General features: G+C 42.7%; 2 protein-coding genes and 1 long non-coding RNA gene across 9 annotated transcripts in view; 1 reads left to right on the top strand and 2 right to left on the bottom strand.

The window, feature by feature from the left end:
• The window catches only part of myo9ab (myosin IXAb), a 229,007-nt gene extending 213,894 nt beyond the window's left edge, over positions 1 to 15,113 (bottom strand). Inside the window, exon 1 of one of the 2 annotated variants that reach the window (XM_052465410.1) lies at positions 14,749 to 15,113. The gene's annotated coding sequence lies outside the window, so the exon portion shown is untranslated. Of the gene's footprint in view, positions 1 to 7,700; positions 7,846 to 14,748 lie in introns of those variants that run through there. The other variant, XM_052465411.1, reaches the window with a different exon arrangement.
• A 17,068-nt stretch (positions 15,114 to 32,181) lies between these two features.
• On the bottom strand, positions 32,182 to 126,475 carry LOC118396382 (GRAM domain-containing protein 2A). Of its 5 annotated transcripts, none has more exons than XM_052465399.1 (12): positions 117,333 to 118,383; positions 110,509 to 110,622; positions 90,322 to 90,379; positions 88,389 to 88,461; positions 87,003 to 87,106; positions 81,432 to 81,530; positions 78,067 to 78,138; positions 77,319 to 77,381; positions 75,280 to 75,460; positions 71,131 to 71,224; positions 70,377 to 70,484; positions 32,182 to 32,534 (listed from the first exon to the last, which is right to left on the bottom strand). In XM_052465399.1, exons 1-12 carry the CDS (start codon positions 117,479 to 117,481, stop codon positions 32,525 to 32,527), a joined length of 1,125 nt encoding a protein of 374 aa, XP_052321359.1. In that variant the 5' UTR covers positions 117,482 to 118,383; the 3' UTR covers positions 32,182 to 32,524. The 5 variants fall into 5 exon arrangements, with proteins under 5 accessions (XP_052321359.1, XP_052321361.1, XP_052321362.1 ...); XM_052465401.1 differs by lacking the exon at positions 117,333 to 118,383 and adding an exon at positions 124,421 to 124,518 and having other exon boundaries at positions 32,186 to 32,534; XM_052465402.1 differs by lacking the exon at positions 117,333 to 118,383 and adding an exon at positions 124,286 to 124,415 and having other exon boundaries at positions 32,186 to 32,534.
• Positions 100,275 to 104,259, top strand: LOC118396383 (uncharacterized). 2 transcript variants are annotated; one of them, XR_008066240.1, is made up of 3 exons: positions 100,275 to 100,665; positions 101,587 to 101,647; positions 102,541 to 104,259. It is a non-coding gene; the product is annotated as an uncharacterized LOC118396383 (long non-coding RNA). The 2 variants fall into 2 exon arrangements; XR_004828183.2 differs by having other exon boundaries at positions 101,587 to 101,680.
• Positions 126,476 to 144,179: the final 17,704 nt, after the last annotated feature.

The following is a 144,179-nucleotide window of genomic DNA, read 5'->3' as shown; positions in this document are numbered from 1 at the left end:
GTAAGCACAACCCCCACCTGTGGACGTCGGGCCCTCATTACCACCCTCATGGAGTCTGTTTCTGACCGTTTGAGCAGACACATGCACATTTGTGGCCTGCTGGAGGTCATTTTGCAGGGCTCTGGCAGTGCTCCTCCTGCTGCTGGGTTGTCGCCCTCCTACGACCTCCTCCACGTCTCCTGATGTACTGGCCTCTCTCCTGGTAGCGCCTCCATGCTCTGGACACTACGCTGACAGACACAGCAAACCTTCTTGCCACAGCTCGCATTGATATACCATCCTAGATGAACTGCACTACCTGCGCCACTTGTGTGGGTTGTAGACTCAGTCTCATGCTACCACTAGAGTGAAAGCACCGCCAGTATTCAGAAGTGACCAAAACATCAGCCAGGAAGCATAGGAACTGAGAAGTGGTCTGTGGTCACCACCTGCAGAACCACTCCTTTATTGGGGGTGTCTTGCTTCCTAAGTGGACAATTTGATTTCACAGAAGTGTAATTGACTTGGAGTTACATTGTTTTGTTTAAGTGTTCCCTTTTTTGAGCAGTGTATATACAGTGGGGCAAAAAAAGTATTTAGTCAGCCACCAATTGTGCAAGTTCTCCCACTTAAAAAGATGAGGCCTGTAATTTTCATCATAGGTACACTTCAACTATTACAGACAAAAATCCAGAAAATCCCATTGTAGGATTTTTAATGAATTAATTTGAATTAATTTTAAGAACCCTTGAATGAGTAGGTGTGTCCAAACCTTTGATTAAATCAGTAGACCTACAGTATCAGTCAAAGTGTTGACAATAGAGTAGTCAACTGCTGCTTTCTGTGTAACAAAGTCCATGTCTAATACTTGCTTCATTCTTCAATCAATCCTGTATTGCAGATAGCTGAGAAAATACATCTTCAAAAGAAGCATGAAGCCCATGGAAGTCAGCATACGTTTACAGGATTCATTAAAGACCCAATGTCATCAAAATGACATTTTCCCTTGTTGTACAACAGATGATGAAACTAACACTGTAAAAACAGTAGTTGCTGGTTGAAATAGAATCTAGCATCAAAAATGTCTTGGGGGGAGCAAGCTGGCAAACAGCTCAGCTAAATACTTTTTCTATTTGGCTGGCTACTCCAGGAAAACACTGAACAACCAGCCATCACAGCCACGAGCCAATCATCCGTCCCGCCACTGTGCACACCGGCCAATAGGACAGCTCTGTCTGGAGCTGGTGTAAACAATGCAGCTTTCATCAGCTCTATAGATTACACTCCCTTACTGCACTATCTCCCCACATTATTCAAAATAGACCCTGAAACACAGTCGCTTTGAGTGGAGAGAGACGTATTCATTAAAATGTAAGCAGTCATATAGTTATATTCCATGGCCCATTTCGTAACACTCTTTGTGAAAGGAAGTAGAATGTACGGGCTGAGCGTATGAACATTATACACCTCTTCATGCGGCACATTGGCATGAATTTACATATTACTATACATCTCTATGGTAACACTACAGACTAATTAGTGACCCGTTTTACCATTCAGACCCAGGCTAAACATTGCAATAAAAGTATTTTGTAGAGCTCCTAGCGACAGCTGCTTCCTTCCCAGTAGCGGACAAGGTTGATGTACCATGTAACTTCTGAAATGGACAAGAATCTGTGGGTGAATGAATGGGAGTGAATTGTGTATTAAACAAACATGACACCGTGAAGGGCCTAAATAAATTTACGAAGCGGTATTAAAAAGGGTACCCAAGACAGCCCGTGACTGTGTGTGTGTGTGTGTGTGTGTGTGTGTGTGTGTGTGTGTGATGCCTGGAGCTCTGATCAGTGACGGATCACAGTGAGTGGGTATTCTGCCTTTGAACATCCCTCACATCAAATGATCTAGAACCACAGACAGAGAGCTTCATGGGAGACACATGGACACAGATGAGCTAGAGGGGTGTATGTGTGGAGGGGGTAAGTGTGTGTGTGTTTGTGTGTGTACGTACACTCTATAGTAAAAGAGAAACTACTGTACCACAAATCTTTAACTTGCACTTATACATTCCTCTTTGCATTGTGGAAGTAGGCCAAGTATGGTAGAATCATTAAAGATAAACTTGACTGTTGACTGACAGCTTACCATGTAAGTGAATGGCTTTTCCATCACGTTTTCCATATGAAATGGGAAATGCTGTTTCTAAGATGGAAACTTTCAAATGAAGGAATAGTGGCCCTTTCAACAATGATACACATGACAATTCCTCTCTTAACTACTGTGTGAGGAGGAATTATTATGTTCTACCCATAACCTAGTATATTTATAGTCCAGTGTCCCAGAACCTCGACACTGCTCACACAAGTAGGACACCTGTAATAGAGAACAAAACAACTTTCACAGAACCTTGACTATACTTTCAGAGTCTCCTCAGATGAGTGTAGAAGTAATGAGAGCAAGAGAGAGATTAAGAAAGATGGGGGGGGGGGTAGAGAGAAAGAGAGAGGAGGGGGGGATAGAGGGAGAGAGGAGAGAGTGAGAAGGGGACGAGAGGGAGAGAAGTACAGAGAAAGAGCGAAGTGGAACAAGAGAGGGGACGAGCGAGTAACAGTGTTACAGTTTGAGTCAGGGACAGAGAAATTGAGAAAAAGGTCACTTGAGCTGTATGTTTGTATGTGTTTTACTATCATTATGGGGACCAGAAGTCCTCACAAGGATAGTATAACAATATATTCTGACAATAGGGGCCATTTCAAGGAAAAGGGTTATTTTAGGCTTACCGTTAGGAGATAGGTAAAGGAAAAACAGATTTTAAAAATAGGAATCACCATTCCTAGTGCGCTAGGACAGCAGGGCTCCACATCAAGCTGTGGTGCCACACCCAGGCACTGGTCTGCATTGTGCCAGCTCAGTGACGCAGGCCTGGTGACTGACTGGCCACCGCCCTCCCACTGTCTGTCACACTGTTCCTCCAATACACTGCTAGAGAGACTGGGTTAGAGGAGGGGGGTGTCTGTCTGTCGACAGCCACCACCCTTCTCTCGTTTGTCATTCGGCTACGGGGACAAACTGCCACCCCCTATGACTGTACTGTACCAGACCAGACTACCCACACTAGGTAGCCCAGCAGTTAGAGCATTAGGCCAGAAACTGTTAGGTTACTAGCTCGAATCCCCAAACCTAAATTTAGTTTTTTTGTTGTTGTTAAATTAATGTTGATGTGCCCTTTAGCAAGGCACTTAACCTTAATTGCTCCAGGGTCGCCATTGATAATGGCAGACCCCGGCTGTGACGACAATCTCAGAAGGTGTCTCGGGAAGGGTTGGGATAAAAAAAATCAAATCAAATAAAAAAGGAAATATGACAAATAAGCACCCACTGATGAATTATTTAATATAAAACAACGGACTACCACAGACTGACCAACACTGGCCAGACAAGTAATGCAGAAAAATGACAGTACTTATTACAGACAGTGATTCAGCACTAACGGAAAATAAACAAGCATTAAATAATGTTACCACCCTGTCAGCGTATGAACAGGCTTCACCACAAACCACTGAGAAATGTAAAATGATTGGTTGCCTTCAAAACACAAATGAAATGGTGCTACCTTTAAAAAAAAAAAAATGGAAGATTGTGTTTGCCTTACATAAGTGCTGCGCTGGACGAGAACTGTCAATCCCACCAACAACTCTACCCATCAGCTAGCTACAGTGAGAGCAAAAATGCTTACATCAGCGCTAGCTGCCAAACTGACAGACTAAAGACCAAATAGACCACCTACAAATCAACTCCTCAGTGAATAAGCTGACCCTAAGAGTCACCCAATGAAAAAAGGAAGCTATATTAGTTTACCATTAGCATCTCTAAGCAGTCTTTCCAATCACATTGAATGGCTAGGCTAACTTCTTGTTGTTAGCATTACTTTAGCTTAGATAGCTCCCACTGCAGTCAATGGTAGACTGTGATTGTGTGTCACAATGGCCATTAAGCCCTATTGACTTTCTCCACATCCTAGTAGTCTCCTCCTGCCATTGTTCTTGTGTGTTATGGGGAGACTGCCGTCCAAACAAACGAGCTGGGATTTGGCTTCAAGCGACGCTAAGCCACCGACTCGAGGCCTAAACAGAATCAAAAGGAAGCTTCCTGAGTGGGTAAACATCAACAGGAGTTTATATGGCTGGATATACACGGGGTGCACAGCACATTAGGAACGCGTGCACATTAGGAACGCCTGAATCCAGGTGAAAGCTGTGATCCTGTTATTGATGTCACTTGTCAAATCCACTTCAAATCAGTGTAGATGAAGGGGGGTTAAAGAATCTTTTTTAAGCCTTGAGACATGGATTGTATATGTGTGCCAGTCAGAGGGTGAATGTGCAAGACAAAAGATTGACGTGCCTGTGAACGGGGTCTAGTAGTAGGTGCCAGGCACTCTGGTTTGTGTCAAAAACTGCAACGCTGCGTTTTTTTTTAATGCTCAGCAGTTCTGTGTGTTTTAAAAATGGTCCACCACCTAAAGGATAACCAGCGAACTTGACAACTGTGGGAAGCATTGGAGTCAACATGGGCCAGCATCCCTGTGGAACGCTTGACACCTTGTAGTCCATGCCCTGACGATCCGAGGCTGTTCTGAGGGCAAAAGGGGGGACTCAATATCAGGAAGATGTTCTTATTGTTTGTACACACAGTGTAGAACGCTGCATCTACAGACCTCCATGGCATAGCCATCTATACTAGTAGGCCTATACAAGGGCTTACCAGCCTGCCCCTTTTTCAAATTGTTGATTTAAATTGTTTATTGAGATAGCCTATAATGAAAAACACAACCAGCTTGATTTTGTTTAAAGTGTTGATTTGAAGGTAATTTCCTGCAATTCAACGTAGTTAAGGCCCTTGGCATCTTTCAGGTAGGCTAAGTAATCATAATACACTGCTCAACAAAAAAAAGGGAACACTTAAACAACACAATGTAACTCCAAGTCAATCACACGTCTGTGAAATCAAACTGTCCACTTAGGAAGCAACACTGACTATAAATGTCACATGCTGTTGTGCAAATGGAATAGACAACAGGTGGAAATTAAAGGCAATTAGCAAGACACCCCCAATAAAGGAGTGGTTCTGCAGGTGGTGACCACAGACCACATCTCAGTTCCTATGCTTCATGGCTGATGTTTTGGTCACTTTTGAATGCTGGCGGTGCTTTCACTCTAGTGGTAGCGTGAGACAGAGTCTACAACCCACACAAGTGGCTCAGGTAGTGCAGCTCATCCAGGATGGTAAATCAATGCGAGCTGCGGCAAGAGCTGCAGCAGAGCTGTGTCTGTCAGCGTAGTGTCCAGAGCATGGAGGCGCTACCAGGAGACAGGACCATACATCAGGAGATGTGGAGGAGACAGTAGGAGGGCAACAACCCAGCAGCAGGACCGCTACCTCCGCCTTTGTGCAGGAGGAGCACTACCAGAGCCCTGCAAAATGACCTCCAGCCGGCCACAAATGTGCATGTGTCTGCTCAAACGGTCAGAAACAGACTCCATGAGGGTGGTATATGAGGGCCCGACGTCCACAGGTGGGGGTTGTGCTTACAGCCCAACACCGTGCAGGGCGTTTTTCATTTGCCAGAGAACACCAAGATTGGCAAATTCGCCACTGGCGCCCTGTGCTCTTCACAGATGAAAGCAGGTTCACACTGAGCACATGTGACAGACGTGACAGAGTCTGGAGACGCCGTGGAGAACGTTCTGCTGCCTGCAACATCCTCCAGCGTGACCGGTTTGGCGGTGGGTCAGTCATGGCATTTCTTTGGGGGGCCGCACAGCCCTCCATGTGCTCGCCAGAGGTAGCCGGACTGCCATTAGGTACCGAGATGAGATCCTCAGACCCCTTATGAGACCATATGCTGGTGCGATTGGACCTGGGTTCCTCCTAATGCAAGACAATGCTCGACCTCATGTTGCTGGAGTGTGTCAGCAGTTCCTGCAAGAGGAAGGCATTGATGCTATGGACTGGCCCGCCCACTCCCCAGACCTGAATCCAATTGAGCACATCTGGGACATCATGTCTCGCTCCATCCACCAACGCCACGTTGCACCACAGACTGTCCAGGAGTTGGCGGATGCTTTAGTCCAGGTCTGGGAGGAGATCCCTCAGCAGATCACCCACTACCTCATCAGGAGCATGCCCTGGCGTTGTAGGGAGGTCACACACTCCTGAGCCTCATTTTGACTTGTTTTAAGGACATTCCATCAAAGTTGGATCAGCCTGTAGTGTGGTTTTCCACTTTAATATTGAGTGTGACTCCAAATCCAGACCTCCATGGGTTGATAAATTTGATTTCCATTGATCATTTCTGTGTGATTTTGTTGTCAGCACATTCAACTATGTAAAGAAAAAACTATTTAACAAGAATATTTCATTCATTCAGATCTAAGATGTGTTATTTTAGTGTTCCCTTTATTTTTTTGAGCAGTGTATATGAGACAGTCCCCCTCTCTCCCCTCCTCCCCAGCTGCTGCCTGATGCCAGACAGGCGCATACATAGCAAGACGGGCCTGGCACATGATAGCATAGGCAGAGGGGACATTGTTGTTTAACAGTATGCCTACCCGCTGTAAAAATAACAAATGGTTGATCTTCTTGCAACCATAATACTCAGGTTAAATTATGAATACAAGTAGATTGTCTTCAGTGAATCTCTGCATCTGACAAGAAACAAGGGCCCCAATAAGAATCAGGCGAAGAATATGTCGAAATCAAACGGAATGCTGATATTACACTAACAATCTGTGCCAGTGACACTGTCCTTTGAAGAGCGCTCTCGCAAATGGAAAATCCTCTAATATCCTTGGAAAGCAACGATGGGAAACATATTTGTTTTCTTCTTCTTGAAATAGTCCTTTAAAAATGTTGCTTTGACTGCAACATGGGCTAACTCTGACAAAATTAATTACAGAAAAATAAGGTTTTGTACATTCAATAAATCGCTTGGGCGGACGCATGTTTGATTCAATTCCTTTATGTTTTCCTACCTGTAAGCGAAATGTCATACAGTTATTGGACCAAATATGTTGGGCCAATTCAGAAAAATGTCTACATGGTCAAAAGCACAGGCTATACGTGCATCGTGATGCGACAAATCGCCACTCTCATCAACTATTGTGACTTGTCACATGAATTGTGGCTCGTGGGCCAGAAGGTTACTAGGATACAACTGCCGCCACCTCCGAGTTATATTGCCCTGTCGCTGGCTGAACGCGTAAATGACCCTTACCATAGTATATTCTCACATCCCTTGGCAATGTTAAGACAACGACAGTTCTATTTGAGATATCCCTCCATTGGGGTAGGCCTATAAATACACATTCGTTTAAGATACATTTAGCTCTGGTGACAGAGTAGGCCTATAGTATGAGAGGAACTTGTCCTGGTAATGTTTTATGCAACAAGCCTTGAATGTTGCAGCTGGAAAGACTGCATGAGCCAAATGCAAAAGCAATGGGCATCAAGATATAGTGCCAACTGGAACGTAGTAAAGCAACCATAAATATGTTCACATTCCCTGCTCAATGTTATAAATATGGTGTAAACTGGGAATGCATGGGTGTGACCAGGGAGAAGTGAACAAATACATGTCCTAAGTCTGTGTTTCCCAATTCCAGTCATCAAGTAACCCCCAACAGCACACATTTCTGTTTCAGCCCTGCACAAAAACTCACTTGCTTATTCAGCTGATTCAAATAATCAGAGTTTGGGAAACCCGATCCTCGGTGATGCTTTCAAATCAAAAACAAACGCCAAAAAAAAAAACATTTGTGAAGGACAAGCCTTTTTGCATCGATTGTCTGTGTGTTTCGTTTGGCGGAAATGCTGGAACAGTGGCTCACTGTCACAGGTGATAGTCATTGAGCTAATTAACACATGGCATTTAAAACCAGGGGTGTTGAGGGAAAATGTCTGCCACCGAGGTAAGCCACTGCTGTTGCGACAATGTGGTACTAGGCATTTGTTCCAAGATTTAAGTACACTGTCAAATCAACGTTTCAATTATTTTCTCCAGGGCTTTTCATTTGCTTGCTTATGCAATCACCTGCATATAATGTTAAAGAAATACAGCAAACTCCAACATTTTGAATCATTCCCTGCCATTGTGCTTGCGAAACAATTGAAATTTGCGGTAAATATACTGAAAATATAAAAATGCAACATGTGACGTGTTGGTCCCATGTTTCATAAGCTAAAATTAAAGATCCTAGAAATGTTCCATACACAAAGCACATTTTGCAAAAATTTTGTGTACAAATATGTCCATATCAATGTTAATGAGCATTTGTCTTTTGCCGAGATAATCCAACCACTTGACAGGTGTGGCATACCAAGAAGCTGATTAAACAACACGATCATGAGACAGGTCACAAAAATGTGCACTTTTGACACACAACACAATGCAACAGAGGTCTCAAATTGAGGGAGCAATGACCACATTTAGTCGACTGGTTTGTCGATAGACTGTTGGTCGACCACATTTTTGGGGGCCGAGTAGTAGCAAATATATACAGTACCAGTCAACACCGCTACTCATTCAAGTTTTTTAAAATTATTTTCTATATTGTAGAATAATAGTGAAGACATCAAAACTATGAAATCAGCAACTATGAAATAACACATGGAATCATGTAACCAAAAAAAAAAAGTGTTAAACAAATCACAATATACTTTATATTGAAGAATCTTCAAAATAGCCACCCTTTGCCTTGACAGCTTTAAACACTCTTGGCATTCTGTCAACCAGCTTCATGTGGTAGTCACCTGGAATGCATTTCAATTAACAGGTGTGCCTTGTTAAGTTATTTTTGTGGAATTTCTTTCCTGAATGCATTTGAGCCAATCAGTTGTGTTCTGACAAGGTATAATTGGCATACAGATTGGACCTATTTGGTAAAAGACCAAGTCCATATTATGTCAAGAACAGCTCAAATAAGCAAAGAGTAATAACAGTCAATTACTTTAAGCCATGAAGGAAAGTCAATCCGGAAAATTAAGAACTTTTAAAGTTTCTTAAAGTGCAGTCGCAAAAACCATCAACCGCTATGATGAGACTGGCTCTCACGAGGACCACCACAGGAAAGGAAGACCCAGGGTTATCTGTGCTGCAGAGGATAAGTTCAAGAGAGTTACCAGCCTCAGAAATTGCAGCCAAAAAAAATGCATCAGTGTTAAAGTAACAGACACATCTCACTGTTCAGAGGAGACTGCATGGATAAGGACTAAATGGTCAAATTGCTGCAAAGAAACCACTAAAGGAAACCAATAAGAAGAGACTTGCTTGAGCCAAGAAACACGAGCAATGGACATTAGACCGGTGGAAATCTGTCCTTTGCAATTTCTGGTTCAAACCGCAGTGTCTTTGTGAGACGCAGAGTAGGTGAACAGATTATCTCTGCATGTGTGGTTCCCACTGGGAAGCATGGAGGAGGAGGTTGTGTGATGGTGCTTTGCTGGTGACATCGTTTGTGATTTATTTAGAATTCAAGGCACACTTAACCAGCATGGCTACCACTGCATTCTGCAGCGATACGCCATCCCATCTGGTTTGCGCTTAGTGGGATTATCATTTGTTTTTCAACAGGACAATGATCCCAACACACCTCCAGGCTGTGTAAGGGTTATTTGACCAAGAAGGAGAGTGGTGGAATGCTGCATCAGATGACCTGGCCTCCACAATCTTCCGACCTCAAACCAATTGAGATGGTTTGGGATGAGTTGGACCGCAGAGTGAAGGAAAAGCAGCCAACAAGTGCTCAGCATGTGGGAACTCCTTCAAGACTATTGGAAAAGCATTCCTCATGAAACTGGTTGAGAGAATGCCAAGAGTGTGCAAAGCTGTCATCAAGGCAAAGTGGCTACTTAGACAATTTCCAATATAAAGTACATTTTGATATATTTAAAAAAAAATTGGGTTACTACATGATTCCATAGTTTGTCTTCACTATTATTCTACAATGAAGGAAATAACACAAATAAAGAAAAACCCTTCGGTTTGTCCAAACTTTGACTGGTACTGTGTTGAACACAGTTGAAGTTGGAAGTTTACATACACCTTAGGCAAATAGATTTAAACTCAGTTTCACAATTACTGACATTTAATCTCAGTAAAAATTCCCTGTTTTAGGTCAGGTAGGATCACCACTTTATTTTAAGAAGGTGAAATGTCAGAATAATAGTAGACAGAATTATTTATTTCAGCTTTTATTTCTTTCATCACATTCCCGGTAGGTTAGAAGTTTATATACACTCAACTAGTATTTGTTAGCATTTCCTTTAAATTGTAAAATGTTTTGGGTAGCCTTCCACAAGCTTCCCACAATAAGTTGGGTCAATTTTGGCCTTTCCTCCTAACAGACATGGTGTAACTGAGTCAGGTTTGTAGGCCTCCTTCCTTGCATAAGTTCTGCCCAAAAATGTTCAATAGGTTTGAGGTCAGGGCTTTGTGATGGCCACTCCAATACCTTGATTGTTGTCCTTAAGCCATTTTGCCACAACTTTGGAAGTATGCTTGGGGTCATTGTCCACTTGGAAGACCCATTTGCGACCAAGCTTTAGCTTCCTGACTGATGTCTTGAGATGTTGCTTCAATATATCCACATAATTGTCCTCCCTCATGATGCCATCTATTTTGTGAAGTGCACCAGTCCCTCCTGCAGCAAAGCACTACCACAACATGATGATGCCACCATGAGCTTTACGTTTGGGATGGTGTTCTTCGGCTTGAAAGCCTCCCCCTTTATCATCCTAACATAACGATTGGCCATTATGGCCAAACAGTTATTTTTTTGTTTCATCAGACCAGAGGACATTTCTCCAAAAAGTACCATCTTTGTCCCCAAGTGCATTTGCAAAGCATAGTCTGGCTTTTTTATGGCTGTTTTTGAGCAGTTGCTTCTTCCTTGCTGAGCTGCCTTTCAGGTTATGTTGACATAGGACTTGTTTTACTGAGGATATATATACTTTTTTTACCCGTTTCCTCCAGCATCTTCACATGGTCCTTTCCTGTTGTTCTGGGATTGATTTGCACTTTTTGCACAAAACTACATTCATCTGTAGGAGACAACGTGTCCCTCCTGAGCGGTATGGTGTTTATACTTGCGTACTATTGTTTGTACAGAAGAATGTGGTACCTTCAGGCGTTTAGAAATTGCTCCCAAGGATGAACCAGACTTGTGGTCTCCGATTTTTTTTCTGAGGTCTTGGATGATTTCTTTTGAATTTCCCATGATGTCAAGCAAAGAAGCACTGAGTTTGAAGGTAGGCCTTGAAATACATTCACAGGTACACCTCCAATTGACTCAAATGATGTCAATTAGTCTATCAGAAGCTTCTAAAGCCATGACATAATTTTCTGGAATTTTCAAGCTGTTTAAAGGCACAGTCAACTTAGTGTATGTAAACTTCTGACCCACTGGAATTGTGATACAGTGAATTATAAGTTAAATAATCTGTCTGTAAACAATTGTTCAAAAAATTGCTTGTGTGTGTCATGCACAAAGTAGATGTCCTAACCGACTTGCCAAAACTAGTGACTGCAACCTAAGTGTATGTAAACCTCCGACTTCAACTGTATATATACACACACACACAGCAAAAAAATAAATGTCCTCTCACTGTCAACTGCGTTTATTTTCAGCAAACTTAATTAACATGTGTAAATATTTGTATTAACATAACCAGATTCAACATATGAGACAAACTGAACAAGTTCCACAGACATGTTACTAACAGAAATGGAATAATGTGTCCATGAACAAAGGGGGGGATCAAAATCAAAAGTAAAAGTCAGTATCTGGTGTGGCCACAAGCTGCATTAAGTACTGCAGTGCATCTCCTCCTCATGGACTGCACCAGATTTGCCCGTTCTTGCTGTGAGATGTTACCCCACTCTTCCACCAAGGCACCTGCAAGTTCCCGTACATTTCTGGGGGGAATGGCCCTAGCCCTCACCCTCTGATCCAACAGGTCCCAGACGTGCTCAATGGGATTGAGATCAGGGCTCTTCGCTGGCCATGGCAGAACACTAACATTCCTGTCTTGCAGGAAATCACGCACAGAACGAGCAGTATGGCTGGTGGCATTGTCATGAGGGTCATGTCAGGATAAGTCTGCAGGACAGGTACCACAAGATGGAGGAGGATGTCTTCCCTGTAGCGCACAGTGTTGAGATTGCCTGCAATGACAACAAGCTCGGTCCGATTATGCTGTGACACACCGCCCCAGACCATGACGGACCCTCCACCTCAATCCCGCTCCAGAGTACAGGCCTCGGTGTAAAGCTCATTCCTTTGACGATAAATGCGAATCTGACCATCACCCCTGGTGAGACAAAACCGCGACTCGTCAGTGAAGAGCATTTTTTGCCAGTCCTGTCTGGTCCAGCAACGGTGGGTTTGTGCCCATAGGCGACGTTGTTGCCGGTGATGTCTGGTGAAAACAGGCCTTCTATGCATACCTGATTATGCATAGAAGTAGGCCTCGGCTACCTGGCCTGCATCCAAATGTAGGGCTGTAAATGTGCCCATTTTTGGATCTGATAGTATTTCTGATTGTCTTAACACACCACCACTGTGGAGCTTCTCAAATTATTTTTTTCTTCACCTCAAACAGAAAGTAAACAAAGTCTGTTTTTACATCCATTGAGAATGACAATAGTTCCTCAACGTAGCCTATTTGAAAAATCTTTCCAGCTCTTTCAATAACCACTTGGTGTGAAAGGGGGGAAAAAAATGTCATACTCTGATCCAGTGGAAACGTCATAAAATAGGCCTACCTGACTACTTATTTTCCCTTGCTCAAATAGCCTACAGCGGTGTCTGTCCGGAGATCAATGGCGCTGGAAACTGAGGGCGCAGAATATTTTATACAATTTTGCAAGTGTAAGCTTCAGGCAGGACCAAGTTTATAGTTGATACAATGTTTCAAGTTCCTTGCAGACAGGCCATGCGTAGCCAATGTGATTTATCGGATATTTATTATCAGGATATTTTCTACCTGCAGGCTTCAATGTTTTTTTATTTGTTGGCTTTATGTAGGCTATTTTTACATAGTTGCTAATGGCAATAGGAGTCACTTTTGGAATTTTGAGAAGATTATTATAAAAGAAACTGTTCCACAAAAATGTGCATATGACAATCATAACTGGCATGCAGATCAGTATAAATGTTAAGATAAATTGGCACTTCAAATGGAAAAGGTTGCCGACCCCTGGTGTAGCCTATTACCGACAACTTCAGGAGCTTAAATGGCATAATCTGCCAAGGCCAGCAGCTGCTGGAGGAGGGGGAAGTGGGGGAATGGGAACAGGTTTTTTAATTCTGGTGAGGTGATCTTGATCTCTGGCTCCCTCGAGTCATTGGTGTGCCTTAATTATTTAATCACAGTGTGCTAAAAGCATCAGACAAGCTCAGTAGCCTACATCTGGTTGATTTTATTAACACATAGGGTGTGTCTATTTCAGGAACCAGATGTGTTAAAAAAAGTTGACTAATAGGTCGAAAGAACAGACTACTCTCGACCAACCAAGATCATTTTTCCTAGTGTAGATACAGTTGCATGCAACCTTTGTTGAGATGTCACCTCTCCACCCAATAACAACTTTAGCCTGTCTTCCCTGCTGAGAATAACATCACTGTGGTATTTCATGAGGATTGACCAAGGCCTATAGCGACTCGTGACATGGGCTTTGAGAGGACTGTTACTCAATGTCGGCAAATTAAGAGTTGTTGAGGAATGTGGGTCTCTATGCCCATGTCTTCCCTCACTATGAGACATTGACACAGTATAGAGCGGAATACGAACTAGGACTAAGGTACCATATTCCCTTTAGAGGTAGGCCAAGTTTGGAGATCTCCTTCTGCAGTCACCTATTGCGCTCTTTGCTGAATAGCTTGATGGTTTTCCCCTTTAAGGCTCCTTGGGGGTTCAGGTTAATATTTTTTTAAATGTTAAACTAACCCATGTGCTTTGTAGAGTATGGACATGGTTCCTTACAATAAAATGGCATGATGCTATATTATAGTTACTATAGATAATGAATACATTGTTGCTCTGAAAAGTGCCGTTTCCACCTCACCAAACGCAACCTCACTGAATAAGCCCTGTTGACCAGTGGCAAATAACGCAATGACTACATGTGTAACAATACAAGTCAGAGAGTAATTACACCCCCGCGACATGGAACGCTACTAGTCCGATACAAAGTAACTCAACCAAATGCGTCACGTTCACTGTTGCTTGTCCATTGAGAATGTGACAATGTCTTATTATAACGTTACACGTTTGATAGGTGGGGTCAACAAATCTAACCGACCTAGTACCGAACAGTTCGGGGAAAATGTGTTACGTGTCTGTTTGAAAACCGCATCCATGACATTATCAAAGGCAAAGGGGTGAAAATGATGCTTCTTCGAGCCTGAGCTAGTAGTCTTCGACCACACAAAGCAAACCTAAAGATAACCTGAATGTTGTCACGTTATTTTCTCGACGTAATAACGTTACTACCCGTTCAAGCGTCTGTGTGTTGGAATTGATCGCCCACGATAGATGTGCCATTCAACGCTATGCAGCGAGACAGCAGCTTGCAAGAGCGATTTGACATTCGACTTGCTGTCAATAGCCTTGCACAGGGACAGTTAAGTAGATTTGGCGCTTGCCATTGACTATATAAAATTATGCCCTCGTATGTAAAGTGTGAGTAACGTTATCAAACGGGTTTACCTTCACTGTTGCTTGAATCCACTCCTGTAGTCCAGCTCCCGATACAACCGTTTCTAATGAGGAAGGCGTGCGTTCCGTCTGCTTATAAATACAGTACTGCACTCAAACCCATACTAATTCCCTTTCCACGAATGCCAATGTGACTGCTTTCCAAACGGCACCCCTGTTCCTTCAATGTAAATCTTACTCCGTTCAGGTGTCAACTAGTAGATCATCCAAATTTCCTTTCTTTTTTTTCTCCAGAATATTGCGTATTAGAGAGCTCTGTGTCACGTCACCAGCCAACAGCTTGGTCTTTTTCGTGTTAATAGGTGTAAACTTCTGAGCGAGCGACCTCTATTTTATCATTTCATTGTATCGTATTATGGGAGGTAGCCTACAGTTTGGTGGGAGGGAGTTGTGCTGGGAATGGGCGTCAACGAGGGAGGAGTAATACAACATGAAGATAGGCTGCTGTATCATATACATTCTGAAAATTAAGAGTAAGCTTTCTGCTTTTGCTGTAGCCTATAGTATCCCAGGCATGCGATATGACTAGATAGTTTATTAGGTACACTCATCTAGTACCAGGTCAGACTCCCCTTCGCCTCCAGAACAGCCTGAAATCTTAGGGGCATGGAAATGTTGCTCAATTGGTATAAAGGGACCTAACGTGTGCCAGGGAAACATTTCCCACGCCATTACACTACCAGCCTGCAACGTTGACACTAGGCAGGATGGGGCATTGGACTCATGCTGCTTAAGCCAAATCTTGACTCTGCCATCAGCTAATGCAACATGATGATGGCGCTGGAGGGTCGCGCTGCAGTCTTATCGGCTCTCAAACAATCATATGATTTTGTTTGGTTTTTCGCGTTGTTCGTAACTTGTGTTGTACATTTTGTTGCTGCTACCGTCGCTTATGAACGAAAAGATCTTCTGGACATCAGAACTTGGATTATTCACCTCAATTTGGACGAGGGGTTCTTCAATGAGTCGGACGCGAGGGATATACTGCAGACACCTGACCAGGCCCCGATTCCAGTGATTTGCTGGAGAAGGAAACAGATTTCGAGGCAAAAGATCAGGGTGCCTTGCGAGGATCAGGCGATAAGTGGCTAATCTGCCTTTACCTTCCGTTCTGCTAGCTAACGTTCAATCACTGGAAAATAAATGGGGTGAACTGAAAGCATGTATATCCTACCAACGGGACATTAAAAACTGTAATATCTTATGATTCACTGAGTCGTGGCTGACATTAGGAACATACAGCTGGTAGATTATACACTGTATCGGCAAGACAGAACAGCATCCTCTGGTAAGACACGGGGCGGGGGCCTATGCATTTATGTAAACAACAGCTGGTGCACAATATCTAAGGAAGTCTCCAAGTTTTGCTCACCTGAGGTAGAGTAGCTCATGATAAGCTGTAGACCACACTATCTACCAAGAGAGTTTCCGTCTGTATTTTTCGTAGCTGTCTACATATCAGTGAGGTTGGCACTAAAATCGCACTCAATGAGCTGTATTCCGCCATAAGCAAACAGGAAAACGTTCATCCAGAGGCAGTGCTCCTAGTGGTCGGTAACTTTAATGCAGGGAAACTTAAATCAGTTTTACCGAATTTCTATCAGCATGTTACATGTGCAACCAGAGGGTGAAAGAAGACCACCTTCACTCCACACACAGAGACACGTACAAAGCTCTCCCTCGCTCTCCATTTGGCAAATCTGACCATAACTCTATTCTCCTGATTCCTGCTTACAAGCCAAAATTTAAGCAGGAAGTACCAGTGACTCGGTCTATAAAAAAGTGGTCAGATGAAGCAGATGCTAAACTACAGGACTGTTTTGCTAGCACAGACTGGAATATGTTCCAGGATTCTTCCGATGGCATTGAGGAATACACCACATCAGTCACTGGCTTTATCAATAAGTGCATCGATGACGTTGTCCCCACAGTGACTGTACATACATACCCCAACCAGATGCCATGGATTACAGGCAACAGCCGGACTGAGCTAAAGGATAGAGCTGCATATTTTAGGGAGCGGGACTCTAACCCAGAACCTTATAAGAAATCCCCCTATGCCCTCCGACGAACCATCAAACAGGCAAAGTGTCAATACAAGACTAAGATTAAATCGTACTACACCAGCTCCGACGCTCATCGGATATGGCAGAGCTTGCAAACTAGTAAGAACGTTAAACCTTTAAAGAAGGTCAACATTCACAAGGCCACTGGGCCAGACGGATTACCAGGACGTGTACTCCGAGCATGCGCTGACCAACTGGCAAGTGTCTTTACTGACATTTTCAACCTCCATACCACCATAGTCCCTGCGCCCAAGAACACTAAGGTAACCTGCCTAAATGACTACGGACTCATAGCACTCACGTCTGTATCCATGAAATGATTTGAAAGGCTGGTCATGTTTCATATCAGCACCATTATCCCAGAATCCCTAGACCCACTCCAATTTGCATAGCTCACCAACAGCTCCACAGATGATGTAATCTCTACACTGCCCTTTCACACCGGGACAAAAGGAACACCTATGTGAGAATGCAATTCATTGACTACAGCTCAGCGTTCAACACCATAGTGCCCCCCCTGGGACTAAACACCTCCCTCTGCAACTGGATCCCCCCCGGTGGTAAAGCTAGGTAACAACACATCCGCCACACTGATCCTCAACACGGTGGCCCCTCAGGGGTGCTGATGACACAACAGTGGTAGGGCTGATCAACCAACAACGATGAGACAGCCTATAGGGAGGACGTCAGAGACCTGACCTGGTGGTGCAAGGACAACAACCTTCCCCTCAACTTGATCAAGACTAAGGAGATGATTGTGGACTACAGGAAAAGGAGGACCGAGCACGCCCCCATTCTCATCGACGGGGCTGTAGTGGAGCAGGTTGGGAGCTTCAAGTTCCTTGGCATCCACATCATCAACAAACTATCATAGTCCAAGCACACCATGACAGTCGTGAAGAGGGCATGACAAATCCTATTCCCCCTCAGGAGACTGAAAAGATTTGGCATGGGTCCTCAGATCCTCAAAAGGTTTTACAGCTGCACCATCGAGAGCATCCTGATGGGTTGCATCACTGCCTGGTATGGCAATGCTCAGCCTCCGTCTGCAAGGCACTACAGAGGGTAGTGCTACCAGCCAGTACATCACCGGGGCCAAGCTTCCTGCCATCCAGGACCTCTATACCAGGCGGTGTCAGAGGAAGGCCCTAACAATTGTCAATGACTCCAGGCACCCTAGTCATAGACTGATCTCTCTGCTACCACATGGCAAGAGATACCGGAGCGCCAAGTCTAGGTCCAAGAGGCTTCTAAACAGCTTCTACCCACAAGCCATAAGATTCCTGAACAGCTAATCAAATGGTTACCCAGACTATTTGCACCCCTCACCACCCCAATGCCGCTGCTACTCTCTGTCATCTTCAATGCATAGCTACTCTAATAACCCTCCCTGCATGTACATAATTACCTCAACTACCTCGACACTAGTGCCCCTGCGCATTGACACTGAACCGGAACCCCCTGTTTTTAGCCTCGCTATTGTTTTTTTTACTGCTGCTCTTTAATTATTTGTTTTTCTTGTCTCTTACTTTTTCATTTTTTTCATCTCTTTTCGGTATTTTCTTAAAACTGCGTTGTTGGTTAAGGGCTTGTAAGTAAGCGTTTCACTGTTATGCGGGCATGTGACAAATAACATTTGATTTGAACTGGCAATTTATCAGACCTGGTGAATGTTTTTCCACTCCTCAGCTATCCAGTGTTGGTGATTGCTTGCCCACTGGAGACGCTTCTCCTTGTTTTTTGCTGATAGGAGTGGAACCCGGTGTGGACGTCTGCTGCAGTAACCTATCCGTCAAATAGATTGATGAGGTGTGCGGACTCAATTGGGAAGGTGGAGTCAATCAGTGACCAGGAGTGGTATGGTGTTGATTTATTGTACGTCAGGAGAACAAAAGGAAAGTGCATTGTGTCTCAGGGAATTTTCAGAAAAAGATGTCATCTCTGGCGTCGCAGTGTATATTCTTATTATGCACCACGTACCAGGAGTGGAAGCATGTCAATTGAACCATATGGTGAATTGAAGGAAAGAGGAAGTGCTAATTACACCATGAGATTTGGGGGTCTCTATTGAGTGCACGCACAATCTTTTTTTCATGGGCCTATTAATAAAGATGTAATTTAAACGGTAGAAATGTATTACATTTACATTTGGCATGAACATAATCAGTCATGCTATTTTCAAACAAATCACTTCAAAAAGTGCATGTTTGTCCACTCCCAAATAATTCCAGCATCCAAACTGCATGTACTGTATACTCCCGCTATTTAATGAGTGGAAATAGACATCTGTCACAAAATGCCAAAAAATGTGCTTTATGACATCTTAGGGATAGCCCCCTTTTTTCTAACTGTCTGTATCTCAGGCCCTGAAGCAAGGATACGCATATTCTTGGTACCATTTGAAAGGAAACACTGAAGTTTGTGGAAATGTGAATTGAATGTAGGAGAATATAACACAATAGATCTGGTAGAAGAAAATACAAATAATAAACCAACCGTTTTAATTTTGTTCTACCATCATCTTTGAAAGGCAACAGAAAGGCCCCAAATCTAGCCATCTCTCTGGTTGTAGTTATGATGGTGTCCACAAGATGGCAGCAGTGTATGTGCAGAGTTTCAGACGGATAACTTGAAGTATGAGCAAACTACATGACATTTAGTGTGAAGTCACCTGGGTACATTTGGGCAAATCTTGAAGGAGACATTTACATTCAAATTAATTTTTTTCTGCAAGAATATTGTCAAATTTGAATACTTTGACTTTAATTGAGCTTTTCCAGTATTAGTAGCCATATTACAAGTTCAACATTTGCAAAACACCCAGTTTTCATAACTTCATAACCCTCCATATTCTTATAATTTTTGTCCAAAAGGAAAAGGCTTGCTGTCGCACAAGGTTAGCAGCAACATTCTGCAACAGATACTGGATTTGTTTACATCCCTGTTAGTGAGCATTTCTCCTTTGCTTTGATAATCCATCCACTTGACAGGTGTGGCATATGAAGAAGTTGATTAAACAGCATGATCATTACAGAGGTGCAACTTGTGCATGGGACAATAAAAGGCCACTCTTAAATGTGCAGTTTTGTCACAGAAGACAATGCCACAGATGTCTCAAGTTTCGTCGGAATGTGCTATTGGCATGCTGACTGCAGGAGTGTCCACCAGAGCTGTTGCCAGATAATTTAATGTTAATTTCTCCACTATAAGATGCCTCCAACGTCATTTTAGAGAACTTGGCAGTACATCCAACCGACCTCACAACTGCAGACCACGTGTAACCACGCCAGACCTGACCTCCACATCCGGCTACTTCATCTGCGTGATTGTCTGTGGGGAGAGGGGAGTATTTTCTGTCTGTAATAACAATAACACATAAAAATGTATTCTGATTGGCTGGGCCTGGCTCCGCAGTGGGTGGGTGCACTGAGGCTGCCTTCTGATCCAGTGATCCAAAGCTGATGTGTGTGTGTATATCGGAGTGGTTGGGTTAAAAGCAGAGGAAAAATGTCCATCATGTATGGACTAATAAGTTATATCTCACTCTTATTTGTTGTGGACAATTTAAATGTATTGTCAATTTTTGGCCACAGGTCCAACTCCCTAGCCGCTGGGGTACCTACCGCCCCTAATAGTAGTTCAATTATCAATCATTATTATTATTGGCAATCCAAACAAACTGTCTCAGCCAGAAAAAAAATGGCAAATACTCATCAGCAGCAAGTGTCTAAAAAACTGGTTGTACTCTTGGATGTGTATTGACATAAGCGGAGGCTCCTCAGAGGAGGAAGTGAAGACCATCCTCAGTGAATTTCATAAAAATTCAAATAGTGAAACATTAAAAAAAGTATCCTTTTTAGATAAAAACTATTTAAATATATTCACGTCACCAAATAATTGATTAAAACACTGTTTTGCAATGAAATTCTACAGTAGCCTCAACAGCACTCTGTAGGGTAACACCATGGTGTAGCTGTTGGACAGCTAGTTTCTGTCCTCTGGTTAAATTGACTTCAATACAAAACCTAAGAGGCTCATGGTTCTCACTTCTCCTTCCATAGACTTACACAGTAATCATGACAACTTCCGGAGGACGTCCTACAACCTATCAAAGCTCTTGCAGCATGAACTGACATGTTGTCCACCAAATCAAAGGATTATCGAATTAATCTAGTACTGAAAGCATAAGCTACAGCTAGCTACCACTGCAGTGCAGAAAACGTGTTGAGTAGTTGACTCAGAGAGAAAGACAAAAGTTTAACAGTTTTGAAAAAATATATTTCTTCAAAAATGAAGGAGAAGCGAGAGAGTACTAGCTATATTTTGTAGCATTTTTTTCACTTAGACATACTTAGCTGGCGAATGCAGCTAGCTAGTTTAGCCTACTCAAACACCCAGCTCAAACAGAGAGATGCTATGTTAGCTAGCTCACTGTGGCTATCCAACACTTAATTTATTGCCACCAGGGCCCGACAGTGTAACTGCTAAACTGCATGAATGTAGCAGGTTTACTAACACGTTAGATATAGTAGCTATGTTGACTATGACATTTTTGTGAACATTTAACCTTAATTTAACTAGGCATGTCAGTTAAGAACAAATTCTTATTTACAATGACGGCCTACCGGGGAACAGTGGGTTAACTTGTTCAGGTGTAGAACGACAGAACCTTGCCAGCTCGGGGATTCAATCCAGCAACCTTTTGGTTACTAGCCCAAAGCTCCAACCACTAGGTTACCTACCTCCCTGACGTGAACTAATATGTTGACAACGTGTAACGGTTAGCAGTTATGGTATGAAGGTTTGGCTTGGAGAGGTTTTTTGGTCTGGTCACAGACAGCTGATGTGTTGTGCACTGAAGTACACAAGTGAAGGGAAATGGTGAGAGGAGGAGAGCATGTAGATGTGAGAGGGAATTATACAATGATCAAAGGGATCATACTTTTTGTATGTGGCTGCTATGAACGTGAACTGTGATTGCGTGTGATAATTTGGCGTATTCATTCTGCCAATTCTGTTAAGCGTTTCTTAAACGGAAGCAAACGGAAAACAAAACAGGGATAAACTTAACTGAATTTGTCCAAGAGAAACTCTCGTTTACAACTTTTGGACAAATGATTACACCCTAGGTTTGCTAGATGCAGGCAAGAGCATGCAAGGCGGAATTGAATGTGTCAATGTCTGTCACCTTGATTACAAAAATGTATCTTGACCTGTGCACCTACATTGTAAACTTTCATTCATATGCTAGGTACTCAGAGCCCAATTTCTTTCCAATGAACTTAAAAAATTAAATTAACAATTTATTTTATGAGCTTGGTGACTTCAGTGTTACCTACGGGATCGGCGTGTCCCCTACGGGACGGGTGAGCTAACGTGCGCTAATGTGATTAGCATTACGTTTTAAGTAACAAGAACACTTCCCAGGACATACACATGTCTTATATGGACAGAAAGCTTAAATTCTTGTTAATCGAACTGCACTGTCCATTTTACAGTAGCTGTTACAGTGAAATAATGCCATGCTATTGTTTGAGGAAAGTACACAGTTATGTACTTGAAAATGTATCAATAAACCAATTAGGCACATTTTGGCAGACTTGATACAACAGTTTGAACAGTAATGCAATGGTTCATTGGCTCAGTCTAAAACTTTGCAAATACACTGCTGCCATCTAGTGGCCGATATCTAAATTGTGATGATGAGGTAGGTGGATGGTTGGATGGGCTATTTACAGATGGGCTGTGTACAGGTGCAGCGATCGGTAAGCTGCTCTGACAGCTGATGCTTAAAGTTAGTGATGGAGATATACAGTGCCTTGCGAAAGTATTCGGCCCCCTTGAACTTTGCGACCTTTTGCCACATTTCAGGCTTCAAACATAAAGATATAAACTGTATTTTTTGTGAAGAATCAACAACAAGTGGGACACAATCATGAAGTGGAACGACATTTATTGGATATTTCAAACTTTTTTAACAAATCAAAAACTGAAAAATTGGGCGTGCAAAATTATTCAGCCCCTTTACTTTCAGTGCAGCAAACTCTCTCCAGAAGTTCAGTAAGGATCTCTGAATGATCCAATGTTGACCTAAATGACTAATGATGATAAATACAATCCACCTGTGTGTAATCAAGTCTCCGTATAAATGCACCTACACTGTGATAGTCTCAGAGGTCCGTTAAAAGCGCAGAGAGCATCATGAAGAACAAGGAACACACCAGGCAAGTCCGAGACACTGTTGTGAAGAAGTTTACAGTCGGATTTGGATACAAAAAGATTTCCCAAGCTTTAAACATCCCAAGGAGCACTGTGCAAGCGATAATATTGAAATGGAAGGAGTATCAGACCACTGCAAATCTACCAAGACCTGGCCGTCCCTCTAAACTTTCAGCTCATACAAGGAGAAGACTGATCAGAGATGCAGCCAAGAGGCCCATGATCACTCTGGATGAACTGCAGAGATCTACAGCTGAGGTGGGAGACTCTGTCCATAGGACAACAATCAGTCGTATATTGCACAAATCTGGCCTTTATGGAAGAGTGGCAAGAAGAAAGCCATTTCTTAAAGATATCCATAAAAAGTGTTGTATGAAGTTTGCCACAAGCCACCTGGGAGACACACCAAACATGTGGAAGAAGGTGCTCTGGTCAGATGAAGCCAAAATTGAACTTTTTGACAACAATGCAAAACGTTATGTTTGGCGTAAAAGCAACACAGCCCATCACCCTGAACACACCATCCACACTGTCAAACATGGTGGTGGCAGCATCATGGTTTGGGCCTGCTTTTCTTCAGCAGGGACAGGGAAGATGGTTCAAATTGATGGGAAGATGGATGGAGCCAAATACAGGACCATTCTGGAAGAAAACCTGATAGAGTCTGCAAAAGACCCGAGACTGGGACGGAGATTTGTCTTCCAACAAGACAATGATCCAAAACATAATGCAAAATCTACAATGGAATGGTTAAAAAATAAACATATCCAGGTGTTAGAATGGCCAAGTCAAAGTCCAGACCTGAATCCAATCGAGAATCTGTGGAAAGAACTGAAAACTGCTGTTCACAAATGCTCTCCATCCAACCTCACTGAGCTCGAGCTGTTTTGCAAGGAGGAATGGGAAAACATTTCAGTCTCTCAATGTGCAAAACTGATAGAGACATACCCCAAGCGACTTACAGCTGTAATCGCAGCAAAAGGTGGTGCTACAAAGTATTAACTTAAGGGTTGCTGAATAATTTTGCACACCCAATTTTTCAGTTTTTGATTTGTTAAAAAAGTTTTAAATATCCAATAAATGTCATTCCACTTCATGATTGTGTCCCACTTGTTGTTGATTCTTCACACAAAAAATACAGTTTATATCTTTATGTTTGAAGCCTGAAATGTGGAAAAAGTTCGCAAAGTTCAAGGGGGCCGAATACTTTCGCAAGACACTGTAAGTCTCCAATTTCAATGATTTTTGCAATTCGTTCCAGTCATTGGCAGCAGAGAACTAGAAGGAAAGGCGGCCAAAGGAGGTGTTGGCTTTGGGGATGACCAGTGACATATACCTGCTGGAGCCTGTGCTATGGGTGGGTGTTGCTATGGTGACCAGTGAGCTGAGATAAGGCGGAGCTTTACCTAGCAGAGACTTATAGATGACCTGGAGCCAGTTGTTTGGCGACGAATATTTAGCGAGGGCCAGCCAACGAGAGCATACAGGTCGCAGTGGTGGGTAGTATATGGGGCTTTTGTGACAAAACGGATGGCGCTGTGATAGACTGCATGCAATTTGCTGAGTTGACTGTTGGAGGCTCTTTTGTAAATGACATCGCTGAAGTCAAGGATCGGTAGGATAGTCAGTTTTACGAGGGTATGTTTGGCAACGTGAGTGAAGGAGGCTTTGTTGCTAAATAGGAAGCAGATTCTAGATTTAATTTGGGATTGGAGATGCTTAATATGAGTCTGGAAGGAGAGTTTACAGTCTAGCCAGACACCTAGGTATTTATAGTTGTCCACATATTCTAAGTCAGAACTGTCCAGAGTAGTGATGCTAGTCCGGCAGGCGGGTGCGGACAGCGATCGTAAAAACGCATTTAGTTTTACTAGTATTTAAGAGCAGTTGGAGGCCACGGAAGGAGTGTTGTTTGGCATTGAAGCCCGTTTAGAAGTTTGTTAAGACCGTGTCCAAAGAAGGGCCAGATGTATACAGAATGGTGTCGTCTGCGTAGAGGTGGATCAAATAATCACCCGCAGCAAGAGCGACATCATTGATGTATACAGTGAAAAGAGTCGGCCTGAGAGTTGAAACCTGTAGCACCCCCATAGAGACTGCCAGAAGTCCTGACAACAGGCCCTCCGATTTGACACACTGAACTCTATCTGAGAAGTAGTTAGTGAACCAGGGAAGGCAGTCATTAGAGAGACCAAGGCTGTTGAGTCTGCCGATAAGAATACAGTGATTGACAGAGTCGAAAGCATTGGCCTTGTTGATGAAGACGACTGCACAGTACTGTCTTTTATCAATGGCGGTTATGATATTATTTAGGACCTTGAGCGTGGCTGACCAGCTCGGAAACCGGATTTCATAGTGAAGAAGGTACAGTGGGATTCAAAATGGTAGATGATCTGTTTGTTCACTTGGCTTTCGAAGACTTTAGAAAGGCAGGGCAGGATGGATATACGTCTGTAAAAGTTTGGGCCTAGAGTGTCTCCCCCTTTGAATAGGGGGATGACCGCAGCCGATTTCCAATCTTTAGGAATCTCAGATGATACGAAAGAGAGGTTGAACAGACTAGTAATAGGGGTTGCATCATTTTAGGAAGAGAGGGTCCAGACTGCCTAGCCCAGCTGATTTGTAGGGATCCAGATTTTGCAGAACATAAGATGTCTGGATTTGGGTGAAGGTGAAGCGGGGGGGGGGCTAAGGCCAGTTCCTGCGGGGGTGTTGGCCGGGGTTGGGGTAGCCAGGTGGAAAGCATGGCCAGCCGTAGAGAAATGCTTATTGAAATTCTCAATTATCGTGGATCTATCGGTGGTGACAGTGTTTCCTAGCCTCAGTTCAGTGGGCAGCTGGGAGGAGGTACTCTTATTCTCCATGGACTTTACAGTGTCCCAAAACTTGTTGGATTTAGTGCTGCAGGATGCACATTTCTGTTTGAAAAAGCTAGCCTTAGCTTTCCTAACTGACTGTGTATATTGATTCCTGGCTTCCCGGAAAAGTTGCATATCATGGGGATATTCGACGCTAGTGCAGTACGCCTCAGGATGTTTTTGTGCTGGTCAAGGGCAGCCAAGTCTGGAGTGAACCAAGGGCTAACACTACTACAAGCAGTGCCCACATGCCGTGCTGTACACATACCTCTTCTTGCGAGCATTGTTGAGGAGATTTAGAGGAACTGCTCCAGGGCTGCTCAAGGCGTTGATTACCTATTTATATCTATTTGATTTATGACAGAAAAGTTTGCCTCCACCAACATCAGATTGACACTTGTATACAGTGCCGTATGTGGAATGTATGGATAAATGAATGCCTCTTCGAATATTCAGAAGACATACCACCTGTTTTTCAAGGGATTGATTGCCAAGCCCTGTGACATACAATGCCTTCAGAAAGTATTCAACCCCCTCAATTTATTCCACATTTTGTTGTTACAGCCAGAATTCAAAACGGATTAATTTTATTTTTTTTCTCACCCATCTATCCACAATACCCCATAATGACAAAAAATGTGCTCATTTATTGAAAATAAATCTAATATACTGTAACGCTTCTCGTTGGTGGAAGGAGAGGAGGACCAAAATGCAGCATGGTAACAAACTGAACACTACACAAAATAATAACGAAGAGAAAACAACAGTTCTGCCAGGTGAACAAACACTAAACAGAAATTAAACACCCACAACCAAAATGGGGAAAACAGGCTACCTAAGTATGATTCTCAATCAGAGACAACGAACGACACCTGCCTCTGATTGAGAACCATCCTAGGCCAAACACATAGAAATATAACAACATAGACTACCCACCCCAACTCAACCCCTGACCAACCTAACACAAAGACATAAAAAAGGAACTAAGGTCAGAACGTGACATATACCTCAGTATTGACACCCTTTGGCAGCGATTACAGCTGTGAGTCTTTCAAGGTAAGTCTCTAAGAGCTTTCCACACCTGGATAGGAAGGACACTTGTATCTCTATAGTGACTGGGTCTATCCAAAGTGTAATTAATAAATTCACCATGCCCAAATGGATATTCGATGTCTGCTTTTTTATTTTGACCCATTCCATTGCCTTCTTTGTGGCATTGGAAAACCTCCCTGGTCTTTTTGGTTGAATCTGTTTGATATTCACTGCTCGACTGAGGGACATTCCAGATAATTGTATGTGTGGGGTACTGAGATAAGTTAGTCATTAAAAAAACATGTTAAACTATATTATTATGTTAAACTCACCAATAAAAATGGAGCAAATGCATCCCCAGCAGACAAAAAGATGAACTTCTACCAAATACAGGTGGAAAGACAATACATTCCCTGTAATCTCCCACCTCATTTTATACGGTTAACAAGTAAACAACATGTGTCTTAATATCACAGCCCGTTAGGGAGTGGAGACACACAAAGGGGAGTGAATGCATGGCAGAGCAGAGCAGTATGAGCGGGCTGGCGGTCTACTTCTCATATTTACTGTCTCTGGAGCCATGCCACGCTCTGGGTGATGATGGGTGGCCATCCACACCAGGCTTTGACATTTCACCAGGAGCACGCGGCACCTACTGCCGACACGTTAAGGTTTATAGGCCCAATAAAAGCCTTTGGAGCGGGAATGAGTGAGCCTCTGCACCGGCAGCCAACTGACTGTTACAACATTAGCCTGCTTTTTGAGATGCCAAACAATTTAAGAGGCCAAAGGAAGAAAATTGGACACGTAACATTAGTAGGTCATCTGTGCAGAGTATGTCACAACAATAGGGCTGTTTGTTAAAGAAGAAAGAGTTTTAGTAAAGCAACCTAATGGCCCATACGAATAAATTCTCTCTCTCTCAATTCAATTGAAGGGGCTTTATTGGCAGGGGAAACATATGTTGACATTGCCAAAGCAATGAAGTAGATAAAAGGATCTACGGGATCGGTGTCCCTATACCGGGACGGTTGTTACTAAGGTGCGCTAATGACATTATAAGTAACAGCAACTGTCCAATTTACAGTAGCTATTACAGTGAAAAACTGCCATGCTATTGGTTGAGGAGAGTGCACAACAACAAAACACTTTTATCACAGCAACTGGTTTGATACATTCACCTTTGAAGGTAAATAATGTACTTACATTCAGTAATCTTGCTCTGATGTGTCATCCTGAGTGTCCCAGAGATAAAATATAGCATAGTTTTGTTTGATAAAAGCCATTTTTATTTTCAAATATAGGACCTGGGATCTACAGTTTGAAACCCTGCTGTCTCTGAATCAGACAGTGGGGTGCCACCTGACCCACTAGTTGGTCAGAAGGTTTAAATCAACTATTCAAATCGTAATTTCTGAGTGCAATATTTACAGTAAGCAAATTGGCTGCTATTACACCCCGTACAAGTTGGTGGCAGTAATGACAGTTTTGATTGCATTTTTTTGTTCTGTAACAAAAACTAGAAGATCTTCTGACTTTCCCTTTAAAAGTCAAAAAGGTTCCCAATAGCATTGTTTTTAAACTGTGATTTACAAATGCTAATGTAATATATTTTTCAAAAGTGTTTTTACCCTGGGATAGCCCGCTAATATGACCCATAGTAGGGGAGAACACTTCTAGTGCAATTCGATTTGTATATATTATCAATTTCACATGATTTGCAATTTTGCATTAGCAGTCTTTGGCTTTTACATTTCCTGGGAACCATGGATGGTGTCATTTCCTGTTTTTGTTGCTAGGCTGTGTCTAATTTCTCTGGATAGGCCTTAAAGACATGCTCTGGTACTTTTACGAGTAGTAAGCATTTTTTTAAACCTTCAGGTTTATGCTGGTTGTGTCAATGTGTAGTTTATACATGAATAATATATGAGCATAATTACTATCTTACCTCAATTAGCCAATAGTTTGAAAGCCACTGTTTTCTGGAAGCTGTTCTATGCCATTTCCCCAACATTTCCCCCCACATGGTCCAGCCCCCTAGCAATTCGAGTTCCAGCCAAAGACATTCAGCCCCTCGCCATTTGAGTGACAGCTAGCAAGCATCACACACAGCAGAGCGAGAGAAAGCGCAATGACGTGGCGCACATATCTGTACATATGTGACATAGTACCCAATTGTCCCTGACCACTTTTGGCTCATGCTTCAGAACTACAGGCTAAAAAGTATACAAAAGTCCTGGGAAATCCCTTTAAGCATCATTCATAACATACACAACTTCCTACCTACATAACATACATTGTTACCAACCTCCAGAATTAGACATAGGTCCAGCCCAACCTCAAGGCTCAGCCCAACTTCAACCCCAGGTCCAACCCCTTCCTCCTCTAAACCTAGTTCCACCCATAACCCAATCTCCTACTCCAGCTCCAAAGGGGGCACATGCCCCCTCAGATATGTCCTGTTTAATAGATAGATAGATAGATAGATAGATAGATAGATAGATAGATAGATAGATAGATAGATAGATAGATAGATAGATACCACATTATTAAAAGTTAGGATAGATACCACATTATTAAAAGTATGTGGACACCTGCTCGTCGAAAATCTAATTCCAAAATCATGGGCATTAATGTGGAGTTGGTCCCCCCCATCCTCCACTCTTCTAGGAAGGCTTTCCACTAGATGTTGGAACATTGCTGCAGAGACTTGCTTCCATTCAGCCACAAGAGCATTAGTGAGGCGGGCACTGATGTTGGGCGATTAAGTCTGGCTCGCAGTTGGCGTTCCAATTCATCCCGGAGGTGTTTGATGGGGTTGAGGTTAGGGCTCTGTGCAGGCCAGTCAAGTTCTTCCACACCGATCTTGACAAACCATTTCTGTATGGACACCGCTTTGTGCATGAGGGCACTGTTATGCTGAAACAAGATAGAGCCTTCCCCAAACAGTTGCCACACAAAGTTGGAAGCACAGAATCGTCTAGAATGTAATGTTATGCTGTGGCGTTAGATTTCCCTTCACTAGAACTAAGGGACCTAACCCAAACCATTAAAAACAGCCCGAGACCATGTTTACTCTTCCACCAAACTTTACAGTTGACCCTATGCTTTGGGGCATGTAACATTCTCCTGGCATCGGACTGCCAGATGGTGAAGTGTGATTCATCGCTCCAGAGAACGTTTAGATAGATGTGTATAGTTAATTCAAATACAATGATGCATACTACACTTCTGGTTGAATAAGGCTTAGACTCATTGCACCCTAGCCTTGTCAAACCCTTTGAACTTTGACTGTGAAGCTGCAGGTTTGCCTAAATGTTCAGCTTTTATTTCTTTCATCACATTCCCAGTAGGTCAGAAGTTTATATACACTCAATTAGTATTTGGTAGCATTGCCTTTAAATTAACTTGGTTCAAACGTTTCGGGTAGCCTTCCACAAGCATCCCACAATAAGTTGAGTGAATTGTGGCCCATTCCTCCTGACAGAGCTGGTGTAACTGAGTCAGGTTTGTAAGGCCTCCTTCCTCGCACACGCTTTTTAAGTTCTGCCCACACATTTTCTATAGGATTGAGGTCAGGGCTTTGTGATGGCCACTCCAATACCTTGACTTTGTTGTCCTTAAGCCATTTTGCCACAGCTTTTGGAAGTATGCTTGGGGTTATTGTCCATTTGGAAGACAAATTTGCGATCAAGTTTTAACTTCCAGACAGATGTCTTGAGATGTTGCCTCAATATATCCACATAATTTTCCACCCTCATGATGCCATCTATTTTGTGAAGTGCACGAGTCCCTCCTGCAGCAAAGCACCCCCACAACATGATGCTGCTACCCCATGCTTCACGGTTGGAATGTTGTTCTTCGGCTTGCAAGCCTCCCTCTTTTTCCTCCAAACATAAAGATGGTCATTATGGCCAAACAGTTCTATTTTTGTTTCATCAGACCAGAGGACATTTCTCCAAAAAGTATGATCTTTGTCCCCATGTGCAGTTGCAAACCGTAGTCTGGCTTTTTTTATGGCGGTTTTGGAGCAGTGGCTTCTTCCTTGCTGAGCGGCCTTTCAGGATATGTCGATACAGGACCCGTTTTACTGTGGATATAGATACTTTTGTAACTGTTTCCTCTAGCATCTTCACAAGGGCCTTTGCTGTGGTTCTGGGAATGATTTGCACTTTTCGCTCCAAAATACGTTCATCTCTAGGAGACAGAACACGTCTCCTTCCTGAGCGGTATGACGGCTGCGTGGTCCCATGGTGTTTACACTTGCGTACTATTGTTTGTACAGATGAATGGGGTACCTTCAGGCGTTTGGAAATTGCTCCCAATGGTTAACCAGGCTTGTGGAGGTCTACAATTTTGTTTCTGAGGTCTTGGCTGATTTCTTTTGATTTTCCCATGATGTCGAGCAAAGAGGCACTGAGTTTGAAGGTAGGCCTTGAAATACATCCACAGGTACACCTCCAATTGACTCAAATGATGTCAATTAGTCTATCAGAAGCTTCTAAAGCCATGAAATCATTTTTTGGAATTTTCCAAGTTGTTTAAAGGCACAGTCAACTTAGTGTATGTAAACTTCTGACCCACTGGAATTGTGATACAGTGAATTATAAGTGAAATAATCTGTCTGTAAACAATTGTTGGAAAAGTTACTTGTGTCATGCACAAAGTAGATGTTCTAACCGACTTGCCAAAACTATAGTTTGTTAACTATACATTTGTGGAGTGGTTGAAAAATGAGTTTTAATGACTCCAACCTAAGTGTGTGTAAACTTACAACTTCAGCCGTTTACGCCTGTTCTGTGGTTCCAAACTTCTTCCATTTAAGACTGATGGAGGCCACTGTGTTGTTGGGGAATTTCAATCCTGCAAAATGTTTTTGTACCCTTCCCCAGATCTGTGTCTCGACACAATCCTGTCTTGGGGGTCTACGGACAATTCCTTTGACCTCATGGCTTGGTTTTTGCTCTGACATGCACTGTCAACCTTAAATAGACAGGTGTGTGCCTTTCCAAATCATGTCCAATCAATTTAATTTACCACAGGTGGACTCAAGTTGTAGAAACATCTCAAGGATGATCAATGGGAACAGGATGCATATGAGCTCAATTTAGAGTCTAATAGCAAAGGGTCTGAATACTTATGTAAATAAGGTGTTTCAGTTATTTATTTTGAATACATTTACAAACATTTAAAAAAATCTGTTTTCGCTTGATCATTACAGGGTATTGTGTATAGATTAATGAGGAAAACATTTATTTAATACATTTTAGAGTAAGGCTGTAACGTAATAAAATGTGGAAAAAGTCAAGGGGTCTGAATACTTTCCGAATGCACTGTATATATTCCAACCATTGATTTCAGCCGGCTTAAATAATCCTTGACTTTTAATGCCTTCAGGTTCTCCAACTCCTTACCAACTGCCTGAAGCTCGTCTGCCTCCTTAATGTAGTGAGCTTTTGTGGCAGGTTGTAATGCCTGCCATTTTCCCATGGTCCCTCATAAACAGGTTGTCGGTTGACACATTACATTTGTAGAGCTTCATTTTTTGGGGAGAGACAGCTTGATTCTGGGACCGTTTTCTTCTTTCATTCCCTAACCAGTTCTAGAGGAAACAATAGGAAGACAACAAAGTAGTAAAGAATATTTTCAGATCAGAGTAATTGCACATAATACTTTATTAAAGGGTACAGACAAAAATGTTGCTCCACCAACACAGCTTTTTATCTTGCAGATGATTGAAAAAGCAGCCCTTATAGAGACTCGCCACTGTGATTTATCTCAATTGTGTCACAACCAGAGGGGCAGTGAGGGGTTATGAAACTAGAGACAGGCATAACACAAAGAGCTACTGGAAAAAAAGTTTAAAATAACATAAGATTAATCAACATGATCACAACAGCAGAGAATAGGATCCAGGATTTGCCTCTTCTTTTTTTCATGAATTTGAAGTCATAGCTCCTGATAGCTTTACAAGGGGGAGGGGTAGGCTTGGGGAGTGCATTGGGACCATTCGTACTGCCTGCCAACAGTATGAATTCATTCATACTTCATTGTTCCATGGCGGTATTTGTTTAGGAATAATGTCACATGTAACATCACATGACATTCAACACTTCACCGAAATACAACACATATCACAGGACATACTTCACAAGACAAGGTCAGACAGATATGTACTGAACGCTTAAACATCTAAATGAAAATGATTCAAATCTAAAAGATCAAATTCAATCAGAGAGCGCCATTAGATCATTGGGGAAAAGGCTGCAATTGTCCGTTGCAGTTGAATCATTCCCCACACATTATTGCTGTCCCACTCTGATCTGTTTCACCTGTCTTTGTGCTTGTCTCCACCCCCCTCCAGGTGTCATCCATTTGCCCCATTATCCCCTGTGTATTTATACCTGTGTTCACTGTCAACAGTGACATGGTGAAAGCAATGTGTGTGGAGGCAGAGGCACAGAAACTCACATCAATACCTTTGTCACGTAACACTGTTAAACAAAGAACTTGTGCTCTGACTGAATGACTCAAACTCTCCGGCTTATGCTCTCCAGATGGACGTTAGCTGTGAGGGCAGAGATGCCGAAGCATTGACTTTTGTTCACTATATATGTTGGGAGATGCATCAGTAAGTGACCCACACAAGTGATGACTGCTCATCTCCCTCGCTTAGAATAGCACTTTGGGACCTACTTCCAAATCCATTTGGCTGCGATCCTGGCTCAGTTGATATTCCGGTAAGTGAAATCGAACAGCTGATCGAATGCTGCAGAGAACGCATTCACTGGTCACTACGGAGGAGTTTTGGTTCCTGACTCAAAACGGAACACCCTGCTGTCAAAACAACGTGGAACTCTGAACGTTGACTTCAGTGCGTTCAAGATGACTGGGATCTCTGAAAGAAACGAGCTCCAACTGGAAAAAAATATTTTTGAACGATTATCCAACTCGGAACTCCAACTCAGGAAGTCCGACCTGTTTCCAGAGCTCTGACTTTCCGGCCTAAAGATCACTGACATCATGATTTGATCTAGTATTTTTCAGAGTTTCCAGGGGTCTTGAAAGCACCATAAAACTCATGGTAGGCTACCCTTCACCAGCTCATATCTGTGTAAAGCTGGATTCAGTACTCTCGTCTGCATTAAAACCAAATATCGATTCAGAGAAGAGGTGTGCATTGTCGACCACAGACAGCTTAGTCACGCTCAGGTACAATCTGCAATGTAGGAATTTCCAACTTTAATTACTGAGCAAGTAAGACACCAGCCAGCAGTCTAACAATGGCACCATTGCGACACAGTCTATAGCTTCGTGAAATGTTATGCTTAACATGGAGAAAATTATGACCATATAGCCCTACCAATAAACATGTATAGATTTGCTAACGCAAAGCTATATAAACCCTGGCAACACAGAGAGCCTATCATCGATTCGATAGGCATGCAGCATAATAGACACGTTTCAGCACCATGGACAGTGATCGGTAGTCTATAGGCCAACTTTGTGATTGGCTGATGCATAATTTTTTTTTTTTTTAGGGGGGGGGGGGGATTCCGACCTCGCGGAGGTCAAGAGAAACTGCATTACGCCCGTGTGTCCTTCATTCATATCGTGTGATTTCTAATAGTTCTCGATTGTATCGACTGATTCACTTTGGATATCTGTGGGGATAGTTAGGGACTGTCAATAACTTACACAATGTAAATTGAACAATATTTTCATGTTGCAAACCTTTTAGTTAATGCTTTTAGGAATTGTATATGCATTTCTACAATTTATAGTTGGCTTGAGGTTGTCATTGAAATTATATATATATATATTTTATATTACTACTGTCCAAAAGTTTGGTGTCACATAGAAATGTCCTTGTTTTTGAAAGAAAATCACTTTTTTTTGTTCATTAAAATAAATACAGTGAAGACATTAAGGTTGTAAATGACTATTGTAGCAGGAAACGGCTGAATTTTTATGGAATATCTACATAGGCATAGAGAGGCCAATTATCAGCAACCATCACTCCTGTGTTCCAATGGCACGTTGTGTTAGCTAATCCAAGTTTATAATTTTAAAAGGCTAATTGATCATTAGAAACCCTTTTGCAATTATGTTAGCACAGCTGAAAACTGTTGTGCTGATTTAAAGAAGCAAAAAAACTGGCCTTCTTTAGTCTAGTTGAGTACCTGGAGCATCAGCATTTGTGGGTTCGATAACAGGCTCAAAATGGCCAGAAACAAATAACTTGTTATTTATTCTTGTTCTGCGAAATTAAGGCTATTCCATGCGAGAAATTGACAAGAAACTGAAGATCTCGTACCAAGCTGTGTGCTACTCCCTTCACAGAACAGATCAAACTGGCTCTAAGCAGAGTAGAAAAAGGAGTGGGAGGCCCCGGTGCACAACTGAGCAAGAGGACAAGTACATTAGAGTGTCTAGTTCGAGAAACAGACGGCTCACAAGTCCTCAACTGGCAGCTTCATTAAATAGTACCCGCAAAACACCAGTCTCAATGTCAACCGTGAAGAGGTGACTCCGGGGTGCTGGCCTTCTAGGCAGAGTTGCAAAGAAAAAGCCATATCTCATATCTCTCCCATATATACCTGTCTATTTGTGGAAAAGAATCACCCTGATTAACTCTTTAGTCATATCCCAGTTTACCAATTTTCTGATTGTAACGGCTGTCGTGGGAAGAAGGTGAGGACCAATGCGCAGCGTGGTACGCGTTCATCTTTTTTAATGTAAACTGAACACTGAATAACAAAACAACAAAGAAAACAACCGAAACAGTTCTGTCTGGTGCAGACACAGTCATGTGTGCATACATTCTATGTATGGGTGGTCCCGGGAATCAAACCCACTACCCTGGCGTTACAAGCGCCATGCTCTACCAACTGAGCTACAGAAGGACCAGGGTAGGGTAGGTAAGGGTTGGCAACAACATGTCTGCCATGATGATCCTTAACACTGTGGCCCCTCAGGGGTGTATATTTAGTCCCTGACTGAGTGGCCATACACGACTCCAAAGCCATCATTAAGTTTGCTGATGACACAACAGTGGTAGGCCTGATCACCGACAACAATGAGACAACCTATAGGGAGGAGGTCAGAGACCTGGCTGTGTGGTGCCAGGACATAAACTTCTCCCTCAATGTGAGAAAGACAAAGGAGCTGATCGTGGACTACAGGAAAAGGCGGGCCGAACAGGCCCCCATTAACATCGACTGGGCTGTAGTGGAGCAGGTCGAGAGTTTCAAGTTTTCAAGTTCCTTGGTGTCCACATCACCAACAAACTGTCATGGTCCAAACACACCAAGACAGTTGTTAGAGGGCACGACAACACCCCCCCCCCCATCCTGACTGGTTGCATCACCACCTGGTATGGCAACTGCTCAGCATCTGATCGTAAGGCACTACAGAGGGTAGTGCGTACGGCCCAGTACATCACTGGGGCCAAGCTTCCTGCCATCCAGGACATACAGTTGAAGTCGGAAGTTTACATACACTTAGGTTGGAGTCATTAAAGCTAATGTTTCAACCACTCCACTAATTTATAGTTAACAAACTATAGTTTTGGCAAGTCGGTTAGAACATCTACTCGGTTAGAACATCTAAAATGACAAGTCATTTTTCCAACAATTATTTACAGACAGAAAATGTCACTTATAATTCATTGTATCACAATTCCGGTTGGTCAGAAGTTTACATACACTAAGTAGATTGTGCCTTTAAACAGAAAATTATGTCATGGCGTTAGAAGCTTCTGATAGGCTAATAGACATCATTTGAGTCAATTGAAGGTGTACCTGTGGATGTATTTCAAGGTCTACCTTCAAACTCAGTGCCTCTTTGCTTGACATCATGGGAAAATGAAAATAAATCAGCCATGACCTCAGAAACAAAATTGTAGACCTCCACAAGTCTGGTTCATCCTTGGGAGCAATTTCCAAACGCCTGAAGGTACCACATTCAACTGTACAAACAATAGTATGCAAGTATTAACATCATGAGACCACGCAGCCGTCATACCGCTCAGGAAGGAGATGCGTTCTGTCTCCTAGAGATGAACGTACTTTGGTGCCAAAAGTGCAAATCAATCCCTGAACAACAGCAAAGGACCTTGTGAAGATGCTGGAGGAAACAGGTACAAAAGTATCTATATCCATAGTAAAACGAGTCCTATATCGACACATCCAGAAAGGCCGCTCAGCAAGGAAGAAGAAACAAAAAGTTATGTGGATATAGTGAAGCAACATCCAAAGACATCAGTCAGGAAGTTAAAGCTTGGTCGCAAATGGGTCTTCCGACCCCAAGCATACTTCCAAAAGTTGTGGCAAAATGGCTCAAGGAAAACAAAGTCTAGGTACTGGAGGTCCCATCACAAAGCCCTGACCTGAATCCAATTGAAAATTTGTGGGCAGAACTAAAAAAGCATGTTCGAGCAAGGAGGCCTACAAACCTGACTCAGAATGGGCCAAAATTCAAACTTATTGTGGGAAGCTTGTGGAAGGCTACCCAAAACATTTGACCCAAGTTAAACAATTTAAGGGCAATGTTACCAAATACTAATTGAGTGTATGTAAACGTCTGACCTACTGGGAATGTGATGAAATAAATAAAAGCTGAAATATATCACTCTCTACTATTATTCTGACATTTCTCTTTCTTAAAATAAAGTGGTGATCCTAACTACTCTAAGACAGGGAATTTTAAATGTCAGGAATTGTGAAAAACAGAGTTTAAATGTATTTGGCTAAGGTGTATGTAAACTTCCGACTTCAACTGTATATACTAGAGGTCGGCCGATTATGATTTTTCACGCCGATACCGATTATTGGAGGGCCCAAAAAAAGCCGATACCGATTAATCAAACAATTTTTAATATGTATGTATATATATATATATATATATATATATATATATATATATATATATTTGTAATAATGACAATTACAACAATACTGAATGAACAATGAACAATTTTATTTTAACTTAATATAATACATCAATAAAATCAATTTAGTTTCAAATAAATAATGAAACATGTTCAATTTGGTTTAAATAATGCAAAAACAAAGTGTCGGAGAAGAAAGTAAAAGTGCAATATGTGCCATGTAAAAATGCAAACTTATGTGCCATGTAAAAAAGCTAAATTCCTTGCTCAGGACATGAGACCATATGAAAGCTGGTGGTTCCTTTGAGTCTTCAATATTCCCAGGTAAGAAGTTTTAGGTTGTGGTTATTTTAGGACTATTTCTCTCTATACCATTTGTATTTCATATACCTTTGAACACCTATTGGATGTTCTAATAGGTACTTTAGTATTGACAGCCTAATCTCGGGAGTTGACAGGCTTGAAGTCATAAACAGGGCAATGCTTGAAGCACAGCAAAGAGCTGCTGTCACGGCCGTCGAAAGAAGTGGACCAAAGTGCCACTGTGGTTAGTGTACATTTGACTTTTTATTTAAAATGTTGCCAACAAACGAAGAAACAACCGTGAAGCTTACAGGGCTATAGTGTCACTAACAAAGTCAACTACCCACACTGAAAGGAGGGGAAAAGGGCTACCTAAGTATGATTCCCAATCAGAGACAACGATAGACAGCTGTCCCTGATTGAGAACCATAACCGGCCAAAACATAGAAATAAAGAAACATAGAAAACAAAACATAGAATGCCCACCCCACATCACACCCTGACCTAACCAAATAGAGAAATAAAACGTCTCTCTAACGTTAGGGCGTGACAGCTGCTGGCAAATGCAGGAAAGTGCTGTTTGAATGAATGCTTACGAGCTTGCTGCTGCGTACCACTGCTCAGTCAGACTGCTCTATCAAATCATGGACTTAATTATAATATAATAACACACAGAAATACGTCATTAATATGGTCAAATCCAGAAACTTTAATCTCCAAAACAAAACGTTTGTTATTTCAGTGAAATACCATTCCGTATTTTATCTAACTGGTGGCATCCATAAGTCTAAATATTGCTGTTACATTGCACAACCTTCAATGCTATGTCATAATTATGTAATATTCTGGCAAATTAGTTCGCAACGAGCCAGGCGGCCGAAACTGTTGCATATACCCTGACTCTGCGTGCAATGAACGCAAGGGAAGTGACACAATTTCCCTCGTTAATATTGCCTGCTAACATGAATTTATTTTAACTAAATATGCAGGTTTAAAGATATATACTTCTGTGTATTGATTTTATGGTTATGTACATTTGTACGATTGTCCTTTTTTCGCAAATGCGCTGTTGTTAAATCATCCCCCGTTTGGCGAAGTTGGCTGTCTTTGTTAGGAAGAAATGGTCTTCACACAGTTCGCAACGAGCCAGGCCCTGTTGCACAGAACGCAAGAGAAGTGACACAATTTCTCAAATTAAAATAATTTCATGTTAGCAGGCAATATTAAAAATGTATACTTGTGTATTGATTTTAAGAAAGGCGTTGATGTTTATGGTTAGGTACACATTGGTGCAACGACAGTGCTTTTTCGTGAATGCGCTTGTTAAATCACACGTTTGGCGAAGTAGGCTGTGATTCAATGATAAATTAACAGGCACCGCATCGATTATATGCAACGCAGGACAAGCTAGATAAACTAGTAATATCATCAACCATGTGTAGTTAACTAATGATTATGTTAAGATTGTTTTTTAAAGATAAGTTTAATGCTAGCTAGCACCTTACCTTGGTTCCTTGCTGCACTCGCATAACAGGTAGTCAGCCTGCCACGCAGTCTCCTCATGGAGTGCAACGTAATCGGCCATAATCTGTGTCCAAAAATGCAGATACCGATTGTTATAAAATCTTGAAATCGGCCCCCATTCCGATTAATCGGTCGAAGCCCTAGTATATACTAGGCGTTGTCAGAAGAAAGCCCATAAAATTGTCAGAGATTCCAGTCCGCCACTCACCCACCCATTTGATTTTTACACTGCTGCTACTCGCTGTTTATTATCTACGCATAGTCACATCACCCCTACCTACATGTACAAATTACCTCGACTAACCTTTGACCCCGCACATTGACTCGGTACCGATACCCCATGGATATACAGTTGAAGTCGGATGTTTACATACATCTTAGCCAAATACATTTAAACTCTGTTGATAAAGATGAGCAAAAATGACTATACAATAAATAATACAAACACTGAGCTGTATTGAATAATAAATATATGTTTTTTTAAAGTATTATTTTATACTAATACAATTGCTCAAAGAAAGAAATATTTAACAAGTAACAAAAAATCTAGGTAAAAAAAGATATGGGTCAAAATGATTGGATCCTCCGTTTTCAATACTCCAGCGCCACCCCCTTGCCAGAATAATGACACTGACAGCAAGGGAGGGTGTTGGAATATTGAAAACAGGGGAGCCCTTATCTTTCAAAAAAATATATACTGTATATTACTTGTTAAACAAAATCTCCCACTAAGCAATTGTATTACAATAAAAGTGTATAATTGATAACATTTTGACCATACAATATGTATACCGTTTTATACCTTTATCAAGGGATCCAATAACTCTGGACCCCATTGTACATGTTAAAATATACTGGTAACTGCCAAACTAAACACCAACATAAAACGTCCTAATAGGGCGTTGGGCCACCACAAGCCACCAGAACAGCTTCAATGTGCCTTGGCATATATTCTACAAGTGGAACTCTATTGGAGGGATGTGACTATTATCTTCCACAAGAAATTCCATAATTGAGTGTTTTGTTGATGGTGGTGGAAAACGTAGTTGCAGGATCTCCCATAAGTGTTCAATTGGGTTGAGATCTGGTGAATGACTGACACACACACGTTAAACCCCTTATGCTCCTTTGAGAGCACCCTTTCAACGTCACTGAGATCCCTTTTTCTAGCCATGGTAGCCAAAATCATTTATGCATGACGGGATGCTAATAGCTTAAATAAAAGCACCTGCTTATAATATACTTTGTATCTCTTATTTACTAAAGTGTTTCCTTTATTTTGTCATATATATATATATGTACATACATACATACATACATACATACTTACATACATACATACATACATACATACATACATACATACATACATACATACATACATACATACATACATACATACATACATACATACATACATACATACATACATACATACATTACATACATACATTACATACATAGTGGAGAGAGAGAGAGAAGAAACATGGTATAAAGGAGACTGGTTGCCCTCTAGGTTATAGAGAGCTGGTAGTCCCATCTACCAAGTGTGAAACAGGGAAGAGACACAGGAGGTATGCTAATTTGGTATAGAGCAGACCTAACCCACTCTATTAAATTAGTCAAAACAGGAACATTTTACATCTGGCTAGAAATTAATAAGGAAATGACCTCAACAGACAGAAATATCTACCTATATCACACCAATAGAATTCCCATACTTTAACGATGACAGCATCTCCATCCAAGAGGGGGAGATCAAAAATGTCCAGGCCCAGGGACATGTACTAGTCTGTGGCAACCTAAATGCTAGAACTGGACAAGAACCTGACACCCTCAACACACAGGGCGACAAAGACCTGCCTGGAGGTGACAACATATTCCCCCCTAGACACAACCATGACAACATAACCAACAGAAATGGGTTACAACTCCTGCAGCTCTGTCGGACACTAGGTATATACATAGTTAATGGTAGGCTTCTAGAGGACTGCTTTAGTAGGTACACAATTTGGCAGTAGTACTGTATACCAGCCTGCATCCCACTGCTGGCTTGCTTCTGAAGCTAAACAGGGTTGGTTCTGGTCAGTCCCTGGATGGGAGACCAGATGCTGCTGGAAGTGGTGTTGGAGGGCCAGTAAGAGGCACCCTTTCCTCTGGTAATAAAATAAGTATCCCAGGGAAGTGAATCGGGATATTGTCATGTGTACTGTAGAGTGCCGTCTTTCGGATGGGACGTTACATGGGTGTCCTGACGCTCTGTGGTCACTAAAGATCCCATGGCACTTGGTAAGAATAGGGGTGTTAACCCCGGTGTCCTGGCTAAATTCCCACTCTGGCATTCACACCTTCATGGCCACCAAATCCTTACAATTGGCTCATTCATCTCTCCCCTGTAACTATTCCCCAGGTTGTTGCTGTAAATGAGAATGTGTTCTCAATCAACTTACCTGGTTAAATAAAAAAAGAGTACTTAATCACTGACCTCAACTCAAAGGGTTCACAGTCAGTCCACTGACACCCCTATCAGATCACAGCAAAATCACACACTACTTGAACAGAGCTATGCTCAATCATGGGGCATCAAAGCCAAGGGAACTGAATACTATTAAGAAATACTATAGATGCAAGAAAAGTAGTGTGGATATGTACCAAAAAACTATTAGGCAACAACAAATGCAATCCCTTCTAGACAATTTCCTGGACAAAATATTTCACTGTAATAGTGAAGGTGTAAACTTAGCAGTAGAAAACCTAGATAGTATATTTGACGTTTCTGCTTCCCTATTTTACATTTACATTTAAGTCAAATCTAAACATTTCAAGCAGACAACCTAAGAAAATTTACGAGAAATGGTTGGATGAAGAATGCAAAAACCTACGAAAGAAATTGAGAAATCAATCAAACTTAGGCATAGAGACCCAGAAAACCTGAGTCTACGCCTTCATTATGGTGAATCGCTAAAACAATACAGAAATCAGCTCAATATAATTGAAGAATCCATAGAATCTAACCACTTCTGGGAAAATTGGAAAAATCTAAACAAACAACAACACGAAGAGTTATCTATCCAAAACGGAGATGTATGGATAAACTACTTCACCAATCTTTGTGGCTCTATAACAAAGAACAAACAGCCAAAACATATAGATTATCAAATACAAATATTACAATCAACTATTAAAAACTATCACAACCCACTAGATTCTCCAATTACAATGAATGAACTAAAGGACAAAATACAAACCCTCCAACCCAAAAAGGCCTGTGGGATTGATGGTATCCTAAATGATAAAATATACAGACCACAAATTCCAATAGGATATACTTAAACTCTAACATCATCCTCAGCTCTGGCATATTCCCCAATATTTAGAACAAATTTGACCCCAATAACTACTGTGGGATATGCGTCAACAGCAACCTTGGGAAAATCCCCTGCATTATCAATAACAGCAGTGTCTCGTACATTTCCTGAGTGAAAACAATGTACTGAGCAAATGTCAAAATTGGCTTTTTACCAAATTACCATAAGACAGACCACGTATTCACAATGCACACCCTAATTGACAAACATACAATCCAAAACAAAGGCAAAATTCTTCTCATGCTTTGTTGATCTCAAAAAAGCTTTTGACTCAATTTGGCATGAGGGCCTACTATATAAATTGATGGTGTTGGGGGAAAAACATACGGCATTATGAAATCCATGTACACAAACAACAAGTGTGCGGTTAAAATTGACAAAAAACATTTATTTCCACAGGGCCGGGGTGTGAGACAGGGATGCAGCTTAAGCCCCACCCTCTTCAACATATATATCAACAAATTGGTGAGGGCACTAGAACAGTCTGTAGCACCTGGCCTCACCCTACTAGAATCTGAAGTCAAATGTCTAAGGTGTGCTGATGATCTGGTGCTTCTGTCTCCAACCAAGGAGGACCTACAGCAGCACATAGATCTTCTGCACAGATTCTGTCAGAACTGGGTCCTGACAGTAAATCTTAGTAAGACAAAATAATGGTGTTCCAAGAAAGGTCCAGTTGCCAGGATCACAAATACAAATTCCATCTAGACACCGTTACCCTAGAGCACACAACAAACGATACATGTACAGAATCAGTGAGCATAGCCTTGCTATTGAGAAAGGCCAGTCGAAGACCTGAGAGACAGGCAGACCTGTCTCTCAGGAGAAGACAGGCTATGTGCACACTGCCCACAAAATGAGGTGGAAACTGAGCTGCACTTCCTAACGTCCTGCCAAATGTATGACCATATTAGAGACACATATTTTCCTCATATTATACAGACCCACAAAGAATTCGAAAACAAATACAATTTTAATAAACTCCCATATCTATTGGGTGAAATACCACAGAGTGCAATCACAGCAGCAAGATTTGTGACCTGTTGCCACAAGAAAAGGGCAACCAGTAAAGAACAAACACCATTGTCAATACAACCTATGTTTATGTTTATTTATTTTCCCTTTTGTACTTTAAAACCTCTTAAGGATCCGCCCCTTTTTTTTCAATTTTCGCCTAAAATGACATACCCAAATCTAACTGCCTGTAGCTCAGGACCTGAAGCAAGGATATTCATATTCTTGATACCATTTGAAAAGAAACACTTTGAAGTTTGTGGAGATGTGTAAGGAATGTAGGAGAATATAACACAATAGATCTGGTAAAAGATAATACAATGAAAAAAAACGTGCTTTAAAAAAAACCTAATTGTACCATCATCTTTGAAAAGCAAGAGAAAGGCCATAATGTATTATCCCATCCCAGAAGCAATTTCTATGTTGGCCACTAGATGGCAGCAGTGCATGTGCAAAGTTTCAGACCGATCCAATGAACCATTGCATTTTGTATCAAGACTGCCCAAATGTGCCTAATTGATTCATTATAACCTCCAGTGTCCATTTTCAGACTCACAAGTTAACAGTTACCATGTGGATAATGCAAAGACGGAGTCACTCTACAGATGTTCTTGTAAAAACGACCTGGCTCCGGTCCCCTTCGGGATCAGCCCTTGTCTCGCAAACACCTCTCTAACTTAGCCCCCGTTAATCACATACTAATGGTACCAATGGATGCAGAAGAAATAGACAAATCCAATGGTATAACCCAAAAGTCTGTACCTCAAACACACAATGTTTAAAAGGGGTTAGAAGTCCAAATCACACTGGCATCGTGGTGGGACTCATTGGCTTAATAAGGTAACACATTTAAATGTTACTCCAGCAGCCTGTGCTTGCTTGTAGTTTGCACATCTTGGTACTGTGCACCACACCATGACTATACTTTACAGTTGTTGTCGAAACAAAAATAAAAATATATAGTTATTTGCAAGCTGATGTTCTATGAACGAGTGACTGGTCCATTGAGTAACGTTAGCTACCTGTTGACACCCATTCTCGATTGACTCCACATCGACAGGGGCGGTACTATGTAATGAAATCGCTATGAATTCTGGATATTGTGGTTTTCTTACAACCAGGAAATATAGATGGCCCGTTTCTACCGGTGAGATGCAGAAATGCTCGTCTTTGAGTGTAGTGAGAAAAAAAAAATTATGATATACATTTATAATTATATTAATGACATGTACAGTGAAAGAGCAGCAGTGAAATTTGTCTTTAACAAAATTTGGCAATTAAATTATATGTAATATATGCACAGTAAAATCGCAAGAGTTAATTCAACCCATATGGAGTCAAATGTAAAACTATTTTGGAGTTTAGATGGTCCCACCCCCATTTTGTGTTAAAACTACTCTGGTCATGGTGTTGATCTTTTTGGAGTTAAAAAGATACTAAATGGAGTAAATATCCAACTCTCAGACTTACTTAAATTGAACTCAAATGAATTTTGAATGAACAATCAACTCCATTAGAGTAGGTTTTTTTTCAGTGTTCTTCCTTTGAGTCTTATTTGAATATTTCTTAATGTGTCACATAATGGTAGTTTTCAATGTGACATCTAATCTCTGTTGGAATTAAAGCAACTTTAGTTTTTTTCTAAAGTCTAGCAACCTTGCCAGTAGGATTTCCAGCTAAGACTTGATTGATAGCCTGAAATGGTTTTGTAGCTATGAGGTTGGGAGATTGGGAATCTGTCTAGCCGGCTAGCTAAAGCCAACTTCATAAAATTGTTAGGTGGCTAGTATTACAGAGAAACAACAAAACATTTTAATTGTATTTATACATCAAGAAGGAATCAATAGGCTACATAACTTGATCAAAATCATTGATCAACTTGACACTCTCTCTCCTCCTCCACTGACAATACTATCCATATACACTAGTATCTAGCTTCCTGCTTGACGGAATGTCGACGTGACATTGTGAAATCTAATCGAAATCCCATGTATTATTCACTTTCACTTTCGTCCTGTAAACAAAGCAGTTACATGCTGTTAATTGTTGTGCAGGCAGCAGAGGTGGATCTGGACCTCCCCTTCCTGGCTCCCAGCCAATCTCAGCCCAGGAGAACAATGTGAGGATATGAATATTTGTGGTAATCCCAAGGTCAGTTTACCAAACTTTGACATGTCGTTTACATAAAAAGAACCAGGCTTAATTGTGTGGATAAAGCACAAGAGCCCCAAACACAGGCTGGTTATAAGGACACGAATAGGCCTTGGGTTTGATTTTGTTTGAGTAGGGCTGGAAAATACTCTCTTCTCTGGAATGCTTCTGAAGACGGCTGTGGTTCGACAACAAGGGTTTGTCAGGCACAGCCAGTGGAGACTGCTGAGGGGAGAACGGCTCATAATAATGTCCGGAGCAATGGAGCAAATGGAATGGCATCAAACACCTGGAAACCACGCGTTTGCTGTGTTTGATAGCATTCCACTGAACCCGCTACAGTCATTACCACGAGCCCCTTCTCCCCAATTAAGGTGCTACTAACCCCCTGTGGTCACAACGTGGCTGACCCTACACAACCATGGTTATGGGAACATGAAGCTGTGGGGTAATGTCAAAATGGTACTGGATTATGGAGCAAAAACACCCTCTTCTCTACCACGTTCGGTGGTCTTCTCAATGTGACGCTGGTGTTGTTTGGTAACAAGAGTTTGTGGGACTCGGGATGGTTGAGGACACGTCTGGCTTTCTAGCGTCATGTTCCGAGGGCGCTATGAGCATCAACAAGCTGTCATGGTGTCTCTCTTCTCATGTCTGTTTCCTACAAGACGAGGTGTGAACGAGGGGACTGGACCACTTTGACCTCTGGTGGTGGGGGTGTATAGTGCTATGAAAGGATAATAAACCCCCCATAGGCCCAGAGTGATGTGTTCCTCTGGTGAGAGTTGTGAGACTAATGGATTTCACTTGTTTCATCATACCCAGCACTCAATATCACAACTGTGATATTTTCAACCCTAAACTCTACCGTGTCTACTGTTGCTGCTCCTTATTGACAATACCCAGCAATGGAGGCTCCTCAGAGGAGGAAGGTAAGGACCATCCTTCTCAGTGAATTTCATAAAAATAAAACATGTAAAACATTGAAAAAGTTATCCTTTTAAAACACATTGTTTTGCAAAGGTCTACAGTAGCCTTAATAGCACTCTGTAGGGTAGCACCATGGTGTAGCCGGAGGACAGCTAGCTTCCATCCTCCTTTTGATACACTGAGTTCAATACAAAACCTAAGAGGCTCTTGGTTCTCACCCCCTTCCATAGAGTTAATTATGACAACTTCTAATTTGGACGTCCTCCAACCTATCAGAGCGCTTGCAGCATGGACTGACATGTCCTCCACCCATTCAAAGGATCCGAGAATGAATCTAGTACTGAAAGCATAAGCTACAGCTGGCTAGAACTGCAGTGCATAAAATGTGGAGAGTAGTTGACTCGGAGAGAGAAAGACAACAACAAATTAATTTCTGAGAGAGAGATTGTATTTTTTCCCCTTTCAGTTTCACTTACTTAACTTACAAATGCAGCTCGCTAGTTTAGCCTACTGAAACACCCAGCTCAAACAGAGGGATGCTATGTTAGCTAGCTGGCTATGACTTTTCAACACAACATCGGAACTCTTCCAAGTCAAGGTAAGCTTTTGGTTTTATTAATTAATTGTGAAAAGGTGAGAGAGTAGAGTGCATAGAGGCTAGAATGAATACAACGTGGCTGCTATGAAAGTAAACTGTGTTTGCGTGATCAGGGTTGTATTCAATCCGCCGATTCTGTTGAAAAAACGTTTCTTAAATGGAAGCAAATGAAACGTGGATAAAAATACCTGAATTTGTCCAATAAAAACTCTCGTTTGCAACTGTTGGACTAATGATTACACCTAGGGGCTAGAAGCAGGCAAGAGTGTGAAAGGCGTTATTGAATGTGTCACTGTCTGTCCATGTGTCACTGTCTGTCATCTCAAAAACATTCTCGACCTGTGTGCACCTGCATTGTAAACTTTCATTCATAGGCTAGGTTGTAGTAACCTCATGATGGGTATAGGGAAAATTTGCGTGTCATATACCTAAACCTATCGATGTTATATGAATGACAGTCATCCAACATGCTGTAAAAGAAATAAGGCCATGCTCATGAGAAAAAAAATGTGTCCTCTCTCATCATAAACGGCACTGACCGCCACTGATACCCAGCAATACCACAACCAAATTGCCACTGTAAGACCTCAAGGGTTTTGCTGCTTCACATTTGTGAATTTACTCTCTAGGCTATGGATATAGAATACACCTGTTGTCCGCAGACAGACCGTGTGAGATATCCGGTATGAAAGAGACTCAGTAATTCTCCCAGAGCGCTAAGGGAAGCTGGATACAAAGGGATTAAGTCCTGTACAGGAGTTATGTTAATGACATTTACCACCTAAGTGAAGATTGACACTTATGATGGTGTGCTGGGAAACCAGTCTCCACATTTGAGGCTCAAACACATGGCTCATACCAAAATCATAAGGCTCTTGCTGACATCAGTTAGGCTCCTCCTAAATGTGGTTTACTTTTCCTGGCCAATGGCTGAGCATCGTGGGAAGCCGTAATGTGGGTGAGACGACAGACCTTTCTCATCTGCAGACCTGTGTTCAAATACTATTTAATATTTTTCAAATATTTTTAGCGTTTGCTTAAGTCTGCCTGGAGTGCCAGAAGGACAGGGATTGCATATTTGCTACTATTCTATAGGTTCCATTGCGCCAGGAAAGCTCAATCAAGCCCAGCTCAAGTATTTGAAATTATTTTCGGGTCTGCTCCCTTGCTACTCTCTGTCCTCTGCTAGCACCTTGTCCCTGTCAAACACACCCATGGAGGGGTGTTTATACAAAACATGTGCCTTGGACTCGAGTCCCTTGCACGAGGGCATGGGTACAAATCGTATCCCCCTTTCCCTTTTCTTTGCCCCCCTCCGAAAAAAAACATTGTCTTTCCAATCAACACCCTAGTTAAAGACCCAACTGTCAACCCGTGCATAAATTCACAGGCCCCAATCTATTTTTAGGGATGCACGATATATCGGTGAACATATAGGGATTAGCTGGTATTAGCTAAAAATGCCAACATCGGTATCGGCATGTCTAGTTTAATACATCGGTATGTCTAGTTTAACATCGACGTTAAAAACCGATGTCAAAGCTACTGTGCATACCAAATTGTAACGATCGTCTGTTGAAGAAGGTGAGGACCAAAGCACAGCGTGGTAAGTGTTCATACTCTTATTTCAACTGAACACTGAATAACAAAGAAAATGAACGAACACCGGAACAGTCCTGTCAGGTGCAGAAACACAAAACAGAAAATAACTACCCACAAAACCCTGTGGGGAAAAACTACCTAAGTATGGTTCCCAATCAGAGACAACGATAGACAGCTGTCCTTGATTGAGAAACATACCCGGCCAAAACAAAGAAATACAAAAACATAGAAAAAAGAATATAGAATGCCCACCCAACTAACACCCTGACCAAACCAAAATAGAGACATAAAAAGTACCCCCCCCCCAAAGGTGCGGACTCCGGCCGCAAAACCTGAACCTATAGGGGAGGGTCTGGGTGGGCATTTCTCCGCGGTGGCGGCTCTGGTGAGGGACATAGACCCAGCTCCACCTCTGGCTTGGCCCACTTAGGCGCCACCGACCCCGGACTGGGGACCCTTGTAGCGTTCTCCAGACCAAAGGGCGCCGCTGGACGCTCCGGACCGAAGGGCGCCGCTGGACGCTCCGGACCGAAGGGCGCCTCTGGACGCTCCGGACCGAAGGGCGCCTCTGGACGCTCCGGACCGAAGGGCGCCTCTGGACGCTCCGGACCGAAGGGCGCCTCTGGACGCTCCGGACCAAAGGGCGCCTCTGGACGCTCCGGACCAAAGGGCGCCTCTGGACGCTCCGGACCAAAGGGCGCCTCTGGACTCAGCGCAGGCACAGGACTCACCAGGCTGGGGCAACACACAGGAGACCTGGCTCTAGGAGCAGGCACAGGACTCACCAGACTGGGGAGACATACCGGAGGCCCCTTCCTTGGCCGAGGCACCGGATACATTGGGAGGCGCACTGGCGGTCTTGAACGCAGAGCTGGCACCACCCGTTCTGGCTGGATGCCCACTTCCACCCGGCAAATGCGGGATGCTGGCACCGAGCACACCGGCCTGCGAATGCTCGGCCGAGACACAGTGCGCATCACCCCATAGCCCGGGGCCTGACCAGTCACCTGCTCGCCACGGTAAGCACGCGAAGTGGGCTCAGGTCTCCAACCTGACTCCGCCACACTTCCCGTGTGCCCCCCCAAAATATTTTTGGGGGGCTGCCTCTCGGGCTTCCTTGTCAGCCCTGTTCCCTCATAACGCTGGTTCCCTTTTCCTGCTGCCTCCAGTCTCCTGGTTGCCTCCACCTGTTCCCATGGGAGGCGATCCCTTCCAGCCAGGTTCTCCTTCCATGTGTAGGATCCCTTGCCGTCCAAGATGTCCTCCCATGTCCAGTCCTCTCTTCCACGCTGCTTGGTCCTTTGGTGGTGGGTAGTTCTGTAACGATCGTCTGTTGAAGAAGGTGAGGACCAAAGCGCAGCGTGGTAAGTGTTCATACTTTTATTTCAACTGAACACCGAATAACAAAGAGAATGAACGAAAACCAAGAAGAAACACAAAACAGAAAATAACTAACCTTAAAAACCCTGTGGGGAAAAGCCACCTAAGTATGGTTCCCAATCAGAGACAACGATAGACAGCTGTCCCTGATTGAGAAACATACCCGGCCAAAACAAAGAAATACAAAACATAGAAAAAAGAACATAGAATGCCCACCCAACTCACACACTGACCAAACCAAAATAGAGACATAAAACAGGAACTAAGGTCAGGACATGACACAAAAAAGATACAGTAGCACTGTCAAAGCTGTAAAAAAAGTCTGCAAACATCGGCCATGAATGATGAGTTTACAATACTGCGTTGGTAATAAAGAATAATTTAACAGACTTCCTCATCTGGCAACTTCATTAAATAGTACCTGCAAAACACCAGTCTCACTGTCAACAGTGAAGAGGCGAGTCTGGGATGCTGGCCATCTAGGCAGAGTTCCTCTGGCCAGTGTCTGTGTTCTTTTGCCCATTTTAATCTTTTATTTTTATTGGCCAGTCTGAGATTTTTCTTTACAACTCTATATATATTCCATTCAAAATCAGCCGTTTCCAGCTACAATAGTAATTTACTACATTAACAATGTCTACACTGTATTTCTGATACATTTTATGTTATTTTAATGGACAAAAAATGAGCTTTTCTTTCAAAAACAAGGACATTTCTAAGTGACCCCAAACTTTTGAACAGTAGTGTATGTGGCAGGGACTCCAGACAATCACGGATTATTTAAAAAATCAGGCCTTTATGGTAGAGTGGCCAGACAGAAGCCACTCCTCAGTAAAAGGCACATGACAGCCTGCTTTGTTTTCCAACAGGCACCTAAAGAATCTCAGACCATGGGAAATAAGATTCTCTGGTCTGAATAAAGAAAGATTGAACTCTTTGGCCTGAATGCCAAGTGTCACATCTGGAGGAAACCTGGTACCATCCCTACGGTGAAGAATGCTTGTGGTATCATGCTATGGGGATGTTCTTCAGAGGCAGAGACTGGAAAACTAGACAGGATCGAGGTAAAGATGAATGGGGCAAAGAACAGAGAGATCCTTAGTAAAAACCTACTCAAGACTTCAGACTGGGACAAAGGTTCACCTTCCAACAGGACAACGACCCTAAGCACAAATCCAAGACAACGCGTGAGTGGCTTCGGAACAAGTCTCTGAATAGCCTTGAGTGGCCAAGCCAGAGCCCGGACAATGAACACGATTGAACATCTCTGAAGAGACCTGAAAATAGCTTTGCAGCAACGCTCCCCATCCAGCCTGATAGACCTTGAGAGGATCTACAGAGAAGAATTGGAGATACTCCCCAAATATAGGTGTGCCAAGCTTGTAGCGTCATACCCAAGAAGACTCAAGGCTGTTATCACTGCCAGTAAAGGGCCTGAATACTTATGTAAATGTGATTTTTTTTGTTTGTTTTGAAATGATCAAACATTTCTAGAAATCTGTTTCTGCTTTGTCAGTATGGGGTATTGTGTGTAGATTGATGTGAAAAAAACTATTTAATCGATTTTATAGAAGGCTGTAACTATAACAAAATGTGGCAAAAGTCAAGGGGTTTGAATACTTTGCGAAGATACTGTATGTATATACTGTATTCTACTAGTCATGTCTCATCCTATATAATTGTTACTAAACGCCGTTTCAATTCATATACTGTCCATACTGTCTATACACACCATTATTTATATATTTATAAGTTTGGACACACCTACTCATTCAAGGGTTTTTCTTTATTTTTTACTATTTTCTACATTGTAAAATAATGGTGACGACATCAAAGCTATGAAATAGCACATATGGAATCATGTAGCAACCAAATAAGGCTTAAACAAATCAAGATATATGTTATATTAGAGATTCTACAAAGTAGCCACCCTTCGCCTTGATGACAGCTTTGCACACTCTTGGCATTCTCTCAACCAGCTTCATGAGGTAGTCACCTGGAATGCATTTCGATTAACAAGGTGTGCCTTGTTAAAAGTTCATTTGTGGAATTTCTTTCTTAATGCGTTTGAGCCAATCAGTTGTGTTGTGACAAGTACGGGTGCTATACAGAAGATAGCCCTATTTGGTAAAAGACCAAGTCCGTATTATGGCAAGAACAGCTCAAATAAGCAAAGAGAAACAACAGTTCATCATTACTTTATGATATGAAGGTCAGTCAATAGGGAACATTTCAAGAACTTAGAAATTTTCTTCAAGTGCAGTTGCAAAAAACCATCAGGCGATATGATGAAACTGGCTCTCATGAGGACCGCCAGAGGAAAGGAAGACCCAGAGTTACCTCTGCTGCAGAGAATACGTTCAGCTCCCACATATGCTGAGCAATTTTTGACTGCTTTCTATTCACTCTACGGTCCAATCCATCCCACACCATCTCAATTGAGTTGAGGTTGGGTGATTGGGTGGAGGCCAGGTCATCTGATGCCTCACTCCATCACTCTCCTTCTTGGTCAAATAGCCCTTACACAGCCTGGAGGTGTGTTTTGGGTAATTGTCCTGTTGAAAAACAAATGATAGTCCCACTAAGCGCAAACCAGATGGGATGGTGTATCTCTACAGAGTGCTGTGGTAGCTATGCTGGTTAAGTGTGCCTTGAATTCTAAATAAATCACAGACAGCGTCACCAGCAAAGCACCCCTACACCATCACACCTCCTCCTCCGGTGGGAACCACAAATGCGGAGATCATCCGTCTCACACGGCGGTTGGAGCCAAAAATCTCAAATTTGGACTTCCACCAGTCTAATGTCCATTGCTTGTGTTTCTTGGCCCAGGCAAGTCTATTATTCTTATTGGTGTCCTTTAGTAGTGGTTTCTTTGCAGCAATTCGACCAATGAGTCTCCTCTGAAAAGTTGTTGAGATTTGTCTGTTACTCTCTGAAGCATTTATTTGGGCTGCAATCTGAGGTGCAGTTAACTCTAATGAACTTACCCTCTGCAGCAGAGGTAACTCTGGGTCTTCTTTTCCTGTGGCAGTCCTCATGAGAGCCAGGTACATCATAGCGCTTGATGGGTTTTGCAACTGCACTTGAAGAAACTTTCAAAGTTCTTGAAATGTTCCAGATTGACTGACCTTCATGTTTTAAAGTAATGATGGACTGTTGTTTCTCTTTGCTTATTTGCCATAATATGGACTTGCTTCTACCAAATAGGGCTGTCTTCTGTATACCAACCCCACCTTGTCACAACCCAACTGATAGGCTCAAACGCATTACGAAGGAAAGAATTTCCACAAATTAACATTTATCAAGGCACACATGTTAATTGAAAAGCATTCCAAGTGACTACCTCATGAAGCTGGTTGAGAGAAAGTCAAGTTTGTGCTTAGCTTTCATCAAGGCAAAGGGTGGATACTTTGAAAAATCTCAAATATAAAATCTATTTTGATTTGTTTAACTATATACAAAAAATAAAATAAAAATGGAATGAGTAGGTGTGTCCAAACGTTTGACTTGACATTGCTCGTTCTGATATTTTGCATTTTCTTTCATTCAACTTGGATAATTTGGACTATGTGCGTATAGCTAGGTATTATTACTTTCCTGTTGGAGCTAGAAACACAAGCATTTTGCTACACCTGCAAATCTGTGTACAAACTTTGATTTGAAACCTTCGGTTGGAGTCTGTATCGTGTTCGCTTCACTCTAAGATGGGTGGAAAGAATTGAATATATTCCAATGCCTTGAGCATATCTCATTTGCATTTTCCTCATTTAAACAAGAATGTAGCACAGTAGGCCTAGGCTAAAAAGGAAGGGAAATAACATTCAGAATTGCTTTGCAACCAACCCAGCGTAGAGACAGAAATGACACACACACTGAGCTGTCTATGGTCATATGTAGTAACTATCACAAGTGTGATACAACATACCTCCATTGCACCCATGGGTCACTGCCTGAGGTAATTTGTTTAGGACATTTACTCTTCCGACACCTCGCTCTCTCTCACTCCAGCAGGTGGTGTTCATTAGCATGTGGTGACAGGCGACCAGGTGCTGCAGGTTCGAGTTCCCCTGTCTCTGTCGCCACTTGCGGCCTTGGCGCCTCCACGGTCTAAGGACGGGGGGAGGGGGGGTCTGGGGTGGAGGGATGTGGACTAGAGATTCCAAACGGCACCCTTTATCTTACATAGTGCACATCATTTGACCAAGAGCCCTATGGACCCATTTGGGACACAGACTAGAGGGTCTCTAGCGATGAAAAAAAAGTCATTAATGCCCTCTGAAAGGTAGAGCTCTCTGCGGGTGAATTATGGTTGGAATTAGACAGCTTTAATATGAGGAAACAGTCCAGTTCCACGGCTGACGGCTCGTTGACTACCTCGCCGACCCCCCAAACTTCTCTCCGCATTAGGCATATCGAAAGCAGCAGAAATGGGCCCCGCACACAGACAAATGCACTGCAGCTACGATCAAGTGGTTTGAGATGTGTGTGTGTGTGTGTGTGTTGAGTTGATGGAAGGTATGTTCTCTCCTAATTAATCGTTCTTTATAATAACTTTAACACTCAATTTCCTGCGTCCCAATCCCCCAAGCCCCCCCCCCCCCCACCACACACACACACACACATATATACGCACACCTCAGCTATGATCCAGTGCCTTGAAGAGCTGTATGTGTTGCTGCGCATTAGCACATGTGAGTGTGTACGCTGAGAGGGGCGGGAGGCATGTTCTCTCCTGACTTTATCAATCAACGTCACCCGTCCCGACGCCTCCATGCCTGCCCTCTGATTTTCCTAAGGCCTCGGCCGGGTTTAGAGATTTCAGAAGAGCGTTCAGAAGAGCTTTCAGAAGAGCTTTCGGAGCCCCAGGAGGAGTGAAGCGAACACGGTACAGACTCCAACCGATGGAAAACACATTTCAGAGACCACGTGACGACGCTATAGTCAATGGCTGAACACATGTGCACACGTGCTACACATAACATGCACACATTAGGGGAGCGTCTATTACGTAAACATGAGATCAGACTCCTCATTTGAAGACCGCTGTTTGGTCGTCGCATACTTTTCATTCTCATGCTTCTACTGCCAAGGAAAACCGAAAGGCCTTTATTGTCCTTTGCTCCTGTAACTGAACCAAGAGCCCCTATAAAATCAAACAGTTATGTTCCTGTTATGGTCTGGCTTGAGACATCTGATTGGTTAATTTACACTCACAGAGCATAACAACTGTGGACATAGGATGTACAACTGCTTGAAACACAAAGAAACTGCCCAAATATCCCGGAGGCACTATTTCATTTTCAGGCATTCGACTGTAAGACAAGGCAACGCTTCGTTCTAGAGGATAGAGAGGCTTCTTCTTCTTGCTAGATCTACATTAGGAAAATAAATATGCCAGAAAAGACCAATGTTTATCATAGCGCTGTGTTTACAGCTTTTAGGCTGCCCATAAGTGTCCCAGCGTCTGCAGTATACCTGGAGGAAATGATAGAGTAGAACAGGGTTCCCCAAACTGTTGATTTTTATTTTTATCCCCCCGCCAAGTTTTCTGAGCAAAAAAAAAAACTGTAAAAACAAATCAGCTCCAAGTGATTTTAATTTTGAAAATCTGTTCAAAAGTAGTCCCACACATAACAGAGAGATATGGGATCGTATAAGAATGTAAGCAAGGTTTGAAATGATTATGTTTTAGTCAAACATATCCGTTGGGGCTTCTTGCGGTCAATTTGCAGCCTACAAACGATTTGTAATTATATTCCAAAATGTCCCCCTGAACATCCGCTCAGGAAATAAATCTGCCCGCGGCTGAATCTAGTTGATGATCCTTGGAGTAGAAGAAACAGGGCATGACTGAAGCAGTCAGGGCTTTTACATCACCATGGGTCATTCTGTTATACAGAGAAACGGATCATTTGGATTTGGATTTGATTTGATGTGTTTAGTAAAGGACCCTGAAAGAATACCAGTAAGGAAATACTTTACCGTAAGCTTTGTGTGTGTCCATTACACTTGTGCGAATTGACTACCTTTATCCTCGTATATATATTTTATGGAGCACCCCCTGCTGGCCTGGTGGTCTTTAAGCTGACGGTCGACTGGCTTATCAGAAAATCCTCCATTACACAACACTTCATTCAAAATGAGTGCGAGTGCCCCTATAATACTGATCCTTGATCAGATGTATCACTTTGAGGCCAGTTTACAGAGGCCTAACTCTTTACATTTGTACCAATATACGGGTTGAAAATGGAGCGCAGTGCCTGTACAGTAACGCGCTATACATGACGTCAGAGCTCTGGCTCTGCGCTTCGCAGCGCTTTATGGGTTTTGACTAACAGCCGTTCTGAACTTGAGCACCTCATCCCACCCACTAACTGGGCAACTTTAGCACATTTGTTGTTGTCGGAGTGCGGGACATGTTGGAAATTAAGAGGACTCTATGTATTTTGAAAGATGAGACATTGAGGATTATAAGCATTTCGCTACACCAGCTATAACATCTGCTAAACACATGTATGTGACCAATAAAATTGGATTTGATGGGATTTGATAATATATGTCGCTTTGATGTCAATGCAAGCAAGCCAAACACCCGTGAGTCCAAATGTGCACTTCACGTTTCCTTATAATAAAACTCATGTCATAAACAGTGTCAACATTTATGATCACGATGTTTGATGTACAGTTAGTTACAAGATGACATGACATCACACCATGGGTTGTTCTGAACAGAATTATGTTTGTGTATTGTGAAGAACATTTGCCACGGCACGCACACCTGAATGCACCCAGGACTCCTTTCCATGCACACCAAGCGTATCCGTTTCCTTGAATTGCATTGTTAAAGCCTAACACTGTAATATTGTATTTTATAACTCAGCCAGTCATGTTGGCAATAGAACAGGCTTACAAATGATGCCCACCTGACCCAGATTGTGATTTATAATGGACCGTATTTGGATTGCGTAAACAATGACAGTAATTGTGTGAGGGCGGGGATGCAGGGTTGTAATTCAAAACAACTACAAGTGTGCTCGCTCTAGTACCTCAACGGCACAGGTAGGAGAGCTCAAAGAAAGCACCTTATAGTTGAAGACTCTTCTTTGAGTCATAAGATCAGTGCCCATGTTGGAGAGCTGTGTGGCCACTTGGAGACACCAGTTAGTCCTCTGGTCTTATGTTGCATCTACCCGACATTGTCCAGAAATATTCTTATCGTGTTACTGAATGCATCCAGAGTATTTTCAGATTTCGTTTGTAAATAAATGGGGTGAAAAGTACAGTATATGTAAAATGCACATGACTTCTTGTTTAAGGTGAACTGTTGTGTCCTCTCCTTTGGTATAATCATTTCCCCATGATCTCCAAACTGTTCCCTTTCAAATCAAATCAAAGTTTATTTGTCATGTGCGCGGAATACAACAGGTGTAGGTAGACCTTTCAGTGAAATGCTTACTTACAGGCTCTAACCAATAGTGCGAAAAAAAGGTGTGTGTAGGTAAGTAAAAAAAATAAAACAACAGTAAAAATACATTTGTAAATAAGAGTAGCAAGGCTATATACAGACACCGGTTAGTCAGGCTTATTGAGGTAGTATGCACATGTAGGTATGGTTAAAGTGACTATGCATATATGATGAAATGAGAGTAGCAGTAGTGTAAAAAGAGGTGTTGGCGGGTGGTGGGACACAATGCAGATAGCCCGGTTAGCCAATGTGCGGGGGCACTGGTTGGTCGGCCCAATTGAGGTAGTATGTACATGGATGTATGGTTAAAGTGACTATGCATATAAGATAAACAGAGAGTAGCAGCAGCGTAAAATTGCTACCATGGTTACGCATTTGCATTTCATAATTCTTCTGTAAAAAAACATTATCCATATAAGCCAATTTCAGGGTCTGACAGGTGTATAAAATCGAGCACACAGCCATGCAATTTCCATAGAAATACACTGGCAGTAGGATGGCCTTACTGAAAAGCTCAGTGACTTTCAACACGGCACAGTCATAGGATGCCAACTCTCCAACAAGTTGGTTTGTCGCATTTCTGTCCTGCCAGAGCAGCCCCGGTCAACTGTAAGCGCTGTCATTGTAAAGTTGCTCGGTTGTAACACTCACTACAGACTTCCAAACTGTCTCTAGAAGCAAAGCAACGTCAGCACAAGAACTGTTCGTCGGGAGCTTCATGAAACGGCTTTCCATGGCCGAGCAGCCGCACACAAGCCTAAGATCACCATGCGCAATGCCAAGCGTCGGCTCGAGTGGTGTAAAGCTCGTCACCATTGGACTCTGGAGCAGTGGAAACGCGTTCTCTAGAATGATGAATCACGCTTCACCATCTGGCAGTCTTAGGGACAAATCTGGGTTTGGCGGATGGCAGGAGAAAGCTACCTTCCCGAATGCTTAGTGCCAACTGTAAAGTTTGGTGGAGGAGGAATAATGGTCTGGGGAGGTTTTTCATGGTTTGGGCTAGGCCCCTTAGTTTCAGTGAAAGGAAATTTTAATGCCACAGCATACAACTACATTCTAGTGTATTCTGTGCTTCCAACTTTATGGCAACAGTTTGGGAAAGGACCTTTCCTTTCAGCATGACAATGCCCCCGTGCACAAAGCGAGGTCCATACAGAAATGGTTTGTTGAGATGGGTGTGGAAGAACTTGACTGGCCTGCACAGAGCCCTGACCTCAACCCCATCGAACACCTTTGGGATGAATTGGAACGCTGACTGTGAACCAGGCCGAATCGCCCAACATCAGTGCCCAACCTCACTAATGCTCTTGTGGCTGACTGGTCCCCGCAGCAATGTTCCTACATCTAGTGGAAAGCCTTCCCAGAAGAGTGGAGGCTGTTATAGCAGCAAAAGGGGGACCCAACTCTATTTTAATGCTCACGATTCTGGAATTAGATGTTCGCAGAGCATACTTTTGGTCATGTAGTGTATGTGCGCTGATTTGGTTCATTCTGGTGTATTGTGTCTTCACTGCTTGTTCTAAATGGAAGAGAAAGACTGAGACGGTGTCAGTCATTTCATTTGTCATCCGCTGTCTCGCCCACGGCTGCCTCATCTCGTACAGCCAGACTGAGCAGAGCAAAGGTCCCAGGAAGAACATTCCAGAGGCTGAAGGGACTCCGGAGAGAGCTAGAGGCCGAGTCGAGACTTCCATCTGCTCAGTCAGCACATTCCTCATTCCAGAGCCTCACTGTGTTGCCTCTATCCACTGATCCTGGAACAGCCAGGCCTCACACAGATACTATTATGGCTCGACACAAATACAAAAATGGATCTCAGTTCAGTTAGTTTCTACATAGATACCATCATAGATAGACACAGACACAGATCCCATGTCAGACAGACTCCCTGCAGGGAAACAGACACTGTCAGGTCATTGATAGTTAACCCACAGACATGGTTGTCCTCCCTGGTTGTTTTTCCGTTTTATTGAATTTGTGGCACGTGCTGCACCCCACACTGAGGTGTGTGTGTGACCCCTGGCTCTACAGCAAATTACACCCAAGGGCCACATTGGCTGCAGCATGCATGGTATTTTTCCTTCGCTTCACTGTTTGCCTGGACAGCAGTGTTTGGAGCATATCTGGCCTAACCACTCTGTCCCCATGTTACTCAGCTCAAGGTCTAGACTCTCAACAGTGGTCAGTGCTCAAGAACACTAAGGTAACCTGCCTAAATGACTACCGCCCTGTACCACTCACATCTGTAGCCATGGAGTGCTTTGAAAGGCTGGTCATGGCTCACATTAACAGCATCATCCCGGATACCTTAGACCCACTGCATACCGCCCCAACAGATCCACAGATGATGCAATCTCTATTGCACTCCACACTGCCCTTTCCGACCTGGACAAAAGGAACGCCTATGTGAGAATGCTGTTCATTGACTACATTCAACACCATAGTGCCCTCGAAGCTCATCACTAAGCTAAGGACCCTGGGACTAAACACCCCCCTCTGCAACTGGATCCTGGATTTCCTGAATGGCCGCCTCCCAGGTGGTGAGGGTAGGTAGCAACACATCTGCCACGCTGATCCTCAACACAGGCGCCCCTCAGGGGTGGCATGGGTCCTCAGTTCCTCAAAAGGTTCTACAGCTGCACCATGAAGAGCACTGATCCTGACTGATTGCATCACTGCCTGGTATGGCAACTGCTCAGCCTCCAACTCAAAGGCACTACAGAGGGTAGTGTGTTATGGTCCAGTACATCACTGGGGACAAGCTTCCTGCCATCCAGGACCTCTATACCAGGCGGTGTCAGAGGAAAATCCTAAAAATTGTCAAAGACTATAGCCACCCTAGTCATGGACTAGGGTGGCTACTCAAACAGCTACTCAAAGGGCTACACAGACCCCTCTTTTACACTGCTGCTTTCTGTTTATTATCTATGCATTGTGACTTTATCTCTAACTACATGTGCATATTACCTCAACTACCTCGATTAACTGGTGCCCCCGCACATTGACTCTGTACCGGCACCCACTGTATATGGCCTCGCTATTGTTATTGTACTGCTGCTGTTGAAATATTTGTTATTTTAATTTCCATTTTTTTACATTATTGGTTAAGGGCTTGTAAGTAAGCATTTCACTGTAAGGTTATACCTGTTACCTGTTGTATTTGGCGCATGTGACAAACAACATTTGATTTGTCTAGTCGTTTGGTCAAGTCTTATATAGAATGGAAAAAGGTTGAACACGGACACCCACCCAGACATCCTCCACCACGGATGGTTGGTTGCCCTCCACATGCTCTGCTCTCACCCCGAAAGCCCCCACCTCCCTGGGGAGAGACTCATAAAGACTGTCCCCTGAACCCCAGCAGCCATTAGCCACCAGGCAGGAATGTCCTAGTCAAACTCCCTCCCAGTGCATATATTAACTGGAGAGAAGGAGAAAGGAGGGTGCGGAACCCTATACTGTCCCCATCACCACCCACACACAGTCCCAGCCCCATTACACAGCTTCTTGCACATACACACATGTGCACGCACAGGAATGTCATGTTGACGTTTCTTCTGTTGATCATTAGACTAGCTACCCTCTGGTTCCTACCGAAAAGCTAATGTGGATACAAATACTAAATCACACAGACCCTTCTGATTGTACAGTTGCCTCAACCCGCCTTATCATTTCGATAGTAGGAGTGTTCCTGGAGTTGCACAATCTCAAATCCAGCACACCTATGCACCTATGAAGATACGAGAGGATTTGATGTGTGTAAGCAATATGGTAATACATTTCACCGTATTGCTTATAGTTGTCCGATCCCATCCGGCATCCACAAGCGCGCATCAGGCGTGGGGTCTAGCGGTGATTTTGGAATTGGGGCAATGGGACTGCTGAAAATCTATCAGCAGAGAAGCACATACTTGTTCATAACAGCATCTCCAGTTCCTCTCTGCGCAGAGATGTGTAGGTGTTGACCATGAGAAGAGGCCTCGAGTCTGGTACACGGGATACTAGTAATGTAGCATAAACATCACCATCCGTCATAAATCTACCGGCGTGGACCTCAGCTTCACCTGTGCATATCTGAAAACATTTCTCACCGCAAGTGGGAGAGAATCCCAGAAGGTTAATTGACAAATATATATATATATATTTTAAATGTATAAAACTTAGACAGCGCATCCTGTTCTTTCTCCGGTGGTAGGTCTATCATTCCACGAACCATGCTCCATAATCGTTCTTTATACAAAAAAAAGTGGCAGATTACCGCGCCGGAGGTATCCTCTCGCTCACCTCCAAGAAAAATGACCCGTTGAATAGTTGTGTCACGCAGATAGTTAATAGGTAGGGAGAGTTATTTTTGACGTATCTTGATACTGCTCGGGCAACACAAGATCGGAGAAAGCACAAGAGAGCATCAAAACAAAAATGACAATTGATGGACACAGTGCATCTACTTATCTAAAACATAGATAAGTAGATATCCTTCTGGAGAAATGCTTTGAGGCGAATAAGATCTATTTTAGTGGGTCAATTTCGATGGTCACTAATTTCTGTGTAATTTCTTCTATGTGGATGGAAACAAATATGACCTCTTGCTTGAATGAAGTGGCCTCTACTGTACAATCCCACGACTTGAGCACTCACAGCGACTACCAGGTAGACTCCCCTCACAGGTATGCTTTAATTTAGCGTGTAGTGTGTGCACAGGGTGAAGTTTGTAAACAAATACGGGTTTGACTGAATCCCGGCCATAGTGCGGTTCTTTTTGCTATGATAAGAGACACAAGCAACTTCACACACGTAGGCTGTAAATGTTTGCTCCAAATAATGTTGCAGTATTTCCAATGGACTGCAGAAAGTAGAAAGTAGACTCCAGATGAATTTGCTACAGCTAGAAACCATAGAACAGCCAACAACCAAGTCTAGATTTACCACTGAACTTTCCAAAAGCACATAACAATAACTATCTATATCAACTATATCTACTTAGTTTGAGTTTGGGTCTGTTTTTGCTGAATAATATAATATACGTCCACAGAAAATGGGGATCGTATTTCCATTGGGTATGCAATGTTTTGTAACCAATAGCAAAACTCCAGCTATTTTCCCCCTACTTTGTCAGTGGTGCCTCTCCCAATGTGTAGCCAGTGTCATGGGTGTGTCAGTAAAACACCTTCTGTACACCCCCCATCAAAGGCTCCCATTGACTCAAGTGAAGATCACTTTATTGGTCATTGCTTACAAGGTCCAACCCGAAATTGAACTTCCACTTTTAACCCAACCCCTCCAAAAGAGACACACAATTCTTTGGGAGAGGTGCGGGGGGCTTCCACACTGGGCGCCCTGGGAGCTGTTGTTGTGTGTGTGGGGGGGGCAATAACAGCAGGCAATGGCATCATTTGGTTGCCAGCTCACTTCCCAACTATTTTTTTCTAATTGTACCCGGGATTCGAAATGGCAACCCTCCTGTTGCTGGTTTGCCTCTCTTACCGCCAGGCTACCTGAGGTGGGGGGGGCTGCTTTACACAGAGTAAGTAACGCGGCCTATGTGCCTCCCCTCATAGACAATCAGCTCTTTGTCTTATCCATAACTTATTGCTGAGTAACACAAACAGATTGGTTGCATACAACATTATGAACTCTACTTTAGTAGCAGTAATGTGCAATGCCTTGGGAAAGAATTCAGACCCCTTGACTTTTTCCACATTTTGTTATGTTGCAGCCTTATTCTACAATTGATTAAATCAAAATTTTCCTCGGCAATCTACACACAATACCCCATAATGACAAAGCAAAAACAGGTTTTTAATATTTTTTGCAAATGTATTCAAAACAAAAACAGATACCTTATTTACATAAGTATTCAGACCCTTTGCTATGAGACTCGAAGTTGAGCTCAGGTGCATGCTGTTTCCATTGTTCATCCTTGAGATGTTTTCAAACTTTATTGGAGTCCACCTGTGGTAAATTCAATTGATTGGACATGATTTGGAAAGACACCTGTCTATATAAGATCCCACAGTTGACAGTGCATGTCAGAGCAGAAACCAAGCCATGAGGTAGAAATAATCGGCCGCAGAATTCTGAGACAGGATTGTGTCGAGACACAGATCTGGTGAATGGCGCCAAAAAATGTCTGCAGCATTGAAGGTCCCCAAGAACACAGTGGCCTCCATTATTATTAAATGGAAGAAGTTTGGAACCACCAAGACTCTTCCTAGAGCTGGTGGCCTGGCCAAACTGAGCAATCGGAGGAGAATGACCTTGGTCAAGGAGGTAACCAAGAACCCAATCGCCACTCTGACAGAGCTCTAGAGTTCCTCTGTGGAGATGGGAGAACCTTCCAGAAGGACAACCATCTCTGCAACACTCCACCAATCAGGCCTTTATGGTAGAGTGGCCAGACGGAAGCCACTCCTCAGTAAAAGGCACATGACAGCCCGCTTGGAGTTTGCCAAAAGGCACCTAAAGACTCTCAGACCATGAGAAATAAGATTCTCTGGTCTGATGAAACCAAGATTGTATTATTTGGCCTGAATGCCAAGCGTCACGTCTGGAGGAAACCTGGCACCATCCCTACGGCGAAGCATGATGGTGGCAGCATCATGCTGTGGGGATGATTTTCAGAAGCAGGGACTGGGAGACTAGTCAAGATCGAGGCAAAGATTAACGGAGTAAAGTACAGAGAGATCCTTGATGAAAACCTGCTCAGGACAGACTGGGGCGAAGGTTCACCTTCCAACAGGACAACAACCCTAAGCACAAAGCCAAGACAATGCAGGTCTCTGAATGTCCTTGAGTGGCCCAGCCAGAGCCTGGACATGAACACGATCGAACATCTCTGGAGAGACCTGAAAATAGCTGTGCAGCAACACTCCCCATCCAACCTGACAGAGCTTGAGTGGATCTGCAGAGAAGAATGGAAGAAACTCCCCAAATACAGGTGTGCCAAGCTTGTAGCATCATACCCAAGGAAAATCGAGGCTGTAATCTCTGCCAAATGTGCTTCAACAAAGTACTGAGTAAAGGCTATGAATACTTATGTAATGTGATATTTCACTCTTTTACTTTTAATATGTTTGCAAAAATGTATAAAAACCTGTTTTTGCCATGTTATTATGGGGTATTGTGTTTAGGGAAACATTTTTTATAACCAATTTTAGAATAAGGCTGTTATGTAACATAATGTGGAAAAAGCCAAGGGGTCTGAATACTTTCCGAATGCACTGTAAGTATTAGAACACATCTGCAAACAATAAATGCATACATTTAACCCTCCGATACATAAGAAAGGGAGTGGGTATTTCATCACTGTGTTTACCATAGTCTCTCCCAACTAAACTAACATCCCACACACTTGTAATAAAGTAACCCCTGCATGGTAAATAGGCTGTAGGTCAGTAGGGGGAGGACCTACTGTTGATGTTCCTCCATTATTTCTTCCAGATGTTTCCATTTCCAGTGTTGGGGATCCAGTTATATGAGGTGAAAGGTCACAAGAGGCACGGGTAAGGAAGTGTGTGCATAAGAGGTCAAAGGTCACAAGAGGCACAGGCAAGGAAGGCTGTTTATTAGTCACTGCTGTCTCACAGTTACGCACGGCACTGCTGACTCCAGCCCTACTGCAAGACAGGGTCGTATTCATTAGGGCACGATTGGACAAATCCAAGTAGTTCATTTAAAATCAGTTTCCCCCCCATTTTGTGCAAAATGAACACGACCCATGTTAGAAATACGTCAGTGAACAAACACCAACTCACTAAAAACAACATGCCTTTCTGACTCAGTACAAAATTGCACACAAATAAATACATACAGGCTCTAGTAGTAAATACACTCTAGTCTACACAATTCTCTCTGAACCAGCCTCAGATACGCTTTAAAAAGGTGCACCTAGTAGCTGAAGTGGAGGCCATATTTTTCCACACCATGGATGACATGAATACATAATCTCCTATGAAATGCAATGATTAGGTTTCAAGTACTGTACAATCTCTATAGTACACGCCTCCACGTGGAACGTTGTGGAACAAGTGAACAGCAACGACTTTCACTGTCAACCTGCGTCTCTCTCGATACCTTCACTGCTTTACTCTGCGTTAGTTCCACTCCATCGATAACATCCATGCAACAGTGTCACAGACAATGGCTTTACAATTCGGTCAATATCTAGTGTTACATTACATGCAGGCATCGTTTTTCAGGTGGAGAAGCTGCACGCTACCTTGAGATATTCCTAGTCACTTGTTTAAGTTGCACACATAATGTTGAAAACATTCATACACACGTAAACACGCACCCACACTGACACGCACACACGTGCGCGCGCGCACCTTTCACTTCATGACTTGTCGACCTCACCTGACACACACGGTACCATGTTTTCAGTTTGCATGACAAGACCGCTATAATTCAGCCGTAACTCTAGCATATCATCTCACAATTCTGACAGGCAGATAACGTTCTGATAATAATGTCTATTGAAATAGTTTCTTCATTAGGGTACAGGAGAGTTCGTGCCTTAGTGACGGTGCTCAGTAAACATAGCCGGGTGGGTTGCGGTGGGAACTGTTTGACCAGGTCAAGTTGAGTTCCTTATCGGAATGGAATACCTTGTCTTCAGTCTCTCTGGCAGCAACTCTCCACAAAAGTGTACACAAAAAAACACCCACTGGGTTCAGTCTGTTCCTGTTGAAAAAGTCTCTGAAAAAAAAAAAAAAAAAAAGACTAGTCTCTGAAATCCTGAATGCGAAGGTGTCTGATCAGTCGACTGGAATTGTAATTGTAATTCCTTGGCAGTAAAATAAGGACATTGAGGTCAAAGGTCAGGTGAACTTGGTTGGCACAGCCCTATTGACATCTACTCTGTAGTCCTCTACTTCCGATCCTCCTCCATTCTCCTCATTCCATCCTAGTCTCTTGTCCGAGGGGTCCATAGTCTTTCTGGGGAATGACAAGAGGATTATTGACTCACTGGCACCCCCTACTAGGCTGTCTGTTTTAGTGCAGTTTTTGCTTCAGGTCTGGGCTTTTCTCAAGTCATTGTCTTCTCATTGAACCAGTATGGCACTCCTCCACACCTACATGGTGGGACAGGTAAATGAACCGAGTCTCTGTTTGCCCAATCATCAGGAGAACCTCCGTGACTGACAGGACATCTGTCCAATGGTGACGCAGCATACAGCAAGTGTTACCTGGGAGGAGACAAACATGCACGTTGGCATTTATTTATTTATTTTTTGTTTCACCTTTATTTAACCAGGTAGGCAAGTTGAGAACAAGTTCTCATTTACAATTGCGACCTGGCCAAGATAAAGCAAAGCAGTTCGACAGATACAACAACACAGAGTTACACATGGAGTAAAACAAACATACAGTCAATAATACAGTATAAATACGTCTATATACAATGTGAGCAAATTAGGTGAGAAGGGAGGTAAAGGCAAAAAAGGCCATGGTGGCAAAGTAAATACAATATAGCAAGTAAAACACTGGAATGGTAGTTTTGCAATGGAAGTATGTGCAAAGTAGAAATAAAAATAATGGGGTGCAAAGGAACAAAATAAATTAATTAATTAAATACAGTTGGAAAAGAGGTAGTTGTTTGGGCTAACTTACAGGTGGGCTATGTACAGGTGCAGTAATCTGTAAGATGCTCTGACAGTTGGTGCTTAAAGCTAGTGAGGGAGATAAGTGTTTCCAGTTTCAGAGATTTTTGTAGTTCGTTCCAGTCATTGGCAGCAGAGAACTGGAAGGAGAGGCGGCCAAAGAAAGAATTGGTTTTGGGGGTGACTAGAGAGATATACCTGCTGGAGCGTGTGCTACAGGTGGGAGATGCTATGGTGACCAGCGAGCTGAGATAAGGGGGGACTTTACCTAGCAGGGTCTTGTAGATGACATGGAGCCAGTGGGTTTGGCAACGAGTATGAAGCGAGGGCCAGCCAACGAGAGCGTACAGGTCGCAATGGTGGGTAGTATATGGGGCTTTGGTGACAAAACGGATTGCACTGTGATAGACTGCATCCAATTTGTTGAGTAGGGTATTGGAGGCTATTTTGTAAGTGACATCGCCAAAGTCGAGGATCGGTAGGATGGTCAGTTTTACAAGGGTATGTTTGGCAGCATGAGTGAAGGCATAGCAATAACACTATCTGATCTTCAAGTGGGAATATGTTATATCTAGTAAAATATGACTATGCAGCAAATATGACCTATCCAAGCATTCAGCACTCTCTTGAGATAGGAAATGAACAAAGGGACTGGGGAACAAAGATTCGTTTTCCGTCTTCTGGGTACATTGATTTCAAATACAAAACCTAGGAGGTTCTCACCCCCTTTCATAGACTTACACAGTAATTATGACGATTTCCGGAGGACGTTCTTCAATCTATCAAAAGCTCTTGCAATATGAATTAACAACTTGTCCACCCAATGATAAGAGGATGAATCTAGTACTGAAAGCACAAGCTACAGCTAGTTACCACTGCAGTGCATAAAGTGTGGTGAGTAGTTGACTCGCAGACAGAGAAAGACAATAGTTGAACAGTTTTCAACAAATTAATTTCTCTGCTGCGTAGCAGAGAGAGAGGGAGATAGTAACTAGTTTACCCTTCACGAACCTAATGTGGCAGGCGTAGAAAGATGCCTGAGCGGAGTTCCCGCTTCCGTTTTTCAGAGGAAACAGAAGTTAGGTTGCAAATACTGTATCCCTGAAAAACGTATGTTAGCAGTTTCTGGTGACGCCAGGAGAAAAAGCATAGTTCACTTTTCACCTACTTAGCTAATGCAGCTAATTTAGCCTATTCACCGACCTGAATCAAACAGAGAGGAAACAGAGAGGAATGCTATCTATGTTAGCTAGCTGGCTAAGGCTATCCAACACTGCAACTCTTCCAAGTCAAGGTAAGCTTTTGGGTTGTATTCATTCCACGGATTCTGTCGCGAAACATTTCTGAACGAAGGGACCAAGGGCTGGGCGGCATGCCGTATTTAAAAACCCAGTTTGGGTTTTTACTTCACCTTGTATTAAGGTATTTCAATGTATGGTTTGTTTAATGTGTTACGCCACTCCACCGCGTGCAATGCCAGCTTTAAATTTTTTATAGTTCACTCTTTTTGCCACTTGAGTCGTCTCTCTCCCGCTCTCCTTCCACACATGCCAAGCCCCACCCCCCGTCACCCAAGGAGAGTGCTCTACCACGAGTCACAGCCACTTCACTTGCAGTTTACCCGCAGTGACTGTCTGCGTGGTCAATGCTGCAGATGCAACAAGATGGTGACAGCGGCGCTGCTTTCCACTTCGCTTCTTAACGTACTGTAAATCCACAAGCCTTCTACGATGACACTATTAGCTTGTGCATCTTACTGTCTGCTAAAATAAATTATGTTAGCCACTAATACTTATCGATAGTTAGCTGGCTAAATGTGCTTAGTCAGAGCAAACGTAGCTAGCTAGCTAAATAAATACAGTCTGATACCAGTGCTGGTGTAGACCTAGATCAGCATGTCATTTGTGCAACTTTATATTCTAAATCAGAGAGGAATAGGCAAAACATGAATATTTTAGCTACATCAAGTAAGATAACCTAGAATGTAACCTCTAATTAGGGTCCACCAGGAAACACTGACCAACACTTTGGTTCCAACCCAGTTAAAATAACCCCTCCCTGGATTTTTCATTTGTTGTCATGTCAAACAACACTGTATCCAATATATTCCAACTTTTGGTTGAAGTTTGATTAAACAGTATAAAACAATCCGAATGTAGAAATCCCCATTAAAAAAAAACATTTCAAATGTATGTGTTGCCACCCTAGGGTTATGCATTACTCATGAAGCATATTTAGAACTTGTATTATTAAAAAACCTAAAATACCGTCATATCTTAATAAATTTGACAAATATCGTGATATGATATTTTGGCCATATTGCATAGGGAGGGACCAACCTGAATTTGACCAATAGAAGCTCTCCTTTTAGTTGCAACGGTTTGGACTAATGATGACACTCCAGATCAGCTAGATGCAAGCAAGAGTGTGCAAGGTGGTATTGAATGTGTGTCACTGTCAGTCACCTTGATTACTCCAGTTCGTCTCTCGACCTGTGCACCTATGTTATAAACTAATATGTCTTTATGTGTGTGTGTGTGTGTGTGTCACACTCAACTCTCGCTCTCGGTTGTGTGTGTGAACCAATGCACGTATATGCGTGTCCCTCACCTCTCTCTCATGTGCACTGTCGGGTGTGTATTGAGGAAGGAGAGCTGCTGCTCCAGACTACACACACGGAAGGCCAGGTAGCAGGAGGACATGATGAGCAGGATGATACTGAGGGAGACAAGAGACATACACTTTCACCACATTGTTTTCCACACACGTGTACACTGACAGCTATCGTAAAAGGCCTATGGATCATTATGTGAGTGACGTGCCATGAGCTTCAACATAGTTTTTTTCCCCCCAAGCATGCTATTAAATTCATACAAATCTTAACAGCCATGAAAAAGAACAGCGTAATGCCATTTACAAAAAAATGTCTCATGTAAAGAGATGCAAATGTAATATGTACACGAAGTGTAATATGAACTGGTCAGAATTACTATGACCAGAAGGTGGCAGTATGACAGCAAGGGAGAATCGCAATTGCATTGCCTTGATTCCTCACGTCGTCACTCCTCGTGTTTCTCAATACCCATGGGACGAGAAGGTCAGAGGGGAGGGACCTCTGACCTTCTCATCCAATGGGTTTTGAGAAGGAGGTGAGGAGCGGTGACACCACGAAAAAGAAGTCGATGCAATTCATATTCTTCCTAAGTTCATAGTAACAGGACCTTAGCCCTGTGTGTGATGTGAGTGCATTGTGGTCCGTCCGAAGCCTGGTCCCAGATCTGTTTGGGTTGCCTTGCCAACTCCTATGGTGCTGGTCACGCCACGAGAACACAAACAGCACCTGGTGAGTTTGTCCAGTACTCACAGAAGGATGAAGAACTTGAGCAGCTGGTACTCCATGTGGCCCAGCTCTGGCACTGGCTCTGCTAGGAGGATCTTCTCCGTCTCCAGACTCCGCTCTGCACACAACACAACAGACCAAAATGGGTTAGCGTTGAGCTGTTGCTTCTCTATAGAAAACACCACAAGAGAGAGCAATGCTAAAAGGCGTTAGCATTAAGCTATTCTGTCTCTATAGACGGGTCGGCTGACAACGTCACAAAAAAATGATGCGCGCACATCGATGAGGCAGAAGGCCGTTTGGCATTGTGATTCTGAATGGTCAGATAGCTAGCAACAATGACAAGACTCTGCTATGTGGGGAATCGTAGGTGGCTTGCTACAGCTCGTTGTATCTTGTTATGCTAATATGGTAAAATAATTGCTAGCTAACCAACAACTGTAACAATATATTTGAGAGACAACAAGTGCTCACATATGTATTTATGTATTCAATAAACAAGTGCCGGTTTTGTTGCTAAACAACTAACCCGTCTATAGACAACACACCACAGCATAATGGCCTGAGTGTTATCATTGAGCTTTTCTTTCTCTATAGACTACACAGTCAACACAGCGCTGAGTATGTGGGTGGCTAACACGGAACTCAAACTGGCTGCGCGCCTGCGCTATCGTGCATACATTTATTTTGCCCCCCCCCACACCAAACGCGATCACCACACGCAGGTTAAAATATCAAAACAAACTCTGAACCAATGACATTCATTTGGGGACAGGTCGAAAATCATTAAACGTGTATCCTGTCTCAGCCTCCAGTATTTAGCTGCAGTTTTGTGTCGGGGCTAGCTTGCACTTGCTAGCCTGTGTGAACGTTAATTTGTCCTATTTAGCTGCCCTAGCTTGCTGTTGCTAGCTAATTTGTCCTGGGATATAAACATTGAGTTGTTATTTTACCTGAAATGCACAAGGTCCTCTACTCCGACAATTAATCCACACATAAAATGTTCGGCCAACCGAATTGTTTCTAGTCATCTCTCCTTCCAGGCTTTTTCATCATTTAACTTATATGGTGAAACTTTCATTGTATTACCACAACTACTGGCAAAACAGTTCGTCCTTCAGTCATCCACGTGGGTATAACCAATGAGGAGATGGCACGTGGGTAGCCTGCTTCTATAAGCCAATGAGGAGATGGGAGAGGCAGGACTTTCAGCGCACACTCGTTGGCGACTTTCGCAGATGCTCGTTGGCGCGCGTGAGCAATAATTTAATAACATGGATTTCTAAATGTATTTTGCGACGCTCGCGCACGCAACGTGTGTAACAGTATAACTTTAGACCGTCCCCTCGCCCATACCCGGGCGCGAACCAGGGACCCTCTGCACACATCAACAACAGTCACCCACGAAGCATCGTTACCCATCGCTCCACAAAAGCCGTGGCCCTTGCAGAGCAAGGGGAACCACTACTTCAAGGTCTCAGAGCAAGTGACATCACCCATTGAAACACTATTTAGCACGCACCACCGGTAACTATGCTAGCTTTTCACATCCGTTACACGTGTCCGGTCTGGTCAGCATGTAACAGCTATGCACCACAGTCCGTCTCCTATCCCAAGTCTGACACCAATGCAGCAGGAATTAAACTTGAAGGCAGACAAGTTGGAGAAACTCAGGGGATCCATTTACAACCTTACTTATTTACAACCTTACGTAGCCTACACAAGACTCTTTAAACCATAATCGTTGCTTTGAAGTGGTGCTTCCACATAGAAAGTAACAATACTAGTCTTGGAGCTAGTTTTACAGTCAGATATATTTTGTACATTTGTATGTGTTGATCGTGCTAACATTTCATTCTAGCCATCTTTTTTAACAGGGCTGGGGTTGGCCTTGACAGGGTCTTGTTCATTATGTCACGCTATGGAAATGTTTTTGCAACGGCAAACAGAAAATGTGCGTTTCTTATTGGACAAGTCTAAGTAGTCTCTCCATTTTTCAGTCCACTTTCTTCAATTTGGTGCCTAATGAACAGGACCCTGCTAAAAACTCCACACAGCGGGGCTTTTAATGATCTGAGAGAAGGTACAATTATGTATGAAAGGAGAAGTCTGTGTGTTTCCCGCCACTCTGAGGGCACCTCTCATACTTCTAGAACTACAGGGACAACCAGAGATACTGGAAATAATGAGGAGATGCTTGTGTCTTCGCCCTAACAATGGGATTTGTTGTCCACAGAGCAGAACAGCGGGCTGTCAAGCTCCCGTCTATTCCTGTCTTTGGATTGGTGGATACATCTCGTTATTTGAATACTTTTTTGAACTCTTCCATGAGGGGTGTTGACATCAACCGCCTGTATTCAATGGAGAGTGAGATGCTAAGACTAGCCTCACGAATATGTACAGAACGTCTCGAATTTCAACAGGGACAACTCCGATGTCAAGTGTTTTTTTCTCAAAGATGCCGGTATGTCACGTGCATCACACTTATATCAGTACACTTGTAACAACCTAAGCATTATGTTCCTTCTATTAGAGTAAATATGCCTCACATATCAAAATAGCAATAAAAGTTTATCTTGACTAAATTTGACACTCATTGCCCCCCATACATAAACTCCTCACTGGCTTAATAATTAATGATATAATCCTGCTATTCTACACATTTTGCCATGGGGCGGAGAGAAGACATTGCTATTTTATAACTAATTCCAAGCAATTCTTCTCATTTTGCCACGGGGCGGAGATTTTTTTTTCTTCAGTTTTACCGCTAATTTGCTGCAATTCTACACCTTTTGCCATAGTGAAAACTGCAAACGTTTGCCTCCACCCTATCTAAACTGCTTACTAGAAGTTTAGATAGCTGGCCACTAGACTAATTTACCAATCTGCTGATGCTGATGCACAACCAAATTTCGAAATTGCACCTTGTGTACTCTATTCCTCTAACTCTCAAGGAAAAGTATGTTGAGTTCAAATGTTTTTTTTATTTTTATTCCTTTTATTAATTGGTCCCCGGCCTAAAAAAAAGGGGGGTGGGCACCAGTTGCCCATCTCTGCTCTAGCCAGTAGAAGGGAAAGAAGAAGAAAAAAAAGAAGTTGAGCTCATACAAAAATCAAGAGTTCAGGTAGTTTATTGGAGAACGTACGTGTCTCAATGCACGCTGGTTAGAAAAAGACTATCGGCTGGGTAATTAGTAGCCATAGATCCCTACTTATCAGTGTGTGAGTCAATAGCGTGTGACTTGTGGCCCAAAAGGTGACTCCAATGGCTACATTAGCAAAAACCGCTTGCGTGTGGAGGAAGGAAGAGATATCGGCTAATAGTCCTCTTTTCTGTCAAGAGTTATCTTGGTACCCGTCTGTCATGAGAGACTACCGTCAGGCACAGAGACCCAAAACAGAGCCTAGCTTACATTTAAATGTTAGTCATTAAGTATGTATACTTTAGTCATTTAGCTAAGTTAGACTGTTTCTGTTTTAGTTAGCTTGTCATTGTCCGTCTGTTGTTGGATTTTTTTTTAAAGTCAGTCATGCACCCATGCAAGCTACAACTGAGCTGGGTCTATTCAGAGCCTGCCACCTCTGTGTGTGTGTGTGTGGGGGGGCTTGAGAGGGAAAGAAACATGACAGGCTGTTTGTAAGAGTGCTGACAGTGTGATGGATGAAAGGTTGCCTCTATGGATCAGATTACCGTCATCCCAATCCTAACCTAGGCCATACAAGGGCTGGAAGATATCTGACCTTGGACCAGTGGTTAGGTTATTGTCCACTGTTTGAGGATACCTGCTGTATGATTTAGGCTTTGAACACAGACCTGACAGAGGTCCTAAAACATGTACACCATTTGTAGTACTTGTGGCCAGGTTTACCTCTCTAACCTCTAGGGGCAAGCAACATTGAGGGTTTCAACCCACATAAGGATTGAAAAATTCAAAAGGAAGGTTGCGAATACTTTTGTTTGGACTGATTTGTTTGTCAAAATCTATTTGTGGACTGGAAAAAGTGCAGTTATTTCCAAATATATAGGTCATAGGTCCATTATAATTTCTACATACTTTCTATCAGGCTTTAGGCGTTTATGTGCAGCCTGGAGTAATTTTTTTATCCAAAATAATCCTTTCCAACCCAAGAAATCTGTCGCCCCATGAACATTGATGATTGAGCGGGGCTTACCTTTGATCTTACTCTTCAATGTCAGTGGAACCTCAGTGGGTAGGTAGGGGGTGTCCACTGCGCTCAGGCTGCTGGTGGAGTTCCCCAGGAGGTCTGGGAGAGAGGAGGACACGGACGGAATGGATGGCTTTCTCCTCCACTTCAACACTGGAGGGAAGTCATTGACCACAGGGAACTCATCCTGAATGAGGGAGGAGAGGAGCAAGGGGAAGAGAGGAGAGGCCCACAGAGGAAGAGAGGAGATGAAGTTGAGAGAGGCTGAAAGGAAAAGGTATCTTTAATTACGTTTGGGCGATAGAATCACAATGTTTTTGGTTGACACGTTAGGGATTGTATTGCCTAAACTTTGTTAAATTATCACGTTTGGGAGAAGCGAAACAGTGAGTGGGCATTCTCTTTGTCTATATATTGGCCATTTTCCCAGCGGCTGTTATTAATTTGGATATGTTTTTTTTGTAAACGAATTGGAACCTACCATTATGCCAGTGAGTAAAAAACAAGATCAAGAGGAGAAAAGGCTAGAAGGGCAGTTAGAGTTTGAGGTCCCGTTTAAGCACTCACATCACTGAGTGGATTATTATTGCTTTAGTAGCTCTAAAAAAAACATTTGACTTTCGCCTGAGTAAAATAGCAGCATGCTAAGCTTCTTAATAACCCATGATGCCCTTCACCCATGATGACGGCAACAATCAAAAAAAGGGTCTACTAAATGATTAAAAACAGCAGTTTGAGGCACTCCGCTTATCTTATTCTTAAGAGGACTTACAATTGACAAGGAAGGCCAGAAGCATGCTTCAGTGTTTAAACACCGAACAAAAAATATTAGTGTTGGTCCCATGTTTCATGTGCTGAAATAAAAAAAATCCCAGACATTTTCCATACGCACAAAAAGCTAATTTGGCACAAATTTGTTTCCATCCCTGTTAGTGAGCATTTCTCCTTTGCCAAGATAATCCATCCACCTGACAGGTGTGGCATAGAAAGAATCTGATTAAACAGCATGATCATTACACAGGTGCACCTTGTGCTGGGGACAATAAAAGGCCACAGGTGTCTCAAGTTGAGGGAGCGTGCAATTGGCATGCTGATTGCAGGAATGTCCACCAGAGCTGTTGCCAGATACTTTTATGTTAATTTCTCTACCATAAACTGCCTACATCATCAAAATCCATAGATTAGGGCCTAACAAATGTATTTAAATTGACTGATTTCCTTATACAGTATGAACTGTAACTCAGTAAAATCTTGTAAATGATTGCATGTTGCGTTTATATTTTTGTTCAGTATAGTAGTGCAATTTTCTACTATGAGAGTCACGTTGAGTAATGTGTAGGGGCATATTCAAACCACTTAAAGTACCACTCCAGTCTTCTTGCAGTAGGGTCTAAAAAACTCTATTTTGCTCAAACATTTTTTTTACCATAAATAATAATATAATAATATGCCATTTAGCAGACGCTTTTATCCAAAGCGACTTACAGTCATGTGTGCATACATTCTACGTATGGGTGATCCCGGGAATCGAACCCACTACCCTGGCGTTACAAGCGCCATGCTCTACCAACTGAGCTACAGAAGGACCACCATAAAGTGTGTGTACTTTACTGTGCTCATACTTGGGATGTTGCTTTCCAACAGTAAAAGTAAAAAAATAGACATCTTTAACAAATGCCTAACTCCGACTCCGACTTAATTCTAACGCTACACTACATGACCCCATCTATCTCTTTGACCCTACACACACTTACTATAAAGTACAGGGATGCTGTAAATTGCACATTGCCAAGTTCAATTTATGGTCTTTGGCAGCTGGTCAACAAACAGTAGCAGATGGATCTAGACTGTTGTGTAAAGCAGGGTTGGTTGCACCACAACTGTATCCTGGGTGCGAGACTGTGTTTTGATCTCTTGCTAACTAACTCCTTGTCACTCGTTCCATGTTTGTAAGAGAGCAGAAACCGCTTGGCACCCAGGCTACCATATCTATCCTACTGTACTGCACCCAGAGTAGTGTCGTTGTGTGTACTGGCTGGGCTTACCATAGATAGTGAGCTAGGCTCCTCCAAGTACTGCTTCAGACTAAGGCTTTTCTTCCCATTCACCTAAGGAGGAAAATAAGGTTACATTGTAACTACAGTAATTAGTAGTTCTCTATTGTGTAACTACACATCAGTATTGATATCCACGATATCTGCTCAATCTCACAGACCATGGATGAGGTAAAGAGGTCAATGGATCTCGACCAAAACTATGGAAATGCCATGGAAACGAGTGGGGGGAAAGATCCCGAATCGCCTCATTGCCCCCAAGCAAAATTAGCCCATTCAAGCTATTGTTTAGGTGTATTTCACACTATGTTGAGGTAAAAATCGGTGTATAATGCTTGTATGGATGTCAACCCCAGTACATGTACATATCATCATCTACATTACAGTAAAATAACGTCTGACTGCCACCAACAATTTCTGTATGCTAGCTATGCCATCAGCTTACACGAACAGGAGCTAGCATTTAGCAACCACTTTTTCTAAACCCGAAAAAGGGACAACTTTCTAAATGTTATGCACTGAAAACAGCTAAATGTATCCAAACAGGACTTTAGTAACCACATTGTGGGCCTGTTACAATACAGCAATCATGATGGATTTGGCAAATATCAACTTGGTTAGTGTGCGCCCATCCGGCAAACTTCTCTCCCCCAAGGGCTGCGTTCCACTGACCTTTTACCGCATCTACTGGTATACTAAAGACCCTTTGACAATCGCATATTGTGAGGTTATTCCACACCTGAAGGTGTGTACAGATCCTCCTGAGGACATCGTAGACACTGTCTCGGGACAGCAAGGACACAAACACATACTGCAAGAGAGAACAAGACACGTGGGTTAAAAATACAATTAAATCCACTATCTTTGACGGTCTATTACAGCAAATGTGAAGATGCACAGGTCATCAACAACGTTAGATTTCTCACTTGTCAACTGACATTTTTATGACATGCAATGACTGAGTAGCTTCAGCCAATCAATCCAGCTGTGCACTAGATAAACGAAACAGACAATAGGTGTATAGTAAGTGTTACCCATTCCATTTCTTTTGTTGCTTTAGACCACTATTCCCAAAACACATTTAGTCATTGAAGTTATGTGAGAGCTGTCTCCCCCTACTCAGCTTCTCTAGTTCATGAAAGACAAAACAAAGCCAGGTGGCAGTCAGCAGCTTTAACTCTTGAGTTACCGTTTGAAACAAAACGCAAGCACCCTGATCGCTGTACATTCCTTTTTACGATCAAATGTTTTTATTCATAATAATAACTGTTAGCAAACAAGAATACAGATGCACAGAATGAAGTTACAACCCCCCCCTCATCCCCAATCCCCCCACACAGAGGACCCAATGGATCTAATTAAATAAAGAAAAGCAAACAAAACAGAATGAAGTTACAAACCCCCCCTCCCCCAACCCAATCCCACCCCATTGAGGACCCAATGGATCTAATTAAAGAAAGAAAAACAAGAAAAACTCAAAGCAATACATCACGAAGTGATTAAGTAGCAAGAAGCCATTGGGTCAACGTGTCTTCTATAGCTCCATGAATGCAAGCTGTAGACTACTCCATATAAATCACATCCAAAAATATTAAGATCCATCGAGTGTGGAGGCTTCCAATAAAAAGAAAGAATTTTTGCTGGCCGTCGGGCCAGCAAGAAGAATGGGCTTCTGACACAGAGATAAATGAAGTACAGAAAAATATGTTAATTAATTTTCAAATAAACTGCTCATATCCTCAAAGCAAACACCTCTGAAGAACTGTATATAGTCAATAAGGTGAACATGGATGTGACCTTTGACCTTTCAAGGTCCAATAGCGCCATTTTTACCTCAATATCAAATCATTTCTGAGTAACCTTACTGTGATTGTTTTCCATTAAAATAGTAAAAAAGGAACAAAAATAGCTTTGAGCAAAGAGCAATTTCTCAAGCTAGAATTTTGCTAAGACTGTCTGGGAGTGGTCAGAGTGGGGAGGGGAAACCTAGCTATTATTGGCAGAGAGGTTCGGAACACTTTCTTATTGGTATATTAACACATTTAATGCCTGGTCACCAAAACTCCATCCCACAAAAGAAGCTGAAATTTCAGGTGGTCTTTTCACACAGATGCTCACAGTACTATTCCTACCTCATAGTGTAGAAATACAGGTAAATCACATTTTTGACTGAACTGGGCCTTTAACCTTATGTTGTATATTCTCAAATCAGAGCAGTGTTTGTTGAGAACAAACTACATGTACAGTAACTGCCAAAATAACTGCGGAAATCGCGAGACTCACGAACATGATGGTGTTCTCCGTTTTGAAGTACAAGTCAAAAGTTTGGACACCCCTACTCATTCAAGGGCCACTTCTACATTGTAGAATACTTGTGAAGACATCAACACTACACAATAGCACATATGGAATCACGCAGTAAACAAAAAAGTGTTAAACAAGTCCAAATATATTTCAGATGTTAGATTCTTCAAAGTAGCCACCCTTTGCCTTGATGACAGCTTTGCAAACTCTTGGCATTCTCTCAACCAGCTTTATGAGGTAGTCACCTGGAATGCATTTCAATTAACAGGTGTGCCTTGTTAAAATTACATTTGTGGAGTTTCTTTCCTTCTTAATGCGTTTGAGCCAATCAGTTGTGTTGTGACAAGGTAGGGTTGGTATAGAGAATATAGCCCTATTTGGTAGAAGCAAGTCCATATTATGGTAAGCAATTTGACCATGAAGGCCTGATTCATGCAGTCTCCTCTGAACAGTTGATTTTGAGATGTGTCTGTTGCTTGAACTCTGAATAATTTATTTGGGCTGGTAACTCAAATGAACTTGTACTCTGTAGCAGAGGTAACTGTGGATCTTCCTTTCATGTGGCAGTCCTCATGAGAGCCAGTTTCATCATAGCTCTTGATGTTTTTAGTGACGGCACGTGAAGAAACTTTCAAAGTTCTTGAGATGTTCCGCATTGACTGACCATGTCTTAAAGTAATGATGGACTCATTTCTCTTTGCTTATTTGAGCTGTTCTTACTATAATATGGATTTGGTCTTTACCAGATAGGGCCAAATACAATTTTTCCATTAAATCATTTTTGTATATATTTATTTTGATACTTCAAGGGGTCTTCAAATTCAAAATCAAATAGCTAAATTATCCTCGGTATGACCTTCTTAAAACACCATCCCGGAGTCACATCTTCACTGTTGACTTTGAGACTGGTGTTTTGCGGGTACTATTTAATGAAGCTGCCAGTTGAGGACTTGTGAGGCATCCGTTTCTCGAACTAGACACTCTAATGTACTAGTCCTCTTGCTCAATTGTGCACCGGAACCTCCCCCTCTTCTTTCTATCCTGGCTACAGACAGTTAGCGCTGTTCTGTGAAGTGGAGTAGTACACAGCGTTGTACGAGATATTCAGTTTCTTGGCAATTTCTCGAATGGAATAGCCTTAATTTCTCAGAACAAGAATAGATTGACGAGTTTCAGAAGAAAGTTCTTTGTTTCTGGCCATTTTGAGCCTGTAATCGAACCCACAAATGTTGATGCTCCAGATACTCAACTAGTATAAAGAAGGCCAGTTTTATTGCTTCTTTGATCAGGACAGCAGTTTTCAGGTATGCTAACATAGTAGCAAAAGGGTTTTCTAATGATCAATTAGCCTTCTAAAATTATAAACTTGGATTAGCTAACACAACATGCAATTGGAACACAGGAGTGATGGTTGCTGATAATGGGCCTCTATAGATATTCCATGAAAAAAATCTGCCTTTTATAGCTACAATAGCCATTTACAACATTAACAATGTCTACACTGTATTTCTGATCAATTTGATGTTATTTTAAATGGACGGAAAATGTGCTTTTCTTTCAAAAACATGGACATTTCTATGTTACCCCAAACTTTTGAACGGTAGTTTATATACACTATATATATTTTACTAAATATTTTTTAATAGTGTTTGGACATAGGCGTCTTACCCGGCCTGCTCGAAACTCTTCTATGAAGAAAAAAAACTCTTTAAGTGTTAGGGTTAACACCTAGATAACGCTAGCTGTCTGTGAGTGGTAGAGCCATATTGCATTGTGCTGCTGTACTATGCTGAGCCATACCTTCTGGCTGGTGTCCACAGTGATGGCCAACCCGTTAGGTACTAGGCCTGCTGTCCTGTGTTTCTTCACCAGCCGTACTGACACCACTGGAATGGCCACCTGTAGAGGAAAAGCAAACATGATTAGCACCTGCACTTCATAGCCTAATAGCATAGCATCCCTTTACTCCCGCAGCACTAGGAGAGCCAAGAGGGTCGTGTTGACTAAAAACAACTTTTTAACTGTCCCGCCCCATCCTTGACATTTCCTAAACTTTACCCCCCAAAAATACTTGAATTCGCAACACTCAAAGCACAGTAATATATTTAACTCAAAAACCATAGCGGCCGTCAACGGCCTTTCTTATCTAACAATAATATTTGTGTCAATATCGCAAAATTTACTATCTAATAAACCTGTTGTCGTATTTGCGTGGATATTGTCATCAAGCAGAAACCGGAAACAGGGTATTCTGTCATTTAAATGTTTATATATTTGGGGCAGAAAAGCGATGATGTCGAGGTGATTGAAATAAGTAAACAGCAGATATATGCTTGGTGTTGTCGATGTTTGATGCTGTGAAACTTGTGGATTCGTTCTCAGATGAACAAGTCATGTCATGATAACTTGGTTGGTACAGGTGAGAGCATCAACGGTGGAGCTCGAATGATTGCTCTCGGTCTCTTTGAAATAGTGTTTAGCTGTATATACTGTAGTCAGCTAACTAGTTGTTTTGTTTTGAAGAGGAACATGGAGGAAGAGCAGCTGGAAAAGGGACAGGAGGAGGAAGAGGGAGAGGAGGAAGCAGAGGTAGAGGAGGATCCAGAGTGAGAGAAGGAGGAAGAGGGAGAGAAAACCCGAGAGGGGAGCCTACGTTTCCATGGAGTTTGTCTGCCCCAAGTCACAAGATTCACGCTTGTACCTCACAGCATGTGCCTAAAGTGAAAGGCAGGGGGTTTGGAGTTGTTTTTAAAAGTGGTAGAAACGGCTCTCTCCTCCAGACCTTATAATGGATTACAACAAGAAAATGAGGAGTGTAGTTGACCATCTTGACCAAATGAGAAGCTATTACAGTGTTGAATCCACAGGCAAAAAAAGGTGGAAGAATATGTTTTGGGGATGCTCAAAATGTCCATCATAAATGCATACATTCTTTGCGGGACCCTGCAAAGGCCCCTTCCCAGAAACCGCAGGTGCTGGTCCCTGAAGGCATTCAAAATGCAGCTTGTGCATTCCCTTTGTGAATGCACAAGCTGCTAATCATGTTTGCTTTTCCTCTACAGGTGGCCATTCCAGGCGTGTGAACCGAGTTGTAACTCATAATTTAAAAGCAGGTGAAGTTTGAAGGGCTTTTTTCTTTTTAAAATTGTGAACAGTTGAATTTTTGTCAAAGTAGGCTACTATTTCTACATTTTGTGTCTTGAAAATCGAGGACCACTTTGGAAACAAGCGTTTCAATGAATACCTTTCAATGAAGTTTCAATGAAGTGATATCCTTATTTCGTTGTATATGTCTTTTGCCCAAAATAAATTCAATTCATACACCGCAAATATTTCCATGAGAGAGCTATCATTCAAGCTCCTGCGCCACCGCGGATGTGCTCGACTGTACCAAGCAGGTGAAAATGACAGGATTAGCTAATGTGATAGCTATTCCCCAAATTTCATAGATTAAACGTCAACAACATACATCTGCTGTTTACTTATTTCACTCACCTCGACATCATCGCTTTCAAAGTGCAAGGACGTATCCGTATCACCAACCAAGATAGATACAGCCTCTTCCACATTGAAAAGTCGCGGTCACTTCAGTACCGTTATTTTGAGTAATTAAGTGATTTTTTTTCCCTTTTAAAAGTCAAATGACAGCATACTCTGTTTCCGGTTTCTGGTTGACGACAACAGCCACCCGAATACGACAACAGGCTGTTAGCAAGTTCATTTTGCGATATTGACAGATATTACTGTTAGAAAACCAACGCTATAGTAATTTAAAGAAAGATGGCTGACGGCCACTACGGGTTCTAAAGTGTTATATTGATGTGAATTTTTGGTGATCCCTTTCTGAAGTACCCAAGACGACTTTATTTTTTCAAAATGTCAGCACGACAACGAAACATAAGTCCAAAAACCTGACTATGGGAAAAGCTGGCCTACAAGTCTCAGTTTCATCACAGAGTGAATTGTTTAGTTCTAATGTCATGCTGTTGTTTTTTATGTACTTTTTCCAAGTATTTTACACCATGCATTATTACCCAGACAAATTATCTTATTTTGGGGGTATTCATTGCTTTTTCACTTAGTTCTAATGACAGGGGGTATAACGGGATTGCTCAGGGTGGCCAAAATAATACCATCAATTACATTTAGTGGAGAGTCAAAGGGGTTAACAACCCTGTGAAACGTAAAAGGGTGCTGACAAGTGCACAACAACGCTGAAAGGTTTGGACACACCTACTCATTCAAGGGCTTTTCTTTATTTTTACTATTTTCTACATTGTAGAATAATAGTGAAGACATCAAAACTATGAAACAACACATATGGAATCATGTAGTAACAAAATAATTGTTAAACAAATCCAAATATATTTTATATTTGAGATTCTTCAAAGTAGCCACCCTTTGCCTTGATGACAGTTTTGTACAGTCTTGGCATTATCTTTCCCAACAGTCTTGAAGGAGTTCCAACATATGCTGAGCACTTGTTGGCTGCTTTTCCATCACTCTGTGGTCCAACTCATCCAAAACCATCTCAATCAGTTTGAGGTTGGGTGATTGTGGAGACCAGGTCTGATGCATCACTCCATCACTCTGCTTATTGGTCAAATAGCTCTTACACAGCCTGGAGGTGTGTTGGGTCATTGTCCTGTTGAAAAACACATGATAGTCCCACTAAGCTCAAACGAGATGGGATGGCGTATCGCTGCAGAATGCTGTGGTAGCCATGCTGGTTAAGTGTGCCTTGAATTCTAAATAAATCTCAGACAGTGTCACCAGCAGAGCACCCCCACACCATCGCACCTCCTCCTCCCTGCTTCACGGTGGGAACAACACATGCGGAGATCATCCGTTCACCTACTCTATCTCTTCTTCTTATTGGTGTCCTTTAGTAGTGGTTTCTTTGGAGCAATTCAACCATGAAGGCCTCCTCTGAAAAGTTGATGTTGAGATGTGTCTGTTACTTGAACCCTGTGAAGCATTTATTCGGGCTGCAATCTGAGATGCAGTTAACTCTAATGAACTTATCCTCTGTAGCAGAGGTAACTCTGGGACGTCCTTTCCAGTGGTGATCCTCATGAGAGCCAGTTTCATCATAGCGCTTGATTGTTTTAGTGACTACACTTGAAAAAACGTTCAAAGTTCTTGAAATGTTCTCCATTTACTGACCCTCGTGTCTTAAAGTAATGATGGACTGTCACTTCCCTTTGCTTACTTGAGCTTCTCTTGACATAATATGGACTTGGTCTTTTAACAAATAGGACTATCTTCTGTATACCAACCCTACTTTGTCACAACACAACTGATTGGCTCAAACGCATTAAGAACGAAAGACATTCCACAAATTAACTTTTAACAAGGCACACCTGTTAATTGCAGTGCATTCCAGGTGACTACCTAATGAAGCTGGTTGAGAGAATGCCAAGAGTGTGCAAAGCTGTCATCAAGGCAAAGGGTGGCTACTTTGAAGTATCTCGAATAGAAAATATATTTGTATTTCTTTAACACTTTTTTTGGTTACTACATGATTCCATATGTGTTATTTCACATATGTCCAAACTCTTGACTGGTATCTTGTATCTCTTGACTGTATATGAAATGTATTTACTAGAATGTTGACGTTCAGAAGACACGTCATTGGCCCGAAAGGGGGTCTAATGAGGCCAGGCTTTTCTAGTGTTAAGCGTAGCATCCCTTCACTCCCTTAGTAATCAGTCAGTCAACAAGGACACATTAAGGTAACATTGTTATTTGCACATTCTCATTGCAATGGCATTATTGTTGCATATTGAGAGCAACTAACATGGACATTATATACTACCCAATCCATTTATACATGGGGAATCTGAGCCGGATGACTTGCAAACATTTAGAACAAGCATTGTATTCTGTACAGAACAGTGTTTGGGATGCCATTCGCTGAGTTAAGAGTAGACACACGGCACATGACAAAAAAATGAGCTGTGTGACCTTTCCGCTACATAACTATGCACCCCAGTCTTGGGACTTTGTGCCCATTTAAAGAAAGGGGGAGCGGAACAGTGTGAGATAAGGAACAAGTAAAGGTCTATTCCAGCGGAATAGATTGATCGCTGGGTTCAGGGCGAGTTGACACCGTGCTTAATCTTCAGTCACTTCAAATGACTGGCTGGTGGACGGGTCTTTGAGCTTAAAATAGCCTTGTTAGGCTTATGCTTTATCCATTCAATAGAATTCGGTTATTTCATAGGAATACAATACAAAATACCCTTTCCTCTTGAAAACATTTTTTGCACTTGACTGACCAACAATTGTATTATTCAGAACGTCCCCTTTCGCCACTACATTTTATGTTGTGTCCCGTGACGTCGTGGAAAGTAATGATTTGTAAAGAAGGAAATTGGTGCTCAACTCAATTTCCTTTACTGTAAATGGACTCAACATCTTGTAAAACGGTTTGCTGTTCAATAAATAACCTGACTATCGTGTCACTTATTTTCAATAACCACATCAAACAGGCCATTTTCATTTTTCAAGCTCAATTATCTGAACTAGGAAACATGAGCAAATAAGCCGTTTGAATGACGGACTTAATAGAGGGAAACCTGCATGAAGTGCGAATAATTTGAATGTCTTTTGTGTTCAGTTTGTAAATTGCAGAGGATATAAGTCTCTATCAGACAGCCTAATTCTCTATTTCAAAGAGAGAAACCTTCAGCAATTGAACAGAGAAACACCCATTTATGTTCAATGATCTTTAGTCAATGGACAGTGTGGAGGTAAAAATGAGAGCCTGTTATCAACGGGAATGACCGTACCAACAACGCTATATAAGCATTGATAGGTATGATGATAAGTCTATTATTTATGTTCAACACAGGTCTTCATATTTGGTGTGTTTGTAAATTAAATCTGGAGTGCCAGAGTGCGCTAGCAGGCTAATGTTGGCTAGCTTGCTAGCTAGTCCCAGACACAAATGAGAGAACACCTCACTCTGACCATTTTAACCGCCCGAGCAGAGCTGGTTAGGTTGTTTTCATGTTATCCAGAGCGTTGGTGACTGTAACTGTGCTGCTGGCAACAATTTAATTACACTTTTTTTACTGACGTTTACTGACACCGGCCATATACAACAGTTGCTGAGCGTTTGTAAATTCCTAAGTTATTTTGCGCTCTGACACACTCAAACGAGAGTGCTCTGAAGTCGGAGTAGATAGCCAGAGTGAATTTACGAACGCGCCCATTGTTAGAAGAGAGAAGCCATTTTGTGTCAAGGCTGAGGGCAGATGCAATTCCTTCCCATTCTGCACTCGGCAGCATCAGCATAACTGCTAACCAGGGAAGACCCACTGGAGCGAATGAACCACCACATCACCAAGGCTGTTTGACACTCACCTTGATGTCCTTCCCAAAGAGGTTGGCATAGAAACACAGCCAGTTGCGGGAGATGTAGAGGCGGCCCTGAAGTAGGATGTCTCGGAGAAGAGCACAGGAATACACTGGAAATGGGAGAAAAATAAATAAAAATAAGACCGGGAATACCATAGAGATACAATATAATAATTTTCTATTTCATTCTGTGGGGAATACACACACCAGAGGGAGAATCCGCAGAGCTGGAGGCTAGCGTGGGATATATACGAGTTGGCTTCAAACCTACACATTGTGGCTGTGGGATACAGCTGAAGTGTATGGGACTGTGGAATACCGTTGGCTAGTGATCATTTCCTTTAGTATAGAAACACAACTCAACTTGCAATATCATTATGTCATTTTCCTTTCCCCCGTAAATATTCTGTTTAGGGCTTGCATACTAACACGTCAATCTTTAGACGCCCGTACCACAAATTATGAAAGAACCATAAATAAACTCAATTCTGTTCTAACACAGATTATGAACAAACGTCACAAAATATGAGTCATGACCAAAACACAAATAGTCCAAAATGGCAACTTGTGATTGGAGAGGCTTTTGATCACGGCCTCATTATGCCCCCCCGCGCACCTCTCTGATTCAGAGGGCTTTTGGCTTAAAAATGGTGGAATGAATTCAGCTGTCCAACTTCCATTTCCAGCTGAATGCAGCAGGCTGGTACAGGTTCCCCCACAGAGAGGAGAAAAGGGAGAGTGGTCAAGAGAGAGAGACAGAAAGAGAGAGAAAGAGAGAACAGTAGTGAAAGAGAAGGGAGAGGAAGACACTGTGGAGTGGAAAGCAGATGGCTCGGAAGCACTGTGAAGCTGTAAGGAGATTGACCACGTGATTCTGACTGCCAGCGGCCAGTGATTTGTAACGAAAAAGGAATGGATTTGACTCTGGCTCAAGTCACATAATCCCAAATGAATTTGTAACCTAAAAAAATACCACTTTGCCGGCTTTTTAGCGACTAGCGAGTTTGACGTGGTTGACGACAGTGTGAATGTCCATAGGCCGGGCAGGAGAAGCAAGGCATTGCAAGTTATATGAATAGCCTACATCTCAACCGTTGTACTGTAGCAGCACAGCCATATCTAGTTTAGTGTCAAGTCAACCCCATGCACATTAGAGTGATGCAAACCCCATTCAAACACAGTGCAGTTCAGCACTCCCAATTCAAATGGTGTTTTCTTGCACTGTATTTGATCTTCCCACAAATGTCATGCACCCATTCAACCCCAGCCGTCAGATGGCATATCACTTTGTATGAAGCAATGTGCTGGGCGTGCATTCTAAGTACAGGAGCATTCTCGTATGATGGACAGAGTGTCTGATGTGTGGACAGTGTTGAATTTCCCCTGACTTACCTTTCATGAGGATCTCCTCCTTGGGCACGGTCTGGAACAGCTTGTGGTACTGGGAATTGTACTTGCTGACGGTCTGTAAGGGGGAGACAGGGGTGAGACGGGGATAGACAGGGGTGAGAGAAGGGGGGACGTGGGTGAGGTTCCTTTCAGAAAATCTTACTGTTTTACTTCTCCCAAACGGAATCTTGAATAAAAGTTGATGACCATGTGACTATATCACCTAATCTTTAGTAATCTTCAGTAACAGATTATGATTCAGCTCCTGTTATTATTTTGGAAGTGCATAAAACCCCTTCCAATCAATGAAGTTCCTCTCAGCCACGTGATCCTGCCCTGTCCTTTCCCTTTGGGGGCTGGAGCTTTGGCATGGTACCCGGCAGGGTAGCCTAGTGGTTAGAGCGTTGCAAGTTGGAATCCCCGACCTGACAAGGTACAAATCTGTCGTTCTGCCCCTGAACAGGCAGTTAACCCACTGTTCCTAGGCCATCATTGAAAGTAAGAATTTGTTCTTAACTGACTTGCCTAGTTAAATAAAATAAAATATAAACACACACACACATAAGAAATGCACTCTTCTCCACACACGTGCACGCGCAAGGGCACAAAAAACACACACACCTGTTCCCCTGGTGCTGGTCAATCACTATACACTAGTCCCACACCCTCTCTGTTACACTGTGTTGTTTTATAACTCAGACACACTTCCTATGTCACAATGTGTTCTGACCCAATTGTTTATCCTGCGTAACATCTAACAGTGTTCCCTTCCCTTCTCTGTTCCTCTGTAGTGGTGCCACAGACAATCCCTTCCCCTCTTTGCCTCAACCTGGGTTATAACTTAGAATTGTCATGGTTCCACCTGTCACCAGAGGGCGGCAGAGACCGCCCTAGAGACATTAACAATGCTCAGGTGTGTCCTATTTACTCATTCGGATTTCCCTGTTAAAAGAGGCGTGTTTTCTATTGTCCTTTGCTGACGCTCGAGTTATGTTTGCCGTGTGCGTTTGTAGCCTGAGTGAGTTTTCGAGACTTAGTGTTTGCTGGGTTTTCCCCAGCGTTACTGTGATCCTCTCGGTTACCGTTTCTCAGTCAAATATTATGTTCCTACGTAACCACTGATTCCTCATCTGGTCTCTTCTCTGCACCCGGGTCCAACCTCACCATGTCACAGAAATAGATAAAAGACGGAAACTCCTTTGCTGGAAACGTCTGTGGGTTATTTCCAAGGGATCATTTTCGTCAGCCATTCTGAAGGGGGGTGATTGTTTGAATCAGTTCGATTGCGGTTGTGCGTGGGTCTGTGTGCGTATCAGACTGGAGACAAGTTTATTTAAATCAGGAGGGCATATGGTCTGATCCGTTCGGAGCTTCATTTAAACCTCACATACTTTTCTTAACCCTGCATGGGAAGCTTGCACTCGAAAACCTTGGACAATAGTACACATTTGAAATCGTTTGAAATGCAAATCCCTGAAACTCATACTGTATGCATACAATACTACGTGGACTTGTGAGCGTACTGTTACTGTGCTAAAATCGTGCAAAATAACAAACACTTCATAAGATTTCAAATGCATTCGCTGACACTCATGCTATGCACATACAATGTTCTGTGGACTGCTGAACTGACTGTTGCCATGTTAAATAACTTGCCATAAACTCATTCCTTTGTTATGACAAAATACCATGTCTTGCTTACAAATCGGGTAAAGGCAGTATTTCTGTGTGATAGTTCAAGTACAACTACACACGACCTTACTGTGTCTCCCCTTGGACTATACGTAATATTGTAGTGGGTCGGACATTTGATTTTTGATTTTTTTTTACACATGAACGAAGCCCTCCATTACTTCCTTATGCTGACAATACCGTGTAAATGTCCACAGACAGTGGGAATCTGGACGCGGAAAAAAGAAAAGAAAAAACGACTCACCGAGCCCCTGTAGCATTTCTTGACATCTTCATAGGTCAGGTCGTCAATCAGTTGCAGCCTGTGGAGGAGGGAGAAACACCGAGAAGTTTAGGAAGGGGCGACACAAGTTTCTAAATATGTCGAGGAGAAAAAAAGAAAGAATCATCTGACTGTTGTGCCATGTTCAGCTCAGTCCGGATAGTTAACAGAACATTTTTATGTTTCTGGTATTTTGTTAACTAGTCCACTGTCCGTACAATGCCCCCAAGTCTACAAGATAAGAGCACTTTCAGTACAGAGCAAAAACTGTGATGGTGATGATGCATTTGTTCCTCAAATGTATCCTCCATATAGTCTTTAAGCAGAGGAAGACAATGATAGCATGTACTGTTGAACTGCTAATGATGGACAAAATGACCCGTATATTTGAATGGCACACACAAGCTCAGTCTTCTCTTTCTCTCTCTCACACACACACACACACACACACACACACACACACACACACACACACACACACACACACACACACACACACACACACACACACACACACACACACACACACACACACACACACACACACACACACACACACACACCACCTAAACAGTCATTACAACCATTAATCAAAGACAGGGACATGCAAATGGACACACACACACAGGCAAACGCACACACATACACACCTCAAACAGGTCATCGGTGTGAATGTAAATGCTTAGGTAATATGAAAAGTCTGTTTATGTAAAGTCAGATTGTGAAAGTCAAGTAAAAGACAAACAGTTTAGCAGATGTCTCTATTGGCCAAGTCCTGACCCGACACACACAGGCACAAATACACACACACAGACAGACACACGCACATGCACATACACTTAAAGTGATTGATACTAAACTCAGACCACTAAAGCCCAAAGTAGACACCCTCTAATATCCCCAAGGGCCGATTATGGCTTGGAGAGGCTACTTCCCATTCACAGCTCAAGCCTGGTATATTGTACTGTTTGTGCTTTCGGGGCCCCAATACTACACAATGAGGACGAGGAAGTAATTTGCTGTTTGGGGTAAGTTTATCAAAAACGTGAAATTACACAAAAGGTGTCTGGACCCTTCTATAACACACCATTTAAATCGAAAGTAGAGATTTGGTTGTAAAAAAAAATTATAATAATTTCGGCTCTATAGATTTTGGACAGTGGTCAATGAGGGACAATGAAGCCTTCAGACCGGTTGTGACTGGTTTTCATTGATAGGCCACTGTGTCATTATCACTCTCTCCAGGTGTTCTATTGTGGTTCAGTGGCTAGACTAGAGCATCATAGTGACAATCTAATGTGACAGGGAACCACCTACTGTATTGTCCATTACACTGCAGTAAGCTATACAAACAGTCTATACAAACAGAGAACACCCTAAATGGTTTCTACATGATCCCAAAACAAACTGCACAATAATTGGTGTTCACTAGATGTAGGCTCCTATAGAAACAAACACTGTATCCTTAAGCAATAAGGCCCGAGGGGGCGTGGTATATGCCTAATATAATATACCACGGCTAAAGACTGTTCATACGCACGACGCAACGTGGTGCCTTATTGCTATTATAAACTGGTTACTAACATAATTTGAGCGGTAGAAAGAAATGTTTTGTCATATCCGTAGTATACGGTCTGATATACCACAGCTGTCAGCCAATCAGCATTCAGGGATCAAACCACCCAGGTTATACTATAATATATACTCTATTAAGGAAACAGCAGCACTATACAATACCTATATCTCTGTGTGTCCAGCTTTCCTTTCCCTATATGGCTAGTGTTGTGGTCTGATTCTGTCACTCCCCCTCACCACCGCAACAACTGAAGCGGTCCCCAGAATAGCGTCTTATAAAGAGCAGTGACAGTGTTTAACCCCATGGTGGGACAATCCTGTCTGTCACGTGCCATCGGATACCTGTCAGTCAGCTGGTGTCAGGCCACATGCACCCAGTCAGGGGGTCATTCTCTCCATCTGTCTCTCTGTCAGCCAGGCGGTGAGGCGACAATGTATGTTGTAAGTGAGTCACTGTTGTAAGTGACTTTTGGCTAAAAGCGTCTGCTAAATCTCATATACAGTATTATGATATTATTATCAGAGGAGAGCGGAAAGAAAGAAACGAGGACAGGAGCCAAGGGACAGAGAGGACAGCAGGGGCTGACTAATGGAGGGGGGGGGTCAGACCACAACAGTAGCTGATTGACAACATAGTCAAGGTGACAGGCTGAGTCTACCTCTGACTGAAACCAAGAACACTGTATCTGAGTCACAAATAAGAATGCAGAATATTAAAAAAAATATTCTGAGAGATTTGACTCTGGTACCAGCAATGTGCAGGCAGGGTCACATGATTCTGTATAAGAATAATACTGTGTAAATAATCCTTTTGAATTGGATCCCAAATGGTTTTAAAATGTGTGTCATTCTTCAATTGGAACAGCTTAATTTATATGAATTATCCAATCAAATAACATCAGTAAGTCATAGTCACGTGCAAGGTCTCGGTTCAAGCCCTATTTGATAGGGCTTGAACCGATTGATAACTGCCAGGGTTTGAATTAGCTACGGACTCCTAAAAGTGCCCTAAAAATAGCGCTCCGATCCAATGTGGATATTTTTTTTTACAGTTTTTGGCGGTGTCCATGTTGATGTTCCAATGCAACAGAAAACTGTAATTTATACTGTAATTTGGTGTATTCTCAACAGAAAAATACACCGTCCTCAGACATGGGATGGTTGTTGAGTACTGACTTGCGTCACTGGTGACCTGGCTGATTTTTGTTTCTGTCTCATTAACATATTTACAAGTGTGCCTTGTAATAGTGATGGGGGAAAAAAATCGACACAGTTACGTAATCGGGATATTATTTTTGAGGATATATCGCAACATTCTTTTTTACAACGTCACAATATCATTTTTGCTCTAGTTGGCCGTCCCTGTTCCAAAACGCAGGTATTTTTTAAACGGTGAGTCAATATGTTTTCGGCACTTTAATTACCATGACCGATCAAAAATTGTTTTCTCGTGTGTCTCTCTTGTCCCTCTGCAGCGGATACATAGTGGCCAATATGTTTGGAACATCAAATTGCAATAAAATCACACTATCGAATCACAATACATATAGAATCGTGAGAATAGCAATACATAAGTATTGTGATAATATCGTATCGTGAGGTCCCTGGCAATTCCCAGCCCTACCTTGGAAGACACTATATTTGTTGCACCCGTGAGTGAAAATGCTGTACCAATTTAACCCCTATGTGGTTATAGTGCCCCATCAACTTAAAATGTATACAGATTGGAGTGGCAGCAAGTCTTCAACCTTAAATGATTGAGCATTTTGCCATGTCCTTTGGGTCTGTAGTAGCTGTAGTAGCTGCCAGTTTGGAAGCCTATGTTAAGGCCTCACCTCACCAAATATGAATTAATATGCTATAATGTAAAAGCAGTTTACCTATCTACTAACCTGCTTGCACCAATCCCTTGTAATTACAGTTAAAAACGGTGAAATTCAAACCCCTCCCCTCAATGAATTTAATTCATTCATCCAACCACTCATTCAGATTACGGTAGCATTTACATTTTTACAGTATAATACAGTCCATTTTACAGTATTGTACTGTGTGGCATAACAACAATACTTGCTTTGATACTATATTTATATTAAAGTAGGTCATATGAAATAAATCATTTGAGATAATGTGAGAATTACCCATATTGTCCCATGTACATTGTGTAATTTATTGACTGTCCCTAACTAGCCCCACAGATAGGCTTTCAAAGTAAAAAAAAACAACTTTGCCACAGTCGCACACCGGCCAGCTGAAGCTAATTGGCTACATTAGTTGGCTAGCTTGCTAGCTAGTCTAGGCTACTTCCAGACACAAGACTTGGTTAGAGTGCTTCAGTTTACCTAGAAGGGTGAGTGACTGTAACTGTGTACTGTTTTGGCAGAGTGAAAGTTCAAACGCTTCCCACGTTGGAACACACACACAAAAGATCCCCACATCAAAGCACACCTCCAAGACCCAAATCTCATTCTCAGGCGCATTTCCTAATGAGGAGAATTGAAACAGAGGCTAAATCAGGAAGCTCAGCCGCCCTTTAAGTATTGTATTATTTAGAAACATTAATATACACGTAAAGGCATATATACTTTTTTATAACCATTACAATTCATAGGCATTTAAACATTCATGAGCTTTTAAATGGCTTATTTGTGAACGCTATTATCATAAAGTGTGACTAAAAGCCTCTCTATAGTCCCTGGATTTCTGAGGCCAACCACCGTTTGTTTGTTGCTCGAGGAGATGCCTTCCTTTCAAGAAATGCCAACCGTGGATCACGAGGCTAGGTAGGTATGATGACACCACTAGGGCCGTGCCAACATTGCCAGACCAGACCTCCCCCCACTCCCTGCCTTCAGGGAAAAGAGAAGGCTGATCTAAACAGAAAGAAGGATTAAACGGCTTCCTTTCACCACAGTCCCCTGTAATGTACTCCGTTTATGAGACACACTATATACAGTGCATTCAATGTATTCACAACCCTTGACATTTTCCACATTTTATGTTAGTCTTATTCTAAAATGGAATAAATTGTTTTTTCCCCTCATCAATCAACACACAATACTCCATAATGACAAAGCAAGAACAGGTTTTTAGAAATGTTAGCAAAAGTAGTCAAAGTAAAAGACCGCAATATCACATATACATAAGTATTCAGACCCTTTACTCAGTACTTCGTTGAAGCACCTTTGGCAGAGATTACAGGCTCAACTCTTATTGGGTATGACACTACAAGCTTGGCACACCTGTATTTGGGGAGTTTCTCCCATTCTTTTCTGCAGATCCTCTCAAGCTCTGTCGGATTGGATGGGGAGCGTTGCTGCACAGCTATTTTCAGGTCTCGATGTTAGATCGGGTTAAAGTCTGGGCTCTGGTTGGGCCACTCAAGGACATTCAGAGACTTGTCCTGAAGACACTCCTGCATTGTCTTGGCTGTGTGTTTAGGGTCGTTGTCCTGTTGGAAGGTGAACCTTCGCCCCAGTCTGAGGTCCCGAGCACTCTGGAGCAGGTTTTCATCAAGGATCTCTCTGTTCTTTGCTCCGTTAATCTTTCCCTTGATCCTGACGAGTCTATCAGTGCCTACCACTGAAAAACATCCCCATAACATCATGCTGCCACCACCATGCTTCACCATAGGGATGGTGACAGGTTTCCTCCAGACGTGGTACTTGGCATTCAGCTCAAAGAGTTCAATCTTGGTTTCAACATGGTCTGAGTCCTTTAGGCAGCTTTTGGCAAACTCCAAGCAGGCTGTCATGGGCTTTTTACTGAGGAGTTGCTTCCATCTAGCCACTCTACCAGAGTGATTAGTTGTCCTTCTGGAAGATTCTCCCATCTCCACAAAGGCACTCAGGAGCTCTGTCAGAGAGACCATTGGGTTCTTGGTCACCTCCCAGACCAAGGCCCTCCTCTCCGGATTGCTCAGTTTGGGCGGGCGGCCAGCTCTCGGAAGAGTCTTGGGGTTTCCAAACTTCTTCAATTTAAGAATGATGGAGGCCACAGTGTTCTTAGGGACCTTCAATGCTGCAGACTTTTTTGGTACCCTTACCCAGATCTGTGCCTCGACACAATCCTGTCTCGAAGCTCTACGGACAATACCTTCAACCTCATGTCTTGGTTTCTGATCTGACATGCACTGTCAACTGTGGGACCTTGTATAGACAGGTGTGTGCCTTTCCAAATAATGTCCAATCAATTGAATTGACCACAGGTGGACTCCAATCAAGTTGTAGAAACATCTCAAGGATGACCAATGGAATCAGAATGCTACTGAGCTCAATTTCGAGTCTCATAGCAAAGGGTCTGAATATTTATGTAAATAAGGTATTTCTGTTTTTCATTTTTAATAAATGTGGAAAAATGTAAAAATAACTGTTTTCACTTTGTCATTATGGGTTATTGTGTGTAGATTGATGAGGAAAAAAATAATTTCATCAATTTTAGATTAAGGCTGTAAAGTAACAAAATGTGGGAAGAGTCATAGAGAAGTTCTGAATACTTTCTCTAATGCACTGTACATACAGTATATATATACTACGGAGACAGTTCTCACACTCTGTCACACACACACACACACACACACACACTCTTGTTCATACGCAGAAACCATTGTTAATATTCTAATCTAGTGCAAACAGAGACCAGGAGAAAATGGAAGCAGAACAATACTAAACACCAGAGGATGAATAGATAGTCAGCTTTAGAGTTCCCAGGCACTGTGTGTGTGTGTGTGTTCCCAGGCACTGTGTGTGTGTGTGTGTTCCCAGGCACTGTGTGTGTTCCCAGTGTGTGTGTGTGTGTGTGTGTGTGTGTGATCAGAGTTCCCAGACACTGTGTGTGTGTGTGTGTGTGTGTGTGTGTGTGTGTGTGTGTGTGTGTGTGTGTGTGTGTGTGTGTGTGTGTGTGTGTGTGTGTGTGTGTGTGTGTGTGTGTTTGCGATCAGAGTTCTCAGACACAGTCAACAGGAGGAGTGCACAGACTAAGTTATTGGACACAGACCCTCAGGTAAGGAATTGATGTCAGATGGTCTGAGAGATAGACTCCAGTTCTTATGTGGGTTATACAAGATGTAAACTGCATTGCATAATGAGGTTAGTTCCCACCACATCCAACTGTGTTCAGTATGAATTATTTACTCTCTTCTTTTCTGTGTTTGCTTTCCTGTGTTTGTGAGAGGTGTGAGAAAGTGTGTGTTTTTGTGTGTGTCTGTGTGTGCCTATCTGTCTTGTCTGTGTGCGTGTACGTGCGTGTGTGTGTGTAGGCCACAGCCTGAGTGTGGGTGAGTAAGCGGCGTCAGTTTGTCCGTAGCGGTGAATGCAGCATTTGTTGTCCTCAGGAACTTTTGGGTGGCCTACATGTTGCTCTCACAGGAGACAATTACTGGCACACACACACACACACACACACACACACAGCCCTAGAGCTGTTCGACTGCCTATCCACTGAGGCTCTATAGCCCTGAGTACTGAGAGGTCATTCACTCACACTGCCCTTCATAGACTCACTGTCCCTCCTGTAATGCCTGCAATTAACAACTCTCTTCCAGTAAACTGCTGTGTACCGTTTTCTGCGTATACTTTCAGTTGGAGTTCCACCACAAATGAACGACACACAACAGAGGGGCTTTAAGTTGAACCGGTTAAAACCGGAATAGCAAGCATTTGCACATTTCATATGATTTTCTTCTTGTTGATAGCACACGGCGGACCTCGATTTCCAGGTTGTCGAACTTTCAGAGCGAAAACGAGGCATTCGATTATGGTCACGCAAGACCACGAGACCACATAGGGAGAAAAGCTCCCTCGGATATTCATATAAAAATAAGAATAGAGTTTCACTCAACCTAGTCTTTTTTTCCTGGTTTAATAGACAGGTATACTCTATATACCGGTAGTAGGGGATATAGTGAGAAGGGAGACATAAGAGGAGACAGGGATGGAACCCCAGTCTCCAGTGGGGAGGCATATGCAGATTGGGCCGGTAGTGTTACCCACTCGACCACGGCTCTGCACAACCTAGCTAGGATACAAGCCGCAGTACTGTGGTCCTCTTGTCGAGTCCAAGGGTTTTCAAACCTCTCCTCAGGCACCCTCAGCAGTTCCATGTGTTTGAGCAATTCCACAGCTCGCACACCTGATTCAACTTGTCAACTAATCATCGAGCGCTTGAAAAGGTGAATCGGGCGAGCTAGTTAAGGGCTACAACAAACTGGTGAAATGTCTTAAGGGTTCCCAAGGAGAGGTTTGAAAAGCACTGGTCTGGTGAAAGAGATGAGAGAGAGTTAATCCCAAACTGTTTGTTTGTCCTACAGTTCTGCAACCCGCTGGCTTCTATAATGAGGGAGTAGCAGACAGAGAGCAAAGGAAGAGAAGATATTTCTGCTGGCAGTGGCATCAGGCCGGCCCAAGACAAACAGAGACGGGCTGTACTCTAGCCCAGTGGTCCAGTACAGAATTTCCACTGAGACAGAGATGGCACTGTGTGTATATGTGTGTGTGTGTATGTGTGTGTGTATGTGTGTGTGTTTTTCTGTGTTTATGGGCAAGTGCAAGTGTGTGTGAGTGCATTTATTCATTCCGCATGTCACTATTTCTAATTACAGTGCATTCGGAAAGTATTCAGACCCCTTGACTTTTTCCACATTTTGTTATGTTATAGCCTTATTCTAAAATTGATTTCCTCATCGATATACACACAATACCCCATAATGACAAAGCAAAAAAAGTTTTTTAGAAAGGTTTACTAATTTATAAAAATATAAAACTGAAATATTACATTTACATAAGTATTCCTTCGACATCATAGCTTGGTTTTTGCTCCGACATGCACTGTCAACCATGGGACCTTATATAGACAGGTGTGTGCCTTTCCAAATCATGTCCAATCAATTGAATTTACCACAGGTGGACTCCAGTCAAGTTGGATGATCAATGGAAACAGGATACTCCTGAGCTCAATTTCGAGTCTCATAGCAAAGGGTCTGAATACTTATGTAAATAAGGAATTTCTATTTTTACTTGTAATAAATGTGCAAAAAATGTCCAAAAACCTGTTTTTGCTTTGTCATTATGGGATAGTGTGCTGAGGAAATGTTTTTATTAAATCCATTTTAGAATAAGGCTGTAAAGTAACAGAATGTGGAAAAAGTCAAGGGGTCTGAATACTTTCCCAGGGCACTGTATATAAGTAAGTGTTTCACTGTTAGTCTACACTTGTTGTTTTACGAAGTATGTGACTAATAACATTTTACTTGATGTACAGTATGTGTGGAGGGTGTGTGTGTGTGTGTGCGGGGGCGCGTGTGTAACCCAGCCTCACGTGGCCATCTCTATGGCACACTCTCATTAGAGGGAAAGGGAGAGAGTGGCCGTTGCAGCAGCGTGCCCTCTGGCTCCCTGGTAGTACAAAGACACTACACCAACAGACACCCAGCCACACACAACTACAGAGAAAGAGAAAGGAAGAGAAAAAGGAGGGAGAGGGAGGTATAGGAAGGAGGGAGATGAGAGTCAAAAGGAGAGGGAGAGGAGGGGGGGTATAGCAATGGCTATATATGAATGGACAAAGCCATCGATCACGTAACACCATTCATTCCTATGTGAAGACTCAATTGTGCATAGAAGCAAAATGAAGTCGGTTAAGATGGCGTCTCATGGAGACATAGCATGCGCAGTTTGAGCTACTCCAGGAAGTGATGTTGCAGGCTAGCTCAGTGCTGTCCCCTCTTATTGAGTAACTCAAGTTGAAGGCCACCCGGGTACTGCAGGCTGAATAGCAACTCAATTATCCTTATAACTTCTTCTGTGTGCAATTTTTTTTAGAATTGGTTCAAGGACATACAACTGGTGTAAAATAAGCAATTATTGGTTACGAAGATTGACCACAAACATGACCATCTTGATTATCTATCCCATTGCTTAGTCACTTTATCTCTTCCTACACAGTGAACACTTCTCTACCTCAATTACCTCGTACCCTGCTACTTTGAAGAATCTCAAATATAAAATATATATTGATTTCTTTAACACTTTTTTTGGTTACTACATGATTCAATATGTGTTATTTCATAGTTTTGATGTCTTCCCTATTATTCTACAATGTAGAAAATATATATATATATATATAAAAAAAATATATATGCCATTTAGCAGACGCTTTTATCCAAAGCGACTTACAGTCATGTGTGCATACATTCTACGTATGGGTGGTCCTGGGAATCGAACCCACTACCCTGGCGTTACAAGCGCCATGCTCTACCAACTGAGCTACAGAAGGACCGCAGAATAGTTTTAAAAAAATAAAGAAAAACCCTGGAATGAGTAGGTGTGTAAACTTTTGTCTGGTACTGTATATATATATTTGGGGGAATTGATATTCCATTCACTAGAATAGGGGATCCTGTTTTCTGCTAACAATGCCTGCAGTACTGAGGTCGGCCTTGAACTTATGTGGCTTGAATGAGAGGGGGCAGTCGTTCTCCCCTGGGCTATAAATAGGAAGGGGAGGGAAATCGATGAGTCATTATTAAAGTCATTCCAATGTATTTGTTTCAATCAATTTGGGAACATTATCTGGAGTGGCTTACTTTGAGACGGGCACTGAATCAGCCTGCCTGATCAGACAGAGACATTTAAATGCCAATGTATGACGTGTGAGAAATTAAGTGGCATGTATGTGCGGGTGTGCGGGACATGCGAGTGGTTTGTGTGTGTGTGGGAGTGAAAGAGGGATGGGAGAGCGAAAGAAAGAAAATGGTTTGTAAGTATCATGCATGTGTGTGTGTGTCAGCCTGACTGATGTAATCCTCAACTGCTAAGGGACCACTGCCGCTGACGCAATGGGTCTGTGCCTGCGTGTGTTCTGTGCACACTTGTGCCTCCATTTCTTCCGTGCTGTAAACAGGCAGTGCTATAGGCCCCTTGCCAGTACCCAGGCAGCGCCGAGGCCGCTAATAGAAAAACACTGGCACTCCGTGGGGACGAGTGAGCTGCATCGTCCTCCATTATTAAACAGCTTTTAATTAAGACCCGGCACAACCAACGCAACCTGGGCCAGCGTACACAATGTTTCTCGGCACCCATGCTACTGTCAACTGTGCTAGAAATGGTGTACAATAGATAGTGTGCTACCAGGATTTGAGTCCCCCATTCAAAATGCTACTGATAATACCAAATCAGGTGTGGGTAAACATTAGAGAAACGCACACAGCCAATGGTTGTCCTTTTCTCACCATTCTGGCAGGAAAATCAGTGTTTACCTACATCAAAGCCAATGCTGTTCACTAGTAATACCAGCTCTGATAGAATTCAGTAGCTAGTACAAAAAAAAGATGTTGATGACGATGACTCTCGGCGGGAGTGGAATTGGAAAAATGACACATTTGGGAACTCCCCAATGCAAAATAGAATAGTCCTATAGAATTCACTGTGAAAAAAAAATGTTTCATGTGTCAAAATGATGTTCCTTAAGGTACTTGGTTCCCATGCTTTCCCAGCACCCCTGATATAGATGCTGAGCCATGTTTCTCCAGTCAAAGACTGGCAGTTCTCTGTGTTCCCTGGCAGTGGATTAGAAGCAGGTGTATGGTGTCTAATCTCTGCGTGTTTGTGGTGTCTAATGTCACTGTGTGTGTGTGTGTGTGTGTGTGTGTGTGTGTGTGTGTGTGTGTGTGTGTGACAGGGCTATCATTACCTCCAATGGCATTGCTCCAGGCTCTCACTGACTGAGATCTAACCAGCCGGTGAGTGGAGGCTCTTTGCTTTGTATTTGAAAGGTAGGTAGCAGTGTGTGTGTGACTCATTCTCTCTCTTTCCCATATACAGTGCCTTCAGAAAGTATTCATACCTCTTGACTTATTCCGCATGCTGTTGTGTTACAGCCTGAATTCAAGAAGGTTTAAATATTTTTTCTCTCTCCCCCATCTACATACTATACCCCATAATGGCAAAGTGAAAACATGTTTTTAGACATTTTTAGCAAATGTATTGAAAATGAAATAAGTATTTACACCCCTGAGTCAAGACATTTTAGTATCACCTTTGGCAGCGATTACAGCTGAGTCTTTCTGGGTAAGTCGCTAAGAGCTGTAATTGTACAATATTTGCACATTATTCTTTTTTAAATTCCTGAAACTCTGTCAAGTTGGTTGTTGATCATAGCTAGACAGACATTTTCAAGTCTTGCCATAGATTGTCAAGCCAATTTAAGTCAAAACCGTACCTAGGCCAGTCAGGAACATTCAATGTTGTGTATATTTGGCCTTGTGTTTTTGGTTATTGTCCTGCTGAAAGGTGAATTTGTCTCCCATGTGTCTGGTGGAAAGCAGACTGAACCAAGTTTTCCTCTAGGATTTTGTCTGTGCTTAGCCGTATTCAGTTTCTTAAAAAAAAAAACTTGCAGATGACAAGCATACCCATAACATAATGCAGCCACCTTGGAAATATGAAGAGTGGTACTAAGTGATGTGTTGGGTTGGATTTGCTCCAAACATAACACTTTCTAGTCAGGATATAAAGTGAATTTTTTGGACACATTTTTTTGTAATTTGACTTTAGTGCCTTTATGCAAACAGAATGCATGTTTTTAATTATTTTTATTTTGTGCAGGCTTCATTCTTTTCACTCTGTCATTTAGGTGTCATGACTGTCCTGTGAGGATTCAAATAGGTCAGATCAGCTTGGCAATGGATGGCTTCAACCAGACCCTCTGCACCCACAGATGGGGGGGGGGGGGTGTATGACAGTTCAAACCCTGTTGTAAATCAAGAATTAGAACTTTCAGCTATCTCCCTCTCCAAATTCACACAGAAATGTAATGGAATTTGTTTCGCAGACGTTTTCCCGCCGAAACTGTAACACGTTCTAAAGCGAATGCTGGAACAATATTTCTAACATGGAACGTGGGGAATGGACAGAGGCGATCTAAATAATAATAATTTCATTTCGGTTGTTATTTTGTGATTAAAAATGTTATAAAGGAAATACTGTAACTTGAAAAGTATAGATACTACATGTACGAAGTCTGTATCCTCTACATTGTTTACAAAATAGTGTTTTTGTTAAGAGAGGGAAGTGATCTTAGAAACTACAAGAGGAAATTGTTTCTATAACTTTGTACAAGTGAGTAGTCACCGCCCCTTGAGTGAGGTCAGAGAGCGTTTTGAATGAACTGTATAAAACAGTGGGTTAAGAATTAACATACCAGGCCAGAGAGGCATTGAGCTGCAGCTCACGTCCAAAGTGGATAGAACTCTAAAATCTCAACACGAGGTAGAGACGATAACGTCACCTCTCGGACAATCACTGGTATGGCTGATTAGCTGGGATCATTCTACTACTCTTCAAGCCATCGTATGTATTCTACTACTCTCATCGCCCCACTGAGAACCATCGATACGGCTGGCTAGCCTATCTTCAAAGAATCATCTTCCAGAGCGAGTGGAAGCAGAGTGAGCTCTGTTGTTCTGTTCAAGACTACACGACGGGTCGCCGGATGCCGGGCGACGGCAGATGAGTGCAAAAGTAGAAGAGACAGAGGACAGTCAGAGCATTACAAGCGTGCCACAGAAAGTCCCAACCAAACACCTTTCAAAGAAGGCTTGGTTCCGACAAATACATTCATGATTTCTTACTCCGAACTGGCAGTGGTTCGTGTGAAAAGTATATAATTACTGTGAGAGTAGTTTCTAAATGTACCAAAGTATTATGTCTCTGTCCCTCTCTCTCTCTCTTCATCTCCTTTGTAACAAAACGCCATATTGTGTCAGTCCTCTAGGGACCCGTTTTAATGTATTAAATGTGTATGTCTATCCTGTGTTATCATTTAGTTCGCTAGTAAATAAATAATTTAAACAATTTGAGTAGTACTGAATCATAAGTAAGGCTGGGGTTTATGCAGATGCAGGAGGTTACGACTGTTCAGAAGGATGATATGAGGTTATGGTTAATGAGTTGACTGTTTATGGATGTAATAGGTAAAGACCTTTAGAGTTTAATCGGGAGATGGTAAACTCTTTAAAACAATGCTCTTGTGGTGCCATAATAATAGTTTGTTTATTATTATTAGTTTATTATGTATTTAATCGATTGACTTTTAAAGAGTTAGTTGATTAGATAAATAACAGTCATCAGATTAATGAAAGTAAAGTCACAACATAGGTTAGTATTGTGGAGTATCTACAATGTTGTTGATCCATCTTCAGATTTCCCCTATCACAGCCATTACACTCTGTAAATGTTTTAAAGTCACCATTTGCCTCATGGTGAAATTTCTGAGCGGTTTCCCTCCTCTCCGGCAACTGAGTTAGGAAAGACGCCTGTATCTTTGTAGTGACTGTATTGATACACCATCCAAAGTGTAATTGATAACTTCCTCATGCTCAAAGGGATAGTCGATGTACTTTTTTTTTTTTTACCCATCTACCAATAGGGGGCCCTTCTTTGAGAGGCATTGGAAAACCTCCCTGGTATTTCTGGTTGAATCTGTGTTTGAAATTCACTGCTTGACTTAGGGACCATACAAATAATTGTATGTTTAGGATACAGCAATGAGGTAGTCATTCAAAAATCATGTTAAACACTATAATTGCACACAGAGTCCATTGAACTTATTATGTGACTTGTTAAGCAAATTCCTACTCATGAACTTATATAGGCTCACCATAACAAAGGGGTTGAATACTTATTGACATTTCAGATTTTTATTTAAATTCATTTGTAAAAATGTAGAAAAACATAATTCCTCTGGGATATTGTGTGTAGGCCCAGTGACACAAAATCTCAATTTAATCCATCTAAAATTCAGGCTGTAACTCAACAAAATGTGGAAAGTCAAGGGGAGTGAATGCTTATGTATTTCTCTCTCCTTCTCCCTCTCTTCGCCATATATATTTCTGCCTCCTTGCCCCTCTTTTCCATAAATCCCTCTCCCTCCCACCCTTCCCATTATTTATCTCTCCTCTCCCTCTCTTTCCCATATATTTCTCCCTCAATCCCCTTCTATCCATCTCACTCTCCCTCTTCCATCTAACTCTTCCTCTTATCCTCCCCCCTCCCCCTAGATATGTGTTACATAACGGGGTCTCCGCTCTTCTCTAGTAAACATGTGCAGGCTGCACGTGCGCTGGGCTGCAGCACTCTCTCTCTCTCCATCTCTTCCTGTGATCCGCTCGCTCTGCCTCTCCCAGCACTCTGCATCTCCTGCAGCCTCTTGGGTGCTGCGTGAGAGGAGAAGAGGGTGAGGAGTGTGTGTGTGGGTGTGGTGTGTTTGTAGGGGTAGGATCTATCTTAGGTGTTTTTGAGCTCTGCTGGGGCCCAGTTCAGATCACACCACAGCCGCACTGATATGGAAGAGCAGCTTGAAGATGACATGGCTCCTGTCTGCAATTTCTTTAGGACATGTGTGTAGTGTGCATGTATGTACACACTTTCAGCCCTGCTAATATGCTTGCATGCACACAAACATCTATCTCAATAACTACTAGCTAATTTACATAGACAACAGACAACATATACACATTTAAATAGATGTAGACAACACAGACAACATTACAGCCTTATTGTACAATTGATACAAAATATTTTTATTCCTCATCAATCTGCACACAATACCCCATAATGACAAAGCAAAAACAGGTTCTAACATTTTTTGCTAGTTTATAAAATAAAAATAAAAAACTGAAATACCTTACTTACATAAGTATTCAGATCCTTTGCTATGAGTCTCGAAATTTTGCTCAGGTGCATCCTGTTTCCATTGATCATCCTTGATGTTTCTACAACTTGATTGGTGTCCACCTGTGGTCAATTCAATTGATTGAAAATGATTTGGAAAGCCACACCTGTCTATATAAGATCCCACAGTTGACAGTGCATGTCAGAGAAAAAACCAAGACATGAGTTCGAAGGAATTGTCCGTAGAGCTCAGAGACAGGATTGTGTCGAGACACAGATCTGGGGAAGGGTACCAAAAAATGTCTGCAATATAGAAGGTCCCCAAGAACACAGTGGCCTCCATCATTCTTAAAAGGAAGAAGTTTGGAACCAGCAAGATTCTTCTAGAGCTGGCCGCCCGGCCAAGCTGAGGAATCGGAGGAGAAGGGCCTTGGTCTGGGAGGTGACCAAGAACCCGATGGCCTTTATCAGGCCTTTATGGTAGAGTGGCCAGACGGAAGCCACTCCTCAGTAAAATACACGACAGCCCGCTTGGAGTTTGGAAAAAAGCACCTAAAGGACTCAGACCATGAAAAACAAGAGTCTCTGGTCTGATGTTACCAAGATTGAAGACTTTGGACTGAATGCCAAGCATCTCGTCTGGAGGAAACCTGGCACCATCCCTACATTGAAGCATGGTGGTGGCAGCATCATGCTGTCAGGATGTTTTTCAGCGGCAGCGACTGGGAGACTAGTCAGGATTGAGGGAAAGATGAACGGAGTAAAGAACAGAGATCCTTGATGAAAACCTGCTCCAGAGCGCTCAGGACCTGAGGCAAAGGTTAATCTTCCAACGGGACAATGACCATATTACACAGCCAAGACAACGCATGGGTGGCTACGGGACAAGTCTCTGAATGTCCTTGAGTGGCCCAGCCAGAGCCTGGACATGAACCCGATCGAACATCTCTGGAGAGACCTGAAAATAGCTGTGCAGCGACTCTCCCCATCCAACCTGACAGAGCTTGAGAGGATCTGCAGAGAAGAATGGGAGAAACTCCCCCAATACAGGTGTGCCAAGCTTGTAGCGTCATAGCTAAGAAGACTTGAGGTTGTAATCGCTGCAAAAGTTGCTTCAACAAAGCACTGAGTAAAGGTTCTGAATACTTATTCAAATATGATATTTCAGTTTTCTTTTTATATATTTTCAAAAATGTATTTTTTTTCTCTGTCATTATGGGGTATTGTGTGTAGACTGATGAAGGGGGGAAAAAACTATTTTATCAATTTTAGAATAAGGCTGTAACGTAACAGAATGTGGAAAAAGTCCAGGGGTCTGAATACTTTCCGAATGCACTGTACATACAGGTAACTGCCAAAATAATGGAAACACTTCAGTGGTCACTGAATGGTTTGAAAAGCATGAAAACAATGTAAACCACATGCCATTGCCATCTCAGTCAATAGATCTCAACCCAATTGAACACTTATAGGAGATTCTGGAGCGCTTGAGACAGCGTTTTTCCACCACCATCAACAAAACACCAAATTATGAATTTTTTTGTGGAAGAATAGTGTTGCATCCCTCTATGAGTTCCAGACACTTGCAGAATCTATGCCAAAGTGCATTGAAGCTGTTCTGGCTCAATACCCTATTTAGACACTTTATGGTGTTGGTGTTTCCTTTATTTTGGCAGTAACCTGTATTTACATAGACAACATATTCACGGGTTGCTCATTACATCATAATATTGTTTTGAACGTTCGTTTTAGGCCTGATGTCCAGCTGAGCATTCTACTCAATTCAGTCTCAATGGGTGCTAGTCTAAAGTGCATTGCTGTGGCTTGGAAACACAATGACATTTCAAAAGGAGGCAAATCATTTGAAGGAAAAGATTTTGTGATCATTGCGATATCTCCAAACTGACTTTAGATGCATTATAACTTTAGCTACCTAGCTAAGATTGAGTGCAGAGTGCTGAAATGTAAGCTCGCTAACGTTAGCATTGCTAGCTATTTCTGACTAACTTTGCTAGCTCATAGCAACATTGCCACTCCTCTAAATTAAACTCGACGACATCAACAATGCTGGCAACGTTGTTTTCTACTCTTTATTGGTCTATGTTAGCAATGTGATCATATTTCCAGGCCACAATAGTGTACATTTTACGAAACAGCCATTAGCGCCCGTTCAGAAAGACTTGGTATTAACCATCAGTCACACATCAATAAGCTGAGGCAAGTGGATAACAATGGCAACGATGTGACCGAGTGACGGAGGCGCAACATAGACAACATATTTACCTAGACATAGACAACGTAGACAATGGACAACAAAGTCAATAGACATCATAGACAATAGACTACATAGACATAGACAATAGATATCATAGACAATAGACAACATAGACAATGGTTTTGCCCACATATTTTCCAGCATTTTCCCTCTTAAAGAGCTAGTTCGTCTCTCTGACCAGGTCTGGTTTTCCCTCTATGGCTCAGTGCAGGGAGCAGACAGTATCACCACAGGGATTCTCTTTACACGTGAGACTCTCTGAGTGAGACACAACGGCTTTGTGTGTGTATGATAGCGTGCATGCGTTTTGAGTGTGTGTGCCTTTTCTGTGTGTGTGTGTGTGTGTGTGTGTGTGTGTGTGTGTGTGTGTGTGTGTGGAGGGAGAGGGGGGGTTCCATTTTCATATCTAATGATCCTAATTCCCTCTGTATTTCCTCCCTCAGCACGCACCCTTCTAGGCTTTCATGTGCTGCCAGAGAGCCTGTTTATCAGTCACACTCCCAGAACAGCACAGACCACTGCTGCCTCACTGTTAGTGCTGTTATTATGAGCGCTTCAGACAGATCTCAGATCACCTGAAGGGTAAATTAGCCCTATAGCATCGCTTACTAACATTTAAGATGCAAAGGGGGTAGTTATCTGTAAGGAAACTCAATAGTCTGGCTGGCATTATGAATTCTGCCTCAACTCGCTGAAACGAACTGAATCTGAACCAAAACAAGACCGAGGCAAAAGAGCTGATGTTTCATTTCATAGGATAACATAGCTGTTCAAAATTAGGTTCATTTCTGGTTATACATATTACAGTTCTCCAAGCAGTGTATACTATAGCCACAGCACATACAGGCTGTATGATATGATAGTCTGATGGCATGGATGAATGTAGGACTATCGCGTTGTATTGTATGTTCAGGATGTAATTCAAATCAAATCCAATTTTATTGGTCACGTACACATGGTTATCAGATGTTAATGTGAGTGTAGCGAAATGCTTGTGCTTCTAGTTCCAACAGTTCCAATAATTCATGTCATTGCGAATTTGTACTCTCAATGATGCCTTCAAAATTGCTCCTGGAGGGATTGATAAAAGTTATATTGTCATTGATTTCTATTATATTATATTGTGTTGTATAGCATAGCAATGTACTGTATTATTGGACAGACAGTTAAAACCAGGACGCTGTGTTAAAAGGCCTGACGTGATCTCTGACTCTGTTGGCTGTGTTCCTGACAGAATGTGACTGTCTGTCTGGTCGTCTCTGCCGATGAGTGGTTACCCCAGGTCTGACAGTGACTGGGAGTCACAAACCAGGGTAGGTACGGGTCTATGTCAGGACATTACTCCGTAACGGGGTCTCTCTCTCTCTCTCTCTCTCGACGGCATGTTGAGAGAGATTTCCCAGAAATACTATATAGTAATTGCTAGGAAAGCCTGTGAAAGCTAATCCTCCTCCTGAGTCAAGGAAAATGTCACTATAATTACACTTTGGAAAAAGGGTGGGTCCCAGACCTCAAGAACAGCATTCGCACCTAGTCCTCAATGTTGAATCACGAGGTGTGATTCTATTCTACTCGACACCAATGTAAAACTAAATAGACCGCAGAGACCTTTAACTGTCTTTGTGTGCCAGGCTGCCGGCGTTTTCCAGACTTTTATTGTATCCTAAGCCATTAGCAATTATACCACTCCTGTATGCAGAGGAGAACGCGAGGTGGGGCAGAATGCAAGTGGGGACGTGTAGGCTACTGAAGAGGAGAAGACAGTGTTGTTGAATATGGTGAAAAGAGGTGGCGATATCACTGTACATCATCATACAATTAGCTAGTTGCTAATTGGCCAACCCTGTGCTTAGTCAGCGCAGCGAACAATGACACATGGCATCTTAATTACATTCTTTTCTGGTTGAGAATTGTTTTTATCTCATTCAGAAGATGTTATATAAACAGATTACAATGTGATTTTCTGGTTGCTAAAAAAAATATGTTAACAACATGTCTTTATGCAACCGCTATACAACCATGATGATGACGTCATTGCAACTAGTTTTGCTCGCTGGGGGTGCGGTGTGACCAGAGTAGCCACATTAACCTTGACTGACTGAGTGTGTACATCATGACAGCATGAGGTGACATTATCCATCTGTTTAGCACCCTGGGGTCTGCAGGGAGGCCTCTTCTATTTGCCCTAACAATTGCTAAAAGAACAAGGGAGGACAGACATTTTCTTGACCACTCAAAGGCAATGGAGTATATCATATCCAGGATCCGTATAAGTGTACTGTATTTGACTTGTGACCTTTATTTAACTAGGCAAGTCAGTTCAGAACAAATTTGTTTTTGCAATGACGGCCTACCCCGGCCAAACCCTAACCCGGACGACCAATTGTGCACCGCCCTATGGGACTCCCAATCCCGGCTGGTTGTGATACAGCCTGGAATTGAACCAAGGTCTGTAGTGACACCTCTAGCAATGAGATGCAGTGCCTTAGACCGCTGTGCCACTCAGGAGCCCTGTATGGGAAGGGAGTAGGTTGAAGTGATCCTAGTTCAGTTCTTCTGAGGTCAGTTTTAGAACCCAACAATTAAGATTAGGATTGAGAGGGTAGGGGGTTAGATGATCCTAAATCTGTGCCATAGGTAGTGGAGATGCCTCACCTGAACTGTGGTTGGCAGTGTCCATCATCCTCCTTGGCGGCCTCTGCCAGCAACTCCAGCGGGCTCAGGACACTGATGTCATCACTCTGCTCCTGGTGTTCCATCATCTTCAGCCTGAGGGGACAGAATAAAACACAAAACCCATTCACACACGGACTAAATTATCAACAGAAACACTTCACTCAAGTACACACACATACCCTTTTCTAACTATAGTGCTGACTCGAGACAAACTGTGCTGGCAGATGATATTTTCCTTTGACATCGTCTTTTTCAGCTACAATGGTGGATGTGTAACAGGGCCAGCTCGGTACAGCTTGGTTTCACTCTGCTCAGTGGTATGAAAAGGCCTATAAACCCACTTTACCAGGATATAGTCCACAGCTACAGCTAGGTCCATAATTATTGGCACCCTTGATAAAGATGAGCAAAAAAGACTGTATAAAATAAATAATATATTGCATGCTCAAAACTATTTTAAATGTATTTTATATTAATACAATTTCTCAGAGAAAGAGATTGTGTTTAACAAGTAATATAATATATAAATATATATATATATATATATATACATATGTTTTTTTAGATAGGGATCAAAATTATCAACAGCCGTTTTCAGTACTCCAGCACCCTACCCTTTGACAACGACACTGAGCCTGTTTCTAAAATGTTTTGTGATATCGGAGAACACGTTGGGAGGGATCTTAGACCATACCCCAATACATAGTCTTTTCAGATCCTTGACATCCTTTGTCTGCGCTTATTGGCTGCCATCTTCAATTCAAACCACAGGTTTTCAATGGGGTTCAAATCCGGAGACTGAGATGGCTATTGCAAAATGTTTATGGTGGGTTTGGCGTTGGAAAATAAGAAACATGTGCAGAAAAGTACCTCATATCTACGGTAAAATATGGTGGTGGATCTTTGATGTTATGGGCCTAGTTTGCTGGTCCTGGGGCCCTTGTTAAGGTCAACGGCATCATGAACTTTACCAAGTACCAAGACTTTTTACCAAAAACCGGGTAGTAGTATTTATTGGGTTCCCTAATTATCCGCTACCAAGGCCAAACAGTCCAAACAGGAAACAAAAAACAACAAATAAAATACATGATATTCATAATCTCCTGACTCTGCCTCACTCTTCAGAAACAGGAGATGGCTCCTGCCCTATGAGCCGTTCTGGCTCGCATAAGCCAAGGATTTGTGCAAGGCCACCCACCTACATAATACAATACATAATACCGTGTAAATTACAATACAAATATCTGAGTCTCTTCACAGTCCCTATTGTGCCATAAGGTGTTATTTTATCTGTTTGTTTTATCTGTTTTTATTGCTAGCTTGAGTTACCTGGGGTGGCAGAGAGTTCCATGTAGACATGGCTCTATTTATTACTGTGCATTTCCCACCCGCTGTTCTGAACCTGGAGACTGTGAAGAGACTTCTGATTGCCGAAAAGTGTCCGAACTGTGTGCCAACTCCTTGAACAGACAGTTTGATTACCTTCAACACATCAACATCTAAGTGCAATACGTGCTACCCTGTTCTGGACCAACTGCAATTGACCTATGTCCCTCTTTTGTCGCACATGACCGGGCCTGTCGGACCTGTCTGGTTGACTGAGATGTGAAGAAAGCAGAGCAGAGACATATCTCTTACCATTTTAGCAACCATAGAGTCTATAGGTTTTGGTTGCCTCTCTCAGGATGCTGACATTTGGCCGCAAGTGGATCTTCCAGAAAGACAATAACCCCAAGCACTAATCAAAATCCACAAAGAAACGGTTGACTTGTTTGATATGCTCATCTTTATCAAGGATGCCAATAACTGTTTAGAAAGTGGGAAGGGGGCTAAAAAATGGGAGAAAGGCACTTCTGAGGAAGAGCTAGTGACACCCACTCTCCTTAATATGTGTGGGTAATGCAATTGTACCCAGACACAATTTCCCATTTGCTCATTTCCCTTGCTGTCCCTGGACCTTTCCTTTCATAAACAGTTCCAAAGGCTTAGTACTCTCTGTACTCTTAGCAGATCTGAAGTCAGTTGCACTGTGCAAAAGACTATTAGTGAAGGGGGGGAATCAGTTGCATATCGGGCTATTCATTTTAACAGCATATCGCATCGTTTTGACAACATCACAATATTATTTTTGTGCTAGTTGGCTGTGCCTGTGTCTAAAATCCAGTATCTTGCCTTCATAGCTTGTTCTCCATCTTCTTTTTAAATCCGGAGGCAATTTGTTTTCAACTATTTTATTCCCATGACTCGTTTTATTTTGTCTCTCTCTCGTCCCTCTGCAGTAGACAAATGGCGATCAATATGACTGGAACATCGAATCGGGATAGAATCACAGTATCGAATTGCAATACATACAGAATTATTGTGATAATATCATATTGTGAGAACCCTGGAAATCTCCAGCCCTAGTTGTAACAGCATTTGTAAAATGATGGGATCCCCCCTCTTTTTTTAACAAAGGCCAAAACTGCTTTCAAAACCGTTTTCCTGCGATTGTATTAAGAATTGTTGAGCCAAGACTGCTTGTCTAAAAGACTACATATTTCCCTCCCTATCTATGGCTCTCGCAAACTCTCGCAACGAGGAATATTTTTCTCGCATAGAGCACACAACAACAAGCTGACGAGGTAAATGGGTCAACTACTCTACTATGGGGTTGTCTGATTTGGTTTAAATAACAACATTACATAGAAAAAAATAGTATCACTGGAAAGTTGCATCCTAAGTGATAAAGTACAGGCATTGAATTACTTTGGACCGACTGCCAAGTCTCTTCACTGACATTTTCAACCTCTCCCTGACCGAGTCTGTAATACCGACTTGTTTCAAGCAGACAACCAAAGTCCCTGTTCCCAAGGAAGTGAAGGTAACCTGCTTAAATGATTACCGCCCCGTAGCACTCACTTTGGTAGCCATGAAGTGCTTTGAAAGGCTGGTCATGCCTCATCCCGGATACCCTAGACTCACTCCAATTTGCATACCGCCCCAACAGATCCACAGATGATGCAATCTCAATCGCACTCCACAATGCCCTTTCCCACCTGGACAAAAGGAACACCTTATGTGAGAATGCTAATCATTGACTACAACTCAGTGTTCAACACCATAGTGCCCACAAAGCTCATCACTAAGCTAAGGACCCTGGGACTAAACACCTCCCTCTGCAACTGGATCCTGGACTTCCTGACAGGGCCGCCCCCCAGGTGGTAAGGGTAGGCAACAACACATCTGCTACGCTGATCCTCAACACTGGGGCTCCTCAGGGGTGCGTGCTCAGTCCCCTCCTGTACTCCCTGTTCACCCACGACTGCATGGCCAAGCACGACTCCAACACCATCATTAAATTAGCTGACGACACAACAGTGGTAGGCCTGATTATCGACAACGATGAGACAGCCTATACGGAGGAGGTCAGAGACCTGGCAGAGAAAGACAAGGGAGCTGATCGTGGACAATAGGAAAAGGAGGACCGAACATGCCACCATTAATATTGACGGGGCTGAAGTGGAGCGTGTGGAGAGTTTCACGTTGCTTGGTCTCCACATCACCAACGAACTATCATGCTCCAAACACACCAAGACAGTCTTAGAGGGCACGACAACACCTCAGGAGACTGAAAAGATTTGGAATGGGTCCCCAGATTCTCAAAATGTTCTACAGCTGCACTATCGAGAGCATCCTGACCGATATGGCAAATTGTCGGCATCTGATCATAAGGCGCTACAGCGGGTGTTGCATACGGCCCTGTACATCACTGGGGCCAAGCTTTCTTTCAGTGTCAGAAGAAAGACCAAAAAATTGTCAAGGACTCCAGTCACCCAAATCATCGCCTGTTCTCTCTGGTACCGCACAGCAAGCGGTACTGGAGCGCCAAAGTCTAGGACCAAAAGGCTTCTTAACAGCTTCTACCCCAAAGCCATAAGACTGCTGAACAATTAATAAAATGACCACCCGCACTATTTACATTGACCCCCCACTCGATGTTTATTATCTATATACAGTCACTTTAGCCCTACCTACATGTACAAATTAGGCAGAGTTGCAAAGAAAAAGCCATATCTCAGACTGGCCAATAAAAAGAAAAGATTAAGATGGGCAAAAGAACACAGACACTTGACAGAAAGACTCTGCCTAGAAGGCCAGCATCCCGGAGTTGCCTCTTTACTGTTGACGTTGAGACTGGTGTTGCGGGTACTATTTAATGAAGCTGCCAGTTGAGGACTTGTGAGGCGTCTGTTTCTCAAACTAGACACTCTAATGTACTTGTCCTCTTGCTCAGTTGTGCACCGAGGCCTCTGCTTAGAGCCAGTTTGCACTGTTTTGTGAAGGGAGTAGTACACAGCCTTGTACGAGATCTTCATTTTCTTGGCAATTTATCGCATGGAATAGCCTTCATTTCTCAGAACAAGAATATACTGACGAGTTTCAGAAGAAAGTTCTTTGTTTTTTCCAGCCGTTAAGAGCCCGTAATCGAACCCACAAACGCTGATTCTCCAGATACTCAACTAGTCTAAAGAAGTCCAGTTGTATTGCTTCTTTAATCAGAACAACAGTTTTCAGCTGTGCTAACATAATTGCAAAAGGATTTGATCAATGATCAATTAGCCTTTTAAAATGATAAACCTGGATTAGCTAACACAACGTGCCATTGGAACACTGGAGTGATGGTTATGGGCTTCTCTACACCTATGCAGATATTCCAAAACAAAATCAGCAGTTTACAGCTACAATAGTCATTTACAACATGAACAATGCCTACACTGTATTTCTGATCAATCTGCTGTTTTTTTTAAACAGACAAAAAAAACAAGGACTTTTCTAAGCGAACCCAAACTTTTGAATGGTAGTACATGTCAGTTCAGTTCAGTTTACACAGCGTAACAGAGAAAAAACACAATATTTGAGAATACATTTATTTGGGAATATATTTCGTAGAACAGACATGCTTCTGTGTTCAGCTTTGTCATCTCCAAACCAAACGTTTGGTTTCGTGAAAGTCACACACCTTGATGGACCCCTAATTAATTGACCAGCTTTGGGTATCCACACGCTAATAACTGTGGGATTCCAGTTGTTCTGCTCACGAGTTGAGACAACCGCAACAGAGTGTGGTTTTCTGCTTGTCATTAGTGGTTTCCTGACAATCCACTAAACTGGCCCTGACCTGAAACAACAAAGCCCTCTTTCATTAGCTAATACCATTCTCCAAGAGAGCAGAAAGTCACTAATGAGAATAACAACCGCAGACTGGGTGGCTGTCTGAGGGAAGACAGGCACGCTAACAGTTGATTGGCTAGCATGGAATGGAGAGACAAGGTAGGTGACAGTTGATTGGTTGGCTGGGAACGGAGAGACAAGGTAGGTGATAACTGACAAGCCGGGCGCAGAAGTGATGTGAGGATCAGGCTGTCAGTTCAGCTAACAGCCCAGCTTATTGAAAAGGTGGGAAGGGGAAGGAGGCGAGGGAGGGAGTGTGGGAGATAACGACTAAATATAGAGGTTCGGCCATCATGAAAAGACGGCAGAGAGAAAGGTTGAAGCCGCTCGCACGGCTCCAGAACCGTTAGCTTGGCAAAGCACGTAGACTCCTTCGACTGGGTGAACAATGAACACATTTAGAAACAGTAATTAGCGGGCACATTAAACAAAATACCCTTGTTTCAACTTCCCTTCAGTGCTCTGAAGGGAATAAAACAGAGTCCGTTTTGCTGAACAGATGCGGTTCAAGCAGATGAGGAAGGCTGATAAGACGGAAGTGAATCTGAGATAAGACCACCACTGAGCTTGACCCTGTCTCCATTCAAGCCCGTGTTTCATACATGATTGGCGACACAGGTCTTTCAACCTCCACCTGCTGCAAAATCCCTTCTCGCCCTAAAAACCTTTCAAGGACTTCAACTTTGTTCCTCTGAAGATGCTGAAGACCCCACATTCTTCATTGGTGTACATGATAAAAACACCCATTCACGAGATATTCTTTCAAGCAGTCAAAGGACAACGGTTAACCTTGGCGGTTCAGCCGGGGGTGCCAGGCAGCGGAGAGTTTACATTGAGACAGATAGGCCGACAGAGGATGTACATGGCATGACAGCGAGTTGACAACGGGAGATGACAAACACGGGGACAGGTAGTGATGCAGAGTGTAAATAGTGTGGTGGCAGCAAACGGAGAGGCAGCAGAGACACCATGAGTTGCCAAAAGTAACTAGGTTGATGAGTCTGTTAGTGTGAGCCTTATGAGATGAGAGAATGACAAATGCACGATTCAATGTGAAAAGTAAATAACTACACTCACATTCAAATTCAAAGGGCTGGATCAGCCCTACTTTAACCAGGGCAGAAGAGGCATTTGCAGCTCTAGGTCTATCAACCCCATATTCTGTACTTAGTCAATTAGTCCTTGCCAGGTTCCCAATCCTCACCAATGCTACCTCACCCAATGACACTGAAGAAGAGATCATTGTGCCATTTGGAGGATGTCCAAAATGCAGCTCAGGGAAAAGCTCAGGGCTGGTCCGGAGGACTAGCTGGCATTGTGTTTTCTTTAGCTGCAATGTGACGGGAGTCGGGACTGCCATGGGGTAGAGTTGGCACCAGGCACTACCCGCCCGGACTGTCCGGACACAAAGGGAGTTTTATATCCCCACAACCTCAAAGATAGAGAAACGGCCAAACGAGACGGAATAGTGATCTTATTGTTGGAGGGAAATAATACAGGAGACGATGAGGTTAGATTACACGTTTCGGGAGGGCGGCGTTTTTTAATAATGGCAGTGAAAAGAGATCGGAGCAATATAAGGAACTTACTCTCTACTGCATGCCAAGCCTGGCTCGTTATTCTCTGTCCAGTGGCCCTGCACTATGGATAGACAAAGGCTTCCTCCCTCGAACAAAAGACCAAACGCATCACCACACAAAAAAAAAGCTCTTGGCAATTCCGTGACAGTGTTGGACATATTTTGCACATATTGTCAGTGGGCTTTCTTTTGTCCCCAGTGCTTTCAAAATCTCACTCTGCCACACAGTCACGTACGGCCGCTATGCACACTGGTATTTTCCTCTCTCAGTCGCCATGGCAACAGCCTGAGAAAAGGCCATTCGAGTCGGGCATTTTCTTCTTCTCGTTACCGAGTTCTAAAGTGGACATGAGGAGACACCTCGTTTAGTGGTCAACCGATAGAAACCCGGTGCAACACACAGCCTGGGCTATATGAGGAGTGCAGGTTAACTCGCGAAAAGGTCAGGTAGCACACAAAACAGGAGGACCTTGCGAGGGTTTGCGAAACGGACCATCTGTGAGCAAGTGTATTCTTTCCGTTCCCTTAGACAAACATGAATGCCTTCAAAAGGGAGTCACAATTTCAAACTGTGCTAAACAGAAAAAAAATGAATACATAGGAACAGAATTCTGATAGTGTTGACATCGTAGATAGAAATAGTAGAGTGAATGTGCAGAAATGTATTTCAGAGTAAAAACATGGGATAAGATGTGAAAAATGTATGTCAGTCTGTTGTCGTACTGTATAAGTGTATCTGGTTTCCTGTTCCTGTCGGCTTCAGCTGTCATTGAAGTGATGCTCCAGAGCTTTTGTATATTGTCACCCGGTAGTTTTGGAAGTAGTGCTCACAAGCAAAAACAGGTCCCTCGAAAATTGTGCACAACCGTGTACTACGCCATCCATTTCATATGAAATGTTCCGTACAAAATGTTATGAAGTAAGTGCTTAAGATCCCGGACAGCATCTTTAAGAAGAGTTGACGCCTCTCTGTTCCCTTCTTTTCCTTTTCTCTCCAGGCCACCCTTTTCACCCATCTCCTGATGTGATCCTATCTGCAACAGCTGCGGAGTTCACACACACACTGCCTGAGAAGACAGGTACAAGCTCCATCGAGACAAACCACGACTACGGTTTCCATGGCTCCCTGATTCTTGGAAACCCATTTCCTGTGATGTGGCTGGGAACATAAATAGATCTAATTAGTCTCATCCCCATTTCTCTTCTCTAATCACAGTGGCGTAGGGTGAAGGTGGTTTATTGGTTCATTTGGCCTTGAGTGTGGAGATCCAGGAGAGTGTCTAAGCACGGCTTTATCGATCGCAGCTTCCTGATGCAGGTTGATGTGTGACCACTGAAGTGTGATCACTACGATATAGGAACTAGGGGTGTGAACATTACAACTTTGAAAACGAAATTGGGATCCTTAACGTTAATAAAAATTCCTAAACGAAAAACAGTGCCGTTATCACAAAACATATTATTTTCATTTTTTTTTGCCTAACTAGACGATAGGCCAATAATGGAAAGATGCGTAATTTAAATATAGACTCAGCGATATTATTATTATTACATTTTTAAATACTTTTTTATATTTAACTAGGCAAATCAGTTAACCTGCATCACCAGCAACATGACTGTGGAAGCTGCGATCGATAAAGCCGTGCTTAGACACTCTCCTAGATCTCCACACTCAAGGCCAAATCAACCAATAAACCACCTTCACCCTTCGCCACTGTGATTAGAGAAGATGCAGAAAGCAAACAGTATAGTGGGTCAATCTCCGCAGCAACTAAGAGTGCGAGGCTCTGGTGTCCTGGCTACCACGCTGTGAACAGCGTAAAGCGAACCCGTGCACTTACGCAGATACTCTGTGACTGGGAGAGCAAAGTGTTGCATCTTAACATCCTGGCCTATTCACTGATGATAGGCCCTGCTTGACTGAAGTTGCGAGACATTGCAAGCCAAACAAGAGATACAGCTGTCCATTGCGAGAACCAGCTTTTGATTGTCCATAGATGGGCCTCGTGCACAGTTCTGACTCGGTCACCGGTCTACCTGCCTATACTTGTGGCCCCTCCCCTCTCTCTCTTCATCCCTCGCTAGCTCGCTACGAAAGATGCACGTGTTTCCGTTTTCAGAAGTACGGCAACTCAGTCTCCTCCGTTCCAAAAATACTGAATCGTTGAAGTGGAGTCCTAGCGGGATTCGAATCTTGACACTCAGAAATGAGAGTCTACACCGGGAGTCAGCATAAAAGGAGTCGAGAAATCAATTAAATTGGAGTCGACTCTCCGCCTCTACGTCATCGTCGTTAACAGTTGGGAAAATGTCAGAAAAAGGCAAGGGACACCGGTGAAGTCCTGTATGACATTACTTTGAGAAGGTAAATGAGAACGAAATGCTAACTTTTCTAGGTGGAATTGAGGTAATGGTAGTACAGGTTCAATGCTTAACCACCCGAAAGTGACTTACCGTGAGGCCCAAACTGTTGCTGGCAGAAGCGCAGCTGCATTGTGAATTCATGTGGAAAACCTATTTTAAAAAATGGTGGTTTCATTTTTTAAAATGTGTTACATCCCGAGCATTAACAAACTATCATTCAACTGGTCTATGCCTGCACCTGTCTGTTCCTTTCGGATTTAATCCGGATACACGGCTTACAGCAACGTATTCCCCTTTGAGAAATCAAATCAGATTTTACTTGTCACGTGCGCCGAACACAACAGGTGTAAGACCTTACAGTGAAATGCTTACTTACAGGCTCTAACCAACAGTGCAAAAAAGGTATTTGGTGAACAACAGGTAAAGAAATAAAACAACAGTAAAAAGACAGTGAAAAATAACAGTAGCGAGGCTACATACAGTAGCGAGGCTATATACAGTAGCGAGACTACATACAGTAGCGAGGCTATATATAGTAGTGAGGCTACATACAGTAGCGAGGCTATATACAGTAGCGAGGCTATATACTAGTAGCGAGGCTATATACAGTAGCGAGGCTACATACAGTAGCGAGGCTATATACAGTAGCGAGGCTATATACAGTAGCGAGGCTATATACAGTAGCGAGGCTACATACAGTAGCGAGGCTATATACAGTAGCGAGGATATATACAGTAGCGAGGCTACATACAGTAGCGAGGCTATATACAGTAGCGAGGCTACATACAGTAGCGAGGCTACATACAGGCACCGGTTAGTCGGGCTGATTGAGGTAGTATGTACATGTAGATATGGTTAAAGTGACTATGCATTTATGATAAACAGAGAGTAGCTGGAGCGTAAAAGAGGGGTTGGTGGGTGGTGGGACACAATGCAGATAGTCCGGTTAGCCAATGTGTGGGAGCACTGGTTGGCCGGGCCAATTGAGGTAGTATGTACATGGATGTATAGTTAAAGTGACTATGCATATATGATAAACAGAGAGTAGCAGCAGCGTAAAAGAGGGGTTGGGGGGGGTGGCACACAATGCAAATAGTCTGAGTAGCCATTTAATTACCTGTTCAGGAATCTTATGGCTTGGGGGTAAAAACTGTTGAGAAGCTTTTTTGTCCTAGACTTGGCACTCCGGTACCGCTTGCCATGCGGTAGTAGAGAGAACAGTCTATGTATGACTGAGGTGGCTGAGGTCTTTGACCATTTTTGGGGCCTTCCTCTGACACTGCCTGGTGCAGAGGTCCTTAGATACACTGAGTGTACAAAACATTAGGAACTCTTTCCATGATAGACCGACCAGGTGAATCCAGGTGAAAGCTATGATCTCTTATTCATGTCACTTGTTACATCCACTTTAATCAACAGTTTCCTGTGTGTATCAATAATGGTCCACCACCCAAAGGACATCCAGCCAACTTGACACAACTGTGGGAAGCATTGGTGTCAACATGGGCCAGCATCCCTGTGGGAAGCTTGACACATTCTAGAGTCCATGCCCCGACTAATTGAGGCTGTTCTGAGAGCAAAAGGGGGTGCAACTCAATATTAGGAAGGTGTTCCTAATGTTTTGTACACTGTGTATATGCTGAGCTTGGTAAGATTTTCATTTGATTAGTTACACAACTTTGCTCTCTCCATCTGTCCTTTCTAGAACTTTCTCCTAATTTGCCAGTGAGGTAGGAAGAACTGGATCTGAGGTCAGTGTAGGTGAATGCCCGGTGACTCCCCAGACCAGGTATCTCCTGGTTTCATCTGCGAAACATGCTCTTCTCTTCCCACTTTTATTCAAAGCGTCATGTTCTCTGAAGTTCAGTAAGCCCCTTGGTGACTGACTGGCTCTCTGGCGTCCTATCTCCGCCAGGATCAGAGTAACGTGCACTGAGATGGCCTGGTCCCAGATCTGTGTGTGCTGTCTGGCGTCCTAGCTCCGCCAGGATCAGAGTAACGTGCACTGAGATGGCCTGGTCCCAGATCTGTGTGTGCTGTCTGGCGTCCTAGCTCCGCCAGGATCAGAGTAACGTGCACTAAGATGGCCTGGTTCCAGATCTGTGTGTGCTGTCTGGCGTCCTAGCTCCGCCAGGATCAGAGTAACGTGCACTGAGATGGCCTGGTCCCAGATCTGTGTGTGCTGTCTGGCGTCCTAGCTCCGCCAGGATCAGAGTAACGTGCACTGAGATGGCCTGGTCCCAGATCTGTGTGTGCTGTCTGGCATCCTAGCTCCGCCAGGATCAGAGTAACCTACACTGAGATGGCCTGGTTCCAGATCTGTGTGTGCTGTCTGGCGTCCTAGCTCCGCCAGGATCAGAGTAACGTGCACTGAGATGGCCTGGTCCCAGATCTGTGTGTGCTGTCTGGCGTCCTAGCTCCGCCAGGATCAGAGTAACGTGCACTAAGATGGCCTGGTTCCAGATCTGTGTGTGCTGTCTGGCGTCCTAGCTCCGCCAGGATCAGAGTAACGTGCACTGAGATGGCCTGGTCCCAGATCTGTGTGTGCTGTCTGGCGTCCTAGCTCCGCCAGGATCAGAGTAACCTACACTGAGATGGCCTGGTTCCAGATCTGTGTGTGCTGTCTGGCGTCCTAGCTCCACCAGGATCAGAGTAACCTACACTGAGATGGCCTGGTCCCAGATCTGTGTGTGCTGTCTGGCGTCCTCGCTCCGCCAGGATCAGAGTAACCTACACTGAGATGGCCTGGTCCCAGATCTGTGTGTGCTGTCTGGCGTCCTCGCTCCGCCAGGATCAGAGTAACCTACACTGAGATGGCCTGGTTTCAGATCTGTGTGTGCTGTCTGGCGTCCTAGCTCCGCCAGGATCAGAGTAACGTTCACTGAGATGGCCTGGTCCCAGATCTGTGTGTGCTGTCTGTTGTCCTAGCTCCGCCAGGATCAGAGTAACCTACACTGAGATGGCCTGGTTCCAGATCTGTGTGTGCTGTCTGGCGTCCTAGCTCCACCAGGACCAGAGTAACCTACACTGAGATGGCCTGATCCCAGATCTGTGTGTGCTGTCTGGCGTCCTCGCTCCGCCAGGATCAGAGTAACGTGCACTGAGATGGCCTGGTCCCAGATCTGTGTGTGCTGTCTGGCGTCCTCGCTCCGCCAGGATCAGAGTAACGTGCACTGAGATGGCCTGGTCCCAGATCTGTGTGTGCTGTCTTGCCAACTCCCATGGTCATTGTCACACAGAGATCGACAGACATCTAGGACCAGGCTAGCATTGCGATGATGGTTAAAAATGATCTAGATACAATATTAAAAACAACCACTGGATGTTTAAAAGTATATTTCATTCAGAGATTTTATCAATAATCCAGACTCACTTGTGCTGTTAAAGGAAAGGTTGCACAATATATATTCCACAAATCTAAAACAACGTCGACTGATTATATTCCTTCAAAACTTTTTTTTTTGCGCAAAAGTTTATAAAAAAAATACTTCTGTTTTCGCAATTTGAATGACATTTATCGAAAAACTTGTATACCAACAATACACTGCGGCTTTGAAGTCAAGAAAAGAACAGCCTGCTGGTGGCTTCGGTGATGGAGGCGAATCGGGGAAGTAGATACTAAAGTGCCCAAAGAGTTTTGTCAAGTTATGTTGCTAGTAGATTATTTTTTTTAAACGTGCCATGCAAAACAAACTGGCCACTTGGATTTAGCATGGTGTATGGGGATGGAATAAGCTAGCAAGCAAGCTACAACAACTCCATCAACACTGCAAGTTAACGGTCAAATACCAATCGGATTAATGTCCATGTTTATTTCAAGATATGTCTTTTATTTTTTGCTCAACTGCCTGATCTTTATTGGCTGATTATAACTTGCAGGGTATTATGGTGACCACTGACCACATTTACATGCACACCAATATCTCATTATTATTCGGGATACTCAAGTATTCTGCTTTTGAGTTTGACGCATATAAACATCATATCCCAATAACCCCCCAAAAAAGCTTGTATCCCGGTTATGAGAAACCCGGTTAAGATGCCTGGTCTTAGACGGGATACTGTCGCATGTAAACATCTTAGCGCATTTACTGTTGTTTTTGTGTGGTCTGCGCAGGCTAGGTTTCGCATATCATGGTTGTTGTGTGATGTTTTCATCTGATTGTCAAACCAATCACTTTGAAAAGTAGGGCACCTGCGCAGTTAAATCCACCATAATAATTCCATAATCATGGATTTTGCTGATACTCCGTACTGGACTGTAAAGCCTCCTGGCTACTTTCACCCCTATTTTAGAAAAGTTTCTGCTGATCATTTCCGACATTTGGTAGGCCGTATTATAATACAACAAGGTGCAGACAATACTGTGAAATGCTTACTTACAAGCACTTAACCTACGGCGCAGTTCAAGAAGAGTTGAGAAAATATTTACCAAATAAACTAAAGTTAAAACAACATTTTTTAAAGGAACAAACGAGGCTTTATACCAAATATCCAACATTTATTAGGCCATTTGTTTGTCAACTATAGTTAGACACATGCAGCTTCTCTTCCGTCATAACTTGTTGCCCCCAGAAGACAAAATAAAGTAGTGCTCACCCGAACGATAGATCATGGCTGCTCTTCGGGAGTTCTAACGACTAGTAACTTTAGGGGTCCAAAAGACATTCAAGGGGCGGCGGTTTTACAACTAAACAAACACAAACAGTTATATTTTGTAGTGCTGCTACTGACCCCAAATCAGAGCCAGAATGCTTCTAAACCTCCTTCAATGGGTCTCTTGTTTAAAAGTGTCCTCGAGTGATCTCATCCCTTCTGTGTTCTCTGTCCCCAAACGAGGAGTCCATTCCAAACAACGCTAGGGGGAAACGGCCTGTCTCAAACTCTGTGGAGGGGAACCATTTCCCCCTAGATGAAGATTTTGGCTTCAGCCTAGTGGACCGGAAACTGTAAACAACATCACACCAGGCCACACAGTAAATCAGTCATTATGGGAGATGCATACCAATAGACAGGGGGCATTGTGTGGTGGATAGGTCTAAGGAAGTTGCCTGGCAAGCAAGAAGGAATGTATATCCACATGATCCAATGTCAGTAGTAACGAATTCAATCATTTACTAGTAAAGTATCATCTTCGCCCACGACTTTCAGACAGCCGTTATATCTACAACACGAGCGGACACAGAACCTTGAGATGTAAATTACCTCGCTGCCGAGAGCCGTGTCCACAGTTTTAGAAATGGGTTCTCTTTGAAGCGCCCAACCTACTTCACTTCAGAATATTAGGCTGGCCAAACATAGCCTGCAGTGCTCAATTAGCATCTTTCATTTCCAATACAAGTACAATAAAACGGACTATTCCCCATTATAAATGGGACAGAATAATGGATCCATCTCTTTCAGACACTCATAATAGAGGTTGGGCCATAGGCAATGTTAACCTGTTTAACCTTTCAATAAAGACAGCTTTACAATTGTCATGGCTGTAATTGGTATTGTGTGATAGGCTTGGGCGACATACAGCATATACCGTACACCGCGGTATTTGGAAAAAGCCACAGGATGGTTTTTCAATGCCGTCAACACGATTTATTTGAAGTCTTTCATAATACGCAAGGCCAAGGGAGCACTGGGCTACATGTTGCAGCTGGATGATACATTGTGTCAGATGGGGCGAATAATAATCACGTGGTTCAGTCTATGAGCGGTTGCATGGAGATCAGAGAGGAAGCTACACTACATATACAAAAGTATGCCAAAAGGAATCAAACGCACTTGTGTCTAATTATTAACCACTCTCTGGAATTGCATGACCCGTTTGACACGAACCATTAGAAAAAATGCATGGCATTACCTTTCAGACAGACACTAAACGTACATGGGGCTGTTGGCTAAACGAATCATAATAACCCAACTCCATATCTGACGTAGCCATGAGTGGAACATCATGTGCTATCATGTGCTGGGTGACAACTTTCCATTCCCAAAGTAGAAACTACTGAGAACCGAGCAAGTCTATTTTAGCAGCCATGATTTCACATTGTCAGCACACTGGAAATCTCTCTCTGCACACCTTTTTCCATTGTCCTAGAGGAACTGTGCACAAAGTTGGCACGGACGAATGACAGGATGAGTGCATAGACTACCACAGCACAGTGGCAGGAGTGTCGAAGATGTGCATTATGTCACTCAAATGGATCATTGAATGGCCAAGCACTAACCTATCCGTTATGTAATAACATAATAATAATGTTACTGTCCGACTTGAATCACCTGTCCATTACCTTTCAACCGTCGGTCATATTAACCAATTCACTTGTCTATCTTGTAAAATAACGGGTAAATAAATACAGTGACAGGAACGCGAGGCAGAAATAAATCTGCCTGTCGTTGACCATGTCTGCGGTCTCGACATGGATAAGAACCTACCGTGGAAACTGGGTAGATATGCTGTCGAGTATATCATTTCCGCGGCGGACTCCGGGAAGAGAAATTAGGGTCGAATGTCCACCTAATCGTCCGCTAAAGGAAGAAGTCCGTGGGTAAAGGGAAAATGGTAGACAAGACTGGAAGAGGAGAAAAGCGGTTGTCAGAGTTGTCGAGCTGTCAAACACAAAGGCAGGAGCACCGAGTAGATGAAATTTCGGGCTGACTAACAAGCGAACTTGTTGCGCTGAGCATCCACCGGCGCTGGGCACTGGTTTATTTATTTACTGTTCCCCGCCTCCTGCATTTTTTTGTGTGCCTTACTACTGTGATCTCTACGGTCCATCTACTACGTGCACTCACTCATGCAGAGAACGCAGAACACATAACTTCTAGTGGTTGATTAACTGTACTGCAAGCAAATATTGTTATTTAAAGGGGAGAATTGAGGCGTTTCAATGCACGGGAATTATAATAATGTTAGGGCTAATAAAAACATTAAAATGTAGGCCTAACAGATGCATTTACCGTTGGTTAGGAGATCACAAAGCAGCATAATACAATGAACATCATGGGTAGGCTACAGTATTGCTTTGTGATAGGAGCCGACATCATAGCATATTTAATCTCAGAGTCTACTGTATACTAAGGCAGGAGATAGTAAAACACATCAGGGTAATTTTAGCATGTACATCTTGGTGGGGCAAAAATATATATATATATTTGATGCATGCCAGCAAAGTCACTACACAACACTAAAACAATACATTAATTGCACTGTAATGGTGACAAACGGTGCCCACAAATTGTTGTCCCAACAGCAGAGCTTTCTTTTCAGCACCATGGAGTTTATCCTTACTGAGCCTTGTCTAACAGCGAAACAGTTCATTCAGCCTCATTTACTGCCTTTAAAAAAAACATAGCTGATATTGCTGACGTACTTAAACAAATGGGGGTCTACTGTCAATTGAGATGTGCAAACTATGGCATAAGGGGAAAATGAGCGGATAAGAGGCAATCCGAGCTAGGACGGACGTAATCAATATAATTATTTGTTCAGCACTTTTGAAATGTACAGTGACAGAATTCAGAACATGGGCCGTTCTTACAGTATTTTCCCTGTACACCAAGTCAAAACTGTATGATAAATAAAGGGGGCATATAAGCAGAAAATTAAAGCTCTTATAAAATGTGATGACTACATTTCTTGAAAACAGGTTATAGGCTACATGTGCACCACCAAGTCAGAACAGTAGGCTAAGTTATGAGGGGAGAAAGGGACCAAATTATTAGGGTGAGGCACATGGGCTACTAACACCTTACTACACAACATACACTTAGTATTACTTTCTTGGCTACAGTATACAGTGGCAAGGAAAAAGTATGTGAACCCTTTGGAATTACCTGTATTTCTGCATAAATTGGTCATCAAATGTGATCTTATCTTCATCTAAGTCACAACAATAGACAAACACAGTCAGCCTTAACTAATAACACACAAACAATTATACTTTTCCATGTCTTTATTGAACACACAGTGTAAACATTCACAGTGCAGGGTGCAAAAAGTATGTGAACCCTTGGATTTAATAACTGGCTGACCATCCTTTGGCAGTAATAACGTCAGCCAAATGTTTTCTGTAGTTGCAGATCAGACCTGCACAATGGTCAGGAGAAAGTTTGGACCATTCCTCTTTACAAAACTGTTTCAGTTCAACAATATTCTTGGGATGTCCAGTGTGAACCGCTCTCTTGAGGTCATGCCACAGCATCTCAATCGGGTTGAGGTCAGGACTCTGACTGGGCCACTCCAGAAGGCATATTTTCTTCTGTTGAAGCCATTTTGTTGTTGATTTACTTCTGTGTTTTGGGTCATTGTCCTGTTGCATCACTCAACTCCTGTTGAGATTCAATTCACAGACAGATAGCCTTACATTCTCCTGCAAAATGTCTTGATAAACTTCAGAATTCATTTTTCCGTTGATGATAGCAAGCTGTCCAGGGACTAAGGCAACAAAGCAGCCCCAAACCATGATGCTCCTTCCACCATAGTTTACAGTTGGGATGAGGTTTTGATGTTGGTGTGCTGTGCCTTTTTTCTCCACACATAGTGCTGTGTGTTCCATCCTTCCAAACAACTCAACTTTAGTTTAACCTGTCAACGGAATATTTTGGAACACCCAGATGCTCTTTTGCAAACTTCAGACGTGCAGCAATGTTTTTTTGTGGACAGCAGTGGCTTCTGTCATGGTGTCCCCCCATGAACACCATTCTTGTTTTACATATCGTGGACTCGTCAACAGAGATGTTAGCATGTTCCAGTGATTTCTGTAAGTCTTTAACTGACACTCTGGGATACTACTTAACCTCATTGGGCATTCTGTGCTGTGCTCTTGCAGTCATCTTTGCAGGATGGCCACTCCTAGGGAGAGTAGCAACATTGCTGAACTTTCTCCATTTATATACAATTTGTTTTAATGTGGACTGATGAACATCAAGGCTTTTAGAGATATTTTTGTAACCTTTTCCAGGTTTATGCAAGTCAACAATACTTAATCTTGGGTCTTCTGAGATCTCTTTTGTTTGAGGCATGGTTCACATCAGGCAATGATTCTTGTGAATAGCAAACTCAGATTTTGTGAGTTTTTTGTAGTGAGGGGCAGCTCTAACCAACATCTCCAATCTTGTCTCATTGATTGGACTCCAAGTTAGCAAACACCTGACTCCAACCAGGTTCTGAGGGGTGGCCAGTCCTCTTCTGGGTGTGCCAGGTTGAGATTATAACAGTACATGGTGTACATGGCGAAGATATTCAAACGTTCATAGATGACCAGCAGGGTCAAATAATAATAATAATCACAGTGGTTGTAGAGGGTGCAACAGGTCAGCACCTCAGGAGTAAATGTCAGTTGGTTTTTCATAGCCAATCATTCAGAGTTAGAGACAGCAGGTGCGGAGAGAGTCGAAAACAACAGGTCCGGGACAAGGTAGCATTTCCGGTGAACAGGTCAGGGTTCCATAGCCACACGCAGAACAGTTGAAACTGGAGCAGCAGCACGACCAGGTGGACTGGGGAAAGCAAGGAGTCATCAGGCCAGGTAGTGTTGAGGCATGGTCCTAGGGCTCAGGTCCTCTGAGAGAGAGAGAGAGAGAGAGACAGAGAGACAAAGTGAGAAACAGAGAGAGAGAATTAGAGGGAGCATACTAAAATTCACACAGGACACTGGATAAGACAGGAGAAATACTCAAGATATAACAGACTGACCCTAGCCTACGACACAAACTATTGTACCATAAATACTGGAGACTGAGACAGGACGGGTCGGGAGACACTGTGGCACCGCCCGACGATACCCCCAGACAGGGCCAACCAGGTAGGATATAACTCCACCCACTTTGCACAGCCCTCACACCACTAGCGGGATATCTTCAAACCGTCAACTTACTACCCTAAGACAAGGCAGAGTATAGCCCACGAAGATCTCCCCCATGGGGGGCCCAGGCAGAGACAGAAAGGCAGAGACAGCAAGGGCGGTTTGTTGCTCCAGTGCCTTTCCGTTCACCTTCACACCCCTGGGCCAGACAACACTCAATCATAGGACCTACTGAAGAGATGAGACTTCAATAAAGACTTAAAGGTCGAGACCGAGTCTGCATCTCTCACATCGATAGGCAGGCCATTCCATAAAAATGGAGCTCTATAGGAGAAAGCCCTACCTCCAGCTGTTTGCTTAGAGATTCTAGGGATAAAAAGGAGGCCTGCGTCTTGTGACCGTAGCGTACGTGTAGGTATGTACGGCAGGACAAAATCAGAAAGATAAGTAGGAGCTAGCCCATGTAATGCTTTGTAGGTTAGCAGTAAAACCTTGAAATTACCCCAAGCCTTAACAGGAAGCCAGTGTAGTGAGGGTAGCACTGGAGTAATATGACATTTTTGGGGGGTTCTAGTCAAGATTCTAGCAGCCGTGTTTAGCACAAACTGAAGATTTTAATGCTTTATCTTGGAAGCCGGAAAGTAGAGCACTGCAATAGTCTAATCAAAAGAGAGATCATTGTCCAGATTAACACCGAGGTCCTTCACAGTCTTATTTGCAATGACTGTACAACCATCAAGATGAATTGTCAGATCCAACAGAAGATCTCTTTGTTTCTTGAGACCTAGAACTGGCATCTCTGTTTTGTCCAAGTTTAAAAGTAAAAAAGTCCTTATGTCTGAAACACAGGCTTCCAGGCAGGGCAATTTTGGGGCTTCACCATGTTTCATCAAAATGTACAGCTATGTATCATTCGCATAGCAGTGAAAGTTAACAAAGTTTCCAAATGACATCACCTAGAGGTAAAATAGATAGTGAAAACAATACTGGTCCTAAAACAGAACCTTGAGGAACAGAAACGTACGGTTGATTTGTCAGAGGACAAACCATCCACAGAGACAAACTGATATCTTTCCAACAGATAGGATCTAAACCAGGCCAGAACTTGTCCGTGTAGACCAATTTTGGTTTCCAATCTCTCCAAAAGAATGTCATGATCCACTGGTTGTCATAGGTGTTTGCACCAATTTGTAAGTCGCTCTGGATAAGAGCGTCTGCTAAATGACTTAAATGTAAATGTAATGATCGATGGTGTCAAAAGCAGCACTAAGGTCTAGTAGCACGGGGACAAATGTTGAGCCTTGGTCTGACACCATTAAAAGGTAATTTACCACCTTCACGAATGCAGTCTCAGTGCTATGATGGGGTCTAAAACCAGACTGAAGCATTTGGTAAATATTGTTTGTCTTCAGGAAGGCAGTTTTTTAAAATTTTTTGAGAGGAATGGGAGATTTCATATAGGCCGTTAGTTTTTTATATTTTCTGGGTCAATGTTTGGCTTTTTCAAGAGAGGCTTTATTACTGCCACTTTTAGTGAGTTTGGTACACATCCGGTGGATAGGGAGCCATTTATTATGTAGGTGTATTAAAATAGGTGGGCCAAGCACAGGAAGTAGCTCTTTCCGTAGTTTCGTTGGAATAGGGTGCTGTATGCAGCTTGATGGCTTCGAGGCCATTTTTATTTGAAAAAATAAAATTTTCATTCATTAGTGTCAAGAGATATACGATTTTTAAAAACTTGAGTGTCTCCCTTGATCCTAGGTCCTGGCAGTGTTGTGCAGACTCAGGTCAACTGAGCTTTGGAGAAATATGCAGATTTAAAGAGCTGTCCGTAATTTGCTTTCTAATGATGATGATCTTTTCGTCAAAGAAGTGAATGAATTTATCACTGCAGAAGTGAAAGCCATCCTCTCTTGGGGAACACTTTTTAGTTATATTTACGACAGTATCAAAAATAGCAGTGGAGGCTCTTCGATATTGTACGGTACTGTGTTTCCAAGCTAGTTGGTAGACTTCCAGTTTGGTGTAGCACTATTTCCGTTCCAATTTTCTGGAAGCTTTCTTCAAAGCTCCTGTTTTTTTCTGTATTCCAGGGAGCTAGTTTCTTATGATAATTTTTTGTTTTGTTTTTAGGGGTGAGACGCAGGGGGTATTAGGGTATTACGCAAGGTAAAATTGAGTTCCTCAGTTAGGGGTTAACCAATTTTTGTACTCCGGCGTCCTTGAGTAGGTGAAGGGAGTCTGGAAGCGCATCCAGGAATCTTTGGGTTGTCCGGGAATATATAGACGGCTTTTGATGATCCTTGTTTGGGCTCTAAGCAGATTATTTGTTGCGATTGCAAACTTAAAAAATTGGTGGTCCGATAGGCCAGGACTATGAGGAAAAACGTTAAGATCCACAATATTTATTCCACGGCACAAAACTAGGTCCAGTAGTAGGTCAGGAGACATGTTGGACAAAACCCACTGAGTCAATCATGACTCTGAAAGCCTTTGGAGTGGGTGTGTAGACTTTTCCATGTGAATATAAAAATTACCAAAAATGTGAATATTATCTGCCTTGACTACAAGGTCCGATGGGAATTCAGGGAACTCAGTGAGGAACACTGTATACCAAGGCATGAAGCCTGTAAACAGTAGCTATAAAAATGTATTGAGTAGGCTGCATAGATTTCATGACTAGAAGCTCAAAAGAAGATTTTTTTTTTTTTTGTAAATTGAAATTTGCTATCGTAAATGTTCGCAACACTAGTGTCACTAGTGTAACCAGGAGAAGACGCCTCATTTCACTTGTAAATTCATCAGGCTTAGGCCATGTTTCAGTCAGGCCAGGCAAATCAAGATTATGATCAGTGATTAGTTAATTGACTATAACTGCCTTGGAAGTGAGGGATCTAACATTGAGTCGCCCTATTTTGAGATGTGAGATATCACAATCTCTTTCAATAATGACAACCTATTGAAACATTCTGGGAACCTTAAAAGAAAAGATGAAATGTGTTCTGGGAATGTTTTTGTAACATCAGGCAAATGTTTTATACAAACATTGTATAATCATCAGCACGACTTGACAGTTGTTGTGTTACGAGAACATTTGACCGCAACGTAACAAATGTTCTGGGAACAGTGACTATCTGAAGAAGTTCACAGTCCGTATGTTTACGTTCAATGTGCTGTCTCGGTCTATTTGTTGAGGCGGTGGGTTCACATCAATCAACATGTTGGACTTTTTATTCTTCATATAAGCATCCTCCTAGGACACACGCAGGTTTCTAGGGTTTGATTTTCAAGGAACAGCCAACAATTATCTCTCTCTTCCATTCGGGCTAGCACTAGCTCCCTGAAAGTTCAGCAATGTGTAGAGGCAGCTTTCACACCCCTGAGACTGCGGTATGAGACACAACTTCCCTTGTAACCTCACCTCTCCAATCTAGGGATTAAGCTCAATCAGATGAAGTGCTTTTTGGTGCCAACTCAGAGAATAGAATAGACGTATATGTAATGCTTTATTCTTTCTCTTATGAGGCAACACTCTCAGGCAACCGCATAGAGTGGGTGTTTGCCCAACGGCTGTGTACATGGCATGTCACCTCAATCGTCAGATACTAGCTGTTAGATATGCTATTTACTCTGTACTGTGTGTGGGAGGGCTCAGAGGCTGCCGTGGGATCGCCATGCATATTTAACAGGAGGATGAGTACATACACTGGAACCATACCAGACTACTAGTATGAAAACGACATATCCTGCATGATAAAAAACTTTTAGCGGCTTGTAATACGAAGTTCGTCTCAGACAAAGGTAGACAAAGGTACAGAGCCTTCAGAAAGTATTCCTACCCCTTGACTTATTCCACATTTTGTTGTGCTACTGCCTGAATTCAAAATATATTTCTTTCTCACCCACCTACACACAATACCCCATAATGACAAAGTGAAAACATGTATTTAGAAATGTTTGCCAATCAAATGAAAATGAAATGCACAAATATGTAATTTATGTAAGTATTCACAACTCTGAGTAAATACATGTTAAATTCACAGTTGGCAGTGATTATAGCTGTGATTCTTTCTGGCTAAGTCTCTAAGAGCTTTCCACACCTGGATTGTACATTATTATTTTCAAAATTCTTCAAGCTCTGTCAAATTGGTTGTTGATCATTGCTAGACAACCATTTTCAAGTCTTGCCACATACAGTGGGGCAAAAAAAGTATTTGGTCAGCCACCAATTGTGCAAGTTCTCCCACTTAAAAAGATGAGTGAGGCCTGGAATTTTCATCATAGGTACACTTCAACTATGACAGACAAAATGAGAAAAAAAAATCCAGAAGATGACAATTGTATGATTTTTAATGAATTTATCTGCAAACTATGGTGGAAAATAAGTATTTGGTCACCTACAAACAAGCAAGATTTCTGGCTCTCACAGACCTGTAACAACTTCTTTAAGAGGCTCCTCTGTCCTCCACTCGTTACCTGTATTAATGGCACCTGTTTGAACTTGTTTTTTTTGTGTTTTTTTTTCACCTTTATTTAACCAGGTAGGCGAGTTGAGAATACGTTCTCATTTGCAACTGCGACCTGGCCAAGATAAAGCATAACAGTGTGAACAGACAACACAGAGTTACACATGGAGTAAACAATTAACAAGTCAATAACACAGTAGAAAAAAAGAGAGTCTATATACATTGTGTGCAAAAGGCATGAGGAGGTAGGCGGATAATTAAAATTTTGCAGATTAACACTGGAGTGATAAATGATCAGATGGTCATGTACAGGTAGAGATATTGGTGTGCAAAAGAGCAGAAAAGTAAATAAATATAAACAGTATGGGGATGAGGTAGGTCAAATTGGGTGGGCTATTTACCGATAGACTATGTACACCTGCAGCAATCGGTTAGCTGCTCAGATAGCAGATGTTTGAAGTTGGTGAGGGAGATAAAAGTCTCCAACTTCAGCAATTTTTGTAATTCGTTCCAGTCACAGGCAGCAGAGAACTGGAACGAAAGGCGGCCAAATGAGGTGTTGGCTTTAGGGATGATCAGTGAGATACACCTGCTGGAGCGCGTGCTACGGGTGGGTGTTGCCATCGTGACCAGTGAACTGAGAATAAGGCTGAGCTTTACCTAGCATGGACTTGTAGATGACCTGGAGCCAGTGGGTCTGGCGACGAATATGTAGCGAGGGCCAGCCGACTAGAGCATACAGGTCGCAGTGGTGGGTGGTATAAGGTACTTTAGTAACAAAACGGATGGCACTGTGATAAACTGCATCCAGTTTGCTGAGTAGAGTGTTGGAAGCTATTTTGTAGATGATATCGCCGAAGTCGAGGATCGGTAGGATAGTCAGTTTTACTAGGGTAAGTTTGGCGGCATGAGTGAAGGAGACTTTGTTGAGGAATAGAAAGCCAATTTGATTTTAGAATGGAGATGTTTGATATGAGTCTGGAAGGAGAGTTTACAGTCTAGCCAGACACCTAGGTACTTATAGGTGTCCACATATTCTAGGTCGGAACCATCCAGCGAACGGTTGAAAAGCATGCATTTGGTTTTACTAGCGTTTAAGAGCAGTTGGAGGCCACGGAAGGAGTGTTGTATGGCATTGAAGCTCGTTTGGAGGTTGAATAGCACAGAGTCCAAGGACGGGACGGAAGTATACAGAATGGTGTCGTCTGCGTACAGGTGGATCAGGGAATCGCCCGCAGCAAGAGCAACATTATTGATATATACAGAGAAAAGAGTCGGCCCGAGAATTGAACCCTGTGGCACCCCCATAGAGACTGCCAGAGGACCGGACAGCATGCCCTCCGATTTGACACACTGATCTCTGTCTGCAAAGTAGTTGGTGAACCAGGCAAGGCAGTCATCAGAAAAACCGAGGCTACTGAGTCTGCCGATAAGAATATGGTGATTGACAGAGTTGAAAGCCTTGGCAAGCTCGATGAAGACGGCTGCACAGTACTGTCTTTTATCGATGGCGGTTATGATATCGTTTAGTACCTTGAGCGTGGCTGAGGTGAACCCGTGACCGGCTCGGAAACCAGATTGCACAGCGGAGAATGTACGGTGGGATTCGAGATGATCAGTGACCTGTTTGTTGACTTGGCTTTCGAAGACCTTAGATAGGCAGGGCAGGATGGATATGGTCTGTAACAGTTTGGGTCCAGGGTGTCTCCCCCTTTGAAGAGGGGGATGACTGCGGCAGCTTTCCAATCCTTGGGGATCTCAGACGATATGAAAGAGAGGTTGAACAGGCTGGTAATAGGGGTTGCGACAATGGTGGAGGATAGTTTCAGAAATAGAGGGTCCAGATTGTCAAGCACAGCTGATTTGTACGGGTCCAGGTTTTGCAGCTCTATCAGAACATCTGCTATCTGGATCTGGGTAAAGGAGAACCTGGAGAGGCTTGGGCGAGCAGCTGCGGGGGGGGAGCTGTTGGCCGAGGTTGGAGTAGCCAGGAGGAAGGCATGGCCAGCCGTTGAGAAATGCTTGTTGAAGTTTTCGATAATCATGGATTTATCGGTGGTGACCGTGTTACCTAGCCTCAGTGCAGTGGGCAGCTGGGAGGAGGTGCTCTTGTTCTCCATGGACTTCACAGTGTCCCAGAATTTTTGGAGTTAGAGCTACAGGATGCAAATTTCTGCCTGAAGAAGCTGGCCTTTGCTTTCCTGACTGACTGCGTGTATTGGTTCCTGACTTCCCTGAACAGTTGCATATCGCGGGGACTATTCGATGCTATTGCAGTCCGCCATAGGATGTTTTTGTGCTGGTCGAGGGCAGTCAGGTCTGGAGTGAACCAAGGGCTATATCTGTTCTTAGTTCTGCATTTTTGAACGGAGCATGCTTATCTAAAATGGTGAGGAAGTTACTTTTAAAGAATGACCAGGCATCCTCAACTGACGGGATGAGGTCAATATCCTTCCAGGATACCCGGGCCAGGTCTGTTAGAAAGGCCTGTTCACAGAAGTGTTTTAGGGAGCGTTTGACAGTGATGAGGGGTGGTTGTTTGACTGTGGATCCATAGCGGATACAGGCAATGAGGCAGTGATCACTGAGATCCTGGTTGAAGACAGCGGAGGTGTATTTGGAGGGCCAGTTGGTCAGGATGACGTCTATGAGGGTGCCCTTGTTTACAGATTTAGGGTTGTACCTGGTGGGTTCCTTGATGATTTGTGTGAGATTGAGGGCATCTAGCTTAGATTGTAGGACTGCCGGGTTGTTAAGCATATCCCAGTTTAGGTCACCTAACAGAACAAACTCTGAAGCTAGATGGGGGGCGATCAATTCACAAATGGTGTCCAGGGCACAGCTGGGAGCTGAGGGGGGTCGGTAGCAGGCAGCAACAGTGAGAGACTTATTTCTGGAGAGAGTCAATTTTTTAATTCATAGTTTTTATCAGTATAAAAGACACCTGTCCACAACCTCAAACAGTCACACTCCAAACTCGACTATGGCCAAGACCAAAGAGCTGTCAAAGGACACCAGAAAACAAAATTGTAGACCTGCACCAGGCTGGGAAGACTGAATCTGCAATAGGTAAGCAGCTTGCTTTCAACAAATCTACTGTGGGAGCAATTATTAGGAAATGAAAGACATACAAGACCACTGATAATCTCCCTCGATCTGGGACTCCACGCAAGATCTTATCCCGTGCGGTCAAAATGATCACAAGAACGGTGAGCAAAAATCCCAGAACCACACGGGGGGACCTAGTGAATGACCTGCAGAGAGCTGGGACCAAAGTAACAAAGCCTACCATCAGTAATACACTATGCCGCCAGGGACTCAAATCCTGCAGTGCCAGACGTGTCTCCCTGCTTAAGCCAGAACATGTCCAGGCCCGTCTGAAGTTTGCTAGAGAGCATTTGGATGATCCAGAAGAAGATTGGGAGAATGTCATATGGTCAGATGAAACCAAAATATAACTTTTTGGTAAAAACTCAACTCGTCGTGTTTGGAGGACAAAGAATGCTGAGTTGCATCCAAAGAACACCATACCTACTGTGAAGCATGGGGGTGGAAACATCATGCTTTGGGGCTGTTTTTCTACAAAGGGACGAGGAAGACTGATCCGTGTAAAGGAAAGAATGAGTGGGGCCATGTATCGTGAGATTTTGAGTGAAAACCTCCTTCCATCAGCAAGGGCATTGAAGATGAAACGTGGCTGGGTCTTTCAGCATGACAATGATCCCAAACACACCGCCCGGGCAACGAAGTAGTGGCTTCGTAAGAAGCATTTCAAGGTCCTGGAGTGGCCTAGCCAGTCTCCAGATCTCAACCCCATAGAAAATCTTTGGAGGGAGTTGAAAGTCCATGTTGCCCAGCAACAGCCCCAAAACATCACTGCTCTAGAGGAGATCCGCAGGAGATCTGAGGAATGGGCCAAAGTACCTGCAACAGTGTGTGAAAACCTTGTGAAGACTTATAGAAAACGTTTGACCTCTGTCATTGCCAAATATATAACAAAGTATTGAGATAAACTTTTGTTATTGACTAAATACTTATTTTCCACAATAATTTGCAAATAAATTCATTAAAAATCCTACAATGTGATTTTCTGGATTTTGTCTTCTCATTTTGTCTGTCATAGTTGAAGTGTACCTATGATGATAATTACAGGTCTTTCTCATCTTTTTAAGTGGGAGAACTTGCACAATTGGTGGCTGACTAAATACTTTTTTGCCCCACTGTATTTTCATGCAGATTTAAGTCAAAACTGTAACTCGGCCACTCAGGAACATTCACTGTCTTCTTGGTAAGCAACTCCAGTGTAGATTTGGCCTTGTCTTTTAGGTTATTGTCCTGCTGAAGTGTGAATTAATCTCTGTGTCTAGTGGAAAGCAGACTGAACCAGATTTTCCTCTAGGATTTTGCCTGTGCCTAGCTCCATTCGGATTCTTCTTTATCCAGAAAAACATCCCAGTCCTTAACAACTACAAGCGTACCCATAACATGATGCCACCAATCTGCTTGCAAATATGGATAGTGGTACTCCGTGATGTATTGGATTTGCCCCAAACATTTGTATTCAGGACAATAAGTGAATTGCTTTGCCACTTTTTTTTGCAGTATTATTTAGTACCTTGTTACATTATACAGGCTTCCTTCTTTTCACTCTGTCAGCTAGGTTAGTATTGTGGAGTTACTACAATGTTGTTGATCCATCCTCAGTTTTCTCCTATCACAGCCGTTCAATTTTGTAACTGTTTTAAAGTCACCATTGGCCTCATAGTGAAATCCCTGATGAGTCATTCAAAAATCATGTTTAAACGCTATTATTATAGCACACAGTGAGTCTATGAAACTTATTATGTGACTTGTTAAAAAACCCTAAGGTTGATGTCCGCGCCCCTGTGGAAATCAATTGGCATAATAAAACAATCCCCATAAAAATCGGTCAGTTTTGGTATTTGGTATTTTATTAGGATCCCTATTAGCTGTTGCAAAAGCAGCAGCTACTCTTCCTGGAGTCCACACAAAACATGAAACATAATACAGAATTAGACAAGAACAGCTCAAGGACAGAACTACGTACATTTTTAAAAAGGCACACGTGGTCTACATATCAATGCATACACACAAACTATCTAGGTCAAATAGGGGAGAGGCGTTGTTCTTTGAGCAATATGAAATGGAACGGAGTTCCATACAATAATGGCTCTATATAATACTGTACGTTTTCTTGAATTTGTTCTGGATTTGGGGACTATGAAAAGACGCCTGGTGGCATGTTTGGTGGGATAAATGTGTCTATCAGAGCTGTGTGTAAATTGACTATGCAAACCATTTGGGATTTTCAACACATTCATGTTTCTTATTAAAAGAGTGATGCAGTCAGTCTCTCCTCAACTGTTAGTCAAGAGAGACTGGCATGCATAGTGTCGTGACGTTGTATTAGCTGATGTGATGACTGTTGCTCATCGAATGATTACAAGTTTCTAATTGCGGGATTAACTGAATCAAGCAATTATTAACTCATTAACCTGGGGCACCATGGGAAAACCAGTTTTAATTGAGTTTCTATTTCCCAAATTAACTCAAAGAATATCAGAATATCGATTTTACAACAGCCGCTAATTAACCAGTTGCCTCTACCAATCTCGTTCTGAACGTCGTATAGCCCGTGAATCTGCAAGGACCCGGGTCCCACCAATGAATTTGTACCACACCAATCTTAGTTGAATATTTATTTACTAAAAATCTAAAATGATGATAAAAGATACACATAGACAAAACACATTATAGGCTATTGATTAGAACTTAGTATAACGGGCCAACACACTGTGGCGCGTGTTACACACAATGAGGATTTCAAAAGAGAGAGAAAAAATAAAGTACACAAGAGAAATATATATTTGGGTGAATTTGTCAGCTATGCTATTCTAACCCTAGCCTTGCCCCAAACTACCGCTCTTATGGGTCAGAATATAATGATGTAGTTACGTGGGGATGATCTCTGAGGATTCTCTGCGTGGACCGTTCCGCTGTTCAATGACGCACTTCTCCTGCGCCCCCCCTTTTGTCCTCCCGGCAGTTATGAGTCTGTTCCCTCACCCTTTTCTCTGGAAGGGGTCTTCTGAGGACAGACAGCTCTGTAGCTCAGAGCTCACAGCATAGGAATGAAACCCTTTAGATACCACGATTCGATGGGAGATGGTGGCTAGGTGGTTCGACTTGAATTCACCCCCTTAGACACAGCTACTCATCCGTAGCTTGGGTAGAAAAGGTTTTCTTTGTCCTCAAACTTGAGTTGCGTTCTGGGTTCATTGACTTTTTTAGACCTTGCTGCAGATGGGATCACGTAGTCCTCCTGTAAATTCTATACTCACAGGTTTTATACCCTTGTGTCAGAAGTGGGCGCAGCCGCATTTAGGGCAATTCTCTGGGCGTACCAAGTTAAGATCAAGGTCTAGGTTTTATTCAAATCCAATTTTAGACAATTCACTTAACATTTCATCTTCCCCAAAACATTCTCTTTGATTTGGATATTTTCCATACAACGTAAAATGTATAAACATCAAACATCTACTAGGAAAACTCTTCACGTTACAATGTTTTCGTAATAACGTCATCTATTAACCTTTAATAACAAAACAAAAATGACATACATTTTCATATTCCATCTATCGTCATGACCACCATTGTGGCTGACGGAAACCATTGTTCCAAAGTCCCTTTATTTCAAGTTTAATGTTCTGAGGCTGGTTCTCCATAGTAACAGGACAAAGGAATTTGTCTGTGGCCTGAGATTTACCAGGGGCGTGAGGGGCCATAAAACCCCCCACATCTTCAGACCCCTAGATCTCTCCTCCTCTGTTGGGGTTGAGAGATAATCTGTAGGGTTGTGGTCTCCTGTAACCTGACCTGGTCAGGACAGTCATGACAATAGTATTTATATTAGCCTCTGATTACAATTAAGAACAAAACATGCTGCTCTGTTCTGGTCCAGCTGCAGCTTAACTGGACCACACGACTGGACAATAATCAAGATTAGACAAAACAAGAGCCTGCAGAACTTGCTTTTTGGAGTGTGTTGTCAAAAAAGCAGATATTATTACGGCGAGACCTCTCCCCATCTTTGCAACCATTGAATCTATATGTTTTGACCATGACAGTATACAATCTAAGGTAACGCCGGTCACAACTTGCCCCTATGTTGAACATAATAAACGGCTCTCTATCCACCGGATGTGTACCAAACTCACTAAAAGTGGCAGTAATAAAGCCTCTCTTGAAAAAGCCAAACCTTGACCCATAAAAATAAAAAAAACTATATGCCTATATCGAATCTTCCATTCCTCTCAAAAATTGTAGAAAAGGCTGTTGCGCAGCAACTCACTGCCTTCCTGAAGACAAACAATGTTTACGAAATGCTTCAGTCTAGTTTTAGACCCCATCATAGCACTGAGACTGCACTTGTGAAGGTGGTAAATGACCTTTAAATGGCATCAGACCGAGGCTCTGCATCTGTCCTCGTGCTCCTAGACCTTAGTGCTGTTTTTCATACCATCAATCACCACATTCTTTTGGAGAGATTGGAAACCCAAATTGCTATACACGGACATGTTCTGGCCTGGTTTAGATCTTATCTGTCGGAAAGATATCAGTTTGTCTCTGTGAATGGTTTGTCCTCTGACAAATCAACTGTAAATTTCGGTGTTCCTCAAGGTTCCGTTTTAGGACCACTATTGTTTTCACTATATATTCTACCTCTTGGGGATGTCATTCGAAAACATAATGTTAACTTTCACTGCTATGCGGATGACACACAGCTGTACATTTCAAAGAAACATGGTGAAGCCCCAAAATTGCCCTCGCTAGAAGTCTGTGTTTCAGACATAAGGAAGTGGATGGCTGCAAACGTTCTACTTTTAAACTCGGACAAAACAGAGATGCTTGTTCTAGGTCCCAAGAAACAAAGATATCTTCTGTTGAATCTGACAATTCATCTTAATGGTTGTACAGTCGTCTCAAATAAAACTGTGAAGGACATCTGTGTTACTCTGGACCCTGATCTCTCTTTTGACGAACATATCAAGACTGTTTCAAGGGCAGCTTTTTTTTCCATCTACGTAACATTGCAAAAATCAGAAACATTCTGTCCAAAAATTATGCAGAAAAATTAATCCATGCTTTTGTTTACTTCTAGGTTAGACTACTGCAATGCTCTACTTTCCGGCTACACGGATAAAGCACTAAATAAACTTCAGTTAGTGCTAAATACGGCTGCTAGAATCCTGACTAGAACCAAAAACTGTGATCATATTACTCCAGTGCTAGCCTCCCTACCCTGGCTTCCTGTCAAGGCAAGGGCTGATTTCAAGGTTTTACTGCTAACCTACAAAGCATTACATGGTTCTTGCTCCGACCTATCTTTCTGATTTGGTCCTGCCGTACATACCTACACATACACTATGGTCACAAGACACAGGCCTCCTAATTGTCCCTAGAATTTCTAAGCAAACAGCTGGAGGCAGGGCTTTCTCCTATAGAGCTCAATTTTTATGGAATGGTCTGTCTATCCATGTGAGAGACGGAGACTCGGTCTCAACCTTTAAGTCTTTACTGAAGACTCATCTTTTCAGTGGGTCATATGATTGAGTGTAGTCTGGCCCAGGAGTGGGAAGGTGAACGGAAAGGCTTTGGAGCAACGAATCGCCCTTGCTGTCTCTGCCTGGCCGGTTCCCCTCTTTCCACTGGGATTCTCTGCCTCTTACCCTATTACAGGGGCTGAGTCACTGGCCTACTGGTGCTCTTTCATGCCGTCCCTAGGAGGGGTGCATCACTTGAGTTGGTTGAGTCACTGATCTTCCTGTCTGGGTTGGCACCCCCTCTTGTCTCAGGATGGTAAGTTGGTGGTTGAAGATATCCCTCTAGTGGTGTGAAGGCTGTGTTTGGCAAAGTGGGTTGGGTTATATCCTTCCTGTTCAGCCCTGTCCGGGGGTATCATCGGACGGGGCCACAGTGTCTCCTGACCCCTCCTGTCTCAGCCTCCAGTATTTATGCTGCAGTAGTTTATGTGTCGGGGGCTAGGGACAGTTTGTTTTATCTGGAGTACTTCTACGGTCTTATCCGGTGTCCTGTGTGAATTTAAATATGCTCTCTCTAATTCTCTCTTTCTCTCTTTCTTTCTCTCTATCGGAGGACCTGAGCCCGAGGACCATGCCTCAGGACTACCTGGCAGGAGGACTCCTTGCTGTCCCCATACCACCTGGCCGTGCTGCTGCTCCAGTTTCAACTGTTCAGCACCTGAGGTGCTGACTTGCTGCACCCTCGACAACTACTGTGATTATTATTATTATCTATTGAACACTGTTCTATCTGTCTGAAATATGATTATTTATTTACATATTAGGGTAACTGAGGATTGATTAAAAACGTTGTTTGACTTTTGATTAGAAACGTTGTTTGAACGAAGTTTACCAGTAGCTTTCTGGATTCCTTTGTATGCATGTTGAAGGACTGGATTACTGAAATTAATTGCGCCAACTAAACATACTTTTTGGATATAAAGAAGGACTTTATTGAACAAAACGTACATTCATTGTGTCGCTGTGAACCTTGGGATTGGAAACAGAGGAAGATCTTCAAAGGTAAGTGATTTATTTTATCGCTATTTGTGATTTTTGTGAAGCCGGTGCTGGTTGAAAAAGCATTTTGATGTGGGGCGTTGTCCTCAGATAATCGCATGGTATGCTTTTGCCGTAAAGACTGTTTGAGGTTGGATTAACAATGAGGTTGGATTAACAAGAAGTTAAGCTTTTAAATGATGTAAGACACTTGTATGTTCATGAATGTTTAATATGTCAATTTTCTTATTTTGAATTTGGTATTCAGCAATTTCCCCCGGATCATGTCGCAGGTGGACCGCTAGCGATCCGTAATCCCTAAGAGGTTTAAAGTCCCCAGCTATAATACATTTGGCCTCAGGATATGCAGTTTCCAGTTTGCACAAGGTCCAGTGTAGTAACCAAAGAAAATGATCTAGGGCGGTAATGCGGTCAGCATTTGATTGTGAAGTATTCTAGGTTGGGTGAGCCAAAGCACTTGAGTTCCTGTACGTTACCACAATATCACCATGAAAAGTTCATCATGAAACATACAGCTCCGCCTTTCTTCTTCACAGAGAGTTCTTTATTCCTATCTGCACAATGTATTGACAACCCAGCTAATCCCTCCGATTGCCAGGCAAGC

Source organism: Oncorhynchus keta, chromosome 17 (assembly GCF_023373465.1).
Source record: "Oncorhynchus keta strain PuntledgeMale-10-30-2019 chromosome 17, Oket_V2, whole genome shotgun sequence".
NCBI classification, from domain to species: Eukaryota; Metazoa; Chordata; class Actinopteri; order Salmoniformes; family Salmonidae; genus Oncorhynchus; species Oncorhynchus keta.
This window is presented reverse-complemented; position numbering and strand designations above follow the sequence as displayed.

Bases quoted from the DNA above. Each gene is read 5' to 3' on its own strand.
- LOC118396382 (XM_052465399.1), bottom strand. From the start codon at position 117,481: ATGTCCAACACTGTCACGGAATTGCCAAGAGCTTTTTTTTTGTGTGGT. The intron at 78,139-81,431 runs GTATGGCTCAGC...TCTCTCTTGCAG, and splicing joins CTGTGGACACCAGCCAGAAG to TATGTGTTTGTGTCCTTGCT. The intron at 71,225-75,279 runs GTAAGCCCCGCT...TGTTGTGTGCAG, and splicing joins ATTGAAGAGTAAGATCAAAG to AGCGGAGTCTGGAGACGGAG.